This window comes from Hyla sarda, chromosome 3 (genome assembly GCF_029499605.1).
Source record: "Hyla sarda isolate aHylSar1 chromosome 3, aHylSar1.hap1, whole genome shotgun sequence".
NCBI classification, from domain to species: domain Eukaryota; kingdom Metazoa; phylum Chordata; class Amphibia; order Anura; family Hylidae; genus Hyla; species Hyla sarda.
This window is the reverse complement of record NC_079191.1, coordinates 71,406,224-71,550,402: the sequence shown is the minus strand read 5'-3', so window position 1 is coordinate 71,550,402 and position 144,179 is coordinate 71,406,224.

Genomic DNA, 144,179 nt, shown 5'->3' with positions numbered 1-144,179 from the left:
CCGCGTCAGGAAAGACGCACTCCGATTCCGCACAAAGGTGAGACAGCTCTAGGTGTGAACTCTGCTTCTCCACGTCTTACTGTGCCTGTGCGGATTTCTTCTTCTGCTAACTCCTCCTTCTCATCTGTGGCCTTCTTGGATTCAGGCTCTGCAGGAAATAATTTTATTTTGGCCTCTTTCATTAATAGGTTCAACATCCCAGTGACCAGTCTCGTCAGACCACTCTACATCGCCTCAGTTAATGGAGAAAAATTGGACTGTACTGTGCGTTATCGCACAGAACCCCTGTTAATGTGCATTGGACTACATCACGAAAAAATTGAATTTCTGGTCCTCCCTAACTGCACTTCTGAAATTCTCCTCGGCTTGCCTTGGCTCCAACGTCATTCTCCTACCCTTGACTGGACCACCGGGGAGATCAAGAGCTGGGGTTCTTCTTGCCACAAAAAATGCCTCACGTCTGCTTCCAGCTCTGTCAGTCAAACCCCTGTGGCCTATCAGGACTATGCCGATGTTTTTTGCAAAAAACAAGCAAAGACTTTGACTGCCCTATAGATCTCCTTCCTGGTACTACTCCACCCCGGGGCAGGATCTATCCTCTGTCTGCTCCTGAGACTCAAGCCATGTCGGACTACATCCAAGAAAATTTAAAGAGGGGATCCATCCGCAAGTCTTCATCCCCTGCCGGAGCGGGGTTCTTCTTTGTCTCTAAAAAAGACGGTTCCTTACGGCCGTGCATTGATTACCGCGGTTTAAATAAAATCACTATCAAAACCCGCTATCCCCTGCCTCTTATCTCGGAACTCTTTGACCGCCTTCGTGGCGCTAAATTCTTCACCAAATTGGACTAAAGAGGTGCATATAATCTCATCCGCATCAGGAAAGGGGATTAGTGGAAAACCGCATTTAATACCAGAGACGGACACTTAGAATATCTGGTTATGCCCTTTGGGCTCTGCAACGCCCCCGCTGTCTTCCAGGACTTCGTGAATGAAATATTTCGAGATTTGTTATATACCTGTGTTGTGGTTTACCTGGACGACATTTAAATTTTTTCTTCTAGCCTCGAAGAACACCGCCGCCATGTCCGCCTAGTGCTCCAGAGTCTCCGTTAAAATCAATTATATGCCAAGATGGAGAAATGTCTCTTTGAATGCCAATCTCTTCCCTTTCTAGGTTATATAGTCTCTGGCCAGGGACTTCAAAAGGACCCAGACAAACTGTCAGCTGTTTTAGATTGGCCACGCCCCTCTGGACTCCGAGCTATCCAACGCTTCTTGGGGTTTGCCAATTACTACCGACAGTTTATTCCGCATTTTTCCACCATTGTGGCTCCGATTGTGGCCCTAACCAAGAAGAATGCCAACCCTAAGTCCTGGCCTCCCCAAGCGGATGTAGCATTCAATCGCCTTAAAACTGCCTTTGCTTCTGCTCCCGTACTCTCCAGACCTGATCCATCAAAACCCTTCTTGCTGGAGGTGGACGCCTCCTCGGTTGGAGCCGGAGCTGTACTCCTACAAAAAGACTCTACTGGACATAACAATACTTGTGGTTTCTTTTCTAAAACCTTCTCTCCGGCGGAAAAAAATTACTCCATTGGTGATCGTGAACTTCTGGCCATTAAACTAGCCCTCAAAGAATGGAGGCACCTGCTGGAGGGTTCCAAACACCCGATTGTCATCTACACGGATCACAAGAATCTCTCGTATCTCCAGTCTGCCCAACGTCTGAACCCACGCCAGGCTAGGTGGTCGTTGTTTTTTGCCCATTTTAACTTTGAGATTCATTTTCGCCCTGCTGACAAAAACATCAGGCTGACGCCATTTCTCGTTCTTCTGATCCTTCCGAATCGGAAGCCCCTCTGCAACACATTGTACCTCCTGAGTGTCTGATCTCCTCTGCTCCAGCTTCTATCAGACAAACACCTCCTGGAAAGACTTTTGTCCCTCCACGCCAGCGCCTCAAGATCCTCAGGTGGGGACACTCCTTGCACCTCGCCGGCCATGCTGGCGTCAATAAGTCCATCCAACTCATCTCTTGTTTATATTGGTGGCCTACCCTGGAGGCAGATGTTGCTGATTTTGTTTGGGCCTGTACAGTTTGTGTCCAGGACAAGACTCGTCACCAGAAGCCTGCCGGTCTCCTTCATCCTTTGCCTGTTCCTGAGCTACCATGGTCTCAAATTGCCATGGATTTTATTACGGACCTGCCTTCATCCCATGGCAACACAGTCATCTGGGTGGTCGTTGATCGTTTCTCCAAGATGGCATATTTTATTCCACTTCCAGGCCTTCCTTCAGCGCCACAGTTGGCGAAGCAATTTTTTGTGCACATTTTTCGCCTTCAAGGGCTTCCCACGCATCTATATCATATCTATCTATCTATCTATCTATCTATCTCATATCTATCTCATATCTATCTCATATCTATCTCATATCTATCTATCTATCTATCTCATATCTATCCATATATCTATATCATATCTATCCCACTCCTGCCAGCATCTATTTTTCATTTACTTACAGCCTATTTAGATGCCGAGACAGAGGATAAGTTATAGATTGTGGGGGATCCGAGCGCTAGGACCCCCTACAATCTCCTGAACAGGGCTCCTGCAGTCTGCTGGAAGGGAGTGCTGAACTCTGCACTGAGCTTCTGCGGGGGACATTGGAATGGCCACTTTCGGCAGACTGACAGGGCCCCGTTATGTGCCCCTCACTTATAATGCCCCCTTGTCGTGTGCCCCTCACTTATAATGCCCCCCTGTCATGTGCACCTTACTTATAATGCCCCCCTGTCATGTGCCCCTCACTTATAATGCCCCCTGTCATGTGCCCCTCACTTATAATGCCCCCTGTCATGTGCCCCTCACTTATAATGCCCCCCTGTCATGTGCCCCTCACTTATAATGCTCCCCTGTCATGTGCCCCTCACTTATAATGCCCCCTGTCATGTGCCCCTGACTTATAATGCTCCCCTGTCATGTGCCCCTCACTTATAATCCCCCCTGTCATGTGCCCCTCACTTATAATGCCCCCCTGTCATGTGCCCCTCACTTATAATGCCCCCCTGTCATGTGCCCCTTACTTATAATGCCCCCCTGTCATGTGCCACTAACAAATAATGTGCTCTGATTTATAATGCCCTCCTTTTATGTGCCCCTTACTTAAAATGCCCCCTGAGGGTGTAGGACAGGGGGCATTATATGTGAGGGGAACATAACAGGGCATTATAAGTCGAAGCACATTATATATTAGCGGCCCAAGACAGGGGGGCATTATAAGTGAGGGGCACATGACAGGGGGGCATTATAAGTGAGGGGCACAAGTGAGGGCCTCACGTATAATGCCCCCTTCATGTGCCCCTCTCATTTAATGCCCCCTGTCATGTGCTCCTCACGTATAATGCCCCCCTGTCATGTGCCCCTCACATTTAATGCCCACAGTCATGTGTCCCTTACATTTTATGCCCCCTGTCATGTGCCCCTTACTTAAAATGCCCCCTGAGGGTGCAGGACAGGGGGTATTATATGTGAGGGGAACATTACGGGGCATTAAATGTGAGGGGCACATGAAGGGGGCATTATAAGTTAGGGGCACAACAGGGGGCATTAAATGTGAGGGGCACATGACAGGGGGCATTAAATGTGAGGGACACATGACAGGGGGGCATTATAAGTGAGGGGCACATAACAGGCCCTCACTTATAATGCCCCCCTGTCTTGGGCCTCTCACTTATAATGCCTCCCTGTCTTGGCCCCATCACTTATAATGCCCCCCTGTCTTGGGCTGCTAACATATAATGTACTTCAACTTATAATGCCCCCTGTTATGTGCCCCTTACTTATAATGCACCATGAAGGGGCAGGACAGGGGGTATTATATGTGAGGGGAACATTACAGGGGCATTATATGTGAGGGGCACATGATAGGGGAGCATTATAATTGAGGAACCCCCTGTCATGTGCCCCTCACATATAATGCCCCCTGTTATGTGCCCCTAACATATAATGTGCGCTGTCTTATAATGCCCCCCTGTTATGTTCCCCTCACTTAAAATGCCCCCTGAGGGAGCAGGATTGGGGGGCATTATATGTGAGGGGAACATTGCAGGGGCATTATATGTGAGGGGCACAGCACAGGGGGCATTATATGGTAGGGGCACAGGACAGAGGGCATTATTATTATTATGAGGGGGAAGAGGACAGGTCATAGTTATATGTGGGGGCACAGGATGGGGCATTACTACTATATATGAGGGGCACAGAGTATAAGGAATTTCTGGGGTAGTACGTTTTTCATTAGCCACAGTTCATCACGGTATTGTATTCAGAGGGATAATTAGAGCGTACAGTGTGTGGTATAATTATATTAAGAGGGTAAAGTGTGTGGGCAGTATTATATTCAGGGGTACAGTGTGGGGCAGTATTATATTCTGGGGTACAGTGTGTGGCAGTATTATATTCTGAGGGTACAGTGTGTGGCATTATTATATTCTGAGGGTACAGTGTGTGGCAGTATTATATTCTGAGAGTACAGTGTGTGGCAGTATTAAATTCTGAGGGTAAAGTGTGTGGCATTATTATATTCTGAGGGTACAGTGTGTGGCAGTATTATATTCTGAGGTTACAGTGTGTGGCAGTATTATATTCATTGGGTACAGTGTGTGGCAGTACTATTCAGTTGGTACAGTGTGTGGCAGTATTATATTCATTGGGTACAGTGTGTGAGCAGTATTATATTCAGTGGGTACAGTGTGTGGCAGTATTATATTCAGTTTGTACAGTGTGTGGCAGTATTATATTCAGTGGTTACAGTGTGTCGGCAGTATTATATTCAGTGGGTACAGTGTGTGGCAGTATTATATTCAGTTGGTACAGTGTGTGGCAGTATTATATTCATTGGGTACAGTGTGTGGGCAGTATTATATTCAGTGGGTACAGTGTGTGGCAGTATTATATTCAGTTGGTACAGTGTGTGGCAGTATTATATTCAGTGGGTACAGTGTGTGGCAGTATTATATTTAGAGGGTACAGTGTGTGGCAGTATTGTATTCAAAGGGTAAAGTGAGTTGTAGTATATTGGGAGGGTACAGTGTGTCAGAATTATATTCAAAGGATATGGTGTTTGGCAGTATTATAATAATACTTTTTTCATATAGAGGATCAGAATCCGCTTACACAGTGAAGAGCCGTCTGGGCGTCAAGTTAAGCAGCGAGAATATTTAGCTGGACCCTGCAGTATGTACCATCTGAATTAGATAAGGAAAGACTGTAGAGAAGACGTCACCTGTAGTCACTGATATCATTGTGTATTGTCCTGTCTGACCCATCAGAGCTTGAGTCACTTGTAAGTTCTGCAGTAATGATGGGTGAAAAAACAACTCCCAGCATCTCCTCCTTTTAAATGGTAAAAACTTCTTTAGCGCTTTCCCATTCTGTGGCAATTGGTATATTTGATTATTATACTGGATACATTTAATAATATTGTAAGTTCTTTAAGCAACACCTTATTTTCTGTCTGCCAACGCAAAATTCTCTAATAGTCACACTCCCGAGACTAGACCCTGGATCCGCCCCTGCCTCAGAGCTGTAGTCACTTGTAAGTTCTGCAGTTATAATGGGTGACTATGCTCCCCAATCTGTTACCTGGTACCCCAACCAATCAAATAAGTTCAAGTGGCTCTCCAGCTGTTACAAAATTACAACTCCCATAATGCCTAAGGCGCTCATCAGGCATGATGGGAGTTGTAGCTTTACAACAGCTGGAGAGCAACTAGAACTTATGTGATTGGTTGGGATACCAACAGTCAGACCCCCACCAAAAAAATGGGCTGCTTATGTCAAAATGCCCACACCAGGTTTTGGTCCCAGTTCAGCCCTGCCGCAGGCTAGGGCCATGTTTGAGGGTGTGGTTAGGGTGTGACTATGAGTGGGATTAGGGGCAGGTTTGGGCTGTGGGCTCTAGCCACCGGTCTTTTGGAGAACTAGCAACGCCCCTGGTTATGGACCAAGTACAAGAGCGGGATCTACACTATATTATGTTTTCTGTTATGGCTGATCTAATCTGAAAATGAAAATCATTTACGGAATGATAGCAGAGGATGTTATTAACAGAGGAGCAGGAATTGTTCATTATGGAGACAGTTCTTGTTCTTCCCTGGGTGTGGGTGTGTGTGTGTGTGTGTGTGGGGGGGGGGGGGGGGGTTATATTGGCTCAGGGGCTAAAAAATAATGCATTGGTTAGAAGATTAGTGTTTTACTAAAGCAAAAAAATTCATACATTTTGTCCCGCTTTAGGTGTTATTATTTTTGCAATGATTATTGTCTTCTTTTGAATGTCACTTGACACATTTTTTACTGCCATAAATTATCCAGACATGACATATAGCAGAACAATTCATGAGCACAAGAATTACTTTGACTTTTATGGAGACTTTATTTCAGAATAAGAGACCTTTATTTTGTCAATATTTCAATATTTGTCGCCGGTGGGAGAGTGGTGACTTGCGTTGCCCAGCTGAGCTATGAGCCCAGAAACCTCTCATACAAGTTCATTTTTTCCACTGTAAAAAGAATTTATGAAATTCTTTTGGGAAAATCAAATGTTCACTGAGCTTTGCAGCATTTTGTAATTTATGGAGTCGCTTGTTTGAGAGCAAACCATTAGGTGCCCTGTGAGATTTCTGCCATTGGCAATAGATCCATTGATGTATTTATCTCTGTGTTTGCAAGCTGCAGCCTAGACATAGGGGGACCACCTGGAGCATAGCGCTCTGATGCTCTGGAAACAAAAGGGATGGAAGAAAATTTCACTGCCTTAAAGTCAAACCGATCATTATGAATAAATGAAAAAGTCAAGCAGGACTTATGCCAGGGAGCAGTACAGGAATCCATGATGTAAGAGTCTTACACATATTCACATGCGTCATCTCACACTGACACAGTAACGCACTTTTCCACCCAAAGTAATAAAACTTTCATGAATAATTCTCCTATTTGACCATATGGACCTTTTAGAAGGGGGGGGGGGGGTTCCACCTAGGAACCCTATTCTCTATTAGCTAGAGCTGAGAGATGCCTCTTTGGCACAGCTGAACATTCAAGTGTTTTCTATAAGAAAGGAGGGGTAAATTGCTGCCAGACAGCTCTGTTGGCAGCTTATCTTACAAAAAACAGTAGGTCTAAGCATTTGAAATCCGACATGCATGACTGTTATCAGGAGAGTCAGGAGGCCACCACACACTTTAACCAGTTTGCCAGTCCTGCTGAAGTTTAATGACGTTTAGATATAGTGTATGGGGACCTTAACTCATTTGGGCACCATGTATTTCTTCCAGCATATTAATATTTTCTTTATTATTCTAGACATTACAAAAAAATACAAGTGATGGCTACCCTGATCCTCTGCAGCTCCCATTCCAGGGACTACTGGTCCCCTGCTGCTCGTCTGTTCTCCTGCTTCTGAGATGAGATGTTAGAGCAGGATCTGTTTGCTCAGTCGATCATTTGCCTAGGCTGTGACCAATGATTGGATGAGTAGGCTTTGACTTTGAATCTCGGAGAAGAGAAGAGCATTAGGGGACCGGAAGTCCTCAGCAAAATATTTTAAAAAATTACTCAGCCAGAATACCGCTTTAATATGTCCAGAAGTGGCTGCTGGAATGGGTGGGAAGATGACATTTCCTTTAGTGAAATCAACTCATTTTATGGGGTCTTTTGATGCATACTCATTTAATATGCTATATGTTTCTGTTTATTTTATATTGTAGATGTGAGGGTCACGGCAGGTGGTGAATCCCCTGGACCTGTGTGGATGATGATGTGAGCTGTGCCGGGGAGTGGAGTCTAAGGTGTCGCTGATTTCCACCAGACCCCACCGCAAAGCGGGATGGTCTTGCTGCGGCAGGCGGCACCCAGGTAGCTACTCCTGGCATGACCTGTCCACACAGGTTGCTGGGAAAAGCGTGGCACAGAAGGATACAGACAAGATGTGGTCTGGATAACTGATGGACAGGACAGGTGGCACAGTAGCAGGGTAAGAACATGGAACAAGGGTCAGGTACATGGATAACAGGAACAATGGAACACAGAAGCTTTCTCTCAGGTACTAGGGCAACAATGATCCATCAGGGAATAAGGGGATGTGCAGATATTTATAAGAGAAGGTGCAGGTGAATTCACTAATTATGGGTGTATTGGCCCTTTAAATGTAAGAGCTCCGGCGTGCGTGCCTGAGCTGAGTGACTGAGAACAGGGAAGACCAGGGAGGTGAATGATGGGATGGGACTTGCATGCGGGCACGTCCCGCAATGCGAATCCCAGCCCCACTGGCAGTGGGGACATGACAGAAGAGCAATCACGGTCTGTAATTCACCTCCAAATGACCCTGTGATAAAAGTAAGAAAAGAAAGGGGGGGGGGAGCTTAAAGGTTACATTGAAGAGCAGGTACTGAATGGGCCACAACTTTTGGTACAGGAACCCTGTATTAGGTTAAGGGATAAATAACTAGCATCAGAGTGAGTCTTTCCCTCCTTTAGAGCTCCTGACATCTCCTTAAAGTGATGCTATCAGTGTCTCATACTGCCCGGACCGCAATCAACATGAAACACTGAAAAGCTTTCAGATCACAACAGGCACAAAGTCACTCTAAATGGATGCGCCATTTCAGAGTAATCAGAGTTTTGTTTTTGGTTGGGAATGCTACTCCGAGTCATTGGGGCAGTCCCCAGGGCTCACTGACAGATCTCTTCTTATTTGTGTATAAATAGAGATGTGTCAATCAGGCTTTGAGACCACCCCCAATGATGTGGAGCCTTATTTCTGAACAAAGATAAAACTGATTACTCTTAAATGACACAGCTGCTTAGAGTGAATCATCAATTGTTGTGATAGGAAAGCATGTCAGTGTTACATGCTATCTGGGGTTCAGCCTGTAGCACGGGTGCAATAGGTTCTCCAGAAGTAGGGCCACACTCCACACCCAAGCAGCAGTTGGCGTAGAGGGGCACCAACCGCAAGCTCAAGGAGTTACATCTTTTTCCTACAGAAGTGAGGCCCTAGTATTGCCCGGCTGAATGAAATCACGGTCGTTGGCAAACACGTTAATGCTGTATTGACTACAACAGAAAATCCTGCATTCACCACACAATTAGCATCGGCAGGGCCTTTATTTGTCATAGTTATTGTGAAAACGGTCTTATTACTAAGGCAAACAAATTCTCAAAGAGGAAAAATTATTAGTCTTTAGATCGCAATATTAAAATTTTTGTTTGCTTTTCTATTCTAGAAGTACCTATTTCAATGACAACTCCACTTCTCTTTTACAAGCTCCACCACCTTAAGGGTATATTCACACGGCAGAATTTCCGCTTGCGGAATTCCGCCTCAAATTAAAGCCCATAGACTTCTATGAGATTCCGCACTCCCATTCCAACAGTGATTGGGAGTGCGGAATCCCATAGAAGTCGATGAACTTAAATTTGAGGTGGAATTCCGCAAGCGGGAATTCTGCCGTGTGAATAGACCCTTAGGCTGTGTTCACACGTCCAGGTTTTTAATTACAATTATTAAAAACAAAACCAGGAATAGTTTTGAAATGAGAAATCCCAGTTGTTCCCTTATGATATTTTCCTTATTTTGTATTCAATATTTGCAATTAAAACCTGAACATGTGAACACAGTCTGAGGCTAAGTTTCCACTTTTTCTGTCAGTTTTTGGAATACTGCCACTGCATTTTTTTTGCCAAAGTCAGAAGTGCATCCATAAGGGAGGAGAAGTGTAAGTCCTTCCTTTATATGTCCTATTCCTTTTGAATACACTTCTGGCTTTGGCTCAAAAAGTGCACTGGCAGATATCCAAAAACTGACAGAAAAAAAAAAAAGTGGAAACTTTGCCTAAAGGTGGTGGAGCTTGTAAATGAGAAGTGTAGTTGTCATAGAAAAAAAAACATGTCTAGAATGGGAGAGCAAACAAAAATGTTAATATTACAATCTAAAGACTAATTATTTTTCCTCATTGAGGATTTTTTTGCTTTACTTCCAATTTATGGTTATTCCCCTTTTATTTATCTCTTCATATATAACAATTGGGTTTCTGCTAGTAAGGTCCCCCCCTTTTTTTAAATTCTTTCATGTGTTGAATGGACATTGGTCCTTAGGTTTGACCCTGTCCAAAGGGAGAGACACTTTTATATTCACTTTTGCTAGGTCTTGGGCCCTATCCCTTGCTCTATTAAAGGGGTTATTCACCATAAGTTGATTTATGTACCTACTACACAGTAATGGACATTTTATGAAGAATCAGTTCTTGTCTTGGGGCTAAATGGCCCTGTTGTGAGATTACCATAACGCAAGGCTATCTTTTTGTGAACTATTTCCTGTTGGAGTTTGTTTCCTCAAACTACAAGTCCCATGAATCCTTGTTTGTAAGTGTGAGGTTACTTTTCTTCCTCCCACACATCAGCCACCGTACCCATTGAAAAACACCTGCGCTCCCTTTAATGCAATAGACCAGTGTTTTCTAACCAGGGTGCCTCCAGCTGTTGAAAAACTACAATTACTTGCAGAATGATCTCCCTCCCACCCAGCAGTCGCTCCACCCATGGAAGCAAAGACAGGCTCCCTCTGATCACCTGACTTGTGATATAATGTCTCAGGCAGCACTGCAACTTGGCAAAGCTCATTTTCTATGCTGTTTAAAATCACATAAGAATTGCGAGACTATCATGAAACACAGGTACAGACACTATATTATGGAGTGCACCAACTTTACAGCCCCTGTAGCATAGTCAAATAAAAAAAATAAAAAAAAAACTTGGAATACCCCTTTAGCTCCCAATTGCCCAATAGGGTGTATAAAAAGATGCTTTCTTAACCAAACAATTTTATAAATGACTATTTCCAGTACAAACTCTACATGTAAAGTATATTGCAAAATTGCAAAAGTACTGTTTAAGAGTAATGTTTAAAACTCTTAGATTTTATCCTTCAATCTTTTTGTGTTTGCAGTGAAGTGTTTGTAAACAATGGCCTGGTACAGTTTGTATATCTTATTTTGTTGGTTCTTTTGATCGATTGTTGCCTTCAAATACTGTACTTCAGATGTCACTGGAATTATGTACAGATGTACAGAGACGGATGTACTGCTCTAGGGCTTTCCAAGCCTCTGCTCAGTGAACAAAAAAGTCATCTTAGAAATGTAATATAATTATGGAAATAACATTTTATTGGTCCCTTGAATACTTTCAGATTTGTATTTACATGCGTTTAGATATACAAGCCATAGTTAATCAGTTCTCTACAGTAATGAATGACTAAAAGAATGTGCAAAACTCAAACAAAGAATACAGCCCTCCCAGCCTACTCCAAAAACAGACAATCATCTGGAGAACATAATTGGACCAGACTGAGGAGCTCTTTCGAACTCTGATCGTATAACCATATGGCAGTGGGAAAAGTCGGTTTGGTTTCCTAATTTCACATCATTTTTAGTGTATATTCTTTTTGAGCTTTTGTAAGTCCCTTATGTGCCCAAATCATTTCTATATAATTGTCAGTTTTAGTCATCAAAATGTGATTCCTATACAAATATTGACCCTGATTTACTATTGTAAACCTGACATGTTTTGTTGGGTTGTGCACCAGAAATTCTGTCTGCACCAGAATTTGCGCCAGAATAAAAAAAAAAAATAGACCAACTCTCCATTTTACTGATGTTGCGTGTCACGTCCCCTCCCATAGGCTTGCATTGAGGGGGCGGAGCGTGATGTCACATGGGGGTGGGGCCATGACGTCACAATGCTCCTACCCCAGTGATCGCCAGTAATCAGACTCCGAAGACAGATTATAATGGGGTGCTGCGTGCAAGATCACGGGGGTCCCCAGCGGCGGGACCCCCGCGATCAGGCATCTTATCCCCTATCCTTTGGAGGGGGGATCAGATGTCTTAGTGCCTGGGTACCCCATTAATGGCCATTAGAGATGAGCACATCGAATCTGATGAATCTGAATTTGTTACGAATTTCAGGAAAAGCTCAACAAATCCGAATATCGCCGGGATTCGATCGCATGAAAACTCCATTTAGTGGGGTCCAGGCTCCAGGGCATCTAAGATGGTGGCTCCACATATCAAGACATGGGGCAAGGAACTCTGGAAAGGCAGCAACCGGGTAGGCGGGATGACCCTGAATCATATGCAGCCTATCAGCAGCCAGCCATCCCTGTGATGTCACAGCCCTATATAATCGGCAGGCATCTTGCAGCCAGTCACATCAGGGTTTTATTGCAGAGAGAGAGAGAGAGAGAGAGAGAGAGAAAGAGAGAGAGAGAGAGAGAGAGAGAGAGAGAGGGGCAGAGAGCAGTGTGTTGCCCAAAAAAGCATTTTTACAGCAGCGTTTCACCTCAAGATCAAATCCAGCCTAAAAGAACTCATAAGGAAGGGAGAGAGATTGAGAGAGATTTTGGGTGTACTGCACAGCGACTGTGTGCTGCAGCACTGGTGTGTACAACAACTGAAAAGCTAATACTAGCCAGCCAGTTAGGGTGAGCAGAGCACTGAAAGCCATAGTCACCTGCTATTAGTGCCTAATACAGGTTGCGTAGCAGAGCGTATTGTCCTCTATTAAGTGTAACCTGTGCGTCTATAGGTGGTGTACCATTTTGTTCCTGTTAAATTCTTAAAGGGGTTGTCCGGTGCCCTGCCTTTCGGAGCTCTACTTGCAGCGTCCGGAAGTTCATTACTCCGAACGCTGTGTGCGGGCTTCCGTGTTCGTGGCCGCCCCCTCGTGACGCCATGCCCGCCCCCTCAACGAAAGTCTATGGGCAGGGAGCGTGATGTCACGAAAGGGCGGCCGCGAACATGGAAGCCAGCACGTAGCGTTCAGAGTTATGAACTTCCAGACGCTGCAAGCGGAGCTCCGAAAGGCAGGGCAGCGGAGAACCCCTTTAAGAGCCTAGTTACTATGAAAGGCCAGCCAAAAGTACACACCTGCTGGTGTTGTAGATAAATACTGTTTCAAGCGTAGTGGAGCGTATTGAACTCCCCTCAAGTGCATACCACGTACGTACATGTACGTGGTGTACCATTTTGTTCCTGTTAAAGTCTTAAGGGCCTAGTTACTGTGAAAGGCCAGCCAAAAGTACACACCTGCTGGTCTTGTAGACAAATACTGTTTTAAGTGTAGTGCAGCATATTGTACTCCCCTCATAAGTGCATACCACGTACATACATCTATGTGGTGTTCCATTTTGTTCCTGTTAAAGTCTTAAGGGCCTAGTTACTGTGAAAGGCCAGCCAAAAGTACACACCTGCTGGTGTTGTAGACAAATACTGTTTTAAGTGTAGTGGAGCGTATTGTCCTCCCCTCATAAGTGCATACCACGTACGAACATCTACGTGGTGTATCATTTTGTTCCTGTTAAAGTCTTAAGGGCCTAGTTACTGTGAAAGGCCAGCCAAAAGTACACACCTGCTGGTCTTGTAGACAAATACTGTTTTAAGTGTAGTGCAGCATATTGTACTCCCCTCATAAGTGCATACCACGTACATACATCTATGTGGTGTTCCATTTTGTTCCTGTTAAAGTCTTAAGGGCCTAGTTACTGTGAAAGGCCAGCCAAAAGTACACACTTGCTGGTGTTGTAGACAAATACTGTTTTAAGTGTAGTGGAGCGTATTGTCCTCCCCTCATAAGTGCATACCACGTACGAACATCTACGTGGTGTATCATTTTGTTCCTGTTAAAGTCTTAAGGGCCTAGTTACTGTGAAACGCCAGCCAAAAGTATGCACCTGCTGGTGTTCTAGACAAATACTGTTTTAAGCATAGTGGAGCCTATTGTCCTCCCCTCATATATGCACTAATTATGTCAGGCAGAGAAGTGCCAGGAAGTGCACAGAGGAGTGGCAGACTAAATTCATCAGGTGCAGACAGAGGTCGCCGAAGACTAGGGGCGAGTGGCAGCAGGAGTCGCAAAGAAAGACCTGAGCTCCCGTTATCAGCTAGTGATCGTGTTTCGACCAGCAACCCATCTGCCGTCATCAATTGATTATCTCATTCAACCCCCAGTCAACAGTCAGTGGGTTCCTCAGCCTCAATCGTCAGTTGACATGGCCTGGGAGCAGTCCCTGTCCTACCTTTGCCACTGTCCTATGCTGTTATAGAAACATAGCATGTGTCGGCAGATAAGAACCATTGGCCATCTAGTCTGCCCAATAATCCTATCAAAAGTCCCTGGCCCTATCTTATATGAAAGATAGCATTATGCTTATCCCATGCATGTTTAAACTCCTTCACTGTATTTTCAGCGAACACTTCTGCAGGAAGACTATTCCATGCATCCACTACTCTCTCAGTAAACTGGCAGAAGTGGAAAGTCTGGAGCCAAACGTACTCGGGGTAGACCACATGCTTTGCGGCAGCATACCTTCCCAGAAGGTAGTGGAACAGGGGTTCCTGGAGCCGGTGGCAGTAGCAATCAATCAGTGCGGACTGTTGGGGTGAAAATCAGCTACTCAGTGATGTGGCAGTATTTCATCAACCATCTGGAGGATGTTAACCAGGCCACTTGCAAGATGTGTCAGCAGAAGGTGAAGGCCAGGGTCCCAATGTTGGCACCACGGTCCTGCGTCAACATATGCAGCTTCACCATAAAGCAGCCTGGGAGAACCGTGGTTCCAATGCGGTGGTCCAGCCTGCTGCATCACCCAGTGGCACGCCGCTCCCTGTTTCAGCCAGCCAAGGCTCCACCACCTCAGACGAAGGGAGCTGTCTGTCATACCCATCTTCTGTCACTCCAGATGCTCCTGCTCCTCATACTTCAAGTCAGTCATTCTGCCAGCAATCCATCGGCGATGTCATGTCCAAGAGACAACAGTATGCGCCCACTCATCCAATGGTGCAGAAGCTGAATGTGCTCTTGTCCAAGTTGCTGGTACTGTAGTCCCTCCCTTTCCAAGCCATAATTTCTTTGCAAAGAAGGCAGTACTAGCCCTGCACAATTTTGATGAACAGAAGGTGGTCCAGTCCATGATCCTGTCGGTGGGTACCAAAGTGCACGGCAGCGGCGATGTGTGGAGCTGTAACTAAGGTCAGGGACTATACATGTCCTTTACGGCCCAATCGGTAAATGTGGTTCCTGCAAAGCCACAACAGCAACTTGGACAGGTCACGCCACTTTCTCCTCCACGCTCTCAGGCCATTGGTCCTATTACAGTGTATGACTCCGCCTCTGACTCTGTCTCCTCATCCTCCACCTGTGCGTCCTCAGCCTCCACTGCACTGACAAGTCTCATTGTCCCTCCAGTATACCATGAGTGCAGGGCATGGCGGCGTCACACTGCTCTTCACATGATTTGCCTTGGTGAACGGAGTCACACAGGGGAGGAACTACTAAAAGTCATACATTAAGAAATCGAATCATGGCTTACTCCATGGAACTGGAACTGGAAATGGGAACCATAGTGACCGACAACGGGAAGAACATCTTGTCTGTGCTGCGACAAGCAAGCCTGAGCCATGCACCCTGCATGACACACGTGTTCAATCTGGTTGTCAAGCGGTTCCTGATGTGTTTACCCCATCTGAAAGGCATCCTAACAATGGGAAAGAAACTTTGCATGCACTTCAGCTACTCGTACACTGCACAGCACACCCTCCTTGAGCTGCAGTGTCAGAACGGCATCCCCCAACATAGTCTGATTTGCGATGTTTCCACACGTTGGAATTCCACCCTGCATATGTTGGACCAACTATACGAACAGTGTTGATCTTGATGATCCAAGCAGTAATGGGGAATCCTCTGTGTAACTTTAATTTTAACCAGTGGCAGCTCATACGTGACACCTGACGTTTGCTCAGGCCCTTTGAGGATGCCACAATATTGGTCAGTTGCCAGGATTACGGGATCAATGACGTCATGCCACTGCTTCATTTACTACAACACGTGTTGGAAAAGGATGGCTGGTCAGGGCACTGAAGATGTGGTGCCTACATCTCACGGCCACATGGGCCCTATGGGGGCTGAATTGGAAGAGGAGGGGGAGGGGGACAGGGGAGCACAGTTTAGATTTTGCAAAATGTGTGGGTTTTATAGTCATCTGACAGGAGTGGAGGAGCAGGAGCAGCTAGAGGAGCTAGAGGGTTATGAGGAAGATGAGACAGAGGACCTAGCCACACCATGGCAGTATGCAGTGGAGATGGAGGCAGGGTATCCCTCCAAGTCACTTGCATAAATGGCACGATGCATGCTCACTTGCTTGCATAGTGACCGCCGAATTGTGACCATTCGACAGCCGGATGACTTCTGGCTCTCCACCTTATTGGATCCTCGCTATCGCCACAAAATGGGGGCCTTTTTTTACACCCACTTAGAGGGAGGACAAACTGACCTACTACAGAGACATCCTACGTAGTCAGTTGGCCGATGCCTATCTGCACCATCGTCCATCCTCTTGTAGGTCTGACTCGGGGGGTCCTCTCTGCTCACCTTCCACTGCCATGGTTACTGGGGAGGGGTGGGGTGGCAGGAACATTACCAGCTCCATCAGCAGTAGCCTGAGTCTACAGTCACCCGCATAGTGAAGCAACTCATCAGCAGCAGGGAGACCTGGAGCAGGACCTGAACCAGCAGATGGTGGCATATCTTGACATGCCCATGCCAACACACTTTGAAGATCCACTGGACTTCTGGGCAGCCAAACTTGATTTGTGGCCGCAACTAGCAGAGTTTGCCCTGGAAAAGCTGTCCTGCCCGGCCAGTAGTGTGCCATCAGAGCGGAAGTTTAATGCAGCAGGGCTCATAGTAACCCCAAGAAGAACTTTTCTGTCCATGGAAAATGTGGAGAGACTGACCTTTGTGAAGATGAATCAGGCATGGATCAGCCAGGATTTCCACCCACCAATGCCAGATGCATCAGAGTAGATTGACCATGGGGCCACGCCAACACTTCACAAATATGGATAGTGGCAAACAGATTTAAGGTGCTGCTCCCCAGTTACAGAAATTCCTCCGCACCAGACCTCAAGAAAGTATTGAGGATATGCATTAGCTAAAACTTAACTTTTTTTAGGAAAAAATATATGGACCCCAAATTTTTTTGTATCTAAGAAAAGCAAAGGTCTGCAAAAACAGCATGTGCCACCTACACCACCAAGTATTGATGTGATGCAAAGACCTCTAAAAGGTGAAAGGGTGCAATGTATGGTCCATTATAACCGGTGGGTGTAAAAACTTCCCCTGTAAGGCCCTACTCTCGCATTATTAATACCATTCTTGGCAAGTGTTACTCACCCTAAAAAGGGCAGCCCCACACAGGAACCTCTCCCTTTTTTCCCCTACAAACACTGCCATTTCCCAGGGTTTTTAGGTGGACATAGGGAGAGTTTCCTGTGTGGGGCCGCCCTTTTTAGGGCGAGTAACACTTGCCAAGAAGGAAATTAATAGGGCGAGAGTAGGGCCTTACAGGGGAAGTTTTTATCCCCACCTGCTACAATGAACAATACGTTGTTCCCTTCCACCTTTTCAAGGAAAGTGTTACTCGTCTTAAAAAGAGGTGGCCCCACACAGGAACCTCTCCCTATTTCCACCTAAAAACCCTGGGAAATGACAGTGTTTGTAGGTGGAAATAGGGAGAGGTTCCTGTGTGGGGCTGTTTTTAGGGCAAGTAACACTTGCCAAAAAGGGAATTAATAATGCGAGAGTAAGGCCTTACAGGGGAAGTTTTCCCCCTCACCGGTTACAATGTACCATACATTGTTCTCCTCATGCTGTTGCTACCTCCAGGCTATCTCATTCTGCCACCATATAGTCTACTCATGCTTCCGCCCCCTCCAGGCTGTGTCATTCAACCACTCTATGGTCTCTTCTTGCAGCCGCCAACTCCAGGCTGTGTCATTTGCCGGGAATACATTCGGACGGAACCGAAATTCGGACCAAATTTGGCAAATCGGCCGAATCAAATTTTTCAAAAATTTGCTTTCAGTCATGGCTGTAAATGTTGGCACCCCTGAAATGTTTCTAGAAAATGAGATATTTCTCACAGAAAAGAATTGCAGCAACACATGTTTTGCTATACACCAAACTACAAAAATGGGCTGGACAAAATTATTGACACCCTTTCAAAATTGTGGAAAAATAAGATTGTTTAAAGCATGTGATGCTCCTTCAAACTCACCCCGGGTAAGTAACAGGTCTGGACAATATACTGTAAAAATCACACCTGAAAGCAGATAAAAATTAGAGAAGTTCACTTAGTCTTTGCATTGTGTGTCTGTGTGTGCTACGCTAAGCATGGACAACAGAAAGATGAGAAGAGAACTGTCTGAGGACTTGAGAACCAAAATTATGGAAAAATATCAACAATCTCAAGGTTACAAGTCCATCTCCAAAAATCTAGATTTGCCTTTGTCCACGGTGTGCAACATTATCAACAAGTTTGCAACCCATGGCACTGTAGCTAATCTCCCTGGGTGTGGACTGAAGAGAAAAATTGATGAAACGTGTCAACGCAGGATAGTCCGGATGGTGGATAAGCAGCCCCAAACAAGTTCCAAAGATATTCAAGCTGTCCTGCAGGCTCAGGGAGCATCAGTATCGAACTATCTGTCGACATTTAAATTAAATGAAATGCTATGGCAGGAGACCCAGGAGGACCCCACTTCTGACACAGAGACATAAAAAAGTAAGACTACATTTTGCAAAAATGAACATGAGTAAGCCAAAATGCTTCTGGGAAAATGTATTTTGGACAGATGAGACCAAGATAGAGCTTATTGGTCACGCACAACATTCTACTGTTTACCAAAAATGAAATAAGGCCTACAAAGAAAAGTACCTACAGTGAAATATGGGTCACCATTACGCCCCCTCCCATAGACTTGCATTAAGGAGGTGGGCCGTGATGTCACGGGGGGGGCGGAGCCATGACGTCACGATGCTCCGACCCTGTATTGCCGGTCATTACGCACAGAGCGAGTTTGCTCTGTGCAGTAATGATAGCAGGGTGCTGCAGCAGAGATCCCGTGGGTCCCCAGCGGCAGGACCCCCGCGATCAGACCTTTTGCCCCCTTATCCTTTGGATAGGGGATAAGATGGTAGGGACGGAGTACCCCTTTAAGCGGTAGGACAGTGTGCAAGGGCAAATGCAACTGTGGGCTGCCACTGGGTTCCTTTAGCATGTAGGGGGCTAATATTGGCCTTACAATGTAGGGGGCTAATAATGGCCTCCAGGTTTATATGACTAGTTTACTACTGATAAACAATAATGCTCATATTATAGAAAGAGTGAGAGAGAGAGAGAGAGTAAACCAAATAATAATTTCTATTACCAGAGGATCACATTGTTAGGAACAAATGTTCCTATTCTGTCACTTTGATGTTAGAATAACATAAGGTCAGAAATGCTTTTTTTTTTTTTTTTTTGTAGTCTGTTTCTTATGTTGGGATATACTTTAGGTTTGGCGAACCTGCACCAAAATGATTGACAGATTTGTCCCCCTGCAGTAATAGTGAGAAATCTGTCAACCAATGGTGGGTGCACAGGGGCAGGGCCTTGCCCTACTTGCTTTCATGTTTAGTTTCTCCAAATTTACTCTACATCTCAGCATAAGGGACATACTACTGAAAACAGCATTGCTGTGTCTGTGTTATACTGCCTTCAGTGACAAGTTCCCTTTAAATTGCATTAAAATGATGTTACTCTATTATATTCACAATTAAAGGGGTGGAAACTATTTTATTTTTTTTAAATCAACTGGTGCCAGAAAGTAAAACAGATTTGTTTATTAAAAAATCTTAATCCTTCCAGTACTTATTAGCTGCTGAATACTACAGGAGATATTATTTTCTTTTTGGAACACAGTGTTCTCTGCTGACATCCCAAGCACAGTGCTCTCTGCTGATATCTCTGTCCATTTTAGGAACTGTCCAGAGCAGCATATGTTTTGCCAAAGGAATTTTCTTCTACTCTGGCAGTTCTTAAAATGGACAGAGATGTCAGCAGAGAGCACTGTGCTCATGATGTCAGCAGAGAGCTCTGTGTTCCAAAAAGAAAACAATTTCCTCTTTAGTATTCAGCAGCTAATAAGTACTGGAAGGATAAAGATATTTTTTAATAGAAGTAATTTGAAGCCCAGATGAAGCCCGTATAGCGGGTAAAACAGAGTCTGTCGCCGGAGGTTTTTACCCCCCTGCACCTCATCCCTCTCCCCTATTGTCGAAGTTCTATGTGAGTATTTTGCATTAAAGAAGTCCTTTTTGGAGAAGACCGGTGAGTGCCGATTGTGTTTCTTTACCTCTACATCGTTGGATTATTGCACTTATCCATTGCAGTCAGAGCACCACCTTTCCTCCATTCTCAGTTCTCTTGGACCTTATACCTCATACCGTCATCCAATATCTATCAGCTATAGCAGTGCCGGACATTCCTTTTTCTTTCTATATTAATTTACAAATCTGCAATGGAGACTGTGGAAACCGCTCTCACTGAACATCCAAATTGCTCACCTGTGTCGGGGACCGGACGGTACCGCCCCCTCGGCCAAAAGTCCAATCAACAAAAGAAGAAGGTCCGGCACGTTAGGTAGTGGATAAAATAAGCTTTCCCTTATTCACAAATCTTGACACGATTCACATACAGAAGAGGTCTGACGCGTTCCGCCTACGTTGAGGCTTAATCGTAGACTAATTTACAAATCTGTTTAACTTTCTGGCACCAGTTGATTTAAAAAAAAAGTTTTCTATTGGAGTACCCCTTTAACTTCTAGATGCTCAAATAGGTGATTTAAAGATAGGTGATTTAATCCTTACTTTCCCCCATTTGCCAGGGGCGGGGTTTTTGTTTAAAGTCCCATACAAGTCTATGGGAAATATATGTTACTGCATAACTTCCAAACGGCTCGAGGTATTTCAATAATACTTGGTCACATGTTCCTTATATGTCCACTTAAAATATAGGATAGTTAGTTTAACCCTTAACTATCCCCATTTGTGAGGGTTGGGGTTTTTGTTTAAAGTCCCATGCAAATCAATGGGAAATGTATGTTCCCACATAACTTCCGTACGGCTGGAGATATTTCAATAATACCTGGTACACATATTACTTATATGTCAAATAAAAATATATTAGAGTTCTTGGATCAATTCCAAAAAGAAGGACTTTCCATACAGTGCTTCTCCTCCCACGAAAGATGCAAGGCATCCGTCCTCAGTGTAAAAAGAACTCTATTTGCAACAATAGTTTCGAGCCCGTACTGGGCTCTTCGTCAAGCATACTGTCAGATTATCCAAAACACAACACTTAAAAAGCAACACTTAAAAATCTTGGGGAGAGAACTTCAACGAGGTTAAAAGGTCACCATACAATAATTAAACATGTAAAATCAATTGTATTAGATTAAAACAGTGTACATAAAAGCCAATCCATAGTATAATCCATAAGGCAAACAAAATAAATAAAATAATACCCAAGGGGGTGGAGGGGGGGGGGGCTATATAATGTAATATGGAGAGAGGCAGACTTTAATCCAGGTCGTAATGTGGGATTGGTATTGGGATTTTTGTGCTGTTTAATAATATTGGGGGCAAGGATGTTCCTATGTGTTGGTGCTCTTCTGAATGTGACCTGTGGCATACCAGGTAACTTGTTACTGAGTAGGTCGTCATTTTGTAAAATGTGCCAATGGCTACCCAGAATCCTTCTAATTTCTGTGGCCGAGTTGCAGTACGTGGTGATAGAATTTAGTTTTTGTCTCTCATTGGCATCTATGTGCACACACTTTTTGTTTTGTCCGGTTTTAAACACTCCTGGCTTTTATCTTTCACTTTTGTATGCATCCTTGATGATGGACTCCAGATAATTTTTTTCTTTAAACCGGTTAGATCGAATTTTGGCCTGTTCTTTGACGGTGTCGTCATCCGTGCAATTTTCTCGCACTCTTTGTATTGCCCATAGGGGACATTTTACAGCCACTGTTTATAGTGAGCTCTGTGATAGTCAAGATAACTATTCACATCCACCTGCTTAAAGTGTGTAGATGTAATAAAATTATCTTTATCGTGGGAGATGCTGAGGTCAAGGAAATGTACTTGCTTCTCGCTCATCTCCAGAGTGAACTTGATGCCCCATAGGTTATTATTCAGTTTTTCCAGGAATCCCTCAATTGATTCTTTCGGTCCTTTCCATAGGAAAAAAAAAATCATCGATATATCGACAAAAAAGTTGGATATACGGTGAGACTTCCAAATTACTGGTAATATGCTCCTTTTCAAAGACCCCCATAAAGAGGTTGGTGTAGGCTGGGGCCACTTTGGACCCCATAGCAGTACCTTTCCATTGGTGATAGCATTATAAAGAAAATAATTATTTTCCAGAATGAACCGTAGCCCTCTGAGTATGAAGTCTTTGTGTGGCTGTGTTAATTCTTGGTCAGCTTTCAGAAATTCCTTCACGCATCTTAACCCAATGTCATGACTGATGTTAGAATATAGGGATGTTACGTCACATGTAATAAGAAATAAGCCCGGTTCCCATCTCATGGTCATGAGTTTTTGCTTTTTGCAAATAAAGTTCTTTATTTTACTCTGAGGACGGCTGCCTTGCATCTTTCCTGGGAGGAGAAGCGCTGTATGGAAAGTCCTTTTTGTAATTGATCCACGTACTCTATTACACTGCATCCAGCGGACCTTGAGGCATCTGGAAAGAACACCGTGGCTGCTGACCTCCAACTATCACTGCGAGTCTACACGCCTTCCAATGTGTTGTGCCCTGAGCACAACACCATCTGGTAAGCCTCTAATTTTTTTGGACACACATTGTTATTACCATAAACCGTCTGCACTAGGAGGGCACCTTGTTTTTTCTTTTATATCTATTCAAATAAAAATATGATAGTTATTAACCCTTACCTACACCCTTATATAAAAGATGGGTTTTTTATTTAAGTCCCATGCAAGTATATGGGACTTCCAGTACCTTACTTCACAAGCTCCGCTCTGCATCTCCTGGTGAATGTGCCAGTCCAGCTTGCAAGCCAAAACCCAATTTAACAAAGACACGCCCACATTTTAAGTCCCACCCCTTTTATTAATGTATCTACCCTTTTTGTGCATTGGTCTGGCAAATCACGCCCAGTCCCACAAAGCCACATCCCCTTCTATTTTCAGCTTACAATATCTTCATCGCAAATCAGTCCCACCTGAGGACAGGATATGAGGTTGGGATATGAGGACGGGATAGGAGGTTGGTTATAGGAGGACGGGATAGGAAGTCGGGATAGGAGGATGGGATAGGAGGATGGGATAGGGGGTCGAGATAGGAGGACGGGAAATGAGGTCGAGATAGGAGGACGGGAAATGAGGTCGAGATAGGAGGTCGGGATATGAGGATGGGATATGAGGATGGTATATGAGGATGGGATAGGAGGTCGAGAGATGAGGATGGGATAGGAGGTCAGTAGATGAGGATGGGATAGGAGGACGGGATAGGAGGTCGGGATAGGAGGTTGAGACAGGAGGTCGAGATAGGAGGCCGAGATAGGAGGTTGATATATGAGGTCGAGGTATGAGGACGGGATATGAGGTCGGGATAGGAGGACAGGATAGGAGGTCGGGATAGGAGGTCGAGATAGGAGGACGGGAAATGGGGTCGAGATAGGACGACGGGAAATGAGGTCGAGATAGAAGGTCGGGATATGAGGATGGGATAGGAGGTCGGGATAGGAGGTCGGGATAGGAGGTTGAGATAGGAGGTCGAGATAGGAGGCCGAGATAGGAGGTTGATATATGAGGTCGAGGTATGAGGACGGGATATGAGGTCGGGATAGGAGGACAGGATAGGAGGTCGGGATAGGAGGTCGGGATAGGAGGTTGGGATAGGAGGACAGGATACGAGGTTGAGATAGGAGGACGGGATAGGAGGACAGAATATGAGGATGGGATATGAGGTCAGGATATGAGGTCGGGATATGAGGTCGGGATATGAGGTCGGGATAAGGTATTGGGATATGACAACAATATATGAGGACGGGATATGAAGTCAAAAGCTTCCTCCTTTGTAAATTTTCCTCCAAAACAAAGATTAGGAAGTAAAAACCGGGCAACACCGGTTACTCAGCTTATATATATTACATATATATATATATTATATATATTATTACCTGCATTACTTAATAAATGTGGTGCATGTACACATGACCACCACAAATAATAAAAGTGAATAAAATGTTTCACCTACACCACTCTTAATAAATTCCCCCCCCCCCCCCCTAGGTCTCTTCAAAAAATTATGCATGCACAGATAGTACTGCCTTCGGAAATCTTCCTGTGCACAAATGGAGAGTATTTCTTGCCTATAAGATAGTGTATCCACAGATACTACTGCCTTTTTAAATCTCCCTGGACATAAATGGAGATTACTTCTTGTCTATAAAATACAGTGCCTGTTCTCCCATCTTCCTAGAGTGCACATCGGTGATGGGGGCAGCCAGCTTTCCCAGCAAGCGCTCACTCTCTCTGTGACCCTAGGGGGAGATTTATCAAAACCTGTCCAGAGGAAAAGATTCTGTGTTGCCCATAGCAACCAATCAGATCGATTCTTTCATTAGCATGTGAGAAGAACAAGGAGCCAATCACACAGTTGTCCCAGTGCTGACATACAGGGGATAGGTGTGGCGGCTGCAGGGCATAGCCACGCCTATCCACCTGTTGCTGAACGTCATAAAAAGCTTCTTTTTTTTTTTATCTTGATCAAAGCTGCTAGAAAGCTGCAAAAGGGATGCTTGAATTGGAGATTTTCCTACCTTTAGTGACAGAAAACATAGATTTTATTAAAGATAGGAGGCGAGCATTATGCTATTCTTTCTTTACTACTCCAAATAGCAGCAGTTTAAGGGTTAATAATACAAACAGTTAAAATAAAAAATTTGACAACTGTCATGTTGTTAGAAGACAAAAGTCAATGAAGAGAAACCGGAACTCTTTAAAAGATGTCCTATAACTTGAAATTGGAATAAAGTCCAGAAGGTAGAGTAGAAATCTTATTCTGATAATGCAACTTGAAGGAGAAGAAATTCCAAAACTGGATGAACAGGAACTCCAATGGGGAAGTTGAAGGTGAGTATGGAAGCCAAGGATGATCTAGGCTAAAAAACAAAATAAACATTGTAGGGTTAAAAGAGTTGGATAATGCTTGCCTCCTGTCTTTATTAAAAATCTATATTTTCCATCACTAAAGGTAGGAAAATCTCCAATTCTGTACTACAGCTGAGGTTTTTTTTTGTGCAAACCATTTCAGATATCTATAATATCAGCACATTTACACTGTGTATTACAGACAAAAATGTTTAGCTAGATTTGTGGACATAAGAACTTGATCCAGGGATTTATGCTAGTTGCCAAATTTTGAAGGAATTTCCCCCCTGGTATGAACAATTAGCATTCAGCTCATAAGGGTTTTTTGCCTACAACTCAGTAGGCTTAAAGGGGTACTCAAAAGTAGAATATAGGAGAGGCTCCTATCAAACTAGCAACCTGTGACCCGAGCAACTCAAATGGCACCTATGCCCACGGTGTCGAAAAAATAGGAAGACTGGATTAAACAATGTTTATTGGATATATTAATACAATATGCGTTCCGTGGCTCACAGGGCCCTTGTGGGTCAGCAGGGACACAAAATAAATAAGAAATAAAGTGCAATAGATAATATAGCAATAAAACTCATTAAAATAATTAAATGAATTGTAAAAAGATGTTTCATGAAAATAACCACAAGTCTGTGTGTAATCTAGCCTAAAAGGATATATATATATATAAAAATTTCTTGGTTAACCCCTTAAGGAATCAGCCAATTTTGGCCTTAACCCCTTAAGGACTCAGGGTTTTTCCGTTTCAGTTTAGTTTTTTCCTCCTTACCATTTAAAAATAATAACCCTTTCAATTTTCCACCTAAGAATTTTGCGTTGCCAATTCTACTTTGCAGTGACATTAGTCATTTTACCCAAAAATGCACGGCGAAACGGAAAAAGAAAATCATTGTGCGACAAAATCGAAGAAAAACCACCATTTTGTAACTTTTGGGGGCTTCCGTTTCTACGCAGTGCATATTTCGGTAAACATTACACCTTATCATTATTCTGTATGTCCATACGGTTAAAATGATACCCTACTTATATAGGTTTGATTTTGTCGCACTTCTGGAAAAAATCATAACTACATGCAGGAAAATTTATACGTTTAAAAATGTCATTTTCTGACCCCTATAACTTTTTATTTTTCCACGTACAGGGCGGTATGAGAACTCATTTTTTGCGCCGTGATCTGAAGTTTTTATCGGTATGATTTTTGTTTTGATCAGACTTTTTGATCACTTTTTATTCATTTTTTAATGGTATAAAAAGTGACCAAAAATGCGCTTTTTTTGAATTTGGAATTTTTTTGCGCATACGCCATTGACCGTGCGGTTTAATTAATGATATATTTTTATAGTTCGGACATTTATGCACGCGGCGATACCACATATGTTTATTTTTTATTTTATTTACACTGTTTTATTTTGTTTATGGGAAAAGGGGGGTGATTCAAACTTTTATTAGGGAAGGGGTTAAATGACCTTTATTAACACTTTTTTTTAACATTTTTTTTGCAGTGTTATAGGTCCCATAGGGACCTATAACATTGCACACACTGATCTTTTACACAGATCACAGGCGTGTATTAACACGCCTGTGATCAGTGTTATCGGCGCTTGACTGCTCCTGCCTGGATCTCAGGCACGGAGCAGTCATTCGCCGATCGGACACCGAGGAGGCAGGTAAGGGCCCTCCCGGTGTCCTGTCAGCTGTTCGGGACACCGCGATTTCACCGCGGCGGTCCCGAACAGCCCGACTGAGCAGCCGGGTCACTTTCACTTTAGAAGCGGCGGTCAGCTTTGACCGCCGCTTCTAAAGGGTTAATACCGCACATCGCCGCGATCGGCGATGTGTGGTATTAGCCGCGGGTCCCGGCCCTTGATGAGCGCCGGGGCCGACGCGATATGATGCGGAATCACGGCGCGATCCCGCTTCATATGGCGGGAGCCGGCGGAGGACGTAAATATACGTCCTGCGTCGTTAAGGGGTTAAAGGGGTACTCCGGTGAAAACCTTTTTTCTTTTAAATCAACTAACTCCGGAAAGTTAAACAGATTTGTAAATTACTTCTATTAAAAAATCTTAATCCTTCCAGTACTTATTAGCTGCAGAATACTACAGAGGAAGTTCTTTTCTTTTTGGAATGCTCTCTGATGACATCACGAGCACAGTGCTCTTTGCTGATGTTATAATATTAATAAGTCTATATTTATTGTTGTCCTTAGAGGGATTTGAACCCAAGGCCCCTGCACTGCAAGGCAGCAGTGCTAACCACCAAGCCACCATGCTGCCCTTAGTACACATCTGCTATGCACGGATGCTAAGTGCTCTTCCAAAAAGAAAGGAATTTCCTCTGTAGCATTCAGCAGCTAATAAGTACTGGAAGGATTAAGATTTTTTAATAGAAGTAATTTACAAATATGTTTAACTTTCTGGCACCAGTTGATTTAAAAGAAAAAAGGTTTTCACCAGAGTACCCCTTTTAAGGACTCAGACAATTTAATTTTTACGTTTTGATTTTTTCCTCCTCGCCTTCTAAAACTCATAACTCTTTTATATTTTCATCCACAGACTAGTATGAGGGCTTGTGTTTTGCACGACCAGTTGTCCTTTGTAATGACATAAATCATTATATCATAAAATGTATGGCGCAACCAAAAAACACTATTTTTGTGGGGAAATTAAAAAGAAAAACGCAATTTTGCTAATTTTGGAAGGTTTCATTTTCACGCCGTACAATTTACAGTAAAAATGACATGTGTTCTTTATTTTGAGGGTCAATACGATTAAAATGATACCCATTAATACATACTTTTATATTATTGTTGTGCTTAAAAAAAATCACAAACTTTTTAATAAATCCCTTTATTTTGATGACCTCTAACTTTTTTATTTTTCCGTATAAGCGGCGGTATGAGGACTCATATTTTGCGCCATAATCTGTACATACGTTAAACTGCTGGTTATTTTAATGCAACATCTTTTTACAATTAATTTTATTATTTTAATGAGTTTTGTTGCCTTATTATGTATTGTACTTTATTTCTGATTTATTTTGTATCCCCGCTGACCCACAAGGGCCCTGTGAGTCACAGAACACATATTGTATTAATATATCCAATAAACATTGTTTAATCCAGGATTCATGATCCTGAGCCTCAATTTCTTTACCCTAAAGGGGTACTCCACTTGAAATATATATATATTTTATTATCAACTGGTGGCAGAAACCCTAAAAATCTTAACCATTCCCGGACTTATGAGCTTCCAGAGGAAGTTTTTATTTCTTTTTGAATTTCCTTTCTGTCTGACCACAGTGCTCTCTGTAGACACCTCCATTTTCGTAATTGTCCATAGTAGGAGAAAATCCCCATAGGAAACCTATCCTTCTCCGGACAGTTCCTAAAATGGACAGAGGTGTCAGCAGAGAGCACTGTGGTCAGACAGAAAAGAAATTCTAAAATAAAAGAACTTCCTGTGGAGCATACAGCAGCTAATATGTACTGGAAGGATCAAGATTTTTAAATAGCCGTAATTTACAAATCTGTTTAACTTTCTGGCACCAGTGGATTTAAAAAAAATGTTTTCCAGGGGAAAGGTTGAACTCGATTGACTTTTTCCTTTTTTCAACATATTATTTATCTAACTATATAGCAGCTTGACTGCGGACCACTCCATCAAGGAGCTTGAGATATTTCTGACCTTATTTTGCTTGTCCTTTTTTTCCCTTTCATACGTAATATCCTGGAATTAAATTAAAAAGAAAAAAAAAACTAAAAAAATTAATCTGGTCTGTCCTTTGGTGACCACAGCATGTTGGAATAACTTTCAAATTGCTTGATACTTAAGTGAATATTGCTTAAGTTATCGACCTGTTTTTATTTTTACAGTTTGAATTGTTGCCATCTTCTGATGGACAAAGACCACAAAGTGAAATGCAAAAGTAATTAAAGAAGTATAAAGAGTAAGTTAATGTAGAGTATTTTGTTTTATTGTGCAGGGGATCCCTTGAGGGGGAATAGAACTTTGAGACATCTTTACTTTGCTGCATTCTAGGTGACCTCCCATTAGTGGAGCCTTTCATTCACGTTACCCTGCTGTTCTGGAGCTCAGTAATGACTAGGTCTGGGAATTCTAACCTAGATATAGGCTAAGGATCAACAGTTCTTCACTGCAAAAAAAAAATAAAAAAAATAAAGCCCATAAGCAAAAAGCAGCAACTAAGATTAGATAGGTTAGTAAGGTTACTTTTTTTTACATCCCTGGTGTATTTTGGCATTGAATGCTCAATTAGATGACAGAAATGTTGCATATATTTTCACTTAAACTAAATAAATTCATTGCGTTCAGAAGAAGGCAATACACATGAGAGAAGTGTACAGTACGAGCAGATAATACAGATTTAAGAGAAAATTAGATAAAAGCTTTCAACATAATAAAAAAATATATGTGTTTATTGGTTTGGACTGTGGTGGCTGCTCTATCTGTGTATAAGTATCAGTATTTTATAACTGCACTCTTCACTTTTGCACCCTACTGCCACTTTAATGCTTTAAAGGGTACTCTGCTGCCCCAGCGTTCGGAGCACTTTGTTCCAAATGGTTGAAGGGCGGCTGTATTGTGAAGTCACAGCGGCCACCACACCCCCTCCCATAGACTTGCATTGAGGGGGTGTGATGTAACATCACGAGGGGTGTGGCCTTGATGTCACGACGATGCGGCTCGCACCCAGAGTTTTAAACCAACGCCGGGTACTGTACAGAGATCGTGGGGGTCCCAGGTCCTTTGGATAGGGGATAAGATGTCTAGGGGCGGAGTACCTCTTTAAGGGTATGCTCATACAGGCCAAATAAACTGCTGATTTTCCAGTGTAGAAAATCCACAGCAGTTAATCCACAACTGTATAACTGATCTGATGTCTGATGTAACTGATCTGATGTTACATAGTTGCTCAGATTTACTGGAATTCTGACACTATTTGTGCCAAAAACCTATCTTAACTGACATTTATTGTAACTTTTAGACCCTGTTGGTCCAGGTTTACTGAAAACTGTTTAATTCTTGGAAAATGCAAACTTAGATGGATATTTTTCACATGCACCAGATTTATCACAGTGTATCTGAAAACTATGGGTAGTCTAAGTTTCGACCAAATATTAGTTGGCTTTCTGTAAATCAGTCAATCTACTTGCAGACATAGCTTTGGCTGTTTTGTGGATGGGACAAAAGCCCCTTCCTTGCCAATAGGCCAATCTCCTTGACTGAACTTGATTGCAGAAGCTAAAAAGCAGTGGTAGACTGCCTGACTGAGCCTGATTGAAGAAGTTGAGTGGCTACGCCTGTTCGGGAAAGGAGGTTACCTAGCCATTCTATCTGCCTGACCCTGATCTCCAGGGACCCCCACGATCTCCAGGCTGGCAGCGGCATCTGGAACATGGAAGCTTGGAGCTTCCTTGTTTGTGACATCACGCCACACCCCCTCCATTCATGTCTATGGGAGGAGGTGTGACGGATAGTACGTAGGGCATGGCGGCTGTAGTCGCCAGTCATCCAGCACAGAGCAGAGTTCGCTCTGTGCACGGATGATTGGGGTGCCGCTTTTTTTGGGGATAAGATGTTTTTCGGCGGAGTACCCCTTTAACCCGTACAGGACCTAGGGCGTATGGATACGCCTTCTGTACCTGGGTCTTAAGGACCCAGGGAGTACCTGTACGCCCGTGGGAATTTTGGTCCCCACCGCGCGCCGGGCGGGGACTGGACTGGGGTGACTGCTGATATTGATCAGCAAGCATCCCGTGCAAATGGCCAGGGGGGTCATCAGACCCCCCCCATGTCAGCAATCAACGCAAATCGCAAATGAATTTACACTTGCGATTTGCGCCGATTCCGGGTCCTACGGGTCTATGGTGACCCGGTGACCCGGAATATAAGGGGGATCGCGGTTGTCTAAGACACGCACGATCCCCCTGTAGCGATAGGAGTGAGGTGGCAGAGGTGCCACCCCTCCTATCCCTGCTATTGGTGGTCTAGACTCGACCACCAATAGCAGAACGGAGGCAGGGGGGTTTACTTTCGTTTTCCCTGTTCTGCCCACTCAAAATAGGCAGGGCAGAACGGGGAACCAAAGGGGACCGAACGCCGAAGATCCACTTACCCATCGGTGGAAGCTGCGGGACGGGATCAGCGACGGCGATCGGCGTGGGCGGCGATGTTGTGCGGCAGAAGAGGACGACTCCCTGGATCCGACGGAAGCCGGTAAGTTGCCTAGCAACATCTAGAGGGCTACAGTCTGAGACTGTAGCGCTCCAGATGTTGCAAAACTACAACTCCTAGCATGCCGAGACAGCTGCTGGGCATGATGTAATTTGCAGTTTTGCAACAGCTGGAGGTCTACAGTTTAGAGACCACTGCACAGTGATATCTATACTGTAGCACTCTAGATCTTGCAAAACTACAACTCCTAGCATGCCCACACAGCAGTTTGCTGTCTGTGCATGCTGGGATTTGTAGTTTTGCAACATCTGGAGGTCCACAGTTTGGAGATCACAGTGCAGTGGTCTCTATCTGTAGCCCTCCAGATGTTGCAAAACTGCAAATCCCAGCATGCTGAAACAGCTGTCTCGGCATGCTGGGAGTTGTAGTTGCGTACCTCTAGCTGTTGCATAACTAGATCTCCCAGCATGCCTTCGGCGATCAGTACATGCTGGGAGTTGTAGTTTTGCAACAGCTGGAGGCGCACTGGTTGGAAAATACTGAGTTAGGTAACAGAACTGAAGGTTTTCCAACCAGTGTCCTTCCAGCTGTTGCAAAACTACAACTCCCAGCAAGCACGGTCTGTCAGTACATGCTGGGAGTTGTAGTTTTGAAACAGCTGGAGGTTTGCCCCCCCATGTGAACGTACAGGGTACATTCACACGGGCAGGTTTACAGTAAGTTTCCTGCTTCAAGTATGAGCTGCGGCAAATTTCTAGCGAGAAGCTCACTGTAAACCTGCGCCCGTGTGAATGTACCCTAAAAACACTACACTACACTAAAACATAATAAAGGGTAAAACACCACATATACACCCCCTTACACTGTCCCCCCAATAAAAATGAAAAACGTATTGTACAGCAGTGTTTCCAAAACGGAGCCTCCAGCTGTTGCAAAACAACAACTCCCAGCATTTCCGGACAGCCACTGACTGTCCAGGCATGCTGGGAGTTTAGCAACAGCTGGAGACACCCTGTTTGGGAATCACTGGCGTAGAATACCCCTATGTTCACCCCTATGCAATCCCTAATTTAGTCCTCAAATGCGCATGGCGCTCTCTCACTGCAGAGCCCTGTCGTATTTCCAGGAAATAGTTTAGGGCCAAATATGGGGTATCTCCGTACTCGGGAGAAATGGCATTACAAATTTTGGGGGTCTTTTTCTCCTTTTACCCCTTATGAAACAGAAAAGTTGGGGGCTACACCCACCTGTTAGTGTAAAAAAATTTAAAACCTTACACTGACATGCTGGTGTTGCCCCATACTTTTTATTTTCACAAGTGTTAAAAGGAAAAAAAGACCCCCAAAATTTGTAACGCAATTTCTCCTGAGTATGGAAATACCCCATATGTGGGCGTAAAATGCTCTGTGGGCGCACAACAAGGGTCAGGAGTGAGAGCACACTATGTACATTTGAAGCCTAAATTGGTGATTTGCACAGGGGTGGCTGATTTTACAGCGGTTCTGCCATAAACGCAAAAAAAAAAATACCCACACGTGACCCCATTTTGGAAAGTACACTCCTCACGGAACGTAACAAGGGGTATAGTGAGCCTAAACACCCCACAGGTGTTTGACGAATTTTCATTAAAGTTGGATGGGAAAATGAAAAAAAAAAAATTCTCACTAAAATGCTCGTGTTACCCTAAATTTTTCATTTTCCCAAGGAAAAATTGGAAAAAAGCCCCCAAAAATTTGTGACCCCATTTTTCTGAGTAAGAAAATACCCCATATGTTGATGTAAAGTCCTCTGCTGGGGCACTTTAATACTCAGAAGAGAAGGAGCACCATTGGGATTTTTAAGATAAAATGTGTCCGGAATTGAAGGCTACGTGTGTTTACAAAGCCCCCATAGAGCCAGAACAATGGACCCCCCCACATATGACCCCCTTTTGGAAACTACACCCCTCACGTAATGTAATAAGGGGTACAGTGAGCATTTACGCCCCACAGGTGTTTGACAGATTTTTGGAACAGTCTTCCGTGAAAATGAAAAATGTAATTTTTCATTTGCACAGCCCAATGTTCCAAAGATCTTTCAAACGCCAGTGGGGTGTAAATACTCACTGCACCCCTTATTAAATTCTGTGAGGGGTGTAGTTTCCAAAATGGGGTCACGTGGGGGGGGTCCACTGTTCTGGCACCACGGGGGGGGGGGGGGGGGGCTTTGTAAACGCACATGGCCCCCGACTTCTATTCCAACCAAATTCTGTCTTCAAAAGCTCAATGGCGCTCCTTCTCTTCTGAGCATTGTAGTGCGCCAGCAGAGCACTTGACATCCACACATTGGGTATTTCCATACTCAGAAGAAATGGGGTTACCCCTTGTAAAAATGCAAAATGTGGGGGAAAACCAGCATTTTAGTGAAAAATATTTTTTCTTCATTTACACATCCGAATTTTTGAAAAAAAGTCTTCAAACACCTGTGAGGTGTTAAGGCTCAGTGTACCCCTTGTTCTGTTCCTTGAGGGGTGTAGTTTCTAAAATAGTATGCCATGTGGTTTTTTTTTTTTTTGCTGTTCTGGCACCATAGGGGCTTCCTAAATGCGACATGCCCTCCAAAAACCATTTCAGCAAAATTTGCTTTTCAAAAGCCAAATGTGACTCCTTTTCTTCTGAGCATTGTAGTGCGCCAGCAGAGCACTTGACGTCCACACTTGGGGTATTTCCATACTCAGAAGAGATGGGGTTACAAATTTTGGGGGGCATGTTGTCCTATTATCCCTTGTAAAAATTAAAAATTTTGGGGAAAACTAGCATTTTAGTGGAAAAAAATAAATAAATCATTTACACATCCAATTTTAACAAAAAGTCGTGAAACACCTGTGGGGTGTTAAGGCTCACTGGCCCCCTTGTTACGTGCCTTGAGGGGTGTAGTTTCCAAAATAGTATGCCATGTGTTTTTTTTTTGCTGTTCTGGCACCATAGGGGCTTCCTAAATGCAATATGCCCCCCAAAAACCATTTCAGAAAAACTCACTCTCCAAAATCCCATTGTCGCTCCTTCCGTTCTGAGCCCTCTACTGCGCCCGCCAAACACTTGACATACACATATGAGGTATTTTCTTACTCAAGAGAAATTGGGTTACACATTTTAGGAAGATTTCTCTCCTTTTACCCCTTGTAAAAATTCAAAAACTGGGACTACAAGAACATGCCAGTGTAAAAAATTAAGATTTTGAATTTTCTCCTTCAATTTGCTGCTATTCCTGTGAAACACCTAAAGGGTTAACAAACCTTTTGAATGTCATTTTGAATACTTTGAGGGGTGCAGTTTTTATAATTGGGTCATTTGTGGGGCATTTCTAATATGAAGGCCCTTGAAATCCACTTCAAAACAGAACTGGTCCCTGAAAAATTTTGATTTTGAAAATGTTGTGAAAAATTGGAAAATTGCTGCTGAACTTTGAAGCCCTCTGATCTCCTCCAAAAGTAAAAACATGTCAACGTTATGATGCAATCATAAAGTAGACATGTTGTATATGTGAATAAATATATAATTTATTTGGAATATTAATTTTCCTTATAAGCAGAGAGCTTAAAAGTAAAAAGAAATGCTAAATTTTCAATTTTTTCATCACATTTTTGAATTTTTCACCAAGAAACGATGCAAGTATCGACAAAATTTTACCACTAACATAAAGTAGAATATGTCATGAAAAACAATCTCGGAATCAGAATGAAAGGTAAAAGCATCCCAGGGTTATTAATGCTTAAAGTGAAAGTGGTCAGATGTTAAAAAAAATGGCCGGGTCCTATAGTGAAAATTGGCTGGGTCCTTAAGGGGTTAAAGACCGAACTATTTTTTGTTTACATTTTTTCCTCCTCGTTTTCTAAGAGGCATATTTTTTTATAAATTTTCATTCTACAGAGCCAAATGAGGGCTTGTTTTTTGCGAGAACAATTTCAGTTTACCATAAACTTTACCACAAAACATAAAACAAATATTTGAGAGGTTAAAGAGTATTGCAGTGCTTCTTTGTATGATCCCATTGTGCCGGGGTTTGCAAACAAAACATTAAATAACAAACTTTAACTCACCTTCTGTCACTTCCCTGTTGCGCCGCTATAGCTCTTTGGTCCTCTGGTCCCGGTGTTCTTCCTGCTTCCATGTGCATGGGTTGTCACAATGCAATCAGCAAATCACTGGCTGCAGAGATGTCCCACCTCAGTCAATGATACGCTGAGTGCAATGTCATGTAAGGAGCCTGGGCCCCGCCTTCTCCCTGCTGCCTGGGCTTGTTACATGACAATGCGCTCAGCCTATTACCGGTTAAGGCAGGAGATATCTGCGGCCAGCGATAAGCTGATCACAGTCTGACAATCGGTGCACACAGAAGCAGTAAGAAAACTGGACCAAAAGACAGGAGAGCTATATCAGGGCAATGGGGGAGCCACGGAAGGTGAGATAAAGTTAGTTTTTTACTTTTTGCAGCCAGGGCACAATGGGATAGTGCTACAGTACTCCTTAAAAAAAAAAAAAAAAATGTTGCCAATTTTGGAGTTTTGTTTATATGCGGTTCACTGTTCGGTAAAATTTGAGTGAGTTTGAGATATTCACACATTGCCATTAAAAAGCTTTGTTATGCTGCTTGACGTTTCTATTTAAACAGTCAGGTAATGCAGATGCAATAGACAGACCTATAGCTTTGAGGATTTTATGGTCCTGAAGCATCAGCTTGGACATCAGTTGTATTTTGATTTTGGAAGAGATTTAAAGTAAGTCAGAACTGTATACTCCCTACTGCATGAATAATTATTCAGCCTATTGAAGCCACATAGAAGTAAGATAACTTATCCAAGGGCAAAGCATAATAACTTACTTTGCAGCCGGTTTCATTCTGCATTATTTGGAGATGTAACACACCAGAGACGTTGTGGGAAAATATTTTTTAACTGATAGAACAATCTAACAGACTTTAGACCAAAAGTAGAATGTAATCCTTCTTATCCTTCATTTGAGATAAGAGAAAAAGGAATCAAACAAATGCATGGCTCTGTTTTATACCCGGCTCTATTAAAGGTTCTCAGATGTTTTTCACTTTTTGGTTTTCAATTTAGTTTGGGATGTTTATACGGCCGCTCTACCTCAATCAAATGTAAAGAGGTATTTCATATCAAGTAATTCTGGTTTCTTCAAAGGGCCACAGAAAAATGGCAATACTTCAAGGTATCAACAATGGACAAACGCTGATCAAATTTAAGAGGAATTCCATTACAACCTTCCGTAAAATGTGTATGTATGTATGTATATATATATATATATGGTTAAAGAGAACAAAAAGAGATATCCGCACTCACCGCCAGATTAACAACTCGGAGCTCCTGTTTATAGACGCCGGTGGACCTTGGCTGCAGAGATGCTTGGCGCTCAGAGGCTCTGAGCGCCAAGCCTCTCTGCAGCCAAGGTCCACCATCATCTCTAAATAGGAGCTCCGAGTTGTTAATCTGGTGGTTAGTGTTGAATTGATATCTCTTTTTGTTCTCTTTAACCATATATCTGACACATCCTAGCACCATCTCTGACTCAGTTGTTGTTAGTCTGCATTGCTGCACTGCAATCCTGTTCTCGTAATAACTCCGGTGTTGCTTGATACTAGTGGTGCCATCGCACATCTCTGTTCACACATGTATATATTTTTTATATAAATTTTCCAACAATTACATTTTGTAACATTAACAAGTAGAGTAGTAGAGACAGATACTTTTATACTACTTAGAGACACGAACAACCTATGTGACAACCTCCAAGACTTCTTAGTAGTAATAATTAGTGAGTGAATATGATGACATAACCAAAGGGTTAAAAGTGGAAAGCTGTCGTTTACTCTGGACAGTCTTATTTTTTTTTAAAGAGTATCCTCCTTCTCAATGATCTATTTTATGTCCGACAGGAGGCTCCCAATATTTGCATTTCTTTCTTTACTGAACTCACATAGCAGCGAAACAGTTAATGAAAGTTTGCAGAGAAGAAAACTTAGGTGTAACCAAACATAACAGGTAGTCACAGGTGCACTAATCATGCTCTTAGTACAGGTGATAAATAGCCAGACAGGTTAAGCCCCGCCCTCTTTCTTCGCTGCTCACTTAGAGATAAGTATCAAATTGTCTTCTCTCTCAGTGTGATATGTTGGCTTGATATAATATAATATATAGTTGTTGGAATCACCATACAATTAATATATTTGGTTAACCCTTATAATACTATACATACTTTAGCATATTTCATACCCCCGTACACAATTATACTCCTTTCCCCATGGCAGCTTCACACTGCCACGCACCGCTTCTCCCCCCTCCCCCCCCAATAACAACCCACCCCCTGGTAATCTCCGATACATTCTACTTAACTTAAGTCTCCAACACTAACCGTTATAATCCTATACGCGCGCGTCCTTCAGACTCTGCGCGCTCTCCTCACAGTGCGAGTCTCACATATCGCGAGATCTCGCTTCACTCGCTGTCTCAGCAGCGGCGCGAACCTACCTGTCAGCTCTTCGCCGCGGTCTTGTCACAGCGACACAGCGTTTCTCCAGTCTTGTCAGACCCTGGAAAAAAACCCTAATTTACTTCAGGAAAGTGATTATTTCCCATAATATTTGTCATTACTCCTACCCTTATTCTTCAGAGTCCATAATTTAATTTTGCCTTATTGGTATTCAGCACACTTATTTTACTAAATAATTACTTCATAATGTCTGCTGAAAATAAATTACCCAAAGAGGGACAGCCCTCTACTCCTACTGATATTGATATGTCAGACCCAAATGCCGTTAAAAACATGGTGAACCAGTCAATACAGCTGGCCATAAAGTCAGCTATTTCCTCCATACGTGAGGTCATATCAGAATCAGTATCAACTCTTATATCACACAATAACCCTAATACTGCTCAACCCTCTACTCCTTCAGACATCTTTTGGTCTGCGGAGGAGTCCTCTAGAGCTTTAGCCAAAGGTTTCAAACCTCATGGTAAACGCACACATAAAAGACGTTTTTGTGCAAGGGACGACCAGCAAACCTGGTCTAAGCGACATTCTAGCCACGGGTTAGGTCAGGACATAAATGAACAATTGGCCACTACTAGCCACCAGAACGATGTTAACACAAAACATCCCAGACCCTCTGCCCAGGAGGAAGTTAAAAATACTAGGGCAAAAAAGGCTAAAAGAAGATCAAAACCTGACTCTTATGTAGTCTCATCTTCCTCAGAACAGGATTCTGATTCAGATTCAGACACATCTGACTATTCTTTTGTTGAAGCAATGGATTATGAGGAAGGCGAGATCTCTGACACACAAAATAATACTGAAACTGGGATAAACACAGAACCAGTTCTGCTAGACAGCCAGGGCACCCCATATTTCAACCCAGATGTAATTCAACACCCGAGATCCTCGGAATGGGTCCCAAATTCCCATCTGGCTAAATACCTGTCTGCCAGAAAAAGAAAACCCTTGCGTAGATCCACCCAAAATAAATTAAGATCTGAATGCCCTCGGCCTAATCTACCCGATAAAGCAGAATGCACCCCCGAACTAGACCCTATTTTGGTCAAATATTTAAATAAAACGGGGAAGAACCCTAAAAAAGGCCTGGACAGGTCCTTCAAGGCATGCCAAGACAAACTCCTGGATGTCTTGGGCCCCTCTAACACAAATTTTAGAAATTTCTGATTCATCACTCTTCTCAGGGCATCCTATAGATGCCAGCAATTTGCGCAGTTGGGCACAAAGAGCCCTTTGTCTGCTGGGCAACGCTAACTCAGCCATTGCTGCAGAACGACGCCGCACAATCCTTATGAAAATGGATCCTCAGTTAGCCAACATGGCAACACATGAAAAAGAAAATTCCTCTGAAGGTCTCCTTTTTGGAGATGCTTTTATCAAAGAAATAGGAAAATTTGTCGGGATTTTTAAATCTCTCGACAAAGCTCAATCTTCCTTAAAGAAAGTTTTCTCTTCCAAAATTTTTGGGAAAGCTGGGAAAGGTAGGGGCCGCTTTCCCAGCAGAGCCTCCTCATCTAGGCAATACCCCAGAGGCCCCAATCAAGATAGAGGCAACTTTCAATCCTCATCCTCCTTCAATCCAGCACCATTCTTCCCAATCAGAGGACGTCCATGGAGATCCAGAGGCAGCAGAGGTTTCCCAAGGACCAGACCATCTTCAGGTAACTCCAGTTCCTCTATTTTCTTTTCTTCTTCCCCTAGGAGGAAGACTCCAACATTTTATCCATGCTTGGTCTTCAATAACCTCAGATCTTTGGGTTCTGAACACGGTCTCAGGATTACTGATAGATTTCATAACTCCCCCAATACAACATTCTCTCCCTATTCCGATTCTGTTTTCAATTACAGATCAAAAACTCATAGACCAGGAGGTCTTAGATCTTCATTCCAAAGGAGCAATTATTCCAATCTCAAATCACACACAAGGCTTCCTCAGCAATCTTTTTCTAGTAAATAAAAAGGACGGAGGATACAGACCGGTGATCAATCTTCGCATTTTAAACAAATTTGTTCTATATCAACATTTCAAAATGGAAGGGATTCACCTTCTCAGAGACATGTTGATTCAAGGAGATTGGCTAGTAAAAGTAGATCTAAAGGACGCCTATCTCACTGTTCCCATACATTTCTCTCACCAACAATACCTCCAGTTTATCTGGAAAAGTCAAAAATGGCAGTTCACCTGCCTTCCCTTCGGCCTGTCATCAGCTCCATGGTGCTTTACAAAGCTAATGAAACCCATAACATCCATCCTCAGGAGCAGAGGTGTCCGTCTAATTATTTACTTAGACGATATCCTCATAATGGCTCAGTCTCAATCAACTCTTCTCCAACATCTTCAATGGACAATATCCCTTCTCACCTCTCTAGGTTTTTCTATCAACAACAAGAAATCTATCTTGACCCCTTCAAGGGAGGTAGAATTCTTAGGTTTCATGATAGATACCCACAAGACTATACTAAGTCTCCCCACCAAGAAAATAAAAACAATTCGGAATGAGATCCGATCTACCTTGAACAAACAAGTGATATCTTTACGGACACTTGCTCGTATAATTGGCCTATTATCCGCTTCAATACAGGCTATCTTCCCAGCACATTTACATTATCGGGCCTTACAACGTCTCAAAATTCATCATCTGAGACAGGGTATGGACTATTCGGATTTGATACCCCTATCAACCGAAGCCCAGGAAGAACTTCTATGGTGGCTTTCTCACCTAGAATCCTGGAATGGCAAAACCATTTTCCAGGCTGGGGAGCTCATTGCGGAACACTCACCACAGGAGGAAAATGGTCAGAGAACGAGGCCAACCTTCATATCAATTGTTTGGAACTTTTAGCAGGTTCCTTTGCCCTGAAAAGCTTCGCGAAATACAGATCTCACTGTTGTATTTTGCTTCGAATGGACAATATCGCGGCGGTCCAGTACATCAACCGCTTGGGTGGCACAAATTTCAAAGCTTTATCAGAAATTGCGAAAGCTTTCTGGCATTTCTGCTTGGAAAAGAATATCATTTTGAAAGCATAATACTTACCTGGTTTAGCCAACTCTATTGCGGACTGGAATTCTCGTTTCCTTACGGATTCCAGCGATTGGAAACTAGATTCCTCCGTTTTCTCCTCTATCAATTCCATATGGGGACCTCTCTATATGGATCTTTTCACCTCCCGCTTGAACAATCAGCTACCTCTATTCTTCAGCTGGAGACCAGACCCAGAGGCTTTAGGGATAGACGCCTTCCTACAACTCTGGCCTCAGGAAATCCTCTACGCTTTCCCTCCATTTACAATGATCCCCAGAGTTGTATCCCAAGTGATAACTCATCGGTCGACCATGGTATTGATTACTCCATGGTGGCCGTCTCAAACTTGGTTTCCCCAAGTTCTCAGTTTATCCATGGACATTCCAAAAATCTTACCTGTCTTCCCTCTTCTTCTTCAGGACCCCTTAGGGAACCCTCACCCCTTAATAATCTCAGGCTCTCTATCTCTCATCACCTGGATGATCTCAGGCAATCCCCTCTTGATTGCGAACTTTCACAATCTGCTAAGGACATCCTCTCAAAATCATGGGTCCCGGGTACCCATAAAGCTTACAGATCAGCCTGGAGATTTTGGGTTCATTGGTGCTCTCAACGATCTCTGGATCCCATTCGAGCATCTATCTCCCATGTCATAAATTTTCTTTCAGAATCTTTTGATTCAGGCAAAGCTTACAGAACTATAAACTTGTACCGCTCTGCCATCTCAGCAGAACATGAACATATCAACTCTTTTCCAGTGGGCAAACATCCACTTGTATGTAGATTACTAAAAGGAATTTGTTTCAAAAGACCTCCTCGTCCTAAATACGAATCCACCTGGGACATTTCCCTCATTCTCAATCTCTTTTCCTCTTATGAGGACAACGACCTTCTCTCGTTAAACCTACTTTCTATCAAACTTACAGTTCTACTTTGCCTCATCTCTATAAAGAGAGTCTCAGACGTCAAAGCTCTAGACATATCGAATAGATCCTTTTTACCCCACGGGGTTCAATTTTCGATCTCTCGTCGTACAAAGACTAATATACACTCGGTCTTCTACCCCTCCTTCACCAGTCATCCTAAACTTTGTGTAGTTAGATGTTTAAAATCTTATGAACATAAAACATCTCCCCTTCGTAACCACTCTCTTTCCCAGTTACTCATCTCCTATTGTAAACCCCATCTTCCAGTTACATCCACTACCTTAGCGAGGTGGGTCAGGATAGCCATGAACATGGCTGGAATAGATACCTCCAAATTCGGAGCACACTCTACTAGAGGGGCTATGTCCACTAGAACCATCCAAAGAGGAGGATCTCTTCTTGATCTTCTTAAAGCGGCCAATTGGTCTTCCGAACATACTTTTAAAACCTTCTATTTTAAACCTGACACTCATGTCTCCATGTCTATCCTATGAAGTATAATATGATGCTGATGTCATTATAGCTTTAAACTTGCAAATATTGGGAGCCTCCTGTCGGACATAAAATTGAAGATTTTCCTAGTTTTAATGACGTAAAATATAGATTTTATTAACAACAGGAGGCGAGCAATATCCCTCCCTATCTATTGTCCCTCCCTCATTATGTTTAACAAATTATATCTTTCAGCGTACTGAGGACTCTCATCACATATCCGTGATCTACTCTTCGGACGACTTCCTTCCCCTAAAGACTCTTGATGACTTTATGTTCCGGTTCAAGATCCTGGTTTACATCTACTAACTTCGGTTTTTCCTGGACTATATTTTTCTTTGGAAAATTGGACTTGCTTTATTTTGGTTATACTTATATCTTTGACAAGAAAGGAAAGTCCAGCACTGCAGGTCCAAAGCAAGGAAGCCGTTTTATTGTATAAGAACACACGGACACCAAACGTGGATCACAAGTGACACGTTTCGGTGAGCTCTATCGCCTCTGTCGTACAAAGAAAAATTAAGATCCTTCTGGTCTATATAGGGGAAAGCAGCTCCACCCCCCACCAGGTGAAAACACCTGAGTGGTGTGGGTGGAGCTACCCTCTCCCCACACAGACACAGTCCAAATGTACAATACACATAGAAAAAATTCACTCCAGTATGTTGTGTACAACAATAAATATAGTGAATATACAAAAATAATAAAGAAAAATGTTACAAAATACATGATTTCAGCTGTGAGGTGTACCAAATAGTAAATACACAGTTTCATGGAAAATATATAAAACATATAAACATGTTGATCAAAAAAAAAACAACAGTAAAAATAATAAGAATAATGAAAATAAATACGGTGGGTGTTACACCACTCATTACTGACTCAGTAACATAACCCATAATGTGCATGTAAAATTATATAACAAAAGAACGGGGGGTATAAGCATAAGGTTAAAACCTGTGTGTGTGAACGAGTCTCTAATCATACCTGCATGTATTAGCAAGTAATGTGAGAGTCGTTCTAACAGCAAAGTTAGAGAAAGAAATACGATGAAAAAACTCATGCACCTGATAGAAAACATGTATAGAATTCTGGATGACAAGATTGCATTTATATAATATAAGGTGCAGAGTGATCATCGGAATCACAAAATGAAATCAATTTGAGGGTGATCACTGGACACATGGGACATAAGCAAAGGCAAAAATATATATCTCAAATAATTAGATGTAGATAGTGCATACAAATATATGACTGTAGTTTCTGCACTATTATTAAATCCAGTGATAACCCTGTGGTTGAAGGAGGTCCGTATAATGATAACTGATATTGTTAAAGGGGGACAGGTGTGAACAGGAGGCAATACACACAAACTCACCACACCTTATTCTGAGCTAGTAATATAACATGGTATCTTGCCTCCTGTTCATACCTGTCGGGAACCTGGTGCCCAGTTTAAGGATCCAATAGACCTCTCTGTCCAAAAGCTTCCTTCTATGATCCCCTCCTCGTATTGGGGCTGTGACCTTCTCAATGCCTTGAGCATATAGACTCGAGAAAGAGCCTGCATGATGTTCTGCACAGTGTCTGCTAACCATGGATATGTGGCGGGAATTAAAATGTGGGATGTCCGACAGATGCCTCCGAATTCTCACTTTGAGGGCACCCGTCGTACACCCCACATACTGGATATTGCATCCCAACCAACAAGGTGTACTACCACTAGTGTGTTGAAACATGCTTGGGGAAACCCTACTTGCAATAGTTCTAGCTTTCCTAGGGACGACTCTAAAACCATTAGAAAAAATCCCAGAATATGCTGGGTTTATATATTTTCCATGAAACTGTGTATTTACTATTTTGTACACGTCACAGCTGAAATCATGTATTTTGTAACATTTTTCTTTATTATTTTTGTATATTCACTATATTTATTGTTGTACACAACATACTGGAGTGAATTTTTTCTATGTGTATTGTACATTTGGACTGTGTCTGTGTGGGGAGAGGGTAGCTCCACCCACACCACTCAGGTGTTTTCACCTGGTGGGGGGTGGAGCTGCTTTCCCCTATATAGACCAGAAGGATCTTAATTTTTCTATGTACGACTAAGGCGATTGAGCTCGCCGAAACGCGTCACTTGTGATCCACGTTTGGTGTCCGTGTGTACTTATACAATAAAACGGCTTCCTTGCTTTGGACCTGCAGTGCTGGACTTTCCTTTCTTGTCAAGTTTGCATTTATACGTGGAGTCCACACGTTTCCGTGCACTGAGACGAGGAGTGGTGAGCTGGACACTGCGTGAGTGTGTGTTCTATTGATTGGACTGTCCGAGTCTCCCATTCCAGCATCAGGAATATTAATTCAGGAGCTAAAATGGCGACAAGTGCCTGCCTGAAATCCGTTGATGATGATCGTCAAGCACGTCTAGCATGGATGTCTTCTATGTTCAACACACAAGACACGGACACCACCAATACGTTGGATCTTAAGATTCTCATGCAGCAGTTGGAGAAAGCTCTCACTAATGAGGTCCGTATATGGTGAGATGTCTCCACACTTAAGAAATATGTGCAGAACAATATGATACCGAGAGGACTACGCATACGCAAATTCCCCACCACTATTTTTGGGGACCAGTTTAAAACCGACTGGGAACGATTGTTCACAAATTCCTTGCTGAAATTTATGAAGCTAATTATTTTGTACGAGGAACAAGCCCTAATAGAAGCTGGGGATAATGTCACCCAATTGCAAACGACCCTTCAACAATATGAGGGTCATCCAACATTCTGTGACATGGATGAGAAGATCAAAGCTAATATTGCTAAAATGGAGACCATAATCACAGAGGTGAAACAATCTAAATTTATGCGTGATCTACAGGACTATAGAGAGAAAAACGTGTATCAGTGGCCACAGAGTGGAAACAAAGCTACACCAAAATCGATTCTGAAAAAGGGACGAGGAAGGAGGAATCACCCTAAAAATAGAAATCGTGAGAATTCTACCGGCAGGGATTCTAAAGTCAGCTTTACCTGTACGGATGGTGATTCCACAGATGTGGGAGATCAGTCGGATGCCTCAGGATCCGGAGCTCCGACCGCTTCCTCCTCCCCACTACCCACATCATCAAGGGGCCCAGGTAACCGCCCGTCGTCATCATCAAAAAACGACGAGCGGGGAGGAAACACCGCGCACCCAAGACGGAGTCCACGCTCCTACAGGAGGAGGTGAGCACCATACCAGTTTTTAACTTGTCTGCCAAGACTCTATCTCCTTACGAACTTTTGGTGTTGTCCAAGGGACTGACTTTTGCCCCATCGTGTGGATTTAATTTATTCAAAACCCTGTTGGACATTAATAAGTTCATAAGAGACATTACCATCAAGAAACACTTCTCTAATATGTCTAATGGGGATAATATAACTAATGTTTCTATTGATGCTATAGAGTCTACAATTGATGATTATATGCCAATGACAATGTCTAATGTTTCTACCTTATCACACACTACTGATATGGGTGAGCCCTCTGGGTGTGCTAGCCTTACTTTTGGGGATCTTTGTTTATTGTCTGAATTACAGGATTCCTATAGTGGCGTGGACATTGTACCCGCACCGGAATTTCGTACATCCAACCCGGATTTTTATCCGATTATGTCAAGAACACCTGTTCTTGACCACTTTCAAGAAGTGGTTGAACGGGAGTTATTGGCTCTTTCCAAAAGTAGGCGAACTAAGCGGGGGAACTTGTCTGTTCTTGAGAAACAAGCTCTAGATCATTTGAGTGAATGGAAGGACATAGTGGTCCGACAAGCGGACAAGGGAGGAGCGGTTGTGGTTCTCGACAGCGACCTGTATCAACAACTTAATCTTAACATGCTGTTGGACACTAGCACTTACAGACCACTGCCGATTAACCCTACCGTCTCCTTCAAATCCCGCATTTACACCCTTGAGGATTTTGGGGTACAGAGTGGACACATCAGCGAGAAACAAGCTGAATACATTAAAATTCAACATCCTGTCATAGCGGTGTTCCACTCTCTTCCCAAAATCCACAAGGATGTGTTCCCTCCCCCTATGCGCCCCATTGTTGCAGGCATCTCCTCCTTGAATGAGAGACTTTGCTCCTGGATTGATAATTTATTACAACCCTTAATTCATCACATCCCTGGGTATATTAAAGACTCGAGCCATGTTCTCCAGATGTGCGAACAAATGAATTGGCAACCAAATTTTGTTTGGATTACAGCCGATGTGACATCACTATACTCGGTTATACCACACTATCTGGCGAAGATGGCTCTTGTTTAGTTCTTGAACACATACTCCCAATATTCGAGTGATTTATGTGATTTTATCATCCAGGTAGTTGATTTTTTTTTAACTCACAACTTTTTTCAATTTGATCAGCAATTTTATCTTCAGATTACAGGTGCTTCGATGGGGCGAAGTTCTCCCCCTCTCTCGCCAACATATATATGTGTTGGTGGGAGAGGGAGACATTATTCGCCCCCATCAATCCATTCTGCACCTCTATCCAGTGGTATGGCCGCTACATCGATGACCTCATATTTATATGGGGTTCCGATGTGGCGGCCATACAACTGTTTTCTGATTATTTAAACAATAACCCTTTCAATTTGAAGTTCACGGTTACCATGTGTAGGGATACGGTGTCCTTCCTAGATTTGCATCTCACTGGTGATGCACAAGAGGGCAACATTTTCACATCCACTTATAGGAAGGACACCTCTGTTAATTCTATACTGCGAGCTGACTCGTGTCATCCCCCCCACGTTACTAGGAATCTCCCAGTGGGGGAGATGATCCGCGCCAGACGCAATTGCTCCAGAAAGGAGGATTTCACCCGTGAATCAGAAGCCATAGGGGTACGTTTGAAACAAAGAGGAAACACAGAGGGCTCCATCAGTCGTGCCGTTCAGATCGCCCATGATCGCGATCGAACGGTGCTACTGAGGGGGAGACACCCCAACCCTAGCCTTAACGCTGAACACCAAAATCAAAATCCTGTAACCTTTATCACACAATTTAGTGACGACTTTACTGCCATTCGTAGGATTGTCAATAAATACATCCCCATGATTTCGGGGGACCCAGCATATTCTGGGATTTTTTCGAATGGTTTTAGAGTCGTCCCTAGGAAAGCTAGAACTATTGCAAGTAGGGTTTCCCCAAGCATGTTTCAACACACTAGTGGTAGTACACCTTGTTGGTTGAAACACAAAGGATCGTACAAATGTGGCCATAACAAGTGCACATGTTGTTGCGTCATGCTTAACAGTACAGAATTTAAGTCCACCAGCAATGGAGAAATATTTCAAATGGAAAGATACATCAATTGCAATACCACTTTCGTAGTATACTGTATTACGTGCCGGGGATGCAATATCCAGTATGTGGGGTGTACGACGGGTGCCCTCAAAGTGAGAATTCGGAGGCATCTGTCGGACATCCCACATTTTAATTCCCGCCACGTATCCATGGTTAGCAGACACTGTGCAGAACATCATGCAGGCTCTTTCTCGAGTCTATATGCTCAAGGCATTGAGAAGGTCACAGCCCCAATACGAGGAGGGGATCATAGAAGGAAGCTTTTGGACCGAGAGGTCTATTGGATCCTTAAACTGGGCACCAGGTTCCTGACAGGTATGAACAGGATGCAAGATACCATGTTATATTACTAGCTCAGAATAAGGTGTGGTGAGTTTGTGTGTATTGCCTCCTGTTCACACCTTTCCCCCTTTAACAATATCAGTTATCATTATACGGACCTCCTTCAACCACAGGGTTATCACTGGATTTAATAATAGTGCACAAACTACAGTCATATATTTGTATGCACTATCTACATCTAATTATTTGAGATATATATTTTTGCCTTTGCTTATGTCCCATGTGTCCAGTGATCACCCTCAAGTTGATTTCATTTTGTGATTCCGATGATCACTCTGCACCTTATATTATATAAATGCAATCTTGTCATCCAGAATTCTATACATGTTTTCTGTCAGGTGCATGAGTTTTTTCATCGTATTTCTTTCTCTAACTTTGCTGTTAGAACGACTCTCACATTACCTGCTAATACATGCAGGTATGATTAGAGACCCCTTTTCACACACACAGGATTTAACCTTATGCTTATATCCCCCGTTCTTTTGTTATATAATTTTACATGCACATTATGGGTTATGTTACTGAGTCAGTAATGAGTGGTGTAACACCCACCGTATTTATTTTCATTATTCTTATTATTTTTACTGTTGTTTTTTTTTTTGATCAACATGTTTATTTATTTTATATATTTTCCATGAAACTGTGTATTTACTATTTTGTACACGTCACAGCTGAAATCATGTATTTTGTAACATTTTTCTTTATTATTTTTGTATATTCACTATATTTATTGTTGTACACAACATACTGGAGTGAATTTTTTCTATGTGTATTGTACATTTGGACTGTGTCTGTGTGGGGAGAGGGTAGCTCCACCCACACCACTCAGGTGTTTTCACCTGGTGGGGGGTGGAGCTGCTTTCCCCTATATAGACCAGAAGGATCTTAATTTTTCTTTGTACGACTAAGGCGATAGAGCTCGCCGAAACGCGTCACTTGTGATCCACGTTTGGTGTCCGTGTGTTCTTATACAATAAAACGGCTTCCTTGCTTTGGACCTGCAGTGCTGGACTTTCCTTTCTTGTCAAGTTTGCATTTATACGTGGAGTCCACACGTTTCCGTGCACTGAGACGAGGAGTGGTGAGCTGGACACTGCGTGAGTGTGTGTTCTACTTATATCTTTATCGCATCTCAGAAAGAGGGCGGGGCTTAACCTGTCTGGCTATTTATCACCTGTACTAAGAGCATGATTAGTGCACCTGTGACTACCTGTTATGTTTGGTTACACCTAAGTTTTCTTCTCTGCAAACTTTCATTAACTGTTTCGCTGCTATGTGAGTTCAGTAAAGAAAGAAATGCAAATATTGCTCGCCTCCTGTCGTTAATAAAATCTACATTTTCCGTCATTAAAACTAGGAAAATCTTCAATTGCTATCTGTGGCAGTATTTGCAACAAGTTTTCAGTTTTCCTACAGCACCACCATTGAGGATAAGACACATTACATGCTCCCATTGAAAGCAGTTATCCTTAGGTTTAAAGAGGTAGTCCAGGGAACAGAATTTTTTAGACACTGGATAAGGATCATGGCACCCACTGCGATCTCCTGTATGGGGCCCCCACAACTTACATGTCCTCGGTGAGCTTTGTCCCCACCTTTCTGGACAGACACAAGAGATGGCCCACTCAGCCGCTCTATACAGGAGATCACAGGGGTCCAGTGGTCTGACCCCCCCACACAGTCTGGCACCTATCCTGTGAATAGTTAATCAGTGTCTAAAAAGTTCAGTTCTCTGGACTGCCCCTTTAAAGCTGGGCCGTCTAGAGAGAGAAAAACTCTTTGCAGCACTCTGGTTATAAAGAAGGAATCTCCTTCACTAGAGCAAGCTCCTTGCTGCGGCCGGAAACTTAAACAGATTTGTAAACTACTTCTATTTAAAAATCTTAACCCTTCCAATACTTATCAGCTGCTGAATGCTCCACATGAAGTTCTTTTCTTTTTAAATGTATTTTCTGTCTGACCACAGTGCTCTCTTCTGACACCTCTGTCCATGTCAGAAACTGTCCAGAGCAGGAGCAAATCCCCATAGCAAACTTCTCCTGCTTTGGACAGTTCCTGACATGGACAGAGGTATCAGTAGAGAGCACTATGGTCAGACAGAAAATACATTAAAGGGGTACTTCAGTAAAAACCTTTTTTCTTTTAAATCAACTGGTGGCAGAAAGTTAAACATATTTGTAAATTACTTCTATTAAAAATGTTTAATCCTTCCAGTTCTTATTAGCTGCTGAATGCTACAGAGGTAATTCCTTTCTTTTTGGAACACTGATGACATCATAAACACAGTGCTCTCTGCTGACATATCTGTCCATTTTAGCTACCATGCATAGCATATGTATGCTAAGGGCAGCATGGTGGCTCAGTGGTTCGCACTGCTGCCTTGCAGTGCTGGGGACTTGGGTTCAAATCCCAATAAGGACAACTATAAATAAAGCGTTATTATTATTATAATAACGTCAGCAGAGAGAACTGTGGTCGTGATGTCATCAGAGAGCATTCCAAAAAGAAAATAATTTCCTCTGTAGTATTCAGCAGCTAATAATTACAGGAAGGATTAAGATTTTTTAATAGAAGTAATTTACAAATATGTTCAACTTTCTGCCAACAGTTGATTTAAAAGAAAAAAGGTTTTCACCGGAGTACCCCTTTAAAAAAGAAAGGACGTCCTCTGTTGTATACAGCAGCTGATAAGTACAGGAAGGATTACGTTTTTTTTTTAAATAGAAGTAATTTACAAATCTGTTACGTTTACGGCACCAGTTGATTTAGAAAAAAAAAATGTTTTTCACTGAAGTACTCCTTTAAGGTAGTTCTGGATTTACATGTTCAGTAGTAAGTTTTATGATCATTCTGGGATTTTTTTCTCACTACATATTAGTATGCCAATGGGTCCTATGCTATTGAATATATTCATTAATGACCTTGTAGAGGGGTTGAAGAGTAAAGTAGCAATTTTTGCAGATGATACTAAACTCTGTAAAGTGGTCAACACAATAGAGGACAGTGCACTGTTACAAATGTATCTGGATAGGTTAGAGGGTTTGGGCTGGGAAGTGTAGATGAGGTTCAACAGTGATGAGCAGCAGGGGCCATATATGAATTTGCGATATTTCGCAAATATATTGACAATTATGTGTCCTTTGTTTGCGAAATTCGCATTTTATACCCATTTGTATCGATAACAAAAGGGGCATCCTCTATGTTTAGAGGAAATAAGGTTTCTACACCAGCACAGATGGGGTGAACTGTGGAACTTGCTCCCGGAGGAGCTGGTCATGGTGAACTCTGTAAAAGAGTTCAAAAGGGGTCTGGATGCATTTCTGGAGAATAATAACATTACAGGTTATGGATACTAGATTTAGAGGGACAGGACATTGATCCAGGGATTCTGACTGCCATATTTGGAGTCAGGAAGGAATTTTTACCTCTAGTATGAGTTTTTTTTTTTGCCTTCCTCTGGATCAACTCAATAAGGACTCATTAGGGTTACAGGTTGATGGACTCTGGTCTTTTTTCAACCGTATGAACTATGTTACTATGAGAATAACAAAGGCATTAACTATACAATAAGACTTTATTCACATGTGACAGACCCCAAAACAACCTCATTCATTTATAAAAGTTTCTGCAACAAATTCCCCTTTCTAGTAACAAAACGGAACCTGACGTCCACAACTTTGTCCCGTCCTTGACTGATTCCACAAAGTAAATTTCTCTGACCCAGTAATTCCTCAGACCGTATAGACAGACCTCTATATTGTCAGGGGATGCAGTCGTCTTAAGAAGAACTGAAAGAACAATTATTTTCCCGTCTATTCATTTTCCTTGAGGTAAGTAGCTTCCATCCGAGAGCCATATTTCTCAAGAACTGACAGACATATTATGCATGTAATGAGATTTGCACTAAACCTCCCTAGTGGTAATGAATTATATCTGCAGACATTCGGGTTCCCGGTTAGCCTGCATTTACTTAAGTGAGAAATAAAGACACTTATTTACAAAAAGCCTGCATGATATGGAACTTAATGTCTCCATAGCCATAGATCAGATCAGGGTCACGGAGGAAAAGAAAGGAAGGCTTTTCTGTCACTCCAGCCATTTCTTCAAGTGCTTATTGCAGACGGTCAGATTTAATGTTTTTGGATTTTGCCAGCTTGGTGCCTTCATAGTCTGACTGTGAATTTATAATTCAGCATAGAATGGAAGCTTCTATGCACCTTAGAGGCTAATCGCAAAATGTCACCATTCCTTTTGACTGCTGCAGGACACTATAATATAATGATCTTCTAGAGTTCACTTGAATGGCGACGCTCAGTTACAGGATTCTCAGTAATATCTGAAAAGCAGACAATGCAGGGAAGTGTAGCCACAGGCGCTGTACAGTGCAGCAGAAAGGTCTGTGCCGGGAAAACTATAATCTATATATATATATGTAGACATCTAAAAGTCTATTATCCAGGAGGTTTTATATAATCCATAATGTAATAAATAATATAATATAATTGTATCAATAACATCAATAAAAAGTAAAACTAAAATATGTAATATTGTATTTTTTATTTTTAATGTATGTATTATTATCAATTTTATTATTATTATTATTATTACTATTATTATGAAATTTTTTAAAATAATGGTATAATATGTTCTGGTTTCAAGAAATTAAGGAGAAGAAAATGATCTCTCCAAGTGGCTTAAAGGGTACTCCGCCCAAAGCCTAGGGGATAAGATGTCTGATTGCGGGGGTCCCGCCGCTGGGGACCCCTGTGATCTCGGCTGCAGCACCCCAGACATCCGTTGCATGGAGCGAATGTCACTCCATGCTGGATGACTGGCAATGCAGGGCTAAGGCTCCTGATGTCACGGTCATGCCCCCCTCGTGATATCACGGCCACGTCCCCTCAATGCAAGTCTATGGGAGGGGACATGACTGCCATCACGCCCCCTCTCATAAACTTGCATTGAGGGATTGTGGCCGTGATGTCACAAACAGGATGTGACCATGACGTCATGAGCCTCCGACGCTGCACCCGATTCTCTAAAGGAATGCCAGGTGCAGCAAAGTGATTGTGGGGTCCCAGCGGCAGGACTTCCGTGATCAGACATCTTATCCCCTATCCTTTGGACAAGATGCTGCAATTGGATTTCTGAGATAAATTTTTCTGCTGGACTCTACCCATAAATTCATTCATGCGAACATAGCCTTAAAGGAGTACTCTGGATATGAAAACTTGTCCTCTATCCTAAAGAAAAGGGAATACGCTTAAGATCGCAGGGGGGTCCGATAGCTGAGGCCCCCTGCGATCTCCGATACTGTGTCACTGGCTCTTTTCCAAAATAGCATTTTTTGACCCCCGCATGAAGCGGCTGCCGGCACGCCACTGAATATATCTCTATGGCAGAGCCGGAGACTGCCGTATGCAGCACTTTGGCCCTCCCATAGCGATATTTGGGGGGGGGGGCGCAGGTCGACCACTGCATCAAGCGGTGGTTGGACATGCCCCCTTGCCGCTGATGGCCAGGGCCCCGTACGGGAGATCGCGGAAGTCCCAGCGGTCGGACCCCCAGCGATCTGAAACTAAGGATTGGTGATAAGTTTTCATATCCTGGAGTACTCCTTATAAATGCACAACACTTTCTAAATCTACATGTGCAAGCCCAGCTCATGTAGCCCTCCTTTTAAAAAAAAATCTGTGACTGTCTGCTGCTCATGTGTGATGGCCAATTGTAGCAAAGAGCTACATGAACGATCAAACTCCTGCCTGACACTTGAGCCGTGAATAGGCTTACTGTGGGGGATTTTGAGATATAAATAAAAACATTTAGGGGTTAAAATGTGGTAAAGAAAAACAATATAAAAAGATGTATGTTGCTGAGAAGTCATATCTGATCATCATAACAATATATAGTAGCCAACATTTCCATTTATTTATCTTCATCATAATTCATTCACCATGTTTTATTTATTTTTATTTTCATTTTATTATATTTACATTTTTATTTATGTTTTTTTCATTTTATTTTTCTCATTTGCTATCATAATTTCTGTGTTCACTTGTTTTGTGATTTTGCATTACTATTTCTTTGCAATATATGTATATTGTTTCTACAAATGTGACTAATAGCCTATATCTCTGTTGCAAGATACAAAATACTTTGTTTTAAATATAGTTACTGATCCATTTAGCTGTTTGTGAAGAAAAGAAAATTAAAGAAAATTTCCCCAGTTGCAATATGGACAGGCATTATGTATAAAAGGACTTGTTGCTTCACTAATATGATATCTCTTCTGAGGAAAGGGTCGTTTCACAAAGTACCCTGAAACGCGTCTAGAGGAATACAGCCTGAATACCGCAATTCATTGCATCTGAAATATTGAAATCTTTTCCCACTATCCTGAAGGACAGCTACCAACAACCATACAGACGTTCACCATTGTCCTAATCACCTAAATCCAGCACTCCACCTTGCCGGCTCTTTTCCATTCTTACCAGGCTGACGTCAGACGCTGAGGCTGCTACCATCTCCGAAGTAATTCCAACCACCTCCGAGACCAACTACTTCCCATAGGCCTGTGGCAGGCAGGCCAGCCACTACAGCGCACGCCAGCGCTGCAAGACAGCCTCGGTTCTGCATACCAACTACCTCACGGACGTCTAACATCACGGTATATACCACAAATTACTTTTTTCTATCAATAGCTGTTATCTATAAATGGTGATGTCTGCTTAAATTTGGATATCCATCATATATTTACATGGACTGTATTCTATTTATCACGGACAGTGAACTATGCCTTCCTTCAAATGTCGGATTAGTGGAATTTTACATCTATATAGCATTTTTTTATTGTTATTGTTTTTCTTATTGCACATCTATGTATGATATACTGTTTCACCTCCCCACAAGGGCCCTGTATAAGGAGGTAGTTATTATTATATTTTTATACATTTTAAAATAAATCTCTTTTCATCATTAAAGTGAAGTACAGTTCTATCCAATTTATTCATCATGTACCATTATATGGTATTAGTCTAGAGGCTTATGGTATGCTTCTTTTTCTATAGTTTCATATATTTGTACTTTTTCAGGTGTGAGTACTTCCCCATTTAGCCTCGACTAATTTTTTATGTGAGCAGCACAATACCTGTTTTTTCCTAGATTTGTAAATTACTTCTATTAAAAGATCAAAATAATTCTAGTACTTGCCAGCTGCTGTTATGATCCACAGGAAGTTCTTTTCTTTTTGAATTTCCACTCTGCCTGACTACAGTCCTCTCTGTTGACACCTCTGTCCATTTTAGGAACTGTCCAGCGTAGGAGCAAATCCCCATAGAAAACCTATCCTGCTCTGGTCAGTTCCTAAAATGGACAGAGGTGTCAGCAGAGAGCACTGTGGTCATGCAGAAAATAACTTCCTGTGGATCATAACAGCAGCTGATACATACTGGAAGGATTAAGATTTTTTGATAGAAGTAATTTACAAATCTGTTTAACTTTCTGGCAACAGTTGATTTAAAAAAAAATGTTTTCCAGTGGAGTACCCCTTTAAAGAAGCCCATTGTATATTGCTGCTAAGCGGTATATAAGGATATGTTATAGGAGAGTCCCTGCTTGATTCTTTGACCCTATGTGCTCCTGTATATGAGTGGTTTCCAAACTGTGGACCTCCAGATGATGCAAAACTACAACTCCCAGTATGCTCAGACAGCCAAAGGCTGTCCGGGCATGCTGGGAGCTGTAGTTTTGCCACATCTGGGGTCCAAAGTTTGGAGACGACTGCTGTATATGGTTAGCTATTCACTTGAATCACGAAAAATACTACATGTATAGCCAGATATAGCTTGTCTTGGCATTTAATGCTGACTGAAGGGTGTTGGGAAGGCCAGAGCTGTAGATTTCAGCTTATCGGAGGGTCAACTGCTATTTACAAAGGTCTTTATTGAGTATTTGACTGTTTACAAGCTGATACCACTGTATGTTACAATAATTTTAGAGGATAATTCTGATTCGCTCCCCGTTCCTTTTAAAGCAGTGATATACTCATGAGTTTTATTATCTTTTTAAAGGGCAGTTCTGCTTAGAAACCCACCACATTTGCTTTCCAAGGAGGGCTATATATAGCTGAAATATCATTACGAATTACTTTCTTTCTAAAAAAAAAAAAACAAGGCACATCTCTTTTCCTGATAGCTAAAATGGACAGTTTACCATTCTTTGACCTTTTCACACTTATCTTTGGCAGCAAATCTTCTCCGCTCCTCCATTCTTGTTTTAATCCTGCTTCATTGTGGATATGCCAAGTGTCAACCCTAAAGTAGAGTTCCAGTATTCCTGTCATGTATAAGAGCTCACCAGTGACAAGCACACCCCGGCTGGGGCATCTATCTACCTATCTATCTACACCAAAAATATGGGCACTGCAGCACTCCAGATTAGGTAAACGTGAATGAAGTTTATTAAGAGATTAAATCTGATCATATATATGTGCATAAGGTGCAAACATCAATATACAAAGTGCATGTGCTAGGTGCTTCTCACTAATACAAGTGATCCACATTCACATAGTCAGGTTCATACATTTAATACAGTGAACAGTGATTTAAGATAAAAGAGAAGGGCGGAACATACATACATACATAGAATTGCCAGGCAAGGATGTTGTTACGCCGAGCGCTCCGGGTCCCCGCTCCTCCCCGGAGCGCTCGCTTCACTCCCTCCGCTGCAGCGCTCCGGTCACGTCCTCTGACCCGGGGCGCTGCGATCCCGCTGCCAGCCGGGATGCGATTCGCGATGCGGGTAGCGCCCGCTCGCGATGCGCACCCCGGCTCCCCTACCTGACTCGCTCCCCGTCTGTTCTGTCCCGGCGCGCGCGGCCCCGCTCCCTAGGGCGCGCGCGCGCCGGGTCTCTGCGATTTAAAGGGCCACTGCGCCGCTGATTGGCGCAGTGGTTCCAATTAGGGTAATCACCTGTGCACTTCCCTATATTACCTCACTTCCCTTGCACTCCCTTGCCGGATCTTGTTGCCTTAGTGCCAGTGAAAGCGTTCCTTGTGTGTTCCTTGCCTGTGTTTCCAGACCTTCTGCCGTTGCCCCTGACTACGATCCTTGCTGCCTGCCCCGACCTTCTGCTACGTCCGACCTTGCTTCTGCCTACTCCCTTGTACCGCGCCTATCTTCAGCAGCCAGAGAGGTGAGCCGTTGCTAGTGGATACGACCTGGTCACTACCGCCGCAGCAAGACCATCCCGCTTTGCGGCGGGCTCTGGTGAAAACCAGTAGTGGCTTAGAACCGGTCCACTAGCACGGTCCACGCCAATCCCTCTCTGGCACAGAGGGTCCACTACCTGCCAGCCGGCATCGTGACAGTAGATCCGGCCATGGATCCCGCTGAAGTTCCTCTGCCAGTTGTCGCTGACCTCACCACGGTGGTCGCCCAGCAGTCACAACAGATAGCGCAACAAGGCCAACAGCTGTCTCAACTGACCGTTATGCTACAACAGTTACTACCACAGCTTCAGCAGTCATCTCCTCCGCCAGCTCCTGCACCTCCTCCGCAGCGAGTGGCCGCTCCTGGGATACGCTTATCCTTGCCGGATAAATTTGATGGGGACTCTAAGTTTTGCCGTGGCTTTCTTTCCCAATGTTCCCTGCATCTGGAGATGATGTCGGACCTGTTTCCCACTGAAAGGTCTAAGGTGGCTTTCGTAGTCAGTCTTCTGTCCGGAAAAGCCCTGTCATGGGCCACACCGCTCTGGGACCGCAATGACCCCGTCACTGCCTCTGTACACTCCTTCTTCTCGGAAATCCGAAGTGTCTTTGAGGAACCTGCCCGAGCCTCTTCTGCTGAGACTGCCCTGTTGAACCTGGTCCAGGGTAATTCTTCCGTTGGCGAGTATGCCGTACAGTTCCGTACACTTGCTTCAGAATTGTCCTGGAATAATGAGGCCCTCTGCGCGACCTTCAAAAAAGGCCTATCCAGCAACATTAAAGATGTTCTGGCCGCACGAGAAATTCCTGCTAATCTACATGAACTTATTCACCTAGCCACTCGCATTGACATGCGTTTTTCTGAAAGGCGTCAGGAACTCCGCCAAGATATGGACTCTGTTCGCACGAGGCGTTTCGTCTCCTCGGCTCCTCTCTCCTCTGGTCCCCTGCAATCTGTTCCTGTGCCTCCCGCCGTGGAGGCTATGCAGGTCGACCGGTCTCGCCTGACACCTCAAGAGAGGACACGACGCCGTATGGAGAACCTCTGCCTGTACTGTGCTAGTACCGAACACTTCCTGAGGGATTGTCCTATCCGTCCTCCCCGCCTGGAAAGACGTACGCTGACTCCGCACAAAGGTGAGACAGTCCTTGATGTCTTCTCTGCTTCTCCACGTCTTACTGTGCCTGTGCGGATGTCTGCCTCTGCCTTCTCCTTCTCTACGGTGGCCTTCTTGGACTCTGGATCTGCAGGAAATTTTATTTTGGCCTCTCTCGTCTACAGGTTCAACATCCCGGTGACCAGTCTTGCCAGACCCCTCTACATCAATTGTGTAAATAATGAAAGATTGGACTGTACCATACGTTTCCGCACGGAGCCCCTTCTTATGAGCATCGGAGCTCATCATGAGAGGATTGAACTTTTGGTCCTCCCCAATTGCACCTCAGAAATTCTCCTTGGACTTCCCTGGCTTCAACTTCATTCCCCAACCCTGGATTGGTCCACTGGGGAGATCAAGAGTTGGGGGTCCTCTTGTTCCAAGAACTGTCTAAAACCGGTTCCCAGTAACCCTTGCCGTAACTCTGTGGTTCCTCCAGTAACCGGTCTCCCTAAGGCCTATATGGACTTCGCGGATGTTTTCTGCAAAAAACAAGCTGAGACTCTACCTCCTCACAGGCCTTATGATTGCCCTATCGACCTCCTCCCGGGCACTACTCCACCCCGGGGCAGAATTTATCCTCTCTCTGCCCCAGAGACTCTTGCCATGTCCGAATACGTCCAGGAGAATCTAAAAAAGGGCTTTATCCGTAAATCCTCCTCTCCTGCCGGAGCCGGATTTTTCTTTGTGTCCAAAAAAGATGGCTCCCTACGTCCTTGCATTGACTACCGCGGTCTTAATAAAATCACGGTTAAGAACCGCTACCCCTTACCCCTCATCTCTGAACTCTTTGATCGCCTCCAAGGTGCCCACATCTTCACTAAATTGGACTTAAGAGGCGCCTATAACCTCATCCGCATCAGAGAGGGGGACGAGTGGAAAACGGCATTTAACACCAGAGATGGACACTTTGAGTATCTGGTCATGCCCTTTGGACTGTGCAATGCCCCTGCCGTCTTCCAAGACTTTGTCAATGAAATTTTTCGTGATCTGTTATACTCCTGTGTTGTTGTATATCTGGACGATATCCTAATTTTTTCTGCCAATCTAGAAGAACACCGCCAGCATGTCCGTATGGTTCTTCAGAGACTTCGTGACAACCAACTCTATGCCAAAATTGAGAAATGTCTGTTTGAATGCCAATCTCTTCCTTTTCTAGGATATTTGGTCTCTGGCCAGGGACTACAGATGGATCCAGACAAACTCTCTGCCGTCTTAGATTGGCCACGCCCCTCCGGACTCCGTGCTATCCAACGCTTTTTGGGGTTCGCCAATTATTACAGGCAATTTATTCCACATTTTTCTACCATTGTGGCTCCTATCGTGGCTTTAACCAAAAAAAATGCTGATCCCAAGTCCTGGCCTCCTCAAGCAGAAGACGCCTTTAAACGACTCAAGTCTGCCTTTTCTTCGGCTCCCGTGCTCTCCAGACCTGACCCTTCCAAACCCTTCCTATTGGAGGTTGATGCCTCCTCAGTGGGAGCTGGAGCTGTTCTTCTACAAAAAAATTCTTCCGGGCATGCTGTCACTTGTGGTTTTTTCTCTAGGACCTTCTCTCCAGCGGAGAGGAACTACTCCATCGGGGATCGAGAGCTTTTAGCCATTAAATTAGCACTTGAGGAATGGAGGCATCTGCTGGAGGGATCAAGATTTCCTGTTATTATCTACACCGACCACAAGAACCTCTCCTACCTCCAGTCTGCCCAACGGCTGAATCCTCGCCAGGCCCGGTGGTCTCTGTTCTTTGCCCGATTTAATTTTGAGATTCACTTTCGTCCTGCCGATAAGAACATTAGGGCCGATGCTCTCTCTCGTTCCTCGGATGCCTCAGAAGTTGATCTCCCTCCGCAACACATCATTCCACCTGACTGCCTGATCTCCACTTCTCCTGCCTCCATCAGGCAGACTCCTCCAGGAAAGACCTTTGTTTCTCCACGCCAACGCCTCGGAATCCTCAAATGGGGTCACTCCTCCCATCTCGCAGGTCATGCGGGCATCAAGAAATCTGTGCAACTCATCTCCCGCTTCTATTGGTGGCCGACTCTGGAGACGGATGTTGGGGACTTTGTGCGAGCCTGCACTATCTGTGCCCGGGATAAGACTCCTCGCCAGAAGCCCGCTGGTTTTCTTCATCCTCTGCCTGTCCCCGAACAGCCTTGGTCTCTGATTGGTATGGATTTTATTACTGATTTACCCCCTTCCCGTGGCAACACTGTTATTTGGGTGGTCGTTGATCGATTCTCCAAAATGGCACATTTCATCCCTCTCCCTGGTCTTCCTTCTGCGCCTCAGTTGGCTAAACAATTTTTTGTACACATTTTTCGTCTTCACGGGTTGCCTACGCAGATTGTCTCGGATAGAGGTGTCCAATTCGTGTCTAAATTCTGGAGGGCTCTCTGTAAACAACTCAAGATTAAATTAAATTTTTCCTCTGCATATCATCCTCAATCCAATGGACAAGTAGAAAGAATTAACCAGATCTTGGGTGATTATTTGCGACATTTTGTTTCCTCCCGCCAGGATGACTGGGCAGATCTCCTTCCATGGGCCGAATTCTCGTATAACTTCAGGGTCTCTGAATCTTCCTCCAAATCCCCATTTTTCGTGGTGTACGGCCGTCACCCTCTTCCCCCCCTCCCTACCCCCTTGCCCTCTGGTCTGCCCGCTGTGGATGAAATTTCTCGTGACCTTTCCATTATATGGAGAGAGACCCAAAATTCTCTCTTACAGGCTTCTTCACGCATGAAGAGGTTCGCGGATAAGAAAAGAAGAGCTCCCCCCGTTTTTTCCCCTGGAGACAAGGTATGGCTCTCCGCTAAATATGTCCGCTTCCGTGTCCCTAGCTACAAGTTGGGACCACGCTATCTTGGTCCTTTCAAAATTTTGTGTCAAATTAATCCTGTCTCTTATAAACTTCTTCTTCCTCCTTCTCTTCGTATCCCTAATGCCTTTCACGTCTCTCTTCTCAAACCACTCATCCTCAACCGTTTTTCTCCCAAATCTGTTCCTCCCACTCCTGTTTCCGGCTCCTCAGACGTCTTCTCGGTCAAGGAAATTTTGGCTGCCAAAAAGGTCAGAGGGAAAAATTTTTTTTTAGTAGACTGGGAGGGTTGTGGTCCTGAAGAGAGATCCTGGGAACCTGAGGACAACATCCTTGACAAAAGTCTGCTCCTCAGGTTCTCAGGCTCCAAGAAGAGGGGGAGACCCAAGGGGGGGGGTACTGTTACGCCGAGCGCTCCGGGTCCCCGCTCCTCCCCGGAGCGCTCGCTTCACTCCCTCCGCTGCAGCGCTCCGGTCACGTCCTCTGACCCGGGGCGCTGCGATCCCGCTGCCAGCCGGGATGCGATTCGCGATGCGGGTAGCGCCCGCTCGCGATGCGCACCCCGGCTCCCCTACCTGACTCGCTCCCCGTCTGTTCTGTCCCGGCGCGCGCGGCCCCGCTCCCTAGGGCGCGCGCGCGCCGGGTCTCTGCGATTTAAAGGGCCACTGCGCCGCTGATTGGCGCAGTGGTTCCAATTAGGGTAATCACCTGTGCACTTCCCTATATTACCTCACTTCCCTTGCACTCCCTTGCCGGATCTTGTTGCCTTAGTGCCAGTGAAAGCGTTCCTTGTGTGTTCCTTGCCTGTGTTTCCAGACCTTCTGCCGTTGCCCCTGACTACGATCCTTGCTGCCTGCCCCGACCTTCTGCTACGTCCGACCTTGCTTCTGCCTACTCCCTTGTACCGCGCCTATCTTCAGCAGCCAGAGAGGTGAGCCGTTGCTAGTGGATACGACCTGGTCACTACCGCCGCAGCAAGACCATCCCGCTTTGCGGCGGGCTCTGGTGAAAACCAGTAGTGGCTTAGAACCGGTCCACTAGCACGGTCCACGCCAATCCCTCTCTGGCACAGAGGGTCCACTACCTGCCAGCCGGCATCGTGACAGATGTCTGTACAGTAACTGCCATGATGGCGTGAAACGCCGCCTCAGCTCTTGGTGCACCGCCGTTCAGTGTGTCAATGCACATGCGCAGATGTAACTCACTGATCTATAGAGCCTTTCATAGGCAGGCGTCGTTGTAGCTATAGTAACTGGGCTCCACCTAAGTGTGCGCAGGCGCAAATGACAGTGTTGGGTCTATTTTCACCATAGGGAAGCCTGGCAGCTTGTAAAGCTCTCCATTGACATGGTTGTATGCATGCTTGTGACCGGTGGCATGGCTGGCAGGCATTGTGGGTTCTCACCCCATGCAAATCGCACAGGGGGGGGATTTGGCAGATGTGGACCCCATATAAATGGGAGACCACAATCCGCCTGGTGACACCCACCTCTCCATGCTGTCCAGTAAAATATGTAGACAGAAAAATAAGGCAATTTGTGTAGTAGAGACCATACTTTGTTTGACAGACGTTTGTCCCGGTCATTCAAGCTTGTAGTATGTCGCCTCCTCATTAGTGTTATCTAAAAGATAAGATAAAAGTATAAACTTGGAATGAATACAAACTGTAAGATGGATGGATACAAAGTTTCAAAATACATACATATCACAAGTGGTTGCTACCGGTAACAGACAAAACAACAGCCTATTCCTCTTTGGGATACATTTAAAATTTCCGGAGTTACCACAAATTTCAGATTTAGTCCACGAGGCAGCAAAGAGTTGAAATTGTGGATCTAACGCAACTCACGCTTTTTTAAAATATTTGCGCGATCTTCCCCATATTTAAGAGGGGGAATATGGTCTAACAGAGTAAACCTCAGCTCTTTGTGACCGGCCTCCAAATAATGTTTGGAGACCCATAGATCTGGACGCTGCTTCCATATTGAATAACGATGTTGATTAATACGGTGTTTGAACATGAGAGTAGTTTCCCCTACATAAATTAAGTTGCAACTTAAAACATAAATCACATTTTCCATGGTGCACGTAAGGTATGACTTAATTTTGTACACCTGACCTGTGTCTGAATGTATAAAATTGGGACCTTTAATCATGTATGAGCAGTTTATACAATTCCTGCTGGGGTAAGAGCACTTATTCTGTACAGTAATGAAAGATTGTTGACTACCATAACCCACAGAAATATCAGCTTTGACCAATTTGTTACGGAGGCTGGGAGGTCTGCGGCAGGACATTAAGGGTTGTCATTGGAATTCTTCGATCGGGAAAACAGTTTTTAATGATATTCTAGTACTTCCTAACCATCTGTGCTATTTTATTGGCACTAGGAATGTAAGTTGTTACAAAAGGTATGCGTGTACTGACCTCATGGTGGACAGTACATGTTTTCTATCCATGGTCAGCACTTTCTGTGTACTTTGTTCTACTAAGGCAGATGGATAACCCCTAGGTGTGAAGTTTTTGGCCATGGTGTCTAAGGCGGGTATGACATTGGTCTCTCTGCTGACAAGACGCCTGACCCTCATCATTTGACTTGTCGGCATGGAACGAACAATGTGTTTGGGATAGTGACTATCATATGTAAGTATAGAATTGCAGTCTGTGCTTTTGGTATACAGATCTGTATGTAATTCGTTGTTGACAACAGAGACAGTGGTGTCCAAAAAATCAGCGGAATCACAAGACCAGTTGACTGTGAATTGGATGTGTGGATTGATGGTAAAGTTGAAAGTTGTGTAAATCTGATTCGCTGCTTCTCCAGATGAGGAACATGTCATCTATGTATCACCACCACTTCAGCACATGGCGGAATTGGGGCGATACATAGACAGATGATTTCTCCATGACACCCCCGAAGATGTTAGCATACATAGGCACCACGTGTGTGCCCATTGCGGTACCTGCTATTTAGTCATATAATTGATCATTGAATCATGTGGTATTGAAGTGTATGGACTAGAAATGTCTAGAGTAGCTAGAATAATGTCTTCAGTGAGTGTTGCTTGTTTAAATTGTACCAAAAAATCTGATGTATAACGAATATACGATTTAGCTATTGTTGCATAGTTCCTAAGTACTCGGTCAAGAAAGATGGAAATATGACTTGTGACTGAATCCCTCCCGGAGACAATGGGTCGACCGGGAGGGTCCGTAAAGGTTTTATGTATTTTAGGGAGTATGTACAACAGTGGAGTTTTGATATGAGATGCAAGAAGGTATTGGTATAGAGATTCATCAATAATGACCGAGCGTCTTGTAACACTGTCTTGATTTTGAGTTCAATGGAGAGACATAGATCATGTTGTAGTGCACGGTAAGTGCAAGTGTCTTGAGTTGTCTTAAAACTTAATGGTAGCAACCACTCTTGATATGTATGTATTTTGAAACTTTGTATCCATCCATCTTATGTATTTATTCCAAGCTAATACCGTTATCTTATTTTTTTTAGATAACACTAAAGAGGAAGTGACATACTACAAGCTTGAAAGACCGGGACAAATGTCTGTATGGTCTCTACTACACAAATTGCCTTGTTTTTCTGTCTACATATTTAACTTGACAGCATGGAGAGGTGGGTGTCACCAGTCAGATTGTGGTCTCCCCTTAATATGGGGTCCACATCTGCCAATATTGCCCCCCCCCTATGCGATTTGCATGGGGTGAGGACCCATGATGCCTGCCAGCCATGCCTCCGGTCACAAGGATGCATACAACCATGTCAATGGAGAGCTTTACAAGCTGCCAGGCTCTCCTATGGTGAAAATAGACTCATCACTGTCATCTACGCTTGCACGCAGTTACGTGGAGACCAATTACTATAGCTACGGCAACGCCTGCCTGTGATAGGCTCTATAAATCAGTGAGTCACATTTGCGCATGTGCATTGACACACTGAACGGCGCTGTGCGCCGAGAGCTGAGGCAGTGTTCCACATCACTTTTTGATGTCAGGTCAATAAACTTCATTCACGTTTACCTACTCTGGAGTGCTGCAGTGCCCTTCTTTTTGGTGTGGATATCTACATGACCCCTAACCCAGGACATTCCACTGCTGGCACCCATTGATGCCTCATTTTTGTGGTATGCTGCTCCACTGGTTCTTCTATATATCTATCTAAAGCAAAGAACTTGTCCCACAGCACAAAGTAGTGAATAACAAAGTGTTTATTGCCTCATGGTAGAATACAACGTTTCGACCATCACCACGGTCATTTTCAAGCATGCATTGTGACACACTCCTCCCATATTTATATGGGTTACACTCAAAATACAATTAGTGATCAATAAAAAAAACAAGTGATATACATACAGTGCTGATGCATAAAAAACACAAAATGCAACATCACAGCAAGTGATATATCATATACTTTGGTGCTGCAGTGTAAAAATTGCTGTACAGTACATACATTAGCGTATAGAAACGCTGGTTAAAAGGGGTACTTCAGAATCAAACTTAAGTTCCTTCAAGCAACTAACTACTACAGTATTCAAAAAGCTGAAAGATATCAGTCCGTGTGTCTTGCAATAGCTGGAGGCACCCTGGTTGGGGACCACTGCTTAAATTGGGAACTCCGCTGGCAAGCTGTTTTGCTCATTGTCAAACTAGTGCAAATCACATTTGGTGTGAGAGTTGTACAAATTAAAAAAAAAATACCTTTTTTGGCTGTTAAATAAAATCAGTTGTCACTGTCAGTTCACGTCACAATTGCCAGTTTTTTTGCCTGCAGGGCAAATTGTGTCACCCTAGTGCAAATCAGTTGCCAGTTTTTTTGCAGAGGAAGGCCACCCCACAGGGGCCGTCGTGGTGCTGGGATTCTCTTTGGCCCTAGAATGGCCAGTGTTCAGAGGCCACGTACCCTGAACCCCCAAAGTTCTGAGGACTTAGTTGATTGGCTATCACAAGACACCCAATCTACTACAGCTTCCGCTCGGAACCTTGACGCACTGTCCTTCTCCTCCTCTAGCTTAGCTTCGGGCACCTCTCATGCTACCACTTGCCCGCCTGCCGCCACCACCAACACTAGCACCACAGCAGCTTTACTTGATCCATCAGAGGAGTTATTTACACATCAGTTTGAAGACATGAGTGATGCACAACCATTATTGCTAGAGGATGTAGTTAACAGGGATATGTCTCAGTCAGGCAGCATTACACACATGGACGTACGGTGTGATGATGATGTTGTACCCGCTGCTGCTTCCTTTCTTGAGGTGTCAGATAGCGATGAAGGTGTTGATGATGACGATGTGTCCGTGGATGCCACGTGGGTGCCCGCTAGAAGAGAAGAAGAGGGGGAAAGTTCAGATGGGGAGACAGAGAGGAGGAGGAGACGAGTTGGAAGCAGGGGGAGGTCGTCACATGGAGCTAGTGGCACAGTCAGACAGCAAGCATCGGCACCCGGGGTAAGCCAGACGGGACGGCAATCAACGTATGCTGTTGCCACCACCAGAATGCCGTCATCGCAGAGCTCAGCAGTGTGGCTTTTTTTTTGTGTGTATGCCTCTGACAACAGCGAGGCCATTTGCAACTTGTGCCAGAAGAAACTGAGTCGTGGGAAGTCCAACACCCACCTAGGCACAACTGCTTTGCGAAGGCACATGATGTCACAACACAAACGCCTATGGGATCAACACGTCAGCACAAGCAGCACACAAAGTCAAAGCCGCCATCCTCCTCCTGGTCCAGCATCTTCAGCCAGGTCAACCACTGCTGTCCTCCTTGCCCTCTCTCAACCATCCGCCTCTCCGTCTCTCGCCTTGAGCAGTTCCTGCTCATTATGATCACAGTCAGGTGTCTGTCAAGGAGATGTTTGAGCGCAAGAAGACAATGTCTCAAAGTCACCCCCTAGCCCGGCGTCTGACAGCTGGCTTGTTGGAACTGCTAGCCCGCCATCTTTTACCATACAAGCTGGTGGAGTCTGAGGCCTTTTAAAAAATTTTTAGCCATTGGGACACCACAGTGGAAGGTACCCGGACGAAATTTTTTTGCACAAAAGGCAATCCCCAACCTTTACTCCATTGTGCAAAAGGAAATTATGGCATGTCTGGCACACAGTGTAGGGGCAAGGGTCCATCTGACCACTGATACCTTGTCTGCAAAGCATTGTCAGGGCAGGTGTGTCACCTACACTGCGCATTGGGTAAACCTGGTGACGGCTGCCAAGCATGGAATATGGAATGCGTGGCTCTGCAGAGGAGTTGGTGACACCGCCAAGACTTGCAGGCAGGCCTGCTGCCACCTCCTCTGCTCCTCCTCCTCCATCCTCTTCCATAACCTCCTCGGCCGAGTCCTCTTCCACTGTTGCGTCTTGCTCCACATCTACAGCACCCCCCCCCCCCCCAGCTCCCCAGGTGCTATTCCACATTCCGGATACGGCAGTGTCAGGCTATCTTGGGATTGACTTGCCTCAAAGCGGAGAGTGACACCGCACCACCGTCCTGAATTATAGAGTCTTCTGGACTTTATGATAATTTAAACTTGACTTTTCAAGAGTACTAACCATTACACAAAGGAACGCTTGTTGCGTGTGATTTTTTTACTTACATTTTCAAAAGTAAAATACACAGAGGGAAGAACTCTGTTTCTTTATTTGCTGAAAAATGTTATTTAGAAAATAATTTATTTTGTCTGTTTCTCCATCCTGCATTGTAGAGTCTTCTGGACTCTTGGATATGCGCTTGTTCTTATATTTCAGCCATGTGTACATGCCTAATTTTTCTGGCCTCTGATACTGCACTTTTCCGGCTGCTGCAATTTTTCTGGCTGCTGCTTTCATCTTGATTTGATGAAAAATTTTATTTTGAAAAGGATTTCTCTGTGATTTTCACCGTCCTGCATCATAGAGTCTTCTGGACTTTTGGATATGCACTTGTTCTTATATTTCAGCCATGTGTACATGCCTAATTTTTCTGGCCTCTGGTGCTGCACTTTTTCTGCTGCTGCAATTTTTCTGGCCGCTGCTTTCATCTTGATTTGATGAAAAATGTTATTTAGAAAATAATTTCTTTGTCTGTTTCTCCGTCCTGCATTATAGAGTCTCCTGGACTCTTGGATATGCGCTTGTTCTTATTTTTCAGCCATGTATACATGCCTAATTTTTCTGACCTCTGTTGCTGCACTTTTTATGCTGCCACAATTTTTCTGGGCGCTGCTACAGCTGCGGCTGCAACAATACCAATTTTTTCATCCATGTGTACATGCCTAATTTTTCTGATACTCTCTGCTGACATCTCTGTCCATTTTAGCAACCGTGCTTATTAGATGTATGGTAAGGGTAGCATGGTGGCTCAGAGGTTAGCACTGCTGACTTGCAGCGCTGGGGCCTTGGGTTCAAATCCCACTACGTGAACCAGCAGCAACTATCGTCAATATTTGTACCAATGCTGTTTACTCATCAATCTTCTATATTCATATATATCAGGATGTGGTCGGAGCTATTACACTAGAGCTTTGTGTCATGTTTATGCACTATAGTTGTTTGTTTTGGAGTTTGGTGTTACATTATGTCCAATTTGCTTTTTTTCCTCCCTTTTTTGGTTTAGTTCGAATACACACAAAGATGTGTATAGCAATACATTTTGTTACTGCAATCCTTTCATGTGAGAAATACTTCATTTTCTTGAAAAATGTCAGGGGTGCCAACATTTATGGCCATGACTGTATGATCCAGCAATGGATATTGCAGCTCAGCTGCTGTGAGTACATCAATTCTATGTTAGAATTTCTGGGAGCCAACCATTAAGCGAAACCTCAGGATACTCAGGATAAGCAAATTTACATCAAGGAAGACTAGAGAAGAGCATATCTCTTTAGAGGACACCCCTTCCATTTCATAATGTTTTCTACATATTGGGTGCCTCCTCACTCTACTCATTGTTTTGTGTATAACTTTGTAAAAGACTGTACCTCCAGTTCCTGCAGAAGACTGTTTTACCAAGTTTTATAAGTAAGGCTGTGTAACGTTTTTTTACAATCTTTGTTTTCAATTGCTTGACTGTACATTGACCATCAAGGGCACCCCACCCTATTGCTATTGGACATTATGCAAAGTGTCACTTTAGACACATTACAATGTCAATATCTACTATGCATCCCCTTTCTCCTGTGTAAATCCATGGGACGTGGAATAGTTCCAGTGGAAGTCCTTGTGTCCACCATCCTCATCTGTGACCTGCTGTGGCAGATCAGCACCCAGATTTTCCACGGCCTCTGTTTCCTGAGACGCTACCTTTGGGCTGACACATTAGGCAACACCTCACATCTTGGATAAAAATTGTGCCATTCTTGTGAGCAGTACCCAACTGGAGGTCTTAACAGCATCAGACATTGAAGTACCTGATGAAGCTTCAGAATGTATCAGCTGAAAACACTTGTGGAAAACCTTCCAGTTTTTTTAGGCTCTTTAGGTGTGTCTGGGTCCTCTTCCTCATAACCCTCTAACTCCTCTGGCTGCTCCTGCTTTTCCTCTCCTGTCAGATAACTGTTAAAACCACCCATTTCGCGAAACCTAAACTGTGCTCCACTGAGCCCCCTCCTCCTCCTCTTCCAATTCAGCCCCCACAGGGTTCATGTGGCCGTGAGATGTAGGCACCACATCTGCAGAGCGCTGACCAGCAATCGTTTCCAACACGCGTTGTAGTAAATGAAGCAGTGGAATGACGTTGTTCATCCCGCAATCCTGGCAACTGACTTATCATAATAATAATGTGGCTTCCTCAAAGATCCTGAGAAAACGGCAGGTGTCACGTATGAGCTGCCACTGGTTGACATTGAAGTTACACAGAGGAGTCCCTCTATTCGCTTGGATCATCAAAAAATCGGAGATGGCTTTTCTCTGTTCATATAGTCAGTCCAACATATGGAGGGTGGAATTCCAACTTGTGGAAATCAGACTACGTTGGGGGAATCTGTTCTGACACTGCAGCTCAAGGAGGGTGTGCTGTCCAGTGTACGAGTGGCTGAAGTGCATGCAAAATTTCCTTTCCATTGTTGGGATGCCTTACAAATGGGGGAACACTTCAGGAACCGCTTGACAACTAGATTGAACATGTGTGCCATGCAGGGCGCATGGCTCAGGCTTCCTTGTCGTAGCGCAGACAAGATGTTCTTCCCGTTGTCGGTCACCATGGTTCCCATTTCCAGTTTTCGTGGAGTAAGCCATGATTCGAGGACACGGTGGAGGATGAGGAGGCGGAGTCATACACTGTCACATGTATGACACATGTATGTCACATGTATGAGAGCGTGGAGGAGGAAGCGGCATGGACTTTCCAAGTTGCTGTTGTGGCTGTGAAGGAACCACATTTACACAGTGAGCCGTAAAGGGAATGTTTTGTCCCTGACCATAGTTACAGCTCCTCATGTCGGCGCTGCCTGCACTTTTATACACATCGACAGGCTCAAGGACTAGCCCACCAGGGTGGTTATTAATGACACTTATTCTGATTGGGTGACTGTTACTAGTGGGGTACCACAGGGGTCAGTCTTGGGTCCTGTTCTATTTAATATATTCATTAATGACCTTGTAGAGGGTTTGAATAGTAAAGTGGCAATCTTTGCAGATGATACTAAACTCTGTAAAGCGGTAAACACTATAGAGGACAGTGCACTGTTACAAATGGATCTGGATAGGTTTGAGGTTTGGGCTGGGAAGTGGCAGATGAGGTTCAACACTGATAAATGTAAGGTAATGCACATAGGGAAGAAAAATCCGTGCTGGGTTTATGTATTAAATGGGAGCACACTTGGGACGACTGACGTGGAAAAGGACTTGGGAGTCTCAGTTACCAGTAAATTTAGCTGTAGAGACCAGTGTCAGGCAGCGGCTGCCAAGGCTAATAAAATCATAGGGTGCATCAATAGGGGCATAGATGCCCATGGCAAGGAAATAATTCTACCGCTGTACAAATCACTAGTCAGACCACACATAGAATACTGTTTACAGTACTGGGTACCAGTGTACAAGAAAGATATAGTGGAGCTGGAGAGGGATGGGAGGACTACAGTACCCAGAAAGATTATAAGAATTAGGGTTATTTCGTTAAGAAAAAAAAAGTCTTAGGGGCGACCTAATAACTATGTATAAATATATCACGGGACAGTACAGAGATCTCTCCCATGATATATTCATACCCAGGACTGTATCTATAACAAGGGGGCATCCTCTACGTTTAGAGGAAAGAAGGTTTCTACACCAGCACAGATGGGGGTTCTTTACTGTAAGAGCAGTGAGACAATGGAACTGAGGTAGTCATGATGAACTCTGTAAAAGAGTTCAAAAAGGGTCTGGATGCATTTTTGCTGAATAATAACATCTCTGGTTATGTATATTAGATTTATAGGGAAAGAACGTTGATCCAGGGATTTATTCTGACTGCCATATTTGGAGTCAGGAAGGAATTTTTACGTCTAGTATGAGGGTTTTTTTCCTTCCTCTGGATCAACTCAACTCAGTATGGACTTATTATGGGTTTAGGTTGAACTTGATGGACTCTGGTCTTTTTTTAACTTTATAAACTATGTTACTATGTTACCTTCTCTTCCACAAAATTTTTTCAGGGCTGGTGCTGCCTTCTTCGAAAAGAAATGACGGCTTGGAACTCTCCATCTCAGCTCAGCACAAGCCATCAATTCTCTGAAAGGTGCAATGTCCACCACTTGAAAAGGGAGGGACTGCAGCACCAGCAACTTGGACAGGAGCACATTCAGCTTCAGCGCAACAGTGGTCACATACTGTTGTCTCTTGGACATAGCTTCGCCGATAAATTGCTGGTGGAATGACTGACTCAAAGTAGGAGGAGCCGGAGCATCTGGAGCGACAGAAGGAGGGTATGACAAACAGCTCCCTTCAGCTGAGGTGGTGGAGCCTTGGCTGGCTGAAACAGAGAGCGGCGTGCCACTGGGTGATGCAACAGGCTGGACCACCGCATTGGAGCAACGGTTCTCCCAGTCCACTTTATGGTGACACTGCAAATGTACCAACATTGGGACCCTGGCCACGCTTCACCTTCTGCTGAAACATCTTGTATGTGGCCATGTTAACATCCTCTGGATTCTTTATGAAAAATTGCCACACCGCAGAGTAGCTAATTTTCCCCCCAACAGTCCGCACTGATTGACTGCTACTGCTGCAGACTCCAGGAATCCCTGCTCCACTACCTCCCGGGAAAATAGGCTGCTGCGAAGCATGTTTGGCTCTAGACTTCCCACTTCTGCCACCATGCTGAGTGCCAACCATGCTACCACCTTGCTGGCTCAGCTGCTGCCTCACAGAAACTTGCAACCCTTTTCTCCTGATGATGATGAAGCCTCTTCTGCACCCAGCTTCCATTTCCGATGGGCTTCATCATCATCAAGTTGTGTCTGTATGTCACTGATGTCCTCCTCAGGTTCCTCAACAGTGTCTGTTTCAGGAGCCTGAACGTTCTCAACACCACCTCCCATGTCACTCTCCTCATCACTATTTGCCCGTCTAGTGCATGAAGCAACGGATATCTCCTCCTCTTCTTGGCTGGGCCGTAGCTGCTGACTTTCCTCTAGTAGATCATTCTCACTAAATAGTGGAGATGAACCAACAGCATAACCTATTTTGACCTTAACCCCTTAAGGACTGAGCCCTTTTTCACCTTAAGGACCAGAGCATTTTTTGAACATCTGACCACTGTCACTTTAAACATTAATAACTCTGGAATGCTTTTACTTATCATTCTAATTCCGAGATAGTTTTTTCGTGACATATTCTTCTTTAACATAGTGGTAAAATTTTGTGGTAACTTGCATCCTTTCTTGGTGAAAAATCCCCAAATTTGATAAAAAAAATTAACATTTTAAATTTTTCTAAATGTGAAGCTCTCTGCTTGTAAGGAAAATGGATATTCAAAATAAAAAAAATTTTGGTTCACATATGCAATATGTCTACTTTATGTTTGCATCATAAAATTTATGAGTTTTTACTTTTGGAAGACACCAGAGGGCTTCGAAGTTCAGCAGCAATTTTGACATTTTTCACAAAATTTTTAAACTCACTATTTTTCAGGGACCAGTTCAGTTTTGAAGTGGATTTGAAGGGTCTTCATATTAGAAAGACCCCATTATAAAAACTGCACCCCCAAAGTATTCAAAATGACATTCAGTAAGTGTTTTAACCCTTTAGGTGTTTCACAGCAAAGTGAAGGAGAAGATTCAAAATCTTCATTTTTTACACTCGCATGTTCTTGTAGACCCAATTTTTGAATTTTTGCAAGGGGTAAAAAGGAGAAAATTTTTACTTGTATTTGAAACCCAATTTCTCTCGAGTAAGCACATACCTCATATGTCCATGTAAATTGTTCGGCGGGCGCAGTAGAGGGCTCAGAAGGCAAGGAGCGACAAATGGTTTTTGGGGGGCATGTCACCTTTAGGAAGCCCCTATGGTGCCAGAACAGCAAAAAAAAAAAAAAAAAAACACATGGCATACCATTTTGGAAACTAGACCCCTCAGGGAACATAACAAGGGGTAAAGTGAACCTTAATACCCCACAGGTGATTCACGAATTTTGTATATGTAAAAAAAAAATTAGTATTTTACCTAAAATGCTTGGTTTCCCAAAAATTTTACATTTTTAAAAAGGGTAATAGCAGAAAATACCCCCCAAAATTTGAAGCCCAATTTCTCCCGATTCAGAAAACACCCCATATGGGGGTGAAAAGTGCTCTGCTGGCGCACTACAGGTCTCAGAAGAGAAGGAGTCACATTTGGCTTTTTGAAAGCAAATTTTGCTCTGGGGACATGCCGCATTTAGGAAGCCCCTATGGTGCCAGAACAGCAAAAAAAAAAAAAAACACATGGCATACCATTTTGGAAACTAGACCCCTCGGGGAACATAACAAGGGGTAATGTAAACCTTAATACCCCACAGGTGATTTTTTTTTACCTAAAATGATTTGTTTCCCAAAAATTTTCCATTTTTAAAAAGGGTAATAGCAGAAAATACCCCCCAAAATTTGTAACACAATTTCTCTCGAGTACGGCGATACCCCATATGTGACCCTAAACTGTTGCCTTGAAATACGACAGGGCTCCAAAGTGAGAGCGCCATGCGCATTTGAGGCCTAAATTAGGGAATTGCATAGGGGTGGACAAAGGGTTATTCTACGCCAGTGATGTTGTAAAACTCCCAGCATGCCTGGACAGTCAGTGGCTATCTGGCAATACTGGGAGTAGTTGTTTTGCAACAGCTGGAGGCTCCGTTTTGGAAACAGTGGCGAACCAGACGTTTTTCATTTTTATTGGGGAGGGGGGCTGTGTAGGGGTATGTGTATATGTAGTGTTTTTTACTTTTTATTTTATTTTGTGTTAGTGTAGTGTAGGGGGTTCACAGTAGTTTCTCGCTGGCAGTTTGAGCTGCGTCAGAAAATTTGCCTCAGCTCAAACTTGCAGCCGGATCCTTACTGTAAGCCTCCGCCCATGTGAGTGTACCCTGTACATTCACATTGGGGGGGGGGGGGGATACCTCCAACTGTTGCAAAACTACAACTCCCAGCATGTTCGGTCTATCAGTGCATAATGGGAGTTGTAGTTTTGCAACAGCTGGAGGCACACTGGTTGTGAAACACAGAGTTTGGTAACAAACTCAGTGTTTTGCAACCAGTGTGCCTTCAGCTGTTGCAAAAGCTACAACCCCCAGCATGTACGGACAGCGGAAGGGCAAGCTGGGACTTGTAGTTATGCAACAGCTGGAGGCATACTACTTTGGCTGGGGATTGTAGTTATACAACAGGAGACACACTGGTTTGCTACTTAACTCAGTATTTCACAACCAGTGTGCCTCCAGCTATTGCAAAACTACAACTTTCAGCAGTCACCGACAGCCAACGGGCATGCTGGGAGTTGTAGTTATTCAACCAGCAGATGCATCACTACAACTCCCAGCATGCACTTAAGCTGGGAGTTGTAGTTATACAACAGCTGAAGGTACACTTTTCCATAGAAAAAATGTGCCTCCAGCTGTTGCAAAACTATAAGTCCCAGCATGCCCATAAGGGAATGCTGGGAGTTGTGGTTGTCTGCCTCCTGCTGTTGCATAACTACAGCTCCCAGCATGCCCTTTTTGCATGCTGGGAGCTGTTGCTAAGCAACAGCAGGAGGCTGTCACTCACCTCCTACTGTTGCTCCACGCTGCCGCGCAGGTCAGTCCCTCGCCGCCGCCGACGTCGCTCCTGGGGCCCCGATCCCAACAGGGACACCGGGGATCGGGGTCCCCAGCTCCCGGGGTCTTCTTCCCGCTCATGTCCTCCGGAAGAGGGGTGGAGCGGGTTGCGGGAGTGACACCCGCAGCAGGCGCCCCGATTGGTCGGCCGACGAATCAGGGCAATCGTGAGGTGGCACCAGTGCCACCTCCCCTCTGCTGGCAGAGACGGCCCCGATCAGCCAGTAATTCCGGGTCACCGGGTCACTGGAGATCCAATTGACCTGGAATCCGCCACAGATCGCTGGACTGAATTGTCCAGCGATCTGCGGCCATCGCCGACATAGGGGGACATAATGACCCCCCTGGGCGATATGCCGGGATGCCTGCTGAACGATTTCAGCAGGCATCCGACACCGGGTCCCCTCCAGCTACTGGCTGGGGCCGGAAATGCGCAGGGCGTATCGATACGCCCTGTGTCCTTAACCCTTTAAGGACACATGACATTCTCATACGTCTCCATTTCCGAGTCCTTAAGGACACATGACGTATGAGAACGTCATGTGCTTTCCCGGCCCCCCGCAGCCATCTGAAGCGGAGCCGGTGCCCGATGCCTGCTGAAATCGTTCAGCAGGCATTGGGGCATATCGCCCAGGGGGGTCATGATGTCCCCCCATGTCGGCCATGGCCGCTGATCGCTGGACAATTCTGCCCAGCGATCTGCGGCGGATTCCGGGTCAATCGGGTCTCCAGTGACCCGGTGACCCGGAATTACTGGCTGATCAGGGCCGTCTCTGACAGCCGTAGCCTGCAGACTGCCCTGATTTGTAAACCGGGCCGACTAATCAGGGCACCTGCTGCGGGTATCACTCCCGCAAACCGCTCCGCCCCTCTTCCGGAGGACGTGAGCGGGTGCGGGACGTGGACCCCGGGAGCTGGGGACCCCGATCCTCGACGTCAATGTTGGGATCGGGCCCCCAGGAGCAGCGGTGGCGGTGAGGGACTGACCTGCAGTGTGGATCTGGAGTTGGGTTAGTGACAGCCTCCTGCTGTTGCTTAGCAACAGCTCCCAGCATGCAAAAAGGGCATGCTGGGAGCTGTAGTTATGCAACAGCAGGAGGCAGACCACCACAACTCCTAGCATTCCCTTATGGGCATGAAGGGACTTATAGTTTTGCAACAGCTGGAGGCACATTTTTTCTATGGAAAAGTGTACCTTCAGCTGTTGTATAACTACAACTCCCAGCTTGCACAAACAGCTAAAGTGCATGCTGGGAGTTGTAGTGGTGCATCTGCTGGTTGCATAACTACAACTCCCAGCATGCCTGTTGGCTGTCGGTGACTGCTGAGAGTTGTAGTTTTGCAACAGCTGAAGGCACAATGGTTGTGAAATACAGAGTTTTTTTTACTTAACTCAGTGTTTCACGACCATTGGGCACCGGACATGCTGGGAGTTGTAGTTTTGCAACAGCTGGAGGCACAGTGGTTGTGAAACACTGAGTTAAGTAGCAAACCAGTGTGTCTCCAGCTGTGGCATAACTACAATCCCCAGCATTCCCAGCCAAAGTAGTATGCCTCCAGCTGTTGCAAAACTACAAGACTCAGCATGCACTGATAGACGGTACATGCTGGGAGTTGTAGTTTTGCAACAGGTGGATGCCCCCCCCCCCCTCTCCAATGATAACATACAGGGTACACTCACATGGGCGGAGGTTTACAGTAAGTATCCGGCTGCAAGTTTGAGCTGCCAGCGAGAAACTACTGTGAACCCCCGCCCGTGTGACTGTACCCTAAAAACACTACCCTACACTAACACAAAATAAAATAAAAAGTAAAAAACACTACATATACACATACCCCTACACAGCCCCCTCCCCTCCCCAATAAAAATGAAAAACGTCTGGCACGCCACTGTTTCCAAAACGGAGCCTCCAGCTGTTGCAAAACAACTACTCCCAGTATTGCCAGACAGCCACTGACTGTCCAGGCATGCTGGGAGTTTTACAACAGCTGGAGGCACCCTGTTAGGGAATCACTGGTGTAGAATACCCCTATGTCCACCCCTATGCAAGTCCCTAATCTAGGCCTCAAATGCGCATGGCGCTCTCAATTTGGAGCCCTGTCGTATTTCAGGGTAAAAGTTTTGGGACGCATATGGGGTATCACCGTACTCGGGAGTAATTGCGCTACAAATTTTGGGGGGTATTTTCTGCTATTACCCTTTTTAAAATGTCAAATTTTTGGGAAACCAAGCATTTTAGGTAAAAAAAAAATTTTCTTACATATGCAAAAGTAGTGAAACACCTGTGGGGTATTAAGGTTCACATTACCCATTGTTATGTTCTCCGAGGGGTCTAGTTTCCAAAATGGTATGCCATGTGTTTTTTTTTTTTGCTGTTCTGGCACCATAGGGGCTTCCTAAATGCGGCATGCCCCCAGAGCTAAATTTGCTTTCAAAAAGCCAAATGTGACTACTCCTCTTCTGAAACCTGTAGTGAGCCAGCAGAGCACTTTTCACCCCCATATGGTGTGTTTTCTGAATCGGGAGAAATTGGGATTCAAATTTTGGGGGGTATTTTCTGCTATTACCCTTTTTAAAAATGTAACATTTTTGGAAAACAAGCATTTTATGAAAAAATGTTTTTAATTTTTTTTACATATGCAGAAGTCGTGAATCACCTGTGGGGTATTAAGGTTCACTTTACCCCTTGTTATGTTCCCCAAGGGGTCTAGTTTCCAAAATGGTATGCCATGTGTTTTTTTTTTTTTGCTGTTCTGGCACCATAGGGGCTTCCTAAAGGTGACATGCTCCCCAAAAACCATTTGTAGCTCCTTCCCTTCTGAGCCCTCTACTGCGCCCGCCAAACAATTAACATAGACATATGAGGTATGTGCTTACTCAAGAGAAATTGGGTTTCAAATACCATTAAAAATTTTCTCCTTTTTACCCCTTGCAAATATTCAAAAATTGGGTCTACAAGAACATGCGAGTGTAAAAAATGAAGATTTTGAATTTTCTACTTCACTTTGCTGCTATTCCTGTGAAACACCTAAAGGGTTAAAACACTTACTGAATGTCATTTTGAAAACTTTGGAGGGTGCAGTTTTTATAATGGGGTCATTTGTGGGGTATTTCTAATATGAAGGCCCTTCAAATTCACTTCAAAACTGAACTGGGCCCTGAAAATTAGTGAGTTTGAAAATTTTGTGAAAATTTTAAAATTGCTGCTGAACTTTGAAGCCCTCTGGTGTCTTCCAAAAGTAAAAACTCATAAATTTTATGATGCAAACTAGAGATGAGCGAACTTACAGTAAATTCGATTCGTCACGAACTTCTCGGCTCGGCAGTTGATGACTTTTCCTGCATAAATTAGTTCAGCTTTCAGGTGCTCCGGTGGGCTGGAAAAGGTGGATACAGTCCTAGGAGACTCTTTCCTAGGACTTTATCCACCTTTTCCAGCCCACCGGAGCACCTGAAAGCTGAACTAATTTATGCAGGATAAGTCATCAACTGCCGAGCCGAGAAGTTCGTGACAAATCAAATTTACTTTAAATTCGCTCATCTCTAATGCAAACATAAAGTAGACATATTGTATTTGTGAATAAAAATAAAATGTTTTTGGAATATCCATTTTTCTTACAAGCAGAGAGCTTCAAAGTTAGAAAAATGCAAAATTTTCAATTTTTTCATCAAATTTTTGAATTTTTCACCAAGAAAGGATGCAATTTACCACAAAAAATTACCACTATGTTAAAGTAGAATATGTCACGAAAAAACAAACTCTGAATCAGAATGATATGTAAAAGCATTCCAGAGTTATTAATGTTTAAAGTGACAGTGGTCAAAAAACGCTCTGGTCCTAAGGTGTAAAATGGCCTGGTCCTTAAGGGGTTAAGGACTTGGAAACGGAGGCGTATGGATACGCCCTGTGTCCTTAAGGGGTTAAGGACCAGAGCCTTTTTTGCAATTCTGACCACTATCACTTTAAGCATTATTAACTCTGGGATGTTTGTACTTATGAATTTGATTCTGAGATTGTTTTTCATGACATATTCTACTTTATGTTAGTGGTAAATTTTCAGCGATACTTGCATCATTTCTTGGTGGAAAATTCCAAAATGTCATGAAAAATTCTAACATTTTGCATTTATATAACTTTGAAGCTCTCTGTAAGGAAAATAGACATTCCAAATAAATTATATATTGATTCACATATACAATATGTTTACTTTATGCTGACATCATAAAGTTGACATGTTTTTACTTTTTGAAGACATTAGAGGGCTTCAAAGTTTCTCAGCAATTTTCCAATTTTTCAAGTAAATTTTAAAATCAGAATTTTTCAGGGACCAGTTCAGTTTTGAAGGGAATTTGAGGGTCTTTTTATTTGAAATGCCCCATAATGGACCCATTATGAAAACTTCACCCTTCAACGTATTAAAAATGACATTCAGAAAGTTTGTTAACCCTCTAGGTGTTTAACAGGAATAGCAGCAAAGTGGAGGTGAAAATTCTAAATCTTAATTTTTTACACTAACATGTTCTTGTAGACCCATATTTTTATTTTTCCAAGAGGTAAAAAGAGAAAAAGCTGCCAAAAATGTGTATCCCCTTTTCTCTCGAGTAAGGAAATATGTGGATGTAAAGTGCTCTGTGGGTGCACTAGAGGCCTCAGAAGAGACAGAGCAACAATGGGATTTTGGAGAGTGAATTTTGTTGAAATGGTTTTTGCGGGACATGTCACATTTAGGAAGCACCCATGGAGCCAGAACAGCGAAAAACACCCCACATTGCATACTATTTGGGAAACTACACCCCTCAAGAAACGTAACAAGTGGTACAGTGAGCCTTTACACCCCACTGGTGTTTGACAGATCTTTGTAACAATGGGCTGTGCAAATGAAAAATTTCATTTTTCATTTTCACAGACCACTTTTCCAAAAATCTGTCAGTCACCTGTGGGGTGTAAATGCTCACTGCACCCCTGTTACGTTCCATGAAGGGTGTAGTTTCCGAAATGGGGTCACCAGCAGCCACCCCTGTGCAAATCACCAGATTAGGCCTCAAATGTACATGGTGCGCTCTCACTCCTGAGCCTTGTTGTGCGCCCCCAGAGAATTTTACGCCCACATGTTGGGTATTTCCATACTTGGGAGAAATTGTGTTACAAATTTTGGGGGTCTTTTTTTCCTTTTACTTCTTATGAAAATGACAAGTATGGGGCAACACCAGCATGTTAGTGTAACAAATTTTTTTTTTATACTAACATGCTGGTGTAGACCCCAACTTTACCTTTTCGTAAGGGGTAAAAGAAGAAAAAGCCCCCCAAAATTTGCAATGCAATTTCTCCCGAGGCCTAAATTAGGGATTTTCATAGGGGTGTACCCAGATGCAAGCGTTACACTTGCCTCCTCCACCAAAAATACTGTACATCAGTTTTCCCCAAACAGGGTGCCTCCAGCTGTTGCAAAACTCCCAACATGACTGGACAGTCAATGGCTCTCCGGCAAATCTGGGAGTTGTCATGTTGCAACAGCTGGAGGCTCCATTTTGGAAAAACTGATGTAGAAGACGTTTCTAATTTTTATTGCGGGGGGGGGGGGGGGGGTGGCGACAGTGTAAGGGTGTAGTGCATATTTAGTGTTCTACTCTTCATTTAGGGTTAGTGTAGTGTAGTGTTTTAAGGATACATTCACACGAGTGGGTATTTACAGTGAGCTGCAGTGAAAAATGTGCAACTTCTCAAACTTGAAGCAGGAAACTTTCTGTATACCCCCGCCCAAGTGAATGTACCCTGTACATTCACATGGGGGGGGACTACACCTCCTAGCATGCACTGACAGACCGTGCATACTGTGAGTTGTAGTTAGGCAACAGTTGGTTGGGATGAGGAAACACTGAGTTAGTTTCCACACCATTGTCTGTTTCCTAACTCAGTGTTTCCCAATCCATGATGGTCAGTGCATGCTGGGAGTTATAGTTTTGTAACAGCAGGAGGCACACGGGTTGGGAAACACTGAGTTAGGAAACAGACAATGTTTCCCAACCAGTATGCTTCCAGTTGTTGCAATACTACAACTCCCAGCATTCCCAGACAGCTGAAGGGCATGTTGGGAGTTTTAGTTATGCAACAACTGGAGGAGAAAAGTTTGGAGACCACTGTGTAGTGGTCTCCAAACTGTGCGCTTCCAGGTTTTACAGAATCTGGAAGGACACAGTTTGGAGACCACTGCACATGCTTGGAGTTGTAGTTTTGAAACCCCTAGAAGCAGCAGTTAAGATCACTTTACGGCGATCTTCACTGCTGAATCTGACACCGCCGCAGCTGCTCTATGCACTTGCCTGCCGCCGATCCCTGGTCCCCACGCCGTGATCGCAGGTAACTGCCGCCGGTCCCCGCCACATTCATGGCCCCCGCACCATCGCCGCCATCTTCCCCCGCTCTATCCTGACATCCAGGGGCAGGCAGAGCAGGGGAAATGAACTTTCACTCCCCCACTCCTGCCCTGTGATTCGCCGGTCAGTCCTGATCAGCCAATTGCAGGGGATAGGAGGAGGTGGCTACCCTGCCACCTCACTTCCATCCTTCAGGATGGTCGGAGCTGTGTCTGACAGCTCTGATCATCCCTATTTTCTGGTCATCAGAGACCCGATCAGCCCAAAATCACCGCAAATTGCTGATCTGACCCCCCCCCACGGGGTGCCTGCTGAATGATTTCAGCAGGCATCCTGGTCCGGTCCTCGCCCGCCGCGGGGACTGAAATTCTCACGGGTTTACACGTACGCCCTTGGTCCTTTAGTACACCCTTCGTCCCCAAGAGGATAAGATACTTCTGTGGGGGAGGGAACAGCATAGGACAGGGACTGCTCCCGAGCAGTGCCAACTGACTGAGTGTTGTGTCTGGGGAACCCACCGACTGTTGACTGGGGGTGTCAGATGTCACTTGTGATGAAGTGGATGACCGAGTTAACCAATCGATGATGGCAGATGGATTGCTGATCGAGACACGACCACTAGCTGATACCGGGAGCTCAGTCCTCTCTCTGCAACTCCTGCTGCCACTCTCCCAGAGTCTGCTGCGACCTCTGCCTGCGCCTGATGAATTTAGGCCTCTGCCACTCCTCTATGCACGTCCTGGCACTTCTCTGCTTTACATACTTAGAGCATATATGAGGGGAGGACAATACGCTCCACTATGCTTAATTTTTTTTTGTATACAACACCAGTAGGTGTGTACTTTTGGCTGGCCTTTAACAGTATCTAGGCCCTTAGGACTATAACAGGAATAAAAAAACGGTACACCATGTAGCTGTACGTACGGGGTATGCACTTATAAGGGGAGTACAATATGCTCCACTACACTTAAAACAGTATTTGTCTAGAACAGCAGCAGGTGTGCACTTTTGGCTGGCCTTTCACAGTATATAGACCCTTAAGACTATAACAGGAACAAAACGGCACACTACATAGATGTACGTACATGGTATGCACTTTTGAGGAGAATACAATAAGCCCTACTACACTTAAAACAGTATTTGTCTAGAACAGCAGCAGTTGTGTACTTTTGGCTGGCCTTTCACAGTAACTAGGCCCTTAAGACTTTAACAGGAACAAAATCATACATTACCTATGTACACACAGGTTACACTTAATAGAGGACAATACGCTTTGCTACACAACCTGTATTAGGCACTAATAGCAGGGGATTATGGCTTTTAGTGCTCGGCTTACCCTAACTGGCTGGCTACTATTAGCTTTTCAGTTGTTGTACACACCAGTGCTGCAGCACACAGTCGCTGTGTAGTACAACCAAAATTGCACTTTCTCTTTCAATCTCTCTCCCTTCCCTATCAGTGCTTGTAGGCTGGATTTGGGCTTGAGGTGAACCGCTGCTGTAAAAACTTTTCTGTGCAACACACTCCTCTCTGTCCCTCTCACTCTGCAATAAAACACTGAAGTGACTGGCCGCAAGATTGCTGCCGATTATATAGGACTGTGACATCACAGGGGTGGATGGCTGCTGATAGGCTGCATGCCTTCCCAGAGTTCCTTGCACCATGTCCTGACATGTGGAGCTGCCATCTTAGATGCCGTAGAGCCTGGACCGCACTAAATAGAGTTTAATTAAGCAATTTGTAACAAATTCAGATTTGTCATATTCGATTTGCTTGTCCCTAAATATTATGATATTTTAATATTATATAAAATGTTTCATGCATTTTATCTCAAAAACAAACATGAAGCATTTAGGACGGTTAAAAATCATTTTAAAAGTTTTAATTAATGAAAAGTAAAACAATAATAATTGCAAAAGAAAAGTTTTAAGTATTCAAAGCATATGAAGAGCATAACAAGAGTGAAGGAAAAGCATGCATCGGATGTTATTACAGATTTGCCGTAAACAATATTGTAATATTTCGAGCGTAGACAAATCAAATAACCAGTGACATGATCCGGATTTTCTCTGTCTGCTGAATTAGGTTTCATGTATCATACCTTGCCAAGGAAAGGAATGGTATCCATACCCAGAGCATAAATAAGACTGAACATAATAGGAAAACAACTACAGAGGATACAAGGCTATAAAAACAGAGGGGATTGGCAATAAATGTGAAATTTAGGCCTTTAAATCTAATTTATCCCTTTAAAATAAACATGTGAAGGTACATATTACAAACATCCTTATAAATCACTATGAAGGGCCAAGAAAGGCCACATTTTATTTGCCTAGCAAATAATGTTATTACATCTTCTCGTTGTTTTCTGATCTCTCTAGAATGCCCAGAGGTAATACAATAGAAATTTACATTTATCAGACACACATCTATTGTATAACCCTTAATGCTAAATTTACCTTTAAACAGGCACTGTCTCAACAAACTTTGCATTCATTTTAAGTGCAAGTACATTTTAGATACTTTATAGTACAGCTTATCAGAGAAAATGCCTCTTTTTTCTCTTATCAAGTTATTCCCTGCCCCCTCCAAAAATAAAAAATAAGCATTCTGTAAGGACTCATCAGGTCCTAAGGGTTACATTTTCCTTGGTTTGGCTTGGTTGCTTTGGCTACACTCTAGCCAATCTGGGGCTTTGGACAGCTGACCAATGTGTAGGCCTCACCTGTGTTTCTGGCTATATTAGACCTGCTGTGGCCTCCAGAGTTTGCTAGTGAAAGAGGTTCACTCCAGTAACTAGTGTTCCATTTGATCTTCAGATTTCTGCCCCTCACTTACTGATTTAATTTCTATTTGCTCCTCTCAGTTTAGACTTCGGCTTGTGTACTGTGATCTATCTGTTTATTTGTCTGTCTCACCTTGTATTGTTACAGTTAGTCTTTCCTGTATTATTAAAGTTAGTCTCCTCTTGTATTCCTGACCATTTTTCTGACGTGTGACTGTATACCTCTGTAGTTTATTATTTTAACTCTGAAGCCCCAGCACGTAGACAGGCAGGGACCGCCTTCATGGTTGTAGATCCGTTTCTTAGGCTTCACCTTATCCCTCCCTACATTCAAACAAAAATGTTTATTCATCTGATAAAAAAACAGCTCAAATTCACCATGTGTTCACAAGATAACCAGCAGCTCACTGTGGGACAAGGTTAGATGTTGACCATAGAAGTCTTTGGAGAGGGAAGAGGTGAGGATGAAGACCAGAACGGGAGATATTGGAGAGACAGAAGCAAATATACTGTAAAGAGTCCTCATACTGTATTAGCTCTCATTCCCGGGCTTGATTCACAGATAATTCAATACTGCTCTGTAATGTCCTCAATGGTGCTGCGGCTGCTTTATAGCATGCACTATAAAGCAATAGAAGTACAGGATTTCCTCTTCTCTGCATGTGCAGTGTTTGTGAGCCATCACAGAGGTTAAGTCCATCTATTAGCTAAGGTACAACCTCAAATTAGAGATGAAAAACACGCCTGATGAAAAATTCTGTATACAGTGCAAGTTATATAATGGGCAATAATAGTGTTGCTCCTCATGTACACACACAAAGCCTATCCTGAAAAGCTACCTGAACCAAAAGGTAGAATTAAAACACTAACACATGTATCCTTTCTTAGTTTTATTACTCCCCATATTCTAAGAGAGATATGGTATGATATAAATAATGTGAGATGACCAAACATGAGTTTGTGACACGCTATCACTAAGTGTATATATATTTGTCTATGTGTGAACACCCAGTGACTGTTATGTAAGTAAAGTTCTTTTAGGTCTCTGATAGCATGACCTGATACTATGTTGATTTGGTTTCATAAGAAATTGGAATTCTTGATGTGCACCTGTCACTTATAATGTAGATAATAACATTACACACTGCTAAAAAAAAAATGAAGGGAAAACTTAATCAACACAATGTAACTCCAATCAATCACACTCTGATTGACAATCAATTTCACATGCTGTTGTGCAAATGGAACAGACAACAGGTGGACATTATGGGCAATTAGCAAAACACCCCCAATAAAGGAGTGATTCTGAAGGTGGTGACCACAGACCACTTCTCACTTCCTATGCTTCCTGGCTGATGTTTTGGTCACTTTTGAATGCTGGTGGTGCTTTCACTCTAGTGGTAGCATGAGACAGAGTCTACAACCCACACAAGTGGCTCAGGTAGTGCAGCTCATCCAGGATGGCACATCAATGTGAGCTGTGGCCAGAGGGTTTGCTGTGTCTGTCAGTGTAGTGTCCAGAGCATGGAGGTGCTACCAGGAGACAGGCCAGTATATCAAGAGTGTGAAGGAGGCCAGAGGAGGGCAAAAACCCAGCAGCAGAACTGCTCCCTCTGCCTTTGTGCAAGGGGGAGCAGGAGGAGCACTGCTAGAGCCCTGCAAAATGCCCTCCAGCAGGCCAAAATGTGTATATGTCTACTAAAACGGTCAGAAACAGACTCCATGAGGGTGGTATGAGGGCCTGACGTTCCACAGGTGGAGGTTGTACTTACAGCCCAACACCGTGCAGGACATTTGGCATTTGCCAGAGAACACCAAGATTGGCAAATTCGCCACTGGCGCCCTGTGCTCTTCACAGATAAAAGCAGTAGAGATGAGCGAACTTTTCAAAAATTTGATTCGGCCGATTCGCCGAATTTTCCCCCCAAATGTTTTTGATCCAAATTTATTCGCAGCAAAACTATATTAAAAATGTCTATTTCTGGCCTACAGAGAGCCTCAATAGGGGTATAGAACACTTTGCTGTGTTCCAACATGAATATGGAGTGTGCTCGGGTAGGGAAATAATACTGTTATTCAGAATAACATGCAGATTACCGGCATCGCTTTTAGAATCACTGCCACAGAGCGGCACAATGACAGAGCCTGGAGGTGGCATCAGTATGAGGAGACCATATAGTGGCTGAATAACACAACGTGGAGGTTTTTGGCAGCATGAGGAGACCATAAAGTTGCTGAATGACATAGTGTGGAGGTTTTGGCAGCATGAGCAGACCATATAGTGGCTGAATGACACAGTGTGGAGGTGTTGGCAGCATGAGGGGACCACATAGTGGATGAATGACACAGCATGGAGGTGTTAGCAGCATGAGGAGACCATATATTGGCTTCATTACACAGCCTGGAGGTGGGAGAAGCATGAGGAAACCATAAAGTGGCTGAATGACACAGCCTGGAGTTTGCGCCAGGAAGAAGAGACCATATAGGGGCTTAATGACACAGCGTGGAGGTGGCGGAAGCATGAGGAGACCATATAGTGGCTGAATGACAAAGCCTGGAGTTGGCGGTAGCATGAAGAGACCCTATAGTGGCTTAATGGTACAGCCTGGAGTTGGCTGCAGCATGAGGAGAACATATAGTGGCTGAATGACACAGCCTAGAGGTGGCGGAAGCATGAGGAGACCATATGGTGGCTGGATGACACAGTGTGGAGGTGGCAGCAGCATGAGGAGACCTTATAGTGGCTGAATGACACAGCGTGGAGGTTTTGGCAGCATGAAGAGACCATATAGCGGCTTAATGACACAGCGTGGAGGTGTTGGCAGCATGAGGAGACCATATATTGGCTTAATTACACAGCCTGGAGGTGGGAGAAGCATGAGGAGACCATATAGTGGCTGAATGACACAGCCTGGAGTTTGCGCCAGGAAGAAGAAACCATATAGGGGCATAATGACAAAGCGTGGAGATTTTGGCAGCATGAGGAGACCATATAGTGGCTGAATGACACAGCCTGGAGTTGGCGGCAGCATGAGGAGACCATATAGTGGCTTAATGGTAAAGCCTGGAGTTGGCTGCAGCATGAGGAGAACATATAGTGGCTGAATAACACAGCCTGGAGGTGGCGGAAGCATGAGGAGACCATATGGTGGCTGGATGACACAGCGTGGAGGTGGCAGCAGCATGAGGAGACCTTATAGTGGCTGAATGACACAGCATGGATGTGGCGGCAGCATGAGGACAACATATAGTGGCTGAATGAAACAGCCAGGAGTTGGTGGCAGCATGGGGCAGGATGAAGAGACCATATAGTGGCTTAATGACACAGCGTGTAGGTGGCGGCAGCATGAGAAGACCATATAGTGGCTGAATGACACAGCCTGGAGTTGGCAGCCACATGAGGACATCATATAGTGACTGATAGACATAGCCTGGAGTTGGCAGCCACATGAGGAGACCATATAGTGACTGAAGGACACAGCCTGGAGTTGGCGGAAGCATGAGGAGACCATATAGTGGCTTAATGATACAGCCTGGAGTTGGCGACAGCATGAGGAGAACACATAGTGGCTGAATGGACACAGCCTAGAGTTGATGGAAGCATGAGGAGACCATATAAAGGCTTAATGATAAAGCTTGGAGTTGGTGGCTGTATGGGGAGACCATATAGTGGCTGAATGACACAGCTTGGAGGTGGCGGAAGCATGAGGAGGCCATATAGTGGCTGAATGACAGAGCTTGGAGGTGGCGGTAGCATGAGGAGAACACATGGTGGAAGTATGAGACAGCTTTGAGCTGGCATTAGTACGAGGAGAACATATAGTGGCTGAATGACACAGCCTGGAGGTGGCAGAAGCATGAGGAGACTATATGGTGGCTTGATGACACAGCGTGGAGGTGGCGGCAGCATGAGGAGACCTTATAGTGGCTGAATGTCACAGCATGGAGGTGACGGCAGCATGAGGAGAACATATAGTGGCTGAATGACACAGCCTGAAGTTGGCAGAAGCATGAGGACACCATATAGTGACTGAATGACACAGTCTGGAGTTGGCAGCCACATAAGGAGACCATATATTGGCTGAAGGACACAGGCTGGAGTTGACAGAAGCATGAGGAGACCATATAGTGGCTGAATGGCACAGCCTAGAGTTTGCAGAAGCATGAGGATACCATATAGTGGCTTAATGGTACAGCCTGGAATTGGCTGCAGCATGAGCAGAACATATAATGACTAAATTACACAGCCTGGAGGTGGTAGAAGCATGAGAAGACCTTATAGTGGCTGAATGACACAGCCTGGAGTTGGCATAAGCATGAGGAGAACATATAGTGGCTGAATGACACAGCTTGGAGGTGGCGGAAGCATGAAGACACCATATACTGACTGAATGACACAGCCGTGAGTTGGCAGCCACATGAGGAGACAATATAGTGGCTGAATGACAAAGCCTGGAGTAGGCGGCAGCATGAGGAAACCATATAGTGACTGAATGACACAGCATGGAGTTGGCGGAAACATGAGGAGAACAGATAATGGCTGAAGGACACAGCCTGGAGGTGGCAGAAGCATGAGGAGACAATATAGTGGCTGAATGGTACAGCCTGGAGTTTGCAGCAGCATGAGGAGAACATATAGTGGCTGAATGACACAGCTTGGAGGTGGTGGCAGCATGAGGAGACCATGTAGTGGCTGAATGACACAGTGTGGAGGTGGTGGCAGCATGAGGAGAACATATAGTGGCTCAATGAAATAGTCTGGAGTTGGCGGCAGCATGAGGAGACCATATAGTGGCTGAATGACACAGCCTTGGGGGTGGCAGAAGCATGAGAAGACCATATAGTGGATGAATGACAGAGCCTGGAGTTGGCGGCAGCATAAGGAGACCATATAGTGGCTGAATGACACTGCCTGGAGTTGGTGGCAGCATGAGGAGACCATATAGTGGCTTATTTACACAGCCTGGAGGTTGCGGAAGCATGAGGAGACCATATGGTGGCTAAATGACATTGTGTAAAAAACAATGTGGGTATATATATTTTATCCTAAGAGTATTATTATAAGTTAAGTTTTACATAATGCACATCCTCAATACTTACTTGTGGTCTGATGTGAAGGAATGTCTGTAACTGGGGAGCAGCGCTTTAAATATGTTTAGCACTATCCATATTTGTGAAGTCTTGGTGTGACACCATGGTCAATCTATTCTGACGCATCAGGCATTGGTGGGTGGAAATCCTGGCTGATTCATGCCTGATTCATCTTCACAAAGGTCAGTCTCTCCACATTTTTTGCACTAAACACCGGCTCTGATAACACACTACTGGCCAGGCCGGACAGCTTTTCCTGGGCAAATTCTGCTATTTAAGGCCACAACTCAAGTTTGGCTGCCCAGAAGTCCAACGGATCTTCAAGGTGTGTTGGCATGGTCATGTCAAGGTATGCCACCACCTTGTGGTTCAGGTCCTGGTCCAAGTCTACCTGCTGCTGATCTGCTACAGTGACTGTAGGCTGCTGCTGATGTAGCTTACACTGCTCCTGCCACCCCAACCCTCCCCAGCAGCCATGGCAGTGGAAGGTGAGGGCAGAGGCCCCCCGAGTCAGACGTGCGAGAGGATGGACGATGGCGCAGATAGGCATCGGCCAACTGACTATGTTAGATGTCTCTGTAGTAGGTCAGTTTGTCCTCCCTCTCAGTGGGTGTAAAAAAGGTCCCCATTTTGTGCCGGAAGTGAGGGTCCAATAAGTTGGAGAGCCAGAAGTCATCCCACTGCCAAATGGTGACAATTCGGCAGTCACTATGCAAGCAAGTGAGCATGTATCGTGCTATTTATGCAAGTGACACAGAGGGACTCTTTGCCTCCAAATCCACAGTGTACTGCCACGGTGTGTCTGGGTCCTCTGTCTCGCCTTCCTCATAACCCTCTAGCTCCTCTAGCTGCTTCTGCTCCTCCTCTCCTTTGCAATTACAAGAAAAACCGCCCATCTTGTGAAACCTAAACTGTGCTAACTGTGTCCCTCCTCCTCCAGTTCACCCCCACAGGGCTCATGTGGCCATGAGACATAGGCGCCATGACTCCTTTGCCCTGAAGCAGTGGAATTACGTTGTTCATCCCGTAATCCTGGCAATTGTCTAATAATGTGGCTTCCTCAAAGGGCCTGAGCAAACGGCAGGTGTCACGTATGAGCTGCCAATGGTTGACATTGAAGCTACACAGGGGAGTCCCCCTATCTGCTTGGATCATCATGAAATCGGTGATGGCTTTTCTCTGTTCATATAGTCGGTCCAACATATGGAGGGTGGAATTCCAACGTGTGGCAACATCACAAATCAGACTATGTTGGGGGATACTGTTTTGAAGCTGTAGCTCAAGGAGGGTGTGCTTTGGGGTGAACGAGTGGCTGAAGTGCATGCAAAGTTTCCTTCGCATTGTTAGGATGCCTTGCAGATGGGGGGAACACTTCAGTAACAGCTTGACAACCAGATTGAACACATGTGCCAGGCAGGGCACATGTCTCAGGTTTCCTTGTCGCAGTGCAGACAAGATGTTCTTCCCGTTGTCGGTCACCATGGTTCTTGATGAATGACTTTTAGCAGTTTCTGCCCTATGTGACTCAGTTCGCCAAGGCAAACCATGTGAAGAACAGTGTGACACCACCGTGCCCTGCACACATGGTATGCTGGAGGAGCACTGAAACGTGTGCATGCAGTGGAGGCTGAGGACATGGTGGAGGATGAGGAGGCGGAGTCGCACACTGTCACGTAACAAATTCTGATTCATCAGAGTCGATTCGCTCATCCCTAATAGACATCTGTGATTGGCATTTTAAAAATGGAACCCTTTAAGAATATAGCCAAATAAGCATGCTAATACATGGCCTCCTCTGCATTCAGCTGCCTCTTGAATCTGGACATTGCTTGACCAGGCAGGAAGAAAGTTAGGGTATACCTATTCTTGAGATAATTGTGGGTCTCAGAAGTGGTACCTGCATCTTTCAGGCATTTATCACATATCCAGTAGATATAATAAAAAATCTGTCTATTGTGGGTGCTCACTGACTTATAATAATAATATTACAAATCAATTACCTATCATTTATACAAAATTAGAAATTTGCCAAGTTTAGTATAAATAAGAGTGAAGTTGAAAGGTAGACATGTTTACTCTTTCTGTTTTGCTAACAATATATTTGCAAACCACTTACAGTACGGTGGTGCCTGAAGCTCAAATATTCAGGCTGGTACGGTATGTGCATAAATTTTTTAGCAAAACAAGAAAATATAATAGAAAAGCATCTATACATAAAAGTATATTACACTGAGCACTTAATGAACCCACGCAGGCGGCTGAATTAACTGGATACACAATTTGGATAGGAGATCTCATTTTAATTCACCTACTGTTCGTTTCTGTCAGTTCTTTGTTGACTACCAAGCCAGATGGGTAGAAAGTATTTTGCCACAAAATGCTTTGTAGGCACCTCTGTCAGCAAAGATTTCACATACCCCAAGGGTGCAGCGACATACAGGGAGTTTAACATCAAGCCTAACAAATGGCTCTTTCTGCACAAAACTAACAATGCATGCACAGCAGCACCATTTGTGTCAGCCACTTGCCCCCTAGTAGTTCTATTAATTGTCATGTCAGATGGATGTTTTCCTTATATGTGTTTTAAAGATAACCAATGAATTATGGCACTGGAGCAGCACTACACCGCACTGATTGGACATTATCAGGGAAATGTGCTTGGTTAACAGGATATCTGTGTTCATTTTACAGTTCCTTCCCCTCCGCAGCAGTTTAGCTTTCAGCAATGACTGACAACTCGGGATCAGAGATGAGACAGGAACATAACAAGTGGAAGGCAAAACGATGTCTATGAAAACACCAATAAGGCTGGTTAGATTCGAAATATGCAAGAACAACAAAACTCACTTGAATCATAGCTGTTTTACTGACAGAGAGCAGAAAAATCTTCATTAATTTGCTCTGACGCTGTCTTATTTAATTGTCAAAGTTACATCTGAGTATATATTAGTCTGAGTAAGCAGTATAAGGCAAGTTGTGAAAGAGAAGACTTAACTGTGTTGTGGTGCAGCACTTTACAAGCTTCTTAAGTCCAAGGTAGCCCAAACCAGATAAAGACGCTATGGTAGAACCATAACCTGGTCAGTGTGTTACCAGACCAGAGCGGTTATGTTTAGGTCACCTATGAACTAGCCAGGTGACCTGTTATCAGTACCGATGACTCATCAACACTTTAAATGGGTGAACCAAAGTTTACAATGCGCTGATTTAAACCATACCAATGTTAACCCTTTTCAATACACAGCCAACAGGTGTAGCATTATTATTTTACCAAACTACCAGCTTGGCATAAGGTTTGACTTCATTGGCATTACACCGTACCTAATGTTACAAAAAATCCTCCTCAGACAGCTGTAGATGCTCATTACAGTTAGTGCATACTAAAATGTTGTGTGTTACCTGCAGATTGTGGTTTTTGTTTTTTTTACAGATCTCCTGGGGGGCTTGGATCTCCCAAGTGTCATGTCAGAGCTGCACTGCCTTGCTCTCTGCTGCTTCCTCTCCCCTATCACAGCATGTTTTTCACACACAGGTTGAAAAATGTATATGCTATGTTGTACTGTATATCATGTTTACACTTTTTTTTTTTGCAGAAACTACAGGGTCCACCGATGCCACCATGTCTGATTGCTATGGCAGGTAATAAGATGGAACATCCATGAGGGTGGAAGCCACAGGGAACGAAGAAGGTACTGACATAGACTCAATGGGGGAGATTTATCAAAACCAAAATCAAAGTTGCCCATATCAACCAATCAGATTGCTTCTTAAATTTTTCACAGGCCTTTTCAAAAATGAAAGAAGCGATCTGATTGGTTACTATGGGCAAGTCAGCAACTTTTCCTCTGGAGAGGTTTTGATAAATCTCCCTCAAAGAGTTTACTACTGCTGGTAGAAGAATGCAGCAGATGGTGATGCTTGTGCACTGAGCCACAACACCAAGTAAGAGACACTTAGGAAAGGTGTTAAAAGTCTTGGGTTTGGCACCCATTGTACAGAGAGTAGCCAGCTTCATGAAGTGTCAGTGGGAGTTGTTGTGAGAAGTAGGCCTGAGTTGACTAAAAAGCTAAGAAAGGCTACTCTGTATTTCAAGAAACATTTAGAAAATAGAGCTACCCAGTGTGAATGCAATCCCTAAGCTTTTGTGCCATCGAGGACTGAAATCTTCAAGATTTGTTGTCCTACTGAATGTGAAAAAAGAGTTCAAGGGGTAATTGAGTGATAAAACTTTATTCCCTATCCCCCGACTTCTGATACCCCCATGATTTTCAGAATGGGTCCTGACTCTCCCTGTTTAATGCCCCAGTCCCCACCTTCGGAGATGTAATTAACTTAGCAGTGATGGCCCACCCAGCCAATCACCTATTGAGGCAGGACATTGCTGTGGCCAGTGATTGGCTAAGCTGGCCGTCACTGCCGAGACAAGTTTATCGAGTGGTGAAGCCAGAACTTTCTGATGGGAGAGTTGAGGCCTTGTTCTGGAGACCCCAATGGGGTCACTCTGAGATCAGACACTTATCCCCTATCCTGTGTATAAGTGGGATAACCCCTTTAAGCAAACTTAATTTACCATCTTCTTTTGAAGGATAATGATGTGAGAGGATGTTACCCCCACATTAATAGTTTCTAAATATGTGTAGAGAATTTACAGGTAAAGAAAAGGGGACATGAGGCTAGTGTTAGGTGAGAAAAACGCCACTTTTTACTATCTTTCTATCCAAGAAGACTTCCCAATTTCACAACATTTTATGTATTGCCATGGTCTCAATATTAAGCAGATTGTATTTTAGCTATTCTTAAGGTCTAATGTTCTGCTTAAAGTGGACCCCCAATTACTCCTATAAAAACATGAGTTGTAGAGATGACAGAAGAAAACTTTCCCCAACCAGTATACCAGTATAGAGTATATACTGCACTAAAGGGATACTCTGCCCACAGACATCGTTTCCCCTATGCAAAGGATAGACAATAAGATGTCTGATCGCGGGGGTCCCTCCACTGGATCCCCCCTCCCCAATCTCCGTGCAGCACCCGTGCCGCTCCCATCATTCTAAACAATATTTTTAGAACGATGGGTTTCTGCGGGATGAGATGTGACATCACACCACGCCCCTTGTGAAGTCACGCCACTTCTATTTATGTCTATGGGGGGGCGTGGAATGAAAGAGGCGTGGAGTGACTGCCGTCACGCCCCCTCCCATAGACATGAATGGAGGGGGCAGGGCATGAAGTAATGAGGCGTGGAGTGACTGTCATCACGCCCCTCCCATAGACATAAATGGAGGGGGCGTGATGTGATGTCACGTCTCCGGCCATAGAAACCCAGCATTCTAAACATACTGTTTAGAATGCTGGGTGCGGCACTGACGCTGCACGGAGATCCTGGGGGTCCCAGCAGTGGGACCCCCACAATCAGACATTGTATCCCCTATACAAAAGATGTCTGTGGGTGGAGTACCCCTTTAAATCGAGTGTGAAACTTGGTGCCATAGAGGAGCTGGAAGAAAAGAGCAGGGACTATTGGGGACATTTATCAAGGTATTTAGTTCCTTTCTTTTACTTACAAAAGTCGCACAAAAAGGCACACATGCGCCTAAGCACTTTTTTGTGCAACTTTTGTGGGTAAGCAAAAAGTTACCTTACCTTACCTAAGCAAATTTGAGTTTTTACTTTGCAGTGGTCAGGTATTTATGGTGTGCGAAAGTCGCAAAAAAAAGTGATAAACCCCCTTCAAAAAGTCGTAAGTCTGCTCCAGGTCTGACTTAGAGTACAAAACTCCAGTACGTGAGCAAATTTTAAAAGTTGCCGCTTCTCATCTCCCCCCGCCACCTCACGTCTCTCCTCCCCCCCCGCTTCCACCTATCTCTCCTCCGCCACCACCGCTCATCTCTCTCCCTCCACCAACGCCGCTCATCTTCCCCCGCCGCTCATCTCCCCCACCGCCGCTCATCTACCATCTGCCTCAGGGGTAGATGAGCAGTAGAGGGGAGAGATGAGAGGCAGCGGGGGACAGATGAGTGGTGGCAGTGGGGGACAGATGAGCAACCGCAGTGGGGGACAGATGAGCGGCGGGGGCAGAAGAGCCTGCAGGCTCCCAGAAATATGAAACTACAGTGTATTTTCATATTTCCCGGCCTTGGCTGTGATTGGCAGGTCGGTCTCGGCCATTCACAGCCCAGGCAGAAATATGAAATCACAGTGTAGTTTCATATATCTGGGAGACGACCGGCTTAGCTTCTCGGCCACCCTCCCGCCCATAACTACCAGCCGTTGCAACTACAACTCCCAGCATGTCCTCTCTGAAAGGGCATGCTGGGAATTTTAGTCCTGTAACATCTAAGGTAGCCAGCGGGTGGGAGATGTGGAGAGCGGAGGGGGAGGGAGGGGGGGAATATGAGCAGATAGAGGGGGGAAGAGTGATGGGGGACATGAGCGGAGGTCGACTCGCAAAAATTACTGAACTACACTGTAATTTCATATTTTCCGGGTGGTATCGTGATTGGCCGACACCAACCGGCCAATCAAGGCATCTCCAAAGAAATATGAAATTACAGTGTAGTTTCATATTCCTGGGAGCCGGCCGGCTCCGCAACCCGGCCACCCGCCCGCCACTATCACTGGCCCGCTAGCCATTGCGAATACAGGGCATGCTGGGAGTTGTAGTCTTGCAACAGCTAGCAGGCGGGGTGTAGGTGCGGGCGGGTGGCCGGGGTGAGTGGCTGTTGCCTTCAGCTGTTGTTAAACTACAACTCCCAAGACAGGAGTTGTAGTTTAGGAATGGGATGCCTCCAGCTGTTGCTAAACTACAACTCCCATGACTGGAGTTGTAGTTTAGAAACAGCGAGACTCCAGCTGTTGCTAAATTACAAGTGATATCTTTCCCAGACAGCCAAAGGCTGTCTTGAAATTATGGGAGTTGGGGTTTAACAACAGCTGGAGGCTCTCCCTGTTTGGAAACGCTGGTTTATGGCCATTTTCCCTAAGGGAGGGCACCATAAATGTACTTTAACCAATTTTCCATGTTTTTTTCTTCTCATTCCAGATCCGTGTATGCAGAGGACTTCGTCAGAATTGGTGGACTACATCGATGACCAGCGTTTTGTTTAAAATTTATAAAATGGTTAATGAGGACTTGTGAGGGAGTGTTTTTTGGAATAAAAGTTTTTAAAAAGTGTTGTTGTTTTTTTAATTTACTTTACAGGCTTAGTAGTGGAAGCTGTCTGATAGACAGAGTCCTTTACTAAGCCGGGCTTAACGTTAGCCCCAATAACAGCTAGCGCTAACCCCAAATTATTACCCCGGTACCCACCTCCACAGGGGTGGCGGGAAGAGCTGGTACCAACAGGTCGGTAGCGTCAAAAATGACGCTCCTGGGCCTAGTCGGTAACAAGGTATTTTGGCTGGGGAGGGCCAGGAACAATGGTCCTCACCCACCCTGGTAACATCAGACTGTTGCTGCTTGGTTTGTATTTGGCTGAGAATAAAAATAGGAGGAAGCTTATGTGTTTTTTTTTTTTTTTGAAAATTATTCATGCAAAATATGTGTGGGGGTTCCCCATATTTTAATTCTCAACCAGATACCAACCAAGCAACAACAGCCTAACGGTCCGTCAGCCACTTTCTTTTGAGTCTTAACAGATGTTATTTTTGACGGGGTACAATGGGAAACAACGGGTCCCCACAGATGCCATTTATTATTATTCGTCTGTAGGGCGCCGTTGTTTTTTGACGGAAGTAACGAGAGGAAAAAAAACGTTACACAATGTATTTTTCCTCCTATTCTCCCTGGGTTCCCCCACTGACATCACACTGTTGCTTCACAAACGCAGTGTGAAAGAAGCCTAAGTTTGATATAATTTCAACTGTATGGACATACAGAATACATATAATGTGTCATTTTTACCGAAAAGTGCACTGGGTAGAAATGGAAGGTCCTAAAAGTAACAAAATGGCATTTTCCATGTTTGTCCCACAAATATTTTTTTTTTCACCATAGATCTTGTTGTGAAATTATTGAAGTCTTAACAAAGTAAAATTGGTGGTGCAAAAAAACAAGGCCTTATATGTAAAGTGGAAAATTGAAAGTGTTAAGAGGAGAAAAAAAAAGAAATTTCAAACATAAAAAAACCCTGCGTCCTAAAGGGGTGAAAAAGAATATATAAATAAATAAATATATATATATATATATATATATATATATATATATATATATATATACATATCTTACACATTTTTTACAGAGGAGGGGAGGTGGGGTTACAGGGTGCTGTTCTGGAGTCATTTATTGGTTTTTGCTTATGAGTGCTAAATTTATCAACCCCATGTGATAGTATGATAAATATGTCCCACATAAGCAAAAACCAAAGCAAGAAAAAATGCCCCCGTATGTATTTCTAGGAAGCCTGGGTGACTGATGCTCCTGTTCAGACAGGGCAAAGCGCTCTATAAATAAAGGTGTGATTATTGTTTACTGTGGATACGGTCTAACTGATGGGTATTTATGTGGGTATTTATGTGGGTCCAACTCTCCTTTCTTTCTGTTAGCTTACAGCATTATTTTTCCAATAAATAAATTATTTCATTTTTTGACACCAAGTTTTTGGCCGCAGGAAATATTTTTTTCTTCTCTGGTTTTGGCTGGGAATAAAACCCTCAACCAGCATATTTCGTCTTTATACACTGGCATCATTAAAATAAAACCCATCTGTTCTAACTGAACGATGCATGTTATAAAATTGCTGAGACCCTTGGCAGGAGAATTGATGGAAGCCATTGAGGGGCATTCATGGGATTCAATGATTTCTCAGCAAGGGACATCTGTTCCCCAATAATAAATAAATATATACAGAAAATGAGTTAAATTGCGTAATTGCCAGCAACTATCCCTTCATTGTGGTTTTCCTGCTAAATCCCAGCAAAAATTAAAGAATGATAAGTTAAGATACATTGAATATGCTAAGAATTAATACAGTAGAAAACTGTTTAAGTCACATTTCTCTGTTCATTGAGGTAGCTCAAGAAATTATTCATGTCTGGATGACTCAAACACTTGCGGAATACTAAACCCAATATTAAATGAGAAAGTAACTAAGGAAACATTTCAGAAATTCTGTTTGTTGAGTCTCTAATGTACTGCATAGAAGGGTAACACGGACAAGTAAAGATCGCCGAGCTGGGGACGGGACATTTATTCAGCTGAGTGACAATGAAATGATCTTAGTCAAATGAAACAATGTCCCGGCCATAGCAGCATGCCAATGTTCAGAGAATATTGGGCACATCCAAATATGAAGTGTACACAATTCCATGTGTGCGTAAATAGAGTATGACAAGTGGAAGGAATAGCCTGCCAGTATAATTGGCTATCTGCTCATCCACAAGTTCATTCCTGGTGCATGGAGACCAGATTTTGGAAGAAGTTTTGCCAATAATTAACTCATAAAATAAAAATATCACTTGAGGGTGGGTTCACGTATATAAAAGTGCAGCAAAATTGTGTCAGATTGTTATGTTTGGCCATAGTCTTTGCTTAGAGGGGAAATGTTGTTGGGAAAAAAAACTAAGGACATGTCATAGCTATGTGTGGGACTTCAACTAAGTGGAAGAATCATAGAATCCAAATACATTTGTCCTTTTCATAAACAGAGGTCAAAATGCTTTGCTTCCCATTATTCAGTAAGAGTTAAAGGGGTCTTCTGCCCCTAGACATCTTATCCACTATCCAAAGGATAGGGATAAGATGTCTGATCACGGGGTCCTGCCGCGGGGGACCCCCGCAATCTTGGCTGCGGCACCCCAGACATCCTGTGCATGGAGAGAACTTCGCTCCGTGTTGGATGACTGGTGATGCGGGGGGGAGGCTCATGATGTCATGGTCACACCCTGCTCGGGATGCCACGGCCGTGCCCCCTCAATGCAAGTCTATGGGAGGGGGCGTGGTGGCCGTCACACCCCCTCCCATAGACTTACATGGATGGGGTGTGACCATGACATCACAAGCGGGGCTCAGCCATGATGTCACTAACCTCTGGCGCTGAACCTGTTGCTCTAAATGAATGCTGGGTGCAGCAGGGAGATTGTGGGGTCCCAAGAGGTGGGACCACCACGATCAGACATCTTATTCCCTATCCTTTGGATAGCGGATGTCTAGGGGCGGAGTACCCCTTTAATTACTTGCAAAGTTAAGCTCCTGCTCATTTTTCAAATGTAGAGAATGTGGCGTGGAGAGAGGGAAATGCATTTAACACTGGGTGGTACAGTTATTTAGGCCACAATACGACACCCAGAAATTCCATGCACAAGCCCATTTCTAATTATTAGGATTGGAGTCATGCACAGAACTTACTGGTGTCTTAGGGTTTCCAGCGTGGACTAGGTCTCTCAATGCCCTTCTAAAGAATTACTACCAAATAATGAATTTCTATGTGTAGGTCAAATTATATCTGAGCAAAGCTTCTGGGGCAGCCTTCCATTGGAGGTGTATCGCATAAATATTTTGGGATATATATGACATTTACCTCTGATAAAGGTTGTACAGCTTAATGGAAAAAGGACCAAACTGAGCACCAAATCTATATATATAAAACTCAATGGGGGATATTTATCAAGGCTGTCTATGTCCCGCATCAATATAGACCAAACTACAGAGGGTTAGGCCGGTCTATTGTGCGACTAATTTATCTAAAGGCGCACGGCTCTTGATAAATTCTGTGCACAGACTTCATGATCTATGCTTTAGTCTATATTTAAAGCTGCTCCAGCATGGTCTGACATTTCGGTGTACTTTTGGCCGATGTGACTTGTCGCTGAAAAGTCGCTTTTGATAAATTCAGCACCAATGCATTTTTTAATGCATTTCGGTCTAAAATGGACTTGCATGCATCACATTCTAAAAATCCTCTAGAGCAAAAGTCGCAGAAAAGTCGCACACATTTAGACTGCGACTTTCTGTGCGACAAATTTAGACAGGAAAAACCAGTCTAAATCCTTTGATAAATCTCCCTCAATGTGTGTGTGTATGTATGTATGTATGTACCGTATATACTCGAGTATAAGCCGACCCGAGTATAAGCCGAGACCCCTAATTTCAACCCAAAATCCCAGGAAAAGTTATTGACTCGAGTATAAGCCTAGGGTGGGAAATACCTCATCCCCCCATGTAATCATCCAGACCCGTCATTAACATCCTCATCATCATCCCCTTGTCATCATCACACACATCCCCCCTTCATCATCCCCTTATCATCCCACACATCCCCCCTTCATCATCCCCTTATCATCCCACACATCCCCCCTTCATCATCCCCTTATCATCCCACACATCCCCCCTTCATCATCCCCTTATCATCCCACACATCCCCCCTTCATCATCCCCTTGTAATCATCCCACACCCCCCCTTCATCATCCCCCCCCCCTTCATCATCCCCACACCCCCCCCTTCATCATCCTCTTCTCATCATTCGCCCTCAGTGGTCTTCAACCTGCGGACCTCCAGAGGTTTCAAAACTACAACTCCGAGCAAGCCCGGGCAGCCATCGGCTGTCCGGGCTTGCTGGGAGTTGTAGTTTTGAAACCTCCGGAGGTCCGCAGGTTGAAGACCACTGCGGCCTTCAACATCATCCAGCCCCCTCTCACCCCCTTTAGTTCTGAGTACTCACCTCCGCTCGGCGCTGGTCCGGTCCTGCAGGGCTGTCCGGAGAGGAGGTGGTCCGGTGAGGAGGTGGTCCGGGCTGCTATCTTCACCGGGGGCGCCTCTTCTCCGCGCTTCCGGCCCGGAATAGAGGCGTTGCCTTGACAATGACGCAGAAGTACGTTGGCAATGAACGCACCTCTGCGTCGTTGTCACGGCAACGTGACTATTCTGAGGCCGGGCCCAAAGCGCTTAGAAGAGGCCTCCCCGGTGAAGATAGCAGCCCGGAACCACTATCCCACCGGACCACCTCCTCTCCGGACAGTCCTGCAGGACCGGACCAGCGCCGAGCGGAGGTGAGTATTCAGAACTAAAGGGGGTGAGAGGGGGCTGGATGATGTTGAAGGCCGCAGTGGTCTTCAACCTGCGGACCACCGGAGGTTTCAAAACTACAACTCCCAGCAAGCCCGGACAGCCGATGGCTGCCCGGGCTTGCTGGGAGATGTAGTTTTGAAACCTCTGGAAGTCCGCAGGTTGAAGACCACTGCGGGTGGGGGAGTTCACTCGAGTATAAGCCGAGGGGGGTGTTTTCAGCACGAAAAATCGTGCTGAAAAACTCGGCTTATACTCGAGTATATACGGTATGTATGTTCCACAAAAACTTTCAAACGGCTAAAGATATTAACATGAAACTTGGCACACATGTTACTTATATGTCAACAACAAACATTGTATAGGTAATTTAACCCTTACTCACCCCCATTTGCCAGGGGCGGGGTTTATGTTTAAAGTCCCATTCAACTCTATGGGAAATATATGTTACTGCATAACTTCCAAACGGCTGGAGATATTTCAATAATACTTGGTCACATGTTACTTATATGTCCACTTAAAATATAGGATAGTTAAATTAAACCTTCACCACTCTCATTTGTGAGGTCGGGGTTTTTGTTTAAAGTCCCATGAAAATCAATGGGAAATGTATGTTCCCACATAACTTCCGTATGGCTGGAGATATTTCAATAACACCTGGTACACATATTACGGGTCGGGATATGAGGTAGGGATAGGAGGTTGAGTTAGGAGGTCGGGATATGAGGACGGGATTTGAGGATGGGATAGGAGGAAGAGATAGGCGGTCAGGATATGAGTACATGATAGGAGGTCGAGATAGGAGGACGGGATAGGAGGACAGGATAGGAGGACGGGATAGGCGGTCGGGATAGGAGGTCGGGATAGGAGGTCATGATAGGAGGATGGGATAGGAGGTAGGGATAGGAGGTTGGGATAGGAGGTCGAGATAGGAGGATGGGATAGGAGGACGGGATAGGAGGACAGGATAGGAGGTCGGGATAGGAGGTCGAGATAGGAGGTCGAGTTAGGAGGTCAGGGTATGAGGACGGGATAAGAGGACGGGATAGGAGGTCGAGATAGGAGGTGGAGATAGGAGGACGGGTTAGGAGGACGGGATAAGAGGTCAGAATAGGAGGACGGGATATGAGGACGGGATAATAGGTCGAGATAGGAGGACGGGATAGGAGGTTGGGATAGGAGGTCGGGATATGAGGACGGGATAGGAGGTCGGGATAGGAGGTCCAGATAGGAGGACAGGATAGGAGGTCGAGATAGGAGGACAGGATAGGAGGACGGGATAGGAGGTCAGGATAGGAGGTCGAGATAGGAGGATGGGATAGGAGGTAGGGATAGGAGGTCGGGATAGGAGGTCGAGATAGGAGGATGGGGTAGGAGGATGGGATAGGAGGTCGCGATAGGAGGTCGAGTTAGGAGGTCAGGGTATGAGGACGGGATAAGAGGACAGGATAGGAGGTGGAGATCAGGGGCGGACACAGACAGCAGAGGGCCCCTGTGCAAAGAATATTCCTGGGCCCCCCCCCCCAGGTAATATGTTTGCTAGGTAAGTGGGTAGTACGTTTGCAAGTAGTACATTTGCTAGTTAGGTATGTAGAACATTTTCTAAGTAGGTAGGCAAGTAGTAAATTTTCAAAACATATAGGCAGTTAGTAAGTTCAGTTGGTAGGGAGGCAGGTAAAAGGTTTGGTGCTAGGTAGGTAGGTAGGTAGGCAGGTATAAGTTTGGTTGGTAGGTGGGTAGCCACATAACATTTGGTGGGTAGGCCCTTAGTCCAGTGTTTTCCAAACAGGCTTTGGCTGTTTGGGCATGCTGGGAGTTATAGTTTTGCAACAGCTGGAGGCACCCAGGTTGGGAAACAATGGACTAAGGACCTACCTACCAAACCTGTGTGCCTCCAGCTGTTGCAGAACTAAAACTCCCAGCATGCCTGGACAGCTAAAGACTATCCGGGGAATGCTAGAAGTTGTAGTTTTGCAACAGCTGGAGGAGCCCAGGTTGGAAAATACTGACTAAGGAGGTGTTTTCAAAACAGTGTTTCTCCAGGTGGTCCAAAACTACAACTCCCAGCATTCCCGGACAGTCTAGTGAATAGTGAGTACAGCTCTGGAGTATAATACAGGATATAAATCAGTACATAAGTAATGTAAAGTGACCCTACATTCACCGCAATAGTGACATCTTGTACAACGGGTGGCACCCATTGTGCAAAATCTAACTATTGCAATAAATGAAGGGTCACTTTACATTACTTATGGTGGAAGCAGCAGGTCACTCACCTCGTCTCCTAAGGAAACTTTTAGATTCGACTGTTGTGATGCTCCTCAGGTTCTGTTATATGAATGGCGGCTCTGGAGTATAATACAGGATATAACTCAGGATCAGTACAGGATAAGTAATGTAATGTATGTACACAGTAATCTCACCAGCAGAATAGTGAGTACAGCTCTGGGGTATAATACAGGATATAACTCAGGATCAGTACAGGATAAGTAATGTAATGTATGTACACAGTGACCTCACCAGCAGAATAGTGAGTACAGCTCTGGAGTATAATACAGGATATAACTCAGGATCAGTACAGGATAAGTAATGTAATGTATGTACACAGTGACCTCACCAGCAGAATAGTGAGTACAGCTCTGGAGTATAATACAGGATATAACTTAGGATCAGTACAGGATAAGTAATGTAATGTACACAGTGACCTCACCAGCAGAATAGTGAGTACAGCTCTGGAGTATAATACAGGATATAACTCAGGATCAGTACAGGATAAGTAATGTAATGTATGTACACAGTGACCTCACCAGCAGAATAGTGAGTACAGCTCTGGAGTATAATACAGGATATAACTTAGGATCAGTACAGGATAAGTAATGTAATGTACACAGTGACCTCACCAGCAGAATAGTGAGTACAGCTCTGGAGTCTGGCCACTAGAGGGAGCATCTTCCTGTGAGTCTGCTGAGTGTGGAGGAAGTCGTTTGCTGGATTGTTTGGTGTGTGTGCGCTCTGAGCTCTGCCGTGTCATCTGTGCCGGACAGCGTTCTTCCTTCCCCAGAGGGAGAGCGTGTGTTCAGGCATGAGCGAGGAGAGGAGAACCCCAACACCTGCCCCCCGAATCAGGTCCGCGGGGGGCAGGGGGAGCCAGCGACCAGGTGTGGAGGGACCAGCGTCAGGAAGTGCATCAGAGGTCTCCGGGTTGAGGCGCTCTGCCAGGAGGTGCAGCGATGCATCTCCAGCCACCCCTGAACCCGTAGAGACAAAGAGCAGCCGCAAGGCTGGCCCTGCAAGTTGTGGGACTACAAGTGCAAGAAGTTCCGGAAGCACAGGTACTGTGACAACAAGGCCTGACAATGTGGACTGTGATACTCCTCCTGGAGCAAAGCTAAATGCCCACGGATGTGTGGAGGAGGATTGGGGGATGCCTAGGGCCCGGGAGTCTGGAGTCCCCCATAACTCTCGTGTGGCAGAACACATCCGTGGATATGAGGAAGCAAGGGGCAGCTTGTATAGGCTCCAGGAGGAGGTACGGGAAGCAAAAGCCCTGATGGAAACTGCGGCGAAACGACAGAAAGCTGAGCTGTCAGCCCGGATTAAACAGCTGAAAAATGAAATAAGGATACTGGAGAAGAAGAGAACTTTTATTTTAGAGAACAGCGGGCCATTTAGGGAAAAACTTTTAAATGAAGACCGCTTTCATACAATGGAGAGAGAGAAGCAGAGACGGCTGAGGGGGCTTCAGCCACGGGTGGAGGAGGAAGGAGACGCTGCGGAGGCCGATAATGTTGAGCCAAATCCACCCGGGGGTCTGCAACATCTGACCCCATACAGTGGGCTCCCTGCAGGGCAAGTGGCGATGTCATCTGGCCGTGGCTCTGGCGGTTCGGGGGATGAGAGCAGCACCAGTCACCAGGGAGGGGCACTGATGGCCCAGATCCAGCTCCTGGAGTCCCCAGGTCGCCTCCAGGACTTCACGTTTGGGGATGAGTTACCAGAGGAGGCACCTGGGGGAAGGAAAAAGAAGCTAAAGAAGACCAAGCTCCAGGAGCAGGTAACATTTGTATATACCCCCCTCCTTGAGCCCCCCGGACTGGCCGCAGGGTCAGCTCACTGTGTGAACCCCATTTCTCAGCCCAGCCTGAGTTCTGCTGTGGACTCAGTGCAGGAGAGTGGGGAGAGTATGGAGTCTAGTGTGGCGGTGAGCTCCATCGCTGTTTGTAGTAACAGTGGTGGAGCAGACAATGTATCGGCTGTGAGGTCGGACAGTGATATTTGCCCAGCGATGGGCATGGATGGCTCTGGCACATTGGGCTGCTCCCTAACGGGAGGGGGGGGCGGCTTTGTGCCAGAGTCAGCTGCGGGAGCTCCGGTGGCTCTGAGCGTTGGCACTGCTGTTCCTTTGGAGCAGCGGTGTCATCGTGAAAGAGCTGCTGGGGCCAAGATGTCTTCGCCTCCCAGAAAGACTGGACTAAAACCTTTATTTTGTATTGGCGCCGCTTATCCAGAACAGCGGCGCCCAGGAGCAGAAAACTCCAGTACTGATGAGGCGGAGGGTACCAGTAAAAACAGGGCTGGGGCCACTAATAAACAGGCTAGGCAGGCTTCCCGGTCCTTGTATAAAGGACCGGTGACCTGTCCTGTGGTGGTGGCTCCAGCTCTGGTACCCAGTGATGCTGATGGTACACTATCTGCACCAGAACGCACCGGTCCAGCCAGTATGAATGAGGAGGCTAATGTTGGAGTGAATTGTAGTATGGGCTGTAGCACGGGTGGAGGTATGGGGGGCACATCAGCTAAAACAGGCAATAATGGTGTGAGTATGGATTATGTGGAGGAGGGTGGTGAAGGGGCACAGATTAGTGGTGGGGATGTAGGGCCTGGTCCAGTTGCACCCCCAGCGGTGGCAGCACCGATACGCAGCTACGCAAATGTCACCGCTGGGGGGAGGGGGGCACCTTCCTCGTCTTCTGGCTCTGGGGGGGGCAATTTGCAGCAGCGTCTCCTGGGGGCCTTAAGGAGAGGGGAGAGATCAATCAATGTAGAGGGTAGGGAGGTTGATCTATCCTTTTGGATAGAAAGACATGGTCTTTCAGCCTTCCGAGAGGAAAGAGGGGGGGATACTGTGTGGTCCCTCCCAACAGCCGGGCCAGGTGGTCTCCGAAGGAATGTGGTCCGGCTGAGGTGGAGAGGCAGTGATACATGTCCTCCAAGATCTAAAGTTGTTGAGCTTCTGCTGAAGTTGGGCTTTAAGGCAGCTGACATCTACGCCTTGATACATCCTTATGGTACCCCTGAGTTCGATATCAGCTTTGTTCGGCCAGAGGGGCTTGAGCTCTTCTGGTCGAATTATGAGCTGGTAAAGAATGAGCCCGGCTGGCGAGACTTTGCCATTCAGGCGGTGTCTCGCCAAAACAATGTCAAGAAGGTGACCGTTTTAACCCGTAACGAATCACTTTCTTGTATTGACATCATGACGTGGCTAGGTCGGTATGGAGAGGTGGTGGAGGTCCCAAAAAAGAACAGGGATGAATATGGCATCTGGTCAGGGGCCTGGACGTTTATGGTCAAGCTTAAGCTTTCAGGAAACACCGTTACCCATATACCATCTGCAACCTTCCTCGGAAGGGATCGTATCCAGATCTTCTACCAGGGTCAGCCGAAGCTCTGTCACAGATGTGGTGACCCCACACATTTTAGTGCCAATTGCACTGTGCAGAAGTGCACTCTGTGTGGGGAAATAGGCCATCTCGCTGCATCTTGTGCAGAGATTAGGTGTCACCTGTGTGGTGACTTAGGTCACCCATTCAGTCGCTGCCCTCGTTCCTTTGTCAACGCGGTTGTTGCCCCAGTGGGGGTAAGCCATGAGGTGAACTCTGCTGGGGGGATGGCTGGCGGGGATGAAGGGGTGCAGGGGCCAGGGAAGAAAAGTAAGCAGAAGACGCCTGCCCAACTGAGGCGTCTCAAGAAGCGTCAAAGGGATAGGGAGATTCGGGAGTCACAGGAGCATCAGCCAGCTGAGGTGGCTTCTGATCCTGTCCCTGCGACCAGTGTTACTGCTGAGGCCCTGGGGGATAGTGAACTGGATGAGGAGACTGGAAGGATCCACAAAGAGGAGGATACTGTCTCCTCGCTGTCCTCCCATGGTGAGAGCGCGGATGAGGACAGAGGGAGATGGGCAGAAACAAAGCGGGGTACTCGGAGGAATAAGAAAAAGGGAGATTTAAAATCTTCTCCCACCCGCCAGATGCCAAAGGAAGGTACAACTGACCCCCCTCTGATTGGTCTCTCCAACCGGTTCCGAGCCCTCCGCGACATTTCCTCTTCGGAGGAGGAGGCTGGGGGTGAGGTTCCGGATGTTGCGGTGGGGCCCACAGGGGACACTGAGTCCTCTCTCCCTGGGGAACCTATGTCTTCAGGGGGGGGGACTGGCTCAGAGTCAGGGGACGAGGAAAATGTAAATAAAGGGAAAATGGACACATCCATCTCACTAAAAAGGGGTAAACCATCATCTGATGAGGAGGGTGGTGGGGTGGATGGGAAGGATGGTGGGAAAAAGAAAGCTGTCTAACTCAATCACCCTTGATGGCGGCACCCTCTCCGTTGACTCTGGCATCCATTAATGTTGCCAGCATAAAGTCAGATACGGCTCGATTTGCGGCCTATGATTTTTTTGCCCATATTAATGCTGATATTTTATTTTTGCAAGAGACCAGGCTAACAGATATGTCATCTATCTACAAGGCTAAAAGAGAGTGGAGGAATGGGCCCTCCTACTGGTCTCTTGGGGCCGAGCCATATAGCGGAGTGGCGGTCCTTTTTACCGCAGCGGTAGAATGCCGACGGGTTATCGAGTTAGAAATGGGGAGGTGCCTGATCTTAGATGTCCTCATGAAGGGACAAGAACTTCGCCTTATTAACATCTACGGCCCACAGTCTAAGTGGGACCGGAAGTGTCTCTTTATGAGGATCAAGCCCTATCTTTTTACAAGTCGGCAGGTGGTCTTTGGAGGGGACTTTAATGCTGTCACGAGGCCCCAAGACAGGGGAGGTGCCAGAGACAAGCTGACTTATGATAGCGTCGCCCTTAATAGCATAGCGAGTGAGGCTCGCCTGGTGGATGTCCACATCCGGCACACCCCAGGCCACGCGGGATTCACCTATCATAGGGGTAGTTGTAGGTCTAGGATAGATAGGTTTTTTTTAAAGGAGGAGGCCGTCTCTTCAGCAGTGTCTGTTGTTGAGGTGGAGTTCTCCGATCACTGTTTAATTTTGTTTTCTCTGAATGTCACAGAGACCCCCCGGATGGGCAGAGGCTATTGGAAGCTGAATTCGTCTCTCTTGGAAGAAGCGGAGATAAGACAGTCCTTTGAGGATTTTCTTCAGAGCCAGGTACCATTGCTGGGCCTTTGTAGCAGTAAGTCAGAGTGGTGGGAGATCTTCAAGGAAAGGGTTGCGAGATTCTTCCGCCAGCTCTCGGGCCTCAGAAGCCTAAACAGGTACCGTTTGTACCAGGGCCTGAGGAAGAAACTTGAGAACCTTGTCTCGACTGGAGGTAGTCGTGACGATATCTCCAGAGTGAAGTCCTTGTTGATGAAGTGCCAGTATGACAGACACGCATCTTTGGTTTTTGAGAGGGATTACGGGAAGTACCGCTCGCCCGACCCTTACAGAAACTGCAAGATGTCAGTGAATAGTAAAATAGTCTCAGGACTGATTGATAGTACGGGATCCTTGAAAAGGTCCAGATCAGGGATCCTGGAGGTCGTCAGATCCTTCTACTCGCACCTCTTGGGAAGGAAGGATCTAGATCGAGATAAGGTATCAGCTTTCTTGGCTGAAACCGTCCCTGAACCAGGAGTAGACTCCTCTCTTGACGTTTTGACAGAGATGATCCGGGAAGAGGAAGTCAGGATGGCTATTGATGGGCTTGCCCTCAAGAAGTCACCCGGTCCGGATGGCTTAACATCTGAGTTCTATAAGACCTTTAAGGACACTTTGGTTCCCCTCTTGACTGGGGTTTTTAATGAGTGTCTATCCTCGGGCACTCTGCCAAAGTCAATGAGGAGGTCAGCGCTGATCATCCTGTCAAAGGGTAAAGACCCGTCCCACATTGAGAATTGGCGTCCCATAGCGCTTCTCAATGTGGACCGAAAGATTCTGGCAAAAGTGCTGTTTAACCGGCTGGTGGAGTTTGCACCCCGGCTCCTTTCGGGGGCTCAGCATTGCTCTGTTCCGGGCCGCAGTACATTTAGTGCTGTGCTCAGTGTCCGAGAGGCTGTGGAGCAGGGTAGGGCTGGCCACTGGAAGGGGTACTTGCTGTCCTTGGATCAGGCAAAAGCGTTTGATCAGGTTAACCATGAATACCTCTGGTCTGTTCTTCTGAGATATGGCCTGCCGGGGGGGTTTGTTGATTGGCTTAAGACCTTGTACGCAGGGGCAGAGAGTTTCCCGCTTGTGAATGGTTGGATTGGCCGCTCTTTTGAGGTTGGGTCTGGCGTCCGTCAGGGTTGTCCTTTGAGCCCGTTGCTGTACGTGTTTGCAATTGATCCTTTCCTTAGGAGGATTGATTGTGGACCGTTGGCGGGGGTGAGAATGGACCTGGCGGTGACGGATTTGGCTCTGAGGGCGGTAGCGTATGCTGATGATGTCACCGTGTTTGTCTCCTCACAAGAGGAAGGCCAATGGGTGATGTCAGAGGTGGACCGCTACTCGGAGGCATCCGGGTCCAAGATCAACCGGGATAAGTGCGAGAGTCTCTGGCTGGGAGGGGGAGATCCTGGTTTTGATCTCCCGGACGCCCTTCCAGAGCCCCAGGAATCTGCAAAAGTTCTCGGCATCGAATTTGGCCAAGGGGATTACCCCAAACAAAACTGGGACAGCAGGCTTAAGATCGCCGCTCAGAAGGTGGATCAGTGGAAGGGTTGGTCTTTGACCCTCGGGGAAAGGGTTAACCTGATCAAAACATTCCTGCTCCCTTTACTGATATATCTGGGCAGTGTATGCATGTTGCCAGAACCTCTTTGGACCCGGGTCTACAGTGTGTTCTTCCAGATGTTATGGGGGAACAGACTGAACCTAGTGAAGAGGGAGGTTACTTACCGTACGAGGAGACTAGGGGGGTTGTGTATGGTCAACCCTGTGGTGTTCCTAGTGAATACCTTTCTTAAGACCAATATAGCAAACCTCTGGTCAGAGAGGGCTCCTCCGTGGGTATCCTCCTGTAGGGGATGGTTTTGGCCTTTCTTCCAGGAATGGGAGACAGGAGGGCAAGTGAAGGATCTTCGCACACCACACGGGCATCTCCCGGCTTACACTACCCCGGTTCTGAAGGTTATTCGTCGGTGGGGTCTGGGGATGGGGGAGATTAGGACTCTGTCGAGGAAATTCCTTGACAAGAGGGTCCTGTCTTCTCATTTCCAGAGGCCATTGGCGCTCAAGGACTGCCCAAGTCGGGATCTGGAGGTGGGTTTAGAGCTTTTGAATTCTATCAGGATCCCCTTGAAGTTTTGGGACTTGACTTGGCGCTGCTTCCACGGGAAACTGTGTGTGAGGGACAATCTGAAGTGCAGGAGCTCTGATGACCGGGGATGTCCCCGCGAAGAGTGTGGAGGCATGCTGGAAAGCATGGAGCATTTTCTGCTTCATTGTCCCTTTAACACAGAGGTTTACACCAGGGTGGGCGCTTCCATTGGTTGGCCTTGGCTGGCCAGTCTCTCCTATGCGGAATGGGCCTATGGGGCATTCAGAAACCTTGGAGGCTGGGACCGGTGCACTTTATTCCTAGTCAGCTCAGTGGTTAGGTACTACACGTGGAACGCACGGTGTTTAGTGTCGACGCAGCGTAAAATCCTCCCTGTGGATGTGGTGGTTAGGAACATTCTCGGTGACCTGGTGAAGGTGCGTTCTCTGGAGTACGAGAGGCTGGGTGCTGGCAGGGCCTCTCGTCTATGGAGGGGCTCTGCCTTTAAAGTGCCTTAGCCTGTTGTCTCCCCCTGGTGGTGGGCTGATGCTGGCACATTAGTCTTTTTGTTTTGAGCAGTTGGTTTATGGTAATATAGGGCTTGCAGGCACTGAACTTGAGCTTTAGGGGTTTGTTGTTTGGCTTATAGTGTTATATGTATTTGTTATTGTATTTATTGTTGTAGTCTATTTGTATACTTATGTATTGTATATATTGTTAGTCTGTGTATATTTTATGTAATGTATATATTGTATATATTGTGTGATGCCACCTGGGGTTTGGGTTTAGTTTAGGTTGGGTGGTGGGTTAAAAAGGGGGGAGGGGGTTTGTATGGGACTTTTATATATACAGAAAATCCTGGACTGGTTCATGGACGTCTGGTAACATGTACTGGGGGCATGGGATGCGGGACCAGCTCAGGGCCAAAAAAAAAAAAAAAAAAAAAAAAAAGTGGTGTTATTTTGTTTGTGTTGGTTTTTATTATTTTGTATATATTATTATTGTTGTTGTTGTTATTCTTTTTGGTATATTACTGGTATTGGGTTTTTGGTATTGCAACTGGGCCAGGAAATTCACATTTAGTATTAGTGTATATAGTTTATTAGTATGGTATGGGTATTATGGGTATTATAGGAATATGTCTTTTGTAAATATTGTATATATTTGTTTGTGTGCAGGAATGAGTGTGTGGTGGACCGGTGTTGTATTTTATGCTATGGTGTTGGTTTTATGATCGTTATATTGATATGTTCTGTCGGATATGATATGTTTATGTTTTGTAATTTTTTTATTGTTATGTTTGAAATTTTAATAAAAGATCTACAGGATATAACTCAGGATCAGTACAGGATAAGTAATGTAATGTATGTACACAGTGACCTCACCAGCAGAATAGTGAGTACAGCTCTGGAGTATAATACAGGATATAACTATTATAATTACTAGGTTCACACTGAAAACTCTCCAGACAGCAATGCATTTCTGAGCGGATCAGCAAAAAGATCTGCACGGTCCTAGCGCCGCCCAAAGGGCTAGCTTCTGGAGATTCATCAATGTGAACCAAGCCTTATACATGTGAGAAGGGAATTATACATGTGAGCAGGGGATTATTATAATCCTCCACTCACATATATGTAACATCTCCCCATCACATGTATAATCTAATAATCTCCTCCTCACATTTATAATCGCAAAATCAGATTATACATGTGAGGAGGGGATTATACACATGTGAGGGGGGATTATACATGTGAAGAGGGGACTATACATGTGAGGAGGGGATTATACATGTGAGGAGGGGATTATACATGTGAAGAGGGGACTATACATGTGAGGAGGGGATTATACATGTGAGGAGGGGATTATACATGTGAGGAGGGGACTATACATGTGAGGAGGGGACTATACATGTGAGGAGGGGATTATAAACATGTGAGGAGGGATTATACATGTGAGGAGGGATTATACATGTGAGGAGGGGATTATATACATGTGAGGAGGGGATTATATACATGTGAGGAGGGGATTATATACATGTGAGGAGGGGACTATACACATGTGAGGGGGGATTATACATGTGAGGAGGGGACTATACACATGTGAGGGGGGGATTATATACATGTGAGGAGGGGACTATACACATGTGAGGAGCGGATTATATACATGTGAGGAGGGGACTATACACATGTGAGGGGGGGATTATACATGTGAGGAGGGGACTATACACATGTGAGGGGGGGATTATACATGTGAGGAGGGGACTATACACATGTGAGGGGGGGATTATAGATGTGAGGAGGGGACTATACACATGTGAGGGGGGATTATATACATGTGAGGAGGGGATTATACATGTCAGGAGGGGATTATACACGTTAGAGGATTATTATAATCTTCCCCTCACATATATTTATCATATCTCCCTCACATGTATAATCTGATAATCCCCTCCTCACATTTTTAATCCCCTCACATATATAATATCATAATCAGAGTATATGTGAGGGGATTATACAGGTGAGGAGGGGATTATTATAATCCTCCCCTCACATATATGTATTATCTCCCCCTTACATGTAAAATCTGATAATCCCCTCCTCACATTTATAGTCCCCTCACAAATATAATCTCCTAATAAGATTACATGTGAGGGGGTTATCAGACTATACATGTGAGGGGGAGATGTTACATACATGTGAGGGGAGGATTATAATAATCATTATTATCCTCCACTCACATGCATAATTTCTTCCTCCCACCCCACACACAATCGCAACCCCCCCAATCCTCACCCCACCCCCCTGCCAAACAACCCCCTACCCCTCAACTCACATGTAATCCAGATGATATACCGGTCCATCTGGCGGTGAGTGACGCTGCAGCCTGGAGGCCGTGTGGGGGCTGTAAATCACTGATAGAGGGGAGTGGAGGACTCCTCTCTGCTCCGCTCCTTTCATCTCTATGATGCCCGCGGCCCGCCGTGACGTCGCACGTCACGTCAGCGGGCGTGACTATTTCCCAGGCAGCCACAGCGGTCCTGGGATAGTGGCTGCCTGTGGAAGATTGACGGGGGAGGCGGCAGCAATGAGTTAAAAAAAAGGTAGCGGGCGGCGGTGGTGGTGGGCCCCCTCCCTCAGTCAAAAATTTTTAAGCCTGGCCCGCCTGTTTCCTAGCCCGCCTGTCATGACCAGAGCCCCGCGTGGGGCAAAAGGGGCTAGCTGCTTTTGGGCCCCCAGGAATGAGAGGGCCTGGGGGAGCTGCCCCTTTTGCCCTGCGTTAAAGGCGGGCCTGGCCCCAGCGGTCAGTGAGTGACTGTCACTCACTGACTCGCTAATAGTTTCAGTTCCGGCTGGGCCCCCCTGGCTCCTGGGCCCCTGTGCAGCTGAACAGGCTGCACATATGGTATGTCCGCCCCTGGTGGAGATAGGAGGTGGAGATAGGAGGACGGGATAGTAGGTTGAGATTGGAGATGGAGATAGGAGGACGGGATAGCAGGTCGGGATAGGAGGTCGGGATATGAGAACGGTATAGGAGGTAGAGATAGAAGGACGGGATAATAGCTCGGGATAGGAGGTCGAGATAGGAGGAGGGGATAGGAGGATGGGATAGGAGGGTGGGATAGGAGGTCGAGTTAGGAGGTCAGGATATGAGGTGGAGATAGGATGTGGACATAGGAGGATGGGATAGGAGGTCGGGATAGGAGGTCTGGATATGAGGACGGGATAGGAGGTCGAGATAGAAGGACAGGACAGGAGGTCAGGACAGGAGGTCGAGATAGGAGGATGGGATAGGAGGACGGGATAGGAGGACTGTATAGGAGGTCGGGGTATGAGGACGGGATATGGGGTAGGGATATGACTACAATATATGGGGATGGGATATGAAGTCAAAAGCTTTCTCCTCTGTTGATTTTCCTCCTCAACAAGGATGAGGAAGGAAAAACCGGGCAACGTCGGGTACTCAGCTAGTAGAAAATAAAGCAGAAATTAATTTTGTATTTATCTGGATTAACCCGATGTATTTATCTGGATTATACTCGTCCAATGGCCGTTACCGGTGTATGACGCGGGCTCCCGACTCGAGCCCGCGTCATACCGGCCAGCCCCCAGCTGATTCTTGTAGCTGGGGGCCGGCGTTAATAGCTGACATGCGGCGATCGCCGCGGCCGGCTATTAACCCTTTAGATCGCCGCTGTCAAAGTTGACAGCGGCGTCTAAAGGTGCCAGTATTAAGTCCCTGGTGGTCCAGTGGGGTGAATCGCCCCCCCCCCGCAGCGCGATCGCGGGGGAGCGATCCACTACTGAGGTAGCCTGAGGGCTTACCTCTCCTTCACTGCCGGCTCCAGTGCTCTGAATGATACAGCCTGGCAGGGCGCAGAGCACACAGATCATTGTGGTTTTATAAAACCACGATGATCTGTATGAGGAATCTAATGATTCCTCCTAAAATTCCCCTAAGGGACTAAAAGTGTAAAAAAAAAAAAGTTTAAAAAAAGTTTAAAAACATAGACATTAACCCCTTCCTTATTAAAAGTTTAAATCACCCCCCTTTTCCCAAATTCCATATTAAAAATATGTAACCATAATAAAAATAAACATATGTGGTATCGCCGCGTGCGTAAATGTCTGAACTATAAAAATATATCATTAATTAAACAGCACGGTCAATGGCGTACACGCAAAAAAATTCCAAAGTCCAAAATAGCGTATTTTTGGTCACTTTTCATACCATAAAAAAAGGAATAAAAAGCGATTAAGAAGTCCAATCAAAATAAAAATGGTACCATTTAAAACTTCAGATCACGGTGCATAAAATGAGCCCTCAAACCACCCTGTTAGTGGAAAAATAAAAAAGTTATAGGGGTCAGAAAAGGACAATTTTAAATGTATAAATTTTCCTGCATGTTGTTATGATTTTTTCCAAAAGTACGACGAAATCAAACCTATATAAGTAGGGGATCATTTTAATCGTATGGACCTACAGAAAAAAGATAAAGTGTCATTTTTACTGAAAAATGTACTGCCTAGAAACAGAAGCCCCCAAAATTTACAAAATGGTGTTTTTTCTTCAATTTTGTCGCACAATGATTTTTTTTTTCCGTTTCACCATAAATTTTTGTGTAAAATGACTGATGTCATTCCAAAGTAGAACTGGTGGCGCAAAAAATAAGCCCTCATATGGATTTTTAGGTGCAAAATTGAAAGGGTTATGATTTTTAAAAGGTAAGGAGGAAAAAACGAAAGTGTAAAAACAGAAAAATGCTTGGCCCTAAGGGGTTAAATAAAATTGTATGTAAACCTTTATGTAATATGATTTTAACTTTATTAGACCACCACAGATAGTTCATATCTCATGACCTCATGTTACCATAAACATCAGGTTTTAACCTAACTCTTACCCTAGACTTCTAGTTATATAAGCACTAACCCATAACCACCCTAGAGTACCACAAATAGTGGAAAGCCTAGAGTTCCAAAAATGGGGACAACACTAGAGTACAACAAATGATGACAACTTTAGAGTACCACAAATGGTGATATTAACCCACTTAATACCCACATTACCGTATACAACTGGATATAAAACCAAGAACACTAACCCGTCTATGTAAAAACAAGTGATATCGTGCATGTAGAAAACTGGCAAAGTAAGTATAATTAGGGAAAATAAAGAGATTCACATTTTTGAAAATCCATTGAGACAATAATTAGAGGATCAATGTTGAAGACTGGCTTATCTGATATACAGCCATTGGCATGCCTGCTGTACAGTATTGGTTATGGAGGTGGTAGTGGGTATATGCAGCAAACAGCAAGCTAGAGGAGTGTAACAGAGGAAAGAGCCAATGGGAGGGCTCGGTGTCATGGTGCCACATGCCATCATAGTTGAAGTCCGGTACCCTTCCACTGGATTGTCCCATGCTCTGTATGCTAGCACCATGAGAGTGGAGTGCACAATAGGGGATGGTGTATTATCTGGTGACAGAGAAGTGTTGTGGCCTTGAGGGTAAATGCACAGTCAGTCAAACACAAGAATTTGGAAAAAGTAACACAGTCCTTTACTTGGCAAAACTTGGAAAATATTTTCCACAGTTGATGGATCTGCAGTCACCAATAGCATTACAGTCAAAACCAGAGCTGGAGTGAGAGCTGTCTTGGGAAGATATAAAGTAGTGAAACTTGGGTTCTTGGAGCAAGTTATACTCTCCTTTAACCTTTGGAGTTGACTGTACTAGTCCTATACATATTGTGGGAGATTTGTCAAAGGATTTAGAAAGTCGCAGTCTAAATATGTATGACTTTTTTGGGACTTTTGCTTTAGAGGATTTTTAGAACATGATGCATTCTAGTCTATTTTAGACGAAAAAAAGTATTGGTGCTGAATTTATTAAAAGCGACTTTTCATCGACGAGTGGCATCGGAAAGTACGCCGAAATGTCAGACCATGCTGGAGCAGGTTTAAATACAATCTAAAGCATAGATCACAAAGTCCGTGTGCAGAATTTATCAAGAGCTGTGCGCCTTTTGATAAATTAGGCGCAGAATAGATTGGCCTAATCCTCTGTAGTTTAATTTATATTGATGCGGGACATAGACAGCTTTGATAGATCTCCCCCAATGAATGATAAGTATAACGGGTTGGCTTTTGGTGGATCTAATGCAAAACAAATATACTTCCTGTAGCTGAGCTACAGTGCTGCATGCAGGGTGCAGGTCTTTAGGTTGTTTTGTGTCGTGGGCTGTCCAGGCATGCAGGGAGTTGGGGTTTTGCAACAGCTGGAGGCACACTGGTCTGTATGATTAAGCCTATATCACGAAAGGAAAGGGTATTTTCCTGCAATGGCACACTTCCTTATCCACATAGACTCCATGTGTTACCTGTGGATATTATTAACCTCTTAAGGATGTAGGGCGTACCTGTATGCCCTACGCCAGGTCCCGGTGTTTAAAATGGGGTCACACCGTGACCCCACATCACACCGGGTCGGTCCCAGCTGCTATTCATAGCCGGGACCCTGGGCTAACAGCGCGCGGCACCGATCGTTGTGCCGCGCGCTATTAACCCTTCAGACGCGGCGATCAAAGTTGACCACCGGATCTGAAAGTGAAAGTAAACGCTTCCCAGCAGCTCAGTCGTGCTGATCGGGACATCACAATTATCGCGATGTTCTGATCAGCTAGGACGCAAGCGGAGGTCTCCTTACTTGTCTCCGTGGCATCCGATCAGGTTTTGAGCAATTGAGGCTTGAGCAATCGAGCCCCTATCTTGCTGATCCATGCAAAGCTATGGCTTTGCAGTGATCAGCATAAGAGATCAGTCTGTGCAGTGCTCTAGCACTGCAAAAAAAAAAAACTGTGTAATTAAAAATAAAAAACATATGTGGTATGGCCGCGGAAATGTCCGAACTATAAAAATATATTGTTAATTAAATAGCACGGTCAATGGTGCACGCACACCAAAAAATTCCAAAGTCCAAAATAGCGTATTTTTGGTCACTTTTTATATCATGAAAAAATTAATAAAAATCGATCAAAAAGTCAGATCAATACAAAAATGGTACTGATAAAAACTTCAGAACATAACGCAAAAAATGAGCCCTCATACCGCCCCATTCACAGAAAAATAAAAAAGTTATAGGGTCTCTCTTTTCTCTTTCTCTACCCCTCTACTACCTGATGCCAGATTATGTTACAGTTTAGGTTTTCGTTTTTTCTCAACTTTTTTGCACTTAGGTGAATATACCTTGCATTCTTTGATATCGAGCAGCTACGAGGACTACACTTATCATCTCCTCACCTGCCCTTGTAACCCTGAGATATGTGTCCGCCTGCTTGAAATGTAACATGCTTTTATGATCTCTATGGATGTTGTTTGCCCAGTACCTGTTATCTACTTGATGCTGCAACTCCATGTATATCCCTAAGGCCTTGTGTTATATACCTGTTCCAAGCATTTCTTTTCCCTTTGTATCTTGTTACAAATTTAATAAAAACCTTTTATTTGAAAAAAAAAAAAAAAGTTATACAGGTTAGAAGATGAGAATTTTTAACATATAAATTTTCCTGCATGTAGTTATGATTTTTTTCCGAAGTCCGACAATATCCAACCTATATATGTAGGGTATCATTTTAACCGTATGGACCTACAGAATAAAGATAAGGTGTTATTTTTACCGAAAAATGCACTGCGTAGAAACGGAAGCCCCCAAAATTTACAAAAGGAATTTTTTTCTAAAATTTTGTCACACAATGAATTTTTTTTGTTTCACCGTGGATTTTTTGGAAACATGACTAATGTCACTGCAAAGTAGAATTGGTGGCGCAAAAAATAAGCCATCATATGGAATTTTATGTGCAAAATTGAAAGTGTTATGATTTTTAGAAGGTGATGAGGAAAAAATGAAAATGCAAAAACGGAAAAACCCTGCGTCCTTAAGGGGTTAAATCTTCACTCCAATATGAGCCAATATGAAAATGCAGAGCTGCAGTATAAAGCATGGTGGAGTAACACCAATGTTGCCTTAGCCTCTGACAATATATCCTCTTATTGCGATGGCTCTAAAAAGCAGCCAGACAGCCAACACCGAAGTAAATAAATAGCAGCTAAGCATTGCCCATGGGCGGTGGTAATTTGTAAGACCCCCAACTGGTAATTCTCTCTTTACCGTCTGTGCAGTCAATAATATGAAATATTGAATTTATGGATGAAATACATTTTTGCCTTTCATGTTACCCAAGCTGCAAGAAATTTTAAAGTTGTATGAAATTAAACATAGCATAGGTAAGACAGTGCAAAAGAAATGACTGATTTTCTATCGGCACTGCTCCGGAGGCAGAATCTGTATCTTCTTTTATTAAAATGTCCTGTGAAGTGAGATGGATTCAACACAACCTCCGATAACAGTTATAAGCAAGTGACACTCATATAAATACATCAGTCTATCATGCCACATGCTGGTAAAGACCACAAATTCTCCTTTTCAGCATGCCCTATGCATAAACCCTATTTTCTTACCATTCTCTATGCTTATTGCACTTTGCTTTAATTATCGCCTGCAAATGTGATATGTAAACAACGTCTAATAAAAGTTGTCACTGCAAAGGCTGCATATTATGTACAATTCACAAGGAAAGCATGCGGGAAGGGAAACAGCTCACAAAACATGATGGATCCAAGGTTAGAGGAGATAATTAGCTATGAATACAACTATTGTACAAGGTTTAAGAGTGAAAAACACTAGGGTGAATGGGTGTGTATACGTTGCAATATCAATGCACTTTATGGCACCGGCGTTGGCATAAATATATATATATATATATATATATATATATATATACATATATATATACGAGTGCACGTATAACTGGAATGGCGGTCCTCTGGTTCATGAATCCATACAGAAAAGAATAGATGCAGCACACCATGCCACTGTAGTCAAAATAGGTAATTCCATGAAAGGGGTTATCTACCATAAGGTGATTTAGTACTTACCTTGCAGACAGTAATGGACATGCTTAGGAAGGATCTGCGCTTGTCTTGGGGCTAAATGGCTATGTTGTGAGATTACCATAACACTGTGGCTAGCTTTTTGTGAACTGGTATTTCCTGCTTGACTTTTCTTTTTTTGACTATAAATCCCAGAATTCCATTTTTAAATGAGCTGCAACTATTCAAAAGACCTGTGATTTTCAATCAGGGTGCCTACAGCTGTTGCATTGGTTGCAGATGATCTCTCTCCCACCAGGCGATTGCTCCACCCATTGAAGCAGAAAGGCTCCCTGTCATCAGCTGACTAGTGGGTCAGGTCACGGCCGCATTGCAAGCTGGGAAAAATCTGAGACAACAGTCATTTTGTATGCTGTTAAAAATAAATATTGGGGTGAAAATCACAGAGGAATTGTGAGAAAACCATCACACACAGGTACAGACACCATATTATGACCTACACTAACTTTACAGCCCCTGTAGCATAGTCTAATAAAAAAAAAATCCAGAAATACCCCTCTAATTCCAGACGTTTTGGTAGTATGGGAATGGTAGTGTGAGACTACCAAAATGTTGTCTCTGACACGGCATGGAGTTAATCACCTATTTTGACTACAGTGACATGGTGTGCTGCATCTCTTCGTTTATGCATGGATTGATGAACCAGAGGACCACAGCTCCTGTTATGTGTGCACACTTACTACAACTTTTGCAATGTCACTTGATGTCTGCTTTTATTTAGAATATATATATATATATATATATATATATATATATATATATATAATGGGAATACTGTGAGGCCTATGCTATATACTGCAGCCATATTGGAGCTCTTCAGGTCTTAGGGCAAGCTAGGTGGCACACAGTACTCAGAGCAGGGCTTACAGTACTTCCCCAGTCTTCTGAAGATAATATCTGTCTGTTATAGCAATAACTGCACCTCTGCGACCAATATTAATTAGTATTATAATTTGTTTGCATCGTGCTGAAAATTGTTGTTTAAACTAAATTTGCTGCACAGCAGGAAATACGCTACATATTCGCCTATGAGCAAACACACAGGGCTACCTGTGGCAGCCCTGTGTGCACAGTGAGGTTTGGAGGTGGGCCCGCACATCACAGTCATGTGGGCACACTGGCCCCGCCTCTAATCCTCATTACACTGCCGAGGGGAAGCACTGTGTGTTTGCTCATAGGAGAACAAAGCACATTTCTCCTGGGCAGCGTGAAATAAGCTGTGTATACACAAAGGGGGGAGATTTATCAAAACCTGTCCAGAAGAAAAGTTGCTGAGGCCTTTTCAAAAATGAAAGAAGTGATCTGATTGATTGCTATGGACATCTCAGAAACCTTTCCACTGGACAGGTCTTGCTAAATCTCCCCCAATGTTTGACCCTACTGTTAACCTGCTCTATGACTTTTACAGTTATATTAGGTTTTAGCTGATTTTCATTGTTTTGCCTGTGTACTGCATAAAGATATGAAGGGCATAGGGCATAAAGAGTTATGCCCTATATGGAAGAATTATTTATGTATTTTATCATGCAAATATTTATACAACTAAATACAGCTATTTTTATGGACTATTTAGTGTACCAGCATTTATTATGTACTGTAAGGTATTGATATTTCTAAATACACTAATGGTGGCATTAGTTGGCCATTGTGTGGTGGTATTGTTTTGGAGTTACATGGCAGTTAACAGGACATGAACATGAAGTTAACAGGTCAAATATCAACTTCACCTATTTACAGGGTATTTCATTTTAAATGTATGTAGGGGGTGCAGAGGGTATGGTTGCACATGGACTAAGGAGTCTGAGAGGCCCATTAGGTCTCTCTTTACTATCTGAGGAGATCCAAACTATAAATGAAGCATTATACCTGGGGGTCGAGTTATAGAAATTCCCTTGGGTTCCTAAAGTAGCGACACTGACATTATCATATCCAGAATGCATAGTTTACAGGGGACATAGACTGTTGGTAGCATTATGCCACTGCACTGGATCACTTATTGAGAATTACATGGTAATATTTTTTGGAAATTGTATTTTGGCATTTTTTTTTTGAGTTCTGAATGATGGAATTTTTAGCAAACAGCAGTCTAAGCCTCTGTTGAGACTGGACTTAGATATCTAACTGCAGTACGTCACAATCCCTGAGATTACAATGCAGCAGTGCTAAAACACAACCGAGCAGCCAACACTGAAGAGGAAAAGCATCATCCAAAGGTAATGACACAACCTGCCATCTACTGCACTTTAAGCAATTTAAAGGGGTACTCCGGTGGTTAAGATTTTTGGCTATATTGCATCTTCTTTTAATGTTCAAGTTTTTTGCAATTGACATGTATTATATGTTTGTTGTGCATGTGTCTTTTTTTCTTACCTGTTTGTGGACCAGGAAGTTCTGTAATTCGGCATTGGATCTCTTACTTTCATCCATGGTGTTGGCCATGTTAGGATTAGACTGTGGACAAGACGTCAGGGCTTTTATTTTCTCTGTTCTTTGTTTCCATGACTGGGCGGCTTCTTTCACGTCCAGCTTATGAATATGTAAGGTTTCCAAAGTTAGAGCTGGGGGGAGCGAAGTCAGAGCCCAGAGGACGCAGGTCTGCATGAGAGAAATAAGCCACTCCCCCTCCCAGAGGTCGCATGTCTGCATGAGAGAAATTAGCCAGAGCCGGGGGAGAGAGGACGTACACAGTTCCTCATCTCCACTCCCCCTGCTCTGTCTTCAGAGGACGCAGGTCTGCACTGAAAGAAGACAGAGAAGATAAGAGAGGACATACACTCCTCCTCATCTCCTCCCTGAGCTCTGTGTTCACTGAACGGGAGGATGACAAAATGCAGGACTGGGGATGTATAGACTGCAGGGGCTGAGGAATAAATCTCATACTTGGGATGATTTCTATGTGTGAAGGGGGGGGGGGGGCCTCCTGAATGACACTGGCTGGGAGTTGTAGTCCCTGTTATGTGTGTGTATGCTAGTGTTTCCCAACCAGCTAATTCTGGTAGTAGTAGTTTTGCAACACCCTGGTTGGGAAACACCCGTGTATGCGCGATAGAGGTGTGATGAACTACAACCCCCAGGAGACTACAGAGGCAGCATGCTGGTGTTATACCACAGACTTCTGAATGACACATGCTGGGAGTTGTAGTCCCTTTTGTGTGTGTATGCCAGTGTATCCCAACTAGGGCTGATTTATATTAGTGTGCTGTGAATAAGGGGGTCAATCCGGGAAAATAGTAGGGTGGGTAATGGGCAGAACAAACAAACAAATAAATAAAAAGGAGCGGCCCCAAACCAGCAAGGCATGTGGCATGCTCGGATTTGTAGTTTTCAGCACAGCAAGAAACAGGAAATAGAAGCACAGATAGGAAAACAAAGTGAGGGATAAAAAGACGACAAAGAATGGAAATATAGTAGCCTAAACAACAAGAATAGAAATGAAACAAAACAAATAGGGTAAGTCAAAAACGGAAAAACACGTTTACCACCGGAGTACCCCTTCAAGCTTTATTGTGACCTCATCAGGTTGTACAATCTGATAATATGGTCCTTTTACAACTCTATAAAAGATTAACTTAACCTTCAATTTACTAAATCTACAACATAAATTTAATAAATATTTTTTTTAGGAATCAGTATTTAAGGTTAAATGCTGTATAAAAGGTCATATAAATGCTATGAGTTCCAAGGAAAAATGAATTAATTCACCCTTCTGATTGAAAATAAAAATATTATCACGTATAAAAGATAATACGTGAGACTCGGTTAATTTGGGACCACCTTTAAGGAAAATGTATCTATTCTATATCTTTGGAGTATTGTCCACTTTGGCTTTTTTTTTTTTTCTCGAGCCAAACAGACCCTTAATGGGTTGGAGCACAACAGACACTGTCAGGTCCAGCCGGGTCCCATTGACTTTAAATGCGGTCTGTTGGGTTTAGCTGATGCTTGCAGTATTTTTTTCTCTGCTAAAGTCCTGTAATTTAAACGGACTCAGTGAATGGAGCTCCCACAATGCTGATGTGAACTTGGCCTTACACATGGCTGCAGGATATCACATTGGATTTGATTGTAGCCTGTATACAGGACATGTATTTAGCTTAAAGGAGTATTCTGCCCAAAGATATCCTATCCTCTATCCAAAGGATAGGGGATAAGATGTCTGATCGCAGGGGTCCTGCCACTGGGCCCCCCATGATCTCTGTGCAGCACCTGGAATTCTTTGCCGGCTGCTGCTCCAGTCTCTCAAACCGCTGGGTTTCCAGGATGGGCGAAAAGACCTCACACCATGGCTCTTCCATTCATGTCTATTGAGGGGGTGTGACGGCCGTCACGCCCCCTCCCATAGAAATGAATGGAGGGGATATGGCTTGATGTCACGTCTCCCATCCTGGAAACAGTTTCTGAGACTGAAACAGCTACAGAATGCCCAGTGCTGCACAGAGATTATGGGGGGTCCCAACAGAAGAATGAGCAGAATACCCCTTTAAGTATATAATATTGGCATTTAGTCATTATTAAGATTTACAATAATTGTTGTTCAAACTATTTGTAGGTTTTATATAGGCTTCTACCGTTTTCGCAAAATAGTGAAATATTTATTTATTTATTTTAATCAAGACTACTTGCAAAGTAAAAAGCTATCTAAAGAACATTCTGTACTTTCCTACTTTTAGCAAATACAACATTGTGGATTTGACTCTGCTTATTCGGGTCACATAAGACTGCAGCTATTTTTCATACAAGATTTTCACTTGCAGTCGCTTTCAGCAGGACTAACTCTTTACTATGGTACCTGTTTCAGAAAAATGTATTTCAGCATTTCCTCTTTATACCATAATTTTCACTGCTCCTGACATATATAAATGGTTCTTGCCGCAACACTTACAATTCTGATGTCCGTATGCTGGCAAACCTGATAAAACACCATGGGATAATTACATCTTGTGACCCCTTTAACAGGACGCATACACTGAATAAGGATGCTGCAAATTTGTGAATGGATAATTTTAACTTGTTTTTCTTATATTAGTTTTGTTCTTTTATTCTTTTGACAGAAGCAGTAATGCTTCCAGAATGTTACTCATTTTATTTAAGGTCACATTAAAGTTGTTTCATGACTTGCCAAGATAAAGTGTCATCCTAGGTACCGTGCTAATTTCCTGGCTGGTCTTCCCGGCAATACTAGACCACCTGGTGGTTTGTCAGATCAGGCTGTCGGGCATTTTCTACTCACGGTAGCTGACCTTCTTCTGAAGGAATACTCAGCTGTATAGAAGACATTGTAGTCACAACTATATTTTCTGTTAAAAGCTGCATCAATTTGTCGCTAAAGGAATACAATAATGTATTGTGGTGGAGGCGGTCACAAAATGACCTACTTAGAGGTGAAATAGCACTTCGTCTTAAGAATCTAGATGACCTACTTAGGGGAAGAATCACTATGGAAGAGTTTTGTTTCCTGCCATTTCTAGCACAATTTCAGTCATTTTTCACTGAATAAACTAAATGAGTATAATTATGTTTTCTTATTTGGTGTAGACAAATTGGAAAGTATCTATGTTATATCTAGTACAGGATTTGTGTTGTATCTACAACCTTTAATTAAAAAAAAAATTGTGTTGGATGGCCTCATTCGTTTTAGTAGGTAGTAGCTGCCTAAGCTCAGACACCTTCTCTTTAAAGGTAATTGCCTCAGAGGTAAGATGTCCATATTTTATACTTTTGTGACCTATGAAATTGAAAACAAAAAAAGTTTGTCTCTACGTTTTGCCTCCTTACATTTTACATTAAAGTAATCAGCATTTTACTAAAAAATATTAATTTAATTCAAAATAGCTTAGTGATCCCAAGAAGTACAATTTCTATGCACTTTTTAATGTACAGTATGCATTAGTCATTCAAATTTTTTATTTTATTTGTTTTTGTAAAAAAATTTAAAATCCACAGTCACACCAGATGTTAGACATCACATCAAAATAAAATCTTTTGATCTTAATTCTAAGCATCATATCTGGAGGAAACCAGACACTGCTCATTAGCCGCCCGATACCATCCCACAGTGAAGCATGGTGGCGGCAACATCATGCTGTATGTTTTTTTTTTCAGCATCTGGGTCAGGAAGACTGGTCAGAGTTAAAGGAAAGCTGAAATAAAGCGCAGAGATATTCTTAATGAAACCCTGATCCAGAGTGCTCTGGACCTCAGGATGGGTCAAAGGTTCACCATCCAAGAAGACAATGACCCTAAGAACAAAGCCAAGACAACACAGGAGTGACTTAGGGACAACTCTGTAAGTGTCCTAAAAGGGATATTCCGGCCTTATACATCTTATCCCCTATGCAAAGGAAAGAGGATACAATGTGTGATTGCAGGGGTTCTGCAGCTGGGACCCCCACATCCTTGGTGCAGCACCTGGCATTCGTGCATGACATGACGTTATGACCCTTCCTATAGACATGAATGGAGGGGGGCGTGGTGTGACGTCACGAGGGGGTACGGCTGTGACGTCATGGTTCGGTCTCCAAGGCTGTGCCCAGCCCAGAATGCCAGGGGCTGCAATGAGATTGTGGTAGTCCCAGCGGAGGAACCCCTGCAATCATATATCTCATCCCCTTTCCTTTGGAGAGGGGATAAGATGTATAAGGCTGGAATACCCCTTTTAGTTACCCAACCAAAACCCTGTCTTGATATCCAGTAATCATCTCTGGATAGACCTGAATATGTCTTCCACCAACAGTCTCCATCCAACCTGACAGAGCTTGAGAAGATCTTTAGAGAAGAATTAAAGAAAATCCCCAAATCCAGGTGTGTAAACCTTGTGGCATCATCCTCAAGTAGACTGGAGGCTGCAATCACTGCCAAAGGGGCTTCAACTAAGTACTGAGTAAAGGGTCTGAATACTTATGCCACTGAAATATTTTTATTTTTAATAAATTAGCAAAGAGGTCAAACACTCTGTTTTAACATTCTCATCATTGGGTATTAAGTGCAAAATGATGGGGGAATTTTTTTTATATTTGCACAAGGTGCAACATTAATCACATATGAGAAAGGTGAATGGGCCTGAAAACAGGGGTGTAACTAAAGGAGCCCCAAAGCACATCTGCTTTATAAGAGACCAGTATCATAAATAGCTCATGGGGCCTTGTCAGAGATTTCAAGGGATACTCTGCTGAAAAACATCTTATCCTCTATCCAACGGATAGGGGATAAGATGTCTGATCACGGTGGTCCTGCCACTGGGACCCCTGGGATCCCCGGGCCGGCAGCAGTGGCCGTCGGAACACGGAAGCTTAGAGCTTCCGTGTTCATGACGTCACACCACGCCCCCTCCATTCATGTCTATGGGAGGGGGCATGACGACTAGTACATAGCCGTCACACCTTCTCCCATAGACATGAATGGAGGGGGCGTGGAGACTGTAGTCACCAGTCATCTGGCACGGAGCAGAATTCACTCCATGCACTGGATGTACAGGAGTACCCCTTTAACCTCTTAAGGACGCAGGGCGTATGGATACGCCCTGCATTCCGAGTCCTTAAGGACGCAGGGCGTATCCATAAGCCCGTGGGAATTCCGGTCCCCACCGCTAGCCGGTTGGGGACCGGAGCCGGATGCCTGCTGAAATCGTTCAGCAGGCATCCCGGCATATCACCCAGGGGGGTCATTATGCCCCCCCATGTCGGCGATCGCCGCAGATCGCTGGACAATTCAGTCCAGCGATCTGCGGCGATTCCGGATCAATCGGGTCTCCAGTGACCCGGTGACCCGGAATTACTGGCTGTTCGGGGCCGTCTCTGATGGCCCCGAACAGCCAGAGCCTGCAGGGGTGAGGTGGCACTGGTGCCACCTCACGATCGCCCTGATTCGTCGGCCGGATTACCGGCCAACCAATCAGGGCGCCTGCTGCGGGTGTCACTCCCGCAACCCGCTCCGCCCCGCTTCCGGAGGGCGTGAGCGGGTGTGGGAAGACGACCCCGGGTGCTGGGGACCCCGATCCCCGGCGTCCATGTTGGGATCGGGGCCCCAGGAGCGACGGCGGCGGCGAGGGACAGTCCTGCGATGGAGCAGCAGCAGGAGGTGAGTTACAGCCTCCTGCTGTTGCTTAGCAACAGCTCCCAGCATGCAAAAAGGGCATGCTGGGAGCTGTAGTTATGCAACAGCAGGAGGCAGACCACCACAACTCCCAGCATTCCCTTATGGCCATGCTGGGACTTATGGTTTTGCAACAGCTGGAGGCACATTTTTTCTATGGAAAAGTGTACCTTCAGCTGTTGTATAACTACAACTCCCAGCTTGCACAAACAGCTAAAGTGCATGCTGGGAGTTGTAGTGGTGCATCTGCTGGTTGCATAACTACAACTCCCAGCATGCCCGTTGGCTGTCGGTGACTGCTGAGAGTTGTAGTTTTGCAACAGCTGAAGGCACACTGGTTGTGAAACCCATTTTTTTTTTCACCTAACTCAGTGTTTCACGACCGGTGTGCCTCCAGCTGTTGCAAACTACAACTCCCAGAAGTCACCTTACACCATGCACCGTACATGCTGGGAGTTGTAGTTTTGCAACAGCTGGAGGCACACTGGTTTTGAAACACTGAGTAAGGTCACAAACTCAGTGATACACAACCAGTGTGCCTACAGCTGTTGCAAAACTAAAACTCTCAGCATGTACAGTCTGTCAGCGCATGCTGGGAGTTGTAGTTTTGCAACAGCTGGATGTCCCCCCCCCCCAATGTGAATGTACAGGGTACACTCACATGGGCGGAGGATTACAGTAAGTATCTTGCTGCAAGTTTGAGCTGCAGCAAATTTTCTGCAACAGCTCAAACTGCCAGCGAGAAACTACTGTGAACCCCCGCCCGTGTGACTGTACCCTAAAAACACTGCACTACACTAACAAAAAATAAAATAAAAAGTAAAAATCACTACATATACACATGCCCCTACACAGCCCCCCACCCCTCCCCAATAAAAATGAAAAACGTCTGGTACGCCACGGTTTCCAAAACGGAGCCTCCAGCTGTTGCAAAACAACTACTCCCAGTATTGCCAGATAGCCGTTGACTGTCCAGGCATGCTGGGAGTTTTGCAACAGCTGGAGGCACCCTGTTTGGGAATCACTGGCGTAGAATTCCCCTATGTCCACCCCTATGCAATCCCTAATTTAGGCCTCAAATGCGCATGGCGCTCTCTCACTTTGGAGCCCTGTCGTATTTCAAGGCAACAGTTAGGGTCACATATGGGGTATCGCCGTACTCGGGAGAAATTGTGTTACAAATTTTGGGGGGTATTTTCTGCTATTACCCTTTTTAAAAATGTAAAATTTTTGGGAAAAGAAGCATTTTAGGTAATTTTTTTTTTTTTCTGCATATGCAATAGTCATGAAACGCCTGTGGGGTATTAAGGTTCACTTAACCCCTTGTTACATTCCCCGAGGGCTCTAGTTTCCAAAATGGTATGCCATGTGGATTTTTTTTTGCTGTCCTGGCACCATAGGGCTTCCTAAATGCGGCATGCCCCCAGAGCAAAATTTCAATTTCAAAAAGCCAAATGTGACTCCTTCTCTTCTGAGACCTGTAGTGCGCCAACAGAGCACTTTTCACCCCCATATGGGGTGTTTTCTGAATCGGGAGAAATTGGGCTTCAAATTTTGGGGGGTATTTTCTGCTTTAATCCTTTGTATAAATGTAAATTTTTTGGGAAACCAAGCATTTTAGGTAATTCTTTTTATTTTTTTTTACATATGCAAAAGTCGTGAAACACCTGTAGGGTATTAAGGTTCACTTTACCCCTTGTTACGTTCCCCGAGGGGTCTAGTTTCCAAAATGGTATGCCATGTGTTTTTTTTTTGCTGTCCTGGCACCATAGGGGCTTCCTAAATGTGTCATGCCCCCAGAGCAAAATTTCCTTCAAAAAAGCCAAATGGGACTCCTTCTCTTCTGAGACCTGTAGTGCGCCAGCAGAGCACTTTTCACCCCCATATGGGGTGTTTTCTGAATCGGGAGAAATTGGGCTTCATATTTTGGGGGGTATTTTCTGCTATTACCCTTTTAAAAAAAAAATTACAACTTTAGGGAAACCAAGCATTTTAGGTAAAATTTTTTTTTTTTACATATGCAAAAGTCGTGAATCACCTGTGGGGTATTAAGGTTCACATTACCCCTTGTTACGTTCCCCGAGGGGTCTAGTTTCCTAATTGGTATGTCATGTGGTTTTTTTTCTGTTCTGGCACCATAGGGGCTTCCTAAAGGTGACATGCCCCCCAAAAACCATTTGACGCTCCTTGCCTTCTGAGCCCTCTACTGCGCCCGCCGAACAATTAACATAGACATATGAGGTATTTGCTTACTCGAGAGAAATTGGGTTTCAAATACAAGTAAAAATTTTCTCCTTTTTATCCCTTTCAAAAATTCAAAAATTGGGTCTACAAGAACATGCGAGTGTAAAAAATGAAGATTGTGAATTTTCTCCTTCACTTTGCTGCTATTCCTGTGAAACCCCTAAAGGGTTAAAACGCTTACTGAATGTCTTTTTGAATACTTTGGGGGGTGCAGTTTTTATAATGGGGTCATTTATGGGGTATTTCTAATATGAAGGCCCTTCAAATCCACTTCAAACCTGAACTGTTCCCTGAAAAAAAGCGAGTTTCAAAATTTTGTGAAAAATTGGAAAATTGCTGCGGAACTTTGAAGCCCTCTGGTGTCTTCCAAAAGTAAAAACTCATCAATTTTATGATGCAAACATAAAGTAGACATATTGTATATGTGAATAAAAAAAATTATTTGGAATTTCCATTTTCCTTACAAGCAGAGAGCTTCAAAGTTAGAAAAATGCCAAATTTTCAAATTTTTCATAAAATTTTGGGATTTTTCACCAAGAAAGGATGCAAGTTACCAAAAAATTTTACCACTAAGTTAAAATAGAATATGTCACGAAAAAACTATCTCGGAATCAGAATGATAACTAAAAGCATTCCAGAGTTATTAATGTTTAAAGTTACAGTGGTCAGATTTGCAAAACATGGCCGAGTCCTTAAGGTGAAAAAGGGCTCAGTCCTTAAGGGGTTTAACAATCCAGAGTTCAATAACAGTGATGAAGCAGACCCCACCAATATGTCTATATTACAATTTTTTTGAAATTAATTAAAATGTTTTTTTATTTTTTTTAAAGGCTTTATGCATTTTTTTCTTGTAACTATTTCAACAATATTTTATGTATTTTTTTTTTTTTTTTATTTAGCTTTTATTACATTCGGACAACGGTTTTCTTTCTTGATCTTTTATTTTACCTAGAGTTATTCGAGCCTATGTGACATGTATGCCAATATATAATTTTGTGTATCTTTAAGACCCATGCCATTTGTTAGACTATCCTTGCGATACTGTGCACCAATGTGTTAAAAAGCAATCCTGTTTCCTTCTTTCAACCAAAAGTTATTTACCTCAAAATCCCTAAAGCCCGGTCTTTCACAGCAGGCAACAGCTGCTGATTTCGATACAAGCCGAACATACTTAAAACACCTGATCTATTCTGGCCATTGACCACTGAATGAAAAATCAAATTGGTCCAAGACCTTAAATGCGTCTGGCTGAAAGCCTGGTGCTGAACGCTTAATTCTGGGCTGTTTTAATGCACTGAGATATTATTAGTTTTCAATGAATTTGACTTTGGTCTGTGTGTCGACTTTTACTATTCTACTGTGTCACAGGAGGATGAAGATTTTAATTATTTGTAACAGTTTGGTGAGGGACTCGGATGACCCATTGTCAGAGAGTAATTTAATTTACTGTTGAGCACTTGCAGTTTTAGTTTGTTTGACTTATCCAAAATAATTTAAGACATAATGATGGCACTATGAGAGCATCAAAAAGGCTATTTGACCTAGGATCAATGCAAATCTGTAGTAGTGCCACCCTACCTATCATATGCCGGGCCTGATTGTGACTTAAAGGGGTATTCCAGGAAAAACTTTTTTTTTTTATATATCAACTGGTTACAGAAAGTTAAACAGATTTGTAAATTACTTCTATTAAAAAAGTCTTAATCCTTTCAGTACTTATGAGCTTCTGAAGTTAAGGTTGTTCTTTTCTGTTTAAGTAATCTCTGATGACACGTGTCTCGGGAAACGCCCAGTTTAGAAGCAAATTCCCATAGCAAACCTCTTCTAAACTGGGCGGTTCCCGAGACACGTGTCATCAGAGATTACTTAGACAGAAAAGAACATCCTAAACTTCAGAAGCTCATAAGTACTGAAAGGATTAAGATTTTTTAATAGAAGTAATTTACAAATCTGTTTAACTTTCTGGAGCCAGTTGATATATGAAAAAAAGTTTTTTCCTGGATAACCCCTTTAAAAGCAGCCCTGGCACATAGAACCCATCAGCCCACATACTATATCACCTCTCACCCCATCTCGCAGAGAAATTCTGGTGCACAGAGCACTAAAGCAAACTTAGCACTTCTTTCCCTACTATATCATCGTCTAGACAAGAATGAAAATAAGTGGAACATATTAACACATAATCAGATTCAGTCAGAGTCAGGCCTATCCTCACTTTTTTAGTCAAGGAAAGGGGTTTACAAGCACTATTATAATTAATATTTCCACCATAAAGTGCCCATGTAGTGGTAGATAATAACTCTAAACAGGCTTTTTAGACAGTATAAGTGACTCTTGTTAAATCCAGTGACTCACAGGGGACGTCTTCTCTAGTTGTATTTGTTCCTTTTGCTTGTGTTTTCTATCCTTCCCAAGCCCTTACAGTATAATAACTTCTCCCAGTCACAACTTGTCTGTAATGTCCGTTTATGTGTTTTTGTTTTTTTTCTGTTTTGGGGTCCGTTCAGACACTAGGTTTGTGTCTGAACAGTTTTCTGCTCTCTCTGGCTTGGGATGAGTTAATGCTCTTAGCCTATGGCAGCTCGGGTGGGGTTATTTAAACCTGAGCACTGCTGAAACTTGGGGCTGGTAATTGAGTTCTACTTTGACCATGTCGGGTTTATTTTGCACCTTGCTTTTGTCTGTTTTAGTATTTATCTGAGTTTTAACCATTGTTATGAGTCCTGTTTATTATATAGATTTTAGCCTGCTTGGTGTTAGTGCATTTGTTGGGTTTTTAGTATTGTATATGTTCATTCTGCTTATTCCGTATATATCTTAGTCCATGAGTTATGTCAGTCCTGTTTTGATCTTGTTAGTTCCTGCTACTCTTAGGATAGAATTCACGAGCCTTTCTGCTAATCTGTCTATCTAGGAGTTAATCTTGTGACTGAACCAGTGTTTGCTTGTATTTAGTATCTCTGTTTCTTTCTAGGCCAGTATCCTGATCATTCGGTGGAGAGTGCCTGCTGGCTAGGAGCCTATTTGGTTTGGTATGGATGTCCCTCCATGTTTGGTGTGGGGAGTCTGGTGTGTTCTTTGCTCTGTGTCCAGTGTGAACAGCATTCTTGATTTCCTGACCCGTTTAGTATTCTGACTTTCAGTTCTTTTGTTCATCCCCTACATCTCCTGGTTTTGTCTGACTTTGCCTTGTTCTAACCGCAATAGGGAGTGTGCTGTGTTAGTGAAATAATACTGTTATTCAGTATGACATGCAGATTACAGGCATCGCTATTAGAATCACTGCCGCAGAGCATCTGGATGTGGCAGATTTTTTATGTAATTTTTATTTAATATAATTTGAATATATTTTAATTTTTTGATTACCCATTCTGGTGAGCATCGAGCTGAAGGTCCTCCACCAGGTGAGATACCACCTGTTCCAGCCTCTGCCTCTTAGTGTCCCCCTGACCGTGAAAGTGCAGATGTTTCATTTAATTAGTTAAGGTTCATTGTTATCGCTCCAAGCTGTTTCTCTGGATTCTTGTGATAATTATATTGGTAATATGATGTCGACGACCATAGGGCCTCAGTCTTGAAAAGATTACATTGAGGTTTTTTTTTATTTAAATTTAGGATTTATATTAGATTCCCAAGTTTAATGTCCTAATGTCCTAGGCACAATGACAGAGCCTAAAGGTGGCATCAGCGTGAGGAGACCATAATCTGGCAGAATAACACAGCCTGGAATTGGCGGCAGCAAGAGGAGACCATATAGTGGCTGAATGACACAACCTGGAGTTGGCGGCAGCATGAGAAGACCATAGGGCCTTATAATCCCTAAGATTAAAAGATGAATTTTCAAATTTAAATTGAAGATTTATGGTAGCTAACGCTACCTTAAAAATTTGTAGGTAATGTCCCAGGCCCAGCAGCATGAGTAAACCATAAAGTGGATGAATGACACAGCCTGGAGTTGGTGGCAACATGAGTAAAACATATAGTATCTGAATGACACAGCAAGGAGATAGCGGCAGCATGAGGAGACCATATAGTGGCTGAATGGCACAGCCTGGAGTTGGCGGCAGCATGAGGAGACCATATTGTAAATGAATGACACAGCCTGGAATTTGCAGCAGCAAGAAGAGACCATATAGTGGTTGAATGAAACAGCCTGGAGGTGGCGGGAGAATGAGGAGACCATAAAGTAGCTGAATGGTACAGCCTGGAGTTGTCGGCAGCATGAGTAAACAACAAAAAACGTGGTCTCAAATGGCTGGAGGTGCTCAACCCCAAATGCGGTTGTGCATTTATACTGGGGGAGCAGATCCTGCCCTTGTAGTCCGTTGCTAAGGGCGATCCCCAGCATAAAAATGCATACAAAGGAGAATGCCTGCAGCGGACTACGTGCCACAATAGAATCCTACACGAGATAGACGGTGTGGATGTGTAATAATTAGAATAATACAATACAGGAATATGGGTGCACTACTGTGGTAGATGTATACAATGACATTGGCTATCCCTCAACACTGATGTTAAAATTGAGACTTTCGCCAGTGTATCCTTATATGAAGGACACACCAGAGCCCGCACACCAACGCCAAGGTTTCTCAAAATGGCGCGGGACCTATGCTAATCCTACCTGTGCGTGATAAGCAAAACAGGGGCCAGTGGGCAATTACGGCAGCATGAGTAAAACATATAGTGGCTGAATGACACAGCATGGAGTTGCAGCAGCATGAGTTAAACATATAGTGGCTGAATGACAAAGCAAGGAGCTGGCGGCAGCATGAGTAGAACATATAGTGGCTGAATGACACCGCCTGGAGTTGGCGGCAGCATGAGTAGAACATATAGTGGCTGAATGAGAAAGCGAGGAGGTGGCGGCAGCATGAGGAGACCATATAGTGCCTGAATGGCAAAGCCTGGAGTGGGCGGCAGAATAAGGAGAACATAACGTGGCTGAATGACACAACGTGGAGGTGGCGGCAGCATGAGGAGAAAATATAGTGGCTGAATGACACAGCGTGTAGGTGGCTGCAGCATGAGGAGAACATATAGTGGCAGAATGAGACAGACTGGAGGTGGTAGCAGCAGCATCAAGAGTCCTGAAAGTGACCCGGTGACAGAGTGGTGCAGTGGGTGGCAATACCAGTACCAGGTGACGGAGATGGGTGAAAAAAGGTTTGATGCAGAGGAATGTTTGTAACTGGGGAGCAGCACCTTAAATCTGTTTGGCACTATCCATTTTTGTGAAGTCTGAGTGTGGCACCATGGTCAATCTACTCTGATGCATCAGGCATTGGTACATGGAAATCCTGGCTGATCCATGCCTGATTCATCTTCACAAAGGTCAGTCTCTCCACATTTTTCATAGACAGACGAGTTCTCTATGGGTTTACTATGGCCCTACTCTGATGGCACACTACTGGCTGGGCAGGACAGCTTTTCCAGTTTGGCTGCCCAGAAGTACAGCGGATCTTCAAGGTGTAGGCTAGAGGAAGTGCGTATATCGCACGAAACCAGCTCGTTCCGGCTTCCCCACCCTCCACCCACCTCCCCCGCCTGCCATCTGTAATATCCTCTCTGTTATGGAATAAATCTACTGAACGCGGTGAGTGCCGTCTCCTGTCTCGCTTCTTTTGTTCCAAGGATCTTCAAGGTGTGTTGGCATGGGCATGTCAAGGTATGCCACCACCTGCTGGTTCAGGTCCTACTCCAGGTCTACCTGCTGCCGATGAGTTGCTTCACTATGCTGGTGAAGAAAGGTTCTTATCAGCTACTGTAGACTCAGGCTGCTGCTGATGGAGCTAGTACTGCTCTTTCCACCCCATCCCTCCCCAGCAGCCATGGCAGTGGAAGGTGTGCGCAGAGGGTCCCCTGAGCCAGACCTGCAAGAGGATGGACGATGGCGCCGATAGGCATCGGCCAACTGACTACATAGGATGTCTATGTAGTAGGTCAGTTTGTCCTCCCTCTCAGTTAGTGTAAAAAAGGCCCCCATTTTGTGCCGGAAGCAAGGGTCCAATAAGGTGGAGAGCCAGAAGTCATCCCGCTGCCGAATGGTGACAATTGGGGGCTCAGTACACAAGCAACTGAGTATGCATCGTGCCATTTGTGCAAGTGACTCGGAGGGACTCCCTGCCATCATCTCCACTGCATACTGTCACGGTGTGTCTGGGTTCTCTGTCTCGCCTTCCTCATAACCCTCTAGCTGCTCCTAATCCTTCTCTCCAGATGACTAGAAAAACCGCCCATTTCGCAAAACCTAAACTGTGCTTCCACTGTGCCCCTCCCACTCCTCCTACTCCAGTTCACCCCCACAGGGCTCATGTGGCAGTGAGATGTAGGCGCCACGTCTCCAGTGCCCTGACCAGCCATCATTTCCAACACATGTTGTAGGAAATGAATCAGTGGAATGACGTAGTTCATGCCGTAATCCTGGCGACTGACTAATAATGTGGCTTCCTCAAAGGTGCCTGAGCAAACGGCACATGTCACGTAGGAGCTGTCACTGGTTGACATTGAAGTTACACAGAGGAGTCCCCCTATCCGCTTGGATCATCAAGAAATCGATGATGGCTTTTATCTGTTTGTATAGTTGGTCCAACATATGGAGGGTGGAATTCCAATGTGTGGCAAAGTCGCAAATCAGACTATGTTGGGGGATACTGTTCTGACGCTGCAGTTCCAGGAGGGTGTGCTTTACAGTGTACGAGTGGCTGAAGTGCATGCAAAGTTTCCTTCCCATTGTTAGGATGTCTTGCAGATGGGGGAACACTTCAGGAACCGCTTGACAACCAGATTGAACACAGATTGAGCCCAGACAAGATGTTCTACCCATTGTCAGTCACCATGGTTCCCATTTCCAGTTTTCGTGGAGTAAGCCATGCTCTGATTTCTTTATGAATGACATTTAGCAGGTCCTCCCTTGTGTGACTCACCCTGTGTGACTCGCCAAGGCAAACCATGTAAAGAACACCGCCGTGCCCTGCACACATGGTATGCTGAATGGGCACTGAGACTTGTCCGTGCAGTGGAGGCTGAGGACATGGTGGAGGATGAGGAGGCGGAGTCGCACACTGTCACAGGACCAACTGCCTGAGAGAGTAGAGGAGGAAGCAGCGTGACCTGTCCAAGTTGGTGTTGTGGCTATGCAGGAAGCACATTCACCCAGTGGGCCATAAAAGACATGTATTGTCCCTGACCATAGTTATAGCTCCACACGTCGGCACTGCCATGCACTTTGGTACACACCGACAGGCTCAAGGACTGGCCCACCTTCTCTTCCACAAAATTATGCAGGGCCGGTACTGCCTTCTTCGCAAAGAAATGACTGCTTGGGGCTCTCCACCTCGGCTCGGCACAAGCCATCAGTTCTCTGAAAGGTGCAGAGTCCACCACTTGAAAAGGGAGGGACTGCAGCCCCAGCATCTTGAACAGGAGCATATTCAGCTTCTGTGCCGTTGGATGAGTGGGCACATATTGTTGTCTCTTGGACATGGCTGTGTCGATGGATTGCTGGCAGAATGACTGACTAAAAGTAGGAGCAGGAGCATCTGGAGCAACAGAATGAGGGTATGACACACAGCTTCCTTCGGCTGAGGTGGTGGAGCCTTGGCTGGCTGAAAGAGGGAGCGGAGAGCCACTGGGTGATGCAGCAGGCTGGACCACCACATAGGAGCCACGCATCTCCCTGGCCGCTTTATGGTGGCACAGCATATGTTGAAGCAGGGCCGTGGTGCCAACATTGATACCCTAGCCACGCTTTACCTTCTGCCGACATATCTTGCATGTGGCTATGTGAACCTCCTCCGGATGCTTGATGAAAAACTGCCACACTGCCGAGTAGCTGATTTTCCCACCAACAGTTCACACTAATTGACTGCTACTGCCGCTGTCTCCAGGAACCCCTGTTCCAATACCTCCCAGGAAGGTAGGCTGCTGCGAAGCAGGTGGTCTCCCTTGCGCTTGTTTGGGTCCAGAATTTCCACTTCTGCCACCATGCTGACTGCCAACCATGCTACCACCTTGCTGCCTCAGCTGCTGCCTCACGGGCAACCTGCAACCCTCTTCTCCTAATGATGATGAAGCCCCTTCTGCACCCGGCACCCAATTGCGATCGGCTTCATCATCGTCAACAAGTGTCTGCACGTCACTGATGTCCTCCTCAGGTTCCCCAACAGTGTCTGAGCGCTGGCAACACCATCTCCCACGTCAGTCTCCTCATCACTACCTGCCCGGTTAGCGGAGGAAGCAGCGGATGTCTCCTCCACTTCTTGGCTGGGCAGTAGCTACTGACTGTCCTCTATTCTGATCGTCCTCACTGAATAGTGGAGCTGAACCCACAGCATAAGATACTTCTGTAGGGGAGGGAACAGCATAGGACAGAGGCAATGGGCAGATGGGTTGCTGGTCGAGACACCACCACTAGCTGATACCGGGAGATCAGGCCTCTCGCTGCGACTCCTGCTGCCAGTCGCGCCTGGTCAGCTGCGACCTCTGCCTGATGAATTTAGGCCTCTGCCACTCTTCTGTGCACGTCCTGGCACTTCTCTGTGTGACATACTTAGTGCATATATGGGGGAGTAAAATACTCTTCACTACGCCTAAAACAGTATTTGTCTAGAACAGCAGCAGCTGTGTACTTTTGGCTGGCCTTTTACAGTATCCAGGCCCTTAAGACTTTATCAGGAACAAAATGGTACAACACTTTGATGTACTTTGATGTACTTATGTGTCCCACATTTAATATCGCAAACCCTACATGTTTTGCAGGGCTGTGTGCCAGATTCTGGCACATTGCGCCAGAAATTCTGTCTGCGCCAGAATTTGCGCCAGAATTGAAAAAAACCTGACTAACTCTCCATTTTACTAAGAAAATCCAAAAAAGGGGCATAGCTTTTGGGGAAAGGGGGTGTGGTCACAGAAAAGGGACGTATTCCCGACATTTTAGAAAAACCCAACATATTTACTAAGGTTTCCACAGAAAATGTGCTGGATTTCAGCTGAGGAAAACCCGACAGATCAGAGCATGTGTAAAAAAAGAAAAATGTAGGGAAAGTGGAAAATGTAGGGAAACCTTAGTAAATACCGTGGAAAATAAATTATAGGGAATTAAAACCCACAAAGAAACCTACACTCCACTCTTAGTAAATAAGGGCCTTTGTGTACAACACCGGCCGGTGAGTACTTTTGGCTGCCCTTTCACAGTATCTAGGCCCTTGAGACTTTATCAGGAAAAAAATGGTACAACACTTTGATGTACGTATGTGGTATGCACTTATGAGGGCAGAAAAATGTGCTACAGTACGCTTAAAAAAGTTTTTGTGTACAACACCAGCCGGTGAGTACTTTTGGCTGCCCTTTCACAGTATCTAGTTCCTTGAGACTTTATCAGGAAAAAAATGTGACAACACTTTGATGTACGTAAGTGGTATGCACTTATGAGGGCAGAAAAATGTGCTGCAGTCTGCTTAAAATGTTTTTGTGCACAACACCAGCAGTAGACACCAGCAGTAGCCAGGATTTGTGCTTGAGCTGAATCGCTGCTGTTCTTCTGTGCAACACACTGCTCTCTGATCCTCTCTTTAATAGAATGCTGTAGACAGTGACTGGGAGGTGGATCGCTGCAGTAAGCATGCTTTTCTGTGACGAACAAACTTCTCTCTGTCCAACAGATTGCCGACTTGACTAGGAGGTAAATCGCTGCTTGAAAAAGCTTTTCTGTGTAACACACACAGGTCTGTCTGTCCCCAGTGACTGGCCACAATATGGCTGCAGATTACATAGGGCTGTGACATCACAGGGGTGCCTGGCTGCTGATAGGCTGCATCCTGCATGTGATTCAGGGTCATGCCGCCTACCATTGTTCCCGCATTCTCAGGATTTCTTGCCCCATGTCCTCACATGTGGATCTGCCATTTTAGATGCCCTGGAGCCTGGACCGCACTAAATCGAGTTCAATGAAGCGATTTGCACGATCGGATCGTGGCTATATTCGCATTAATTACAAATCAAATTTTCCATGAAATTAGTAACAAATTCGAATTTGTCATATTCGAATCGCTCATCTCTATTACTGACCTATTCTCCGACTATTTACAGTTACATTTGGTTTTGTTGTCCTCGACGCCATTGCACTTCGGCTCCAAGTTGTCGATCTGTCATTTAGGGCAGATTGGTAAGTAGGAGGGAAAAGTATCTTAGGGACAGCTTAGGGCTCACTTCTCCCTGCCCCCGTTCATGACATTGTCTCTGCAGAATCAGCTGGACAAACATGGTATTTCCAACATCCTTCCTTTATTTTTCCCAACTACACAAACTACAATTCATAGTGCTCCAAGTGCTAAAAATGCACTCAGCTAGGAAGGGACTTTCACTATGGTTGGGGTGAGCGCTCCAAGTAGGTATGGAATGAGGTGCTGGTTAAGATTAGGACAGTGTATCCTCAACCTTCTCATTATAATATCTATGTGACATAAGCCTTCCAAAAACTGTTGGCTCATTGTCCATCTTTGTATACATATATTTGATAAATGTATGTCTTATTTTTGTGAACTATATCCAGATGCTTAACCTGAAGCTTTAAGGCAGAATGTGTGCAGCTGTGCCCCGCGGGCTATGTTCCATTTATAATACTACTTATGCAGCAGAGAGATCATTTGGCCTCCTTAGACACAAGGGTCAAGGTAACACTTCTACCTCTGAACACCTTTAAGCTTTATATGTTTATACCACCATAAACCTCTATTCTTGTAATATTTATGGAAAAGCAGATCCTTTCAGTACAAAACAAATTTGGTTCCAGTTATTTTGGCACGATGGGCACATGCAACACAGGCTACCTCGGTATATAATTTTTGGTGTTGTGAGCCTCTCAACTTTTTCTTTTTTCTTGCAAATTTGGTTCCATTTAAACGATAAAAAAAAGCTTGTGTGGAAAACTGTGAAGTGTTCATTAAAATGGCAAAGTAAATAAAATAATACATCCTGACTGCAATATATGTACAGATGAGAGAAAAATGAATTGTGTTCATGGGTGAATTCAGTTCTTCTGTGTATCAGCTTTCCTAATGTTCCTGTTCTGACTCCCATGGTTTGCACAAATTGTACAACTCCTGCCTTTTGAAGAACCCTGATGTTTGTAATTTATTTTTTCAATGTAGAACAATTTTGGCTAAGCAATAAAGCTCTTTGTAAAGGTGATTTATATTTTATAGCCTGGGTCCAATTTTTAAACAATGCATTCAGCATTTATGTGCATAGAGTGGCTCGCCAGCTACAGATTGGGCTTAGCCTGACTGCGTTCCTGTTTTGGAGTACTGGACTCTCTTCAGGGAGTTTCATTAAGCCTGCTTTTCACAGCCATGGCAATAACCCTTGTCTATTTTTACTCTTCTAATGCGTAACATCAGGAGCAGCGGGATAATTGGGAAATTTCCTTTAAAACTGTACAGCATGTATTTGTTAAATGCTAAAGTTGTGTTTATAGATCAGCGAATCGAATTGGCCGAAGTCAAATTCGTTCCGAATTTCATCAAAAATTCAATTCGGACCGAATCCGAACTTTGACTCAATTCGAAATAACACATTTTTTTATTAGCGACACCCGCTGCGATCGTCCTGTATAATGTATATATGCAAGCAGCTTTCTCCTGTGCTCGCATCTCTGCAATAGATAAAACGATCGCAGAGGGTGTCAGGAGTGACATCCACTATGATCTGTCCTTAACTGCAGGTACTACTTCTCCCAACATGGAGCACACTCTGCTCCATGCTGGGAGCTGTAGTACCTGCATTAATAGACAGATCTCAGTGGGTGTCACTTCTGACACCTGTTTCAAATTGTCTATTAATGCAGGTACTACAGCTTCCAGAATGGAGCAGAGTGTGCTCCATGTTGGGAGCAATAGTACCTGCAGGTAAGGAAAGATCACAGCGGGTGTAACTCCTGACACCCGCTGCGATCGTCCTGTATAATGTATAGATGTGGGCAGCTGGCCGCTCTTCTCTGGTCCCATTGTAGTATGAGTATATGCCGTATATATACCTATTCATATTTCTCGCAGAGAGCTGTGATTGGCTGGAACCATCACTGGCCAGCCGGAATATAGTGCAGTGATGCGAGTGCTGTCCATCTCTGCAATAGATAGGACAATCGCATCGGGTGTCAGGAGTCTATTAGTACAGGTACTACAGCTCCTATCATGGAACATTATGTTCCATGCTGGGAGTAGTAGTACTACCTAAAAAATTTTAAAAAATAGAGAAAAAATATGAAACACACACACACTGTATAAAACACAATATTAAAATAGATTACTAATAAAAAAAATTAAAAAATATAAAAAAAATGATATAATTTTTACATTTAAATGGCCCCTTTCTACATTTTTATTATTGTTGGCTACATTTTTAGGTCCCTGCCCGCCCACATACATTGATCCCTGTTTAAAAATTAACATTAACATTGTTTTTTTTGTCTTCCAATTTTCGGGAGTAGGCAGGGTTCAGAAAATTCAGCGCTCAATATCAAATATGAATGAGGAGTGCGTTTCATAATTATTTTTCTAGTATTTGTTTTAAATCCAAATTTTTTATATTTTCATTTAAATTTTTTAGCACCATTTATTAAATTTTTTCAGGCATTTAGATGTGCTGCCATGAATAATTGTGGGGGTCAGAGACGAGGACAGGGACATCGGTAATACGTATAATACAGTAGGCAAAAAAAAAAGGCTGAGCGAACTTTTGAAAAATTTAATTCGACCGATTTGCCGAATTTTTCAAAAAAATTTGTTTTGAACCAAATTTATACGCCTATTTCTGGACTACAGAGAGCCTCAATAGGGGTGTAGAACACTTTGCTTTGTTCTAACACGCATATGGAGTGTGCAGCGGTAGGGCAATAATACTGTTATTCAGAATGGCATGCAGATTACAGACATAGCTTTTAGAATCCCTGCTGCAGAGCTGCACAATGACAGATGCCTGGGTGACATCAGTATGAGGAGACCATATAGTGGCTGAATGACACAGCGTGGAGGTGTTGGCAGCATGAAGAAACCATACACAGGCTAAATGATACAACTTGGAGGTGTTGGCAGCATGAGGAGACTATATAAGGGCTGAATGACACAGCTTGGATGTGGCTGAAGCATGAGGAGACCATAA